This window comes from Plectropomus leopardus, chromosome 16, assembly GCF_008729295.1.
Source record: "Plectropomus leopardus isolate mb chromosome 16, YSFRI_Pleo_2.0, whole genome shotgun sequence".
Classification (NCBI taxonomy): domain Eukaryota; kingdom Metazoa; phylum Chordata; class Actinopteri; order Perciformes; family Serranidae; genus Plectropomus; species Plectropomus leopardus.
In genome coordinates this window covers 19,204,896-19,349,074 of record NC_056478.1, presented here as the reverse complement: position 1 = coordinate 19,349,074, position 144,179 = coordinate 19,204,896, and the positions used below count along the sequence as shown (strand labels likewise).

Here is a 144,179-nt window from a genome sequence, read left to right as displayed (position 1 = left end):
TAGCTCCAAAAAACAAGATGACGACGACAGAAATGCCAAACTCGAGGCTCCAAAATGGGAGTCAAACAAACCATGAGTGACATGGCAAGAGCTACGTCCGTGATTTTTATAATCTATGGTATTTACCCATCATGCACACTAAAATGGTGTGTGGTATCACAACAGTTGGCTGCATCTTTGGTGTGTTTATTGAGGTCCTTTATTAAGTTGTGGAAAATTGAGAAACTGGAGAAGTAACAAGTCAGCTAAGTGAAAGCGATCTCAACTCGTAGTTGACGAGGATAAAATGACATTTTTAACTCTTCGTGAGATATTGCTCTGGTCAGGTCCTTGAGTTCTCTGTGTGTGTTTGTCTGAGGTGGTCCGGATTTTTTCATGACTTCATTTGTGGCTGAAGCCGCCATGATAACTACACAAACTGAAGACCAGCGCTAACATGAGCCAGCTGTCTGTGTCTCTCCGTGTTTTTATTCCTCCTTTACATTTCTCTATCAGTTACTTTTTCCTCGTCAGAGAAGTTCCCATCTAGGCACAGCCAAGTTTTCCAAAATAGAAGCGTAAATGCAGCAGCGCACCACCCAAAACCAGCCGTCGTCTCGGAGTCTTTCCCTGTCGTTTACAGACTTTGCCCCCTGGCTTGATGTGGCCCCCTAACAAGAGGGTGGTGGCACTACTTTTTCTGACACTGAGCATGTGTTTAACCATCAGACGACAAGGCTTATTATTTGTTGATGTCGAGGGAGAGCAGAAGGTTTATGGGAAATGCGGTCTTCAACTGGAGAAACATGAGCATTGACAATACCTCTGCAGTTACGTTAGAAGTCAACAATCATGTCAGCTATGTTCTCACAGTATTTGTTTACAACGCTTTTTATAGTCTCAGTTTTCATTTTTAAAACAATAAAAAAAAATTCCAAAGGGAGCAGGAGCCAATGTCAATCTCCCAGGAGGAGCGCAAAGACCTTGACCCAAGCAACATGATTTGATTAGGAGTGAATGGCGGTTCTGCCATAACAGATGTGGTTTCACTGGTTTGCAGCATTGTAACTTACATGTCCCCTCTGCCACAGAAACTTCTGTCTCTCTGGCTGCATATGCCCATGAATCCCCCTTATTAACCTCTATTCCAAGGCCCTCAAAGTAAGGCGCTTATTGACAAAGACATCTAAGAAAATTGATAATGGCACAAGGCTGCTCCTCTGGACTTTTTCAAGGAATCCTAATATTATACTGATTGTCATAGTTCTTATTGTACTGGAACTCAAGGACTTCAGGAAAAAAAGTAAAATTATCCAGATCCTCTGCATCACTGGGCCCACGGAGCAAGCGCACTATGGTGGCTACTTCCACTTTAGCCCTCTGCTAACTTGAACTTGAATTGTGGCAAGATGGCAGCGGCTCTATCCCAGGTATTTTGACTTTATTTTTGTATTGTGGGGGTAGTGAAGGTGTATTTTTTATATTATGATGGAGGATAAGAGCCATGTTAAGAAAAAAGACGTTGGATTTCGCAAATAAAGCCATAATATTATGAGAAAAAAAGTCGTAATATTACCAAAATTAGGTACTAGTTTTATGAGAAAAATGTCATAATTTTGCAAGAAAAAGTCATATTTTTATGAGATTAAAGTCATATTTTTATGAGAAAGAAGGATATTATATTATGGAAATAATCACATTGCCAGCAAACTATAAAACAGGTGATAGCACAGGTCAGCAGGTTGCCTGTTGACTGTGTCTGGCACGGCATGACACCGGGGACAGTGGTTGCTAAGGAGGCTGCCTGTGCTTTTGCTTATTATGATCTTGAACTCTCAAAAAAAAAAAAAAATCCTCAAAGTGGCCCTTAAACTCCCTTGTAATATATAAGCATACAGAGCTTGTGTTACATGATTTCTGCCACCAGTTTGTTAACTCCCCCTTTACCTGTGTGCTTACTAAAATCCAAAAAATCCTAGATTTGAACCAACAATTGAGAATCTTAACAGTGAGTAAGGAATTTAATAAAATATAAAATAGAAGTATTGTCATTGGTGCTGCTTCCATCGTTGCTCACTCATACTCTCCAGATGTGACATCCCATTAAGTCTCCATCAGGTGTGATAAAAGGCTCGAACAACTCTGTCCTTCTTCAAGGTGTCAAAGGTCACTGATTAATCTGCAAGGAGACGACTGCTCATCTTTACATCTCAAAGTCCACAGGGTGCATGTTACTAATCAACAGCTGATGAATGCTAGCCCGGGGTCACTCTGCAGGATGCCTAATAACGCCTGTCTGCTGCCTGTAGTAACCCTAAAAGATGAAAGGGTTCTCATGGACGATGCTCCTTGACTGACTGCTGGGGTCAAACTTCTCTGAAAAAGGTCCTATGTCACCTGTGTGGATCTCAATGGGAGACTGTCTCAGTCAGCTGGTGATGTGCTGAAAATTACCAGTTTTGAAACATGGTTTAGTGTCTTCCATTGATTGGACCATCACAGCTTTAAATGAAAGCTGGTTGTAGTTCTGTGTATTTTCATTTAGTTACTGCCATTCAACTGATCTGTGATGCAATTTCTCATACTTAATTGCTACAATCCTGCATATTAAGGCTCAGTTAGGCTCAATGTTAGCTATTTATACAGACATGAATAGAGCCTTCTGTCTGTCCTCTACGTTCATTTCGTCCGTATTTGTGCATATTTTCTGGAAGCTTACGGTTATGGACGTAATGGAGCAGTACCACCAGAAATCTGGGCAGTGTAGCATAGTTTAAGTGAGATACAATCGTAGGAGACAAAAAAGACATTTAAAAACGGCAGAATGGAATAAATCAGTAATATAGTGAAAAGAATTCTCTGTCCACATGTCGAAATGTATTTAGTGGCCTCACAGACCACCGCTGTCTACAGCGCTGCCTCAGATAAAAGGTACATTATTACGACCTAATGCAGCCAATTGCATACTGGCTGTATCTATGGCATCATAAAGGATGCATGGAAGTATGAGAGCAGTGACATTTATTTTTGAAATGGCCTTTTCATTTTTGCACGCCAAGGGAGTATGAATGAGCCCTTAATGTGATAAGAATTGTAAGAGACTAAAATCACTTTAAATATCTTTTGTATGATATATAGGCTACAATATGCTGCCAATAAAAACCCAGAGCCGTTGGATTTTTATGCATTTACCCTGCAGACTGCCAAACATTCATACATTTCTAAAGACAGCTCCCACATACCTCCTACCAATGTGTTTTTGCAACTAAAATGACATTCATTCATATTAATCACTGCAGCGTGTACCTGTGTAGAAGGTCTCGGCAGGTTGGGGAACAGCTGTGTCCCTGCACAGGCTCCTGCAGAGCAAAGAGGCCCCGAGCTGCGGCGTGTTGTTACTGCAGCTGAAGCCAGACATTTCCTGGACGTCCTGCACGTGTTGTGGAAAAAACATCACTGTCCGCTTCCAACGTGAAATCCACTGCCCTTTACCAATCCACAGAAGAATGTGAGTGACGCATTAAAATCACAAAATTAACAGACAGACAGACATACCTGAAAATGAATGGAAAAGCAATAAAATAGGAACAATCTGTAAGATGTTTTCACTTTTGAAGGGCAGTCACGTGATGACCAGTGTGGAAACTATGGACTCAGTGTTGTGCCTTTATTATTTTATTACATTTAATTTGTTATTTTAGAAGGAACACCTGAGCAAAACAGTGGCATCGTGTCAACCATAAGTTACACAGTCAATCAGCATGTTCACATGCACAATGAGTATTCAGTGTTTATGAATTTAGAGCATTGCTATGACAACCTGAATATGTGTGTAGATGTCCCTAATTATCTCAGTCAGATCAAGATTTTGACTACAGTTAGAGCCATACATGGTTAACAATCCTCTTTTTTGAGACACAGAAACAACAGCTACCTGTATGTTCTGGTCAGTGGAGTGTAGCCAAAACCAGGGTAATATGCTCCTTGTTTTGGTTAAATGTCTAGCAGCAGAATTCTGGATAAGCTGAAGTTTCTCAGTTGACTGTTTCAAAAGGCCATTTAAAAGAGCATTGCAAAACTGTATTTGAAATAAAAGTTTTTTAGTATCTTTATAGGAAAGGATCGGTCGTACCTTTGCATTGTTTAACTGGAAAAAAAGCTGTTTTGGTCACCTTCTTTATCTGTGAAGCAGGAATGGAGCAAAGGCATGTTACTTCACATTTACTTGAAAACATTCAAATGTAATAACAGAAGATTAATCAGCCTTCTTCATTATAAAATCTGCTCAACACTGTTTGAATAACTTTTCCCAAAAGCACCTGTATGTGTCGTTGTGTGTTTGTGTGTGTATGTGCTCACATTTATGCATGTGCATGCATGTTAATTTAAGTCTGCTGAGATGCAATACAGCTACAAAGACACACAAAACCACAGAGAGATGCATAATGACTACTAAGATATGCAAAACAACAGTAAAAAGAGCCTAAGCAACTATTGTGCTCCTATGTAGGAGAGATGGTGGGGCCCTCAGAATGTCTGGGCCCAGGGACCCATTGTTTCATAATCCGCCCATGGGTGGATGGGCCCAACAAGTGCAGGACTTTGACCCAGGAGACCAATGTTTGTGTCCTGACTAGAAGTCATACTTGAGTTATTTTATTATCTTGGAGTTATTTCTGCTAAAATACTAAAACACAGTATGATAAGTAGGGATGAGAATAAGATTACATGGTGTTGTTAGTCACATTCATGTTAGGTGTGTTGTACAAGAGCAGAGACCGGATGCATAAAACTCTGCGTATATCCACGACTAAAACTGTGTGTATGCACAGAGGCAGAAATACATAAATGCATTCTTTTCATTGGATTTATAAAGCCGTGTGTGCACCTGATTCTGTTTTATAAATCTCGATCACTGTGGCACATGGGCACGAGCCCAAGCCTTGTTTCCACACCTACAGTTCACCATAAATAGACGCAGAAACGTTGTTAAAAATACATTTGCATACTGACATGTGTGCCCTCCACCATTCATTAGACCAGTCAGTGGTAAAACAGAGCAGTTTCTCCGTGTTGCTATGGTGAGGTTCTCTAACAGTGCCAGAGCAGCCGCCATCACCCACAGCTGGATATTTGTGGCAGTTGCACCTGTGATTGGTGAAATCTTAATCATCATTATAAATAAATGTCAGAGGGACAATCATTCAGAGCAATCATCTGGAAAGTAACTTCACACGGTAAAATTAAATGATCACTTACAGGCAAATGAATGTAAATAACAATAATGTTGAAATGTATCACTATAATTTAAGATTGAGTTTGTAAAATGTGCTTTTGGTTGACAATTTGCAGAATGCCGTGCAGCCTCTGAAACTAATGAAACCATCAGTGAAGTTGGTAAACATCCTGAAAACATTGTTTTCCATCTCTCAGCTTATATTGTATCACCTTCTTATCATCTCACCCACAGCTGTCTCTGCTAAAACTGTGTGTACGCCTGCTCTGAAGAATACGTGAGGTGCACATATTCTCACCGTGCAGCTTCTTTATAAACATCAGTTTATGTGCAGGAAAAGGCATATGAATGATTTTTGTGTGCAAACATCGTTTATGCATCTAGCCCCAGAAGTAAAAGTTACCTGAGCCACAGACAGGTACTCGCCACAGACATTTTACCGCTCAGTAACAACAAACTAAGTGTAGATTTGGAATTGATGAGTCATTAATGTCACACCCAGCGAGTTGTAAAATGTTTGATTCTGATCAATAGAACCTTGTTTTGAAGCTTGTGTGGTTTAGGAAAATAACCCACATAGTAGTTTTTCTGTGTCAGCTTAGATCATGTATAAAACGTCTACTGGATGAAGGATGAGCATGAGTGTTTCCATCGATTGTTTATGTTTATGAATTTGGCTCGGCAGAGCTCACGTGAGGGGAACTTTTTTATCTGCCAAGTGAAGGTGACCTCAGTGAAGAGCCGGGAGGATTATTCTCGTCTGCGAGGTGGAAACAAACGAAGGGCTTCCCATGTGAAAGTGGTTCCCTCGCCGGCCGGCAAGAGCCCTCGTCCTAATTAGCGGGAATGAATTACGTCTGGAAAAGCTGAGCTCAGGCAGGCAGGGTGAGATGGAGCAGCAGCAGAAGCAGAAGCAGCCGTACTGTCGAGCAGCAACACTGAGGCCACTGACCTGCCAGCTAGCACTCCCTGCGGCTCCTGATCCAAAGCAGCACGGCTCAGAGGCCGGCGCAGGACGGGGAGGTGAGATTATAGCCAGCAGGCCTGACAGAACCTGGAAAACCTTACATGGGAACAATACAAGGTTGTGATGTAGTTAACAGCAGCTTCTGTGAGAAAGGTAAAAATCAGACGGGTTCAGCGTTGGGTCAAGTGTACCGCGGGGATCTCCCGGCAGACCCTCGGACCTGGAGATGATGTAAGAACCACAAGGCAACACAAAGATTCATTTGTGCCACTGTGCCACACAGTAACACACAGTGGCCCACACATGCACGAGGCTCTCTGTGAGATTAGGTTTCAGGAGAAATACCTCACAGTGAAGAAACTGTTTCAATATGTATCTTCAAGGTCGGCGAGTTTTTTTGGGCAGCCTTCAAAAGCAGGGGATGGGGTTACATTAGGTCGCATAGAACAGAGGTCAGGGACGTCATGTTTGGACTCTGCACTTCTGACTAAACACAAACCTGCCTGGTGTGTCTGCGTAGTGCCAACGGCTTAAGCCAACACTTGGCTAACAACACCAGATACTTGGCCAATATAATATGTTAAGCCATGGTCTGTGTGAAAACTCAGACACTAAATGACCACAAAGAGATGCCAAGCAACCACGAAAACACTGAGCAACTACAAAGAAACACACACAAAAAAATGCAGAAACACAGAAAAACTTCAAAGAGACAAACAATGGCAACAAAGAGATGCAAAACAACCACAAAGAGATGCAGTGAACACAACTACAAAGAGAATCAATACACCAACAAAGAGACACAAAAGGACCACAAAGGGACACACAGCAACTACAAAAAAAGAGAAAAAATACAAAGAGACAAAAAATGACTACAAATAGATGCAAAGCAACTACAAAGATACACAAGATGACCACAAAAGCTTAAAGCTACAAAGAGATACAAAACCACCACAAAGAAACACAGAACAGCTACAAAGAGACACACATAAACTACAAAAAAAAGAGAACAAATATACAAAGAGAACCAAAATGATGCAAAGAAACTATGAAGAGATGCAAAATGACCACAAAGAGACACAAAACAACCGCAGAGACGCTGAACAACTTCAAAGAGACAAAACACGGCTACAAAGACATGCAAAACGACCACAAACAGGTGCAGTGACCACAACTACAAAGACAATCGATGCAACAACAAAGAGACAAAAAATGACTACAAATAGATGCAAAGCAACTTCAAAGATACACAAAATGACAACAAAAGATCAAAACTAAGAAGAGATACGAAACCACCACAAAGAAACACAGAACAGCTACAAAGAGACACACAAAAACTACAAAAAAAAGAGAATAAATACAAAGAGAATCAAAGTAATGCAAAGCAACTCTGAAGAGATGCAAAATGACCACAAAGAGGCATATAACAATACTGATACTTGGCCAATATATTATTTTATACCTTAGTCTGTGTAAATACTGGATTCTGATGGACGGTAGGATGTGCATTAAAGCCTGGTGTGTCTCATACAGACACAAAAGGGTGAGATGTGTGTCTAAATCTGATGACCAGGGCCACTGACAAATCAGTGTTCTTTGACGCTCTGAGAGCGGTATCACAAAGAAGAAGAACAAGCATGTAACCCTGCAGCCTTCACTCCCATCTTTACTTTCTTGACACACCACAAAATATGTGAGTCTCCCAGCTGATATAATTATACCTTGGTAGCAACACCATCAGCCCCAAGAATGAGCCTCCGAGAGCCATTGTGCGTGTTTTTATATGAGACTCAGTAAACCTGGAATGTGGCACCGAGTGAAGTGACTGGATTGGAAATAACGAGAGGAACACACAGCCTGAGCCACTGTGGGGAACGGAGAATGCTGGTAAACCATGAAAATCTCCCTTAAAATGACAAGAGGCCAAAGGAACATGGAGCGGGAGCCAGCATGGGAGAAAGAAAGAGAAAGTAAGAAAAAGAAAATACAAGAGGGAGGCGGCAGTAATGCAGAGAGACCATAAAACCTGGAATACACCCTCAGAACAGTAAATGCCTTTAACTGGGACGCTCTTCAGAGCTGTTAGAACGGTATACTGCTCTGCAGGCTCCATAAGGTTTGAATAAAGCTTGCAGGATTATATCATAGTTGTGTGAAAATAGCACAGGCTTCCTCTCGCTATAATAGCTGGTATTTTTATGGTTATGATGATTTTATTACATAATAATAAACACATGCTCATATACATACATTCATGCTAAAGTAAAAAGAAAAAAAAAGGAAATTTACATTTTCAGGGTCCTCTAAAAGCAGACTTCTGGGTTTATGTTTCTGACACTAAACCAAAGGCTTCTTAGAAGCTGGTTTTCGTGGGACTCCCTTCCTAAAAACAAATCAATTTGGCACCCAGGAGGTGTTTCTGGCACCAGGGTGAGAACCTGCTCCATGCTAGTTACAACTGTCCACTTTGCTCTGTGCCCCAGAATAACACATTTTTTTAAAACAGATTTCTCTGCAAAGCAAAACACTAATAAATCCTTCATCAAGCTCCTGCAACAAAGCCATAAATCAGCATCGTGTAGCTTCTGAGCCAGGACATGTACTGAGACAGCATCACATTGTTATGTTTTCATAATCCCCATGCATGTTTGCCCTTTTTCTCAACCCATAATTCAGTGATTTTCTTCTCATCACATTTCTTGTCACAGCATCATATTTTGCCTGTGTGTTAGATATTTTGATTGTTGGCACATGAAGATGGCAGCACAGTTTAACCCTTTAGAACCAGGATCGACATTAGTTTTGTTTTGCTGCGTTCAGACAGCTTTCACAAGCATTTAAACCCATAAAAATTGGTTTAATGTCTTTTGGAAAAAAGACATAGAAAACATAAGAAAAACGATATTAGGCAACTTGGCAAAAAAAGTTTAGAAAACTGAAAAAAAAGAAAAAGATGACAAGAAAATGGCTTGAAAATTAGCATTGGGGAGATTATTAGATATAATCCAAAAAAAATTTTGTTCAAGAAAAAAAGATTTTACTTTAATTTTTCACACTTTCTCAAAGTAATTTTCTGGTCGTTTTTTTGTTTTTTTGTTTTTTAGTGAATTTATTTTATTTGTGCTTATGTTTTAGGGAAATTTTGTGTAACTTTTTAAACTACTTTCTTGCAAATTTTTGGCTTATGTCTTCTTAACTTGCTCTTTCCTTCTTATGATCTTTTTGAAAGAAGCCAGTTCGCTCAGGTTTCAGAGCGTTAAAAGCTTTTGCTAGTCCACATAAAAACACATTCATTGCAGTCAGTAAGTGAAATGCTTCACCCTGTTTTATCCAGCAGATGGAGTCAAAACTCCAACCAAACTGATTGGAGTCTTTGATTAGAGATAATTATGATAATTATGGTTATTTCAGGGATATCCTATCTCATGCCGTCATATAAACATAAAACTCTGATTCTGAAAAGGTTTGAAACATTGTCAGGAATTTCATGCCAAGCCCAACAAAGCTAACAAATCCTAATTAAGATCTGATGATGAATTCCTTTCAGCAGCACTATTTCCAACAGCATTTTTGAACCAGAGCCCACAAACCTGATCAATTTACCAAAGCCTGTCCAGTCTCACTGCGTCTCCATAGACCTGGATGGAATAAAGCCAGACTGTTAAAGGGGAAAACGAAGACAAATTTCAGTCAGTCATCTACACATAAACATGTTCGATACATGCACAAATAAGCCTTTCTTTATTTTCTGTCATGTTGTCTATAATGTTACAAAGTCAGATGTTAATATTAAATGTGGCATAAGTTTTAAATAATGAGGTAAATGCATGTAAACTTACTTTAACCCTTTGAAACCTAGGAAAATGTGTTTTAAAAACATGGCAGAAAAGGCAGTTGGCAAGACATTAATAAAAGATGACAAGTGAATGACCGGAACACTAGTTATTTTATTAGAAAACTAGGGGAAATATCCACAAAACTATTATACTATTTATAATTAGTATAATTATATGTCTTTTTTTTAAATCAGAAAAAAGTAAGTTGTTTTTTTAATTTTCTGGAATTTTTGAGGGTCTTTTTTTTATTTTTTATTTTTTTATTTTACTTTTCTTCCATTGCCTATTTAAGGAATTTTTGTTGTACCTTTTAATTAATTTCTGGCTAATTTTTGGGCTATGTCTTGTTAGGTTACTCATTGTCTTCTGTCCATGTTTTTGTAAAGAATTCAGGCCAATTTGTTCAGGTTTCAAAGGGTTAAGCAAAAACCTGGGCATCAGACCGTGCCTAATTCTTTGCTTCCAACAAGCGGACGTCGGCTGATGACAGATTTCCTCATAATTATTTCGTGATATCTGCTGCAGGCACGCTACTGCAAGTCTTTATATAACGCACTCTACACTGCCACATGTAGCTACATGCTAACATCAGGAGAATGTGTCATTTTGATTGCTGATGTGATTTTCCCGCCTTTTTCAGATCATATTCCTGATGGATCGTGTCTGAGTGTTTAAATTTTGGTTTGTTGGTGCCTTGTCTTTTACAGTTATTTCCTCACTATACAATGACAGCACAGAGATGTTGAGAGCATGGATGCATAACGAGAACTGGATATAGCATTGAAGGTGGGGCCCTGTTCATCTGTATGAAAGTGGCTTGGTGGTGCATGAAGTCAAAAACACTTTGCAGGTGTAAAATTACCCTGATCTTCATCATCGTGGGGCTCATAAAGCAAGCACGCTACTGACTTCCCCAGCTAGTTTAGGCCCTCCGCTAACATGAGAAGGGATAAAACTATTAAATAATGCACATCTAATAGACTTTTAAAATATCTATCTATTGATTTATTAAATTAATGTTTATCTAAAAGGGACATAGCATATCAATAAACGTAAAATACAAAAGTAAATATGCTGGAGTTAGCAGGACTAATTTACATCCGTAGTCCCTTCGCAGGTGACGGACATTACAAATAAAGATGGAAAAAAGAAAAACAAAACAAAACAATTCATACAGAGTACAAAAGTGCCTAAATGGAGCATGGTTTGTGGCTCTAAAAAAACTTGAGGCGCAATGGCATCATGTGCAGACCTGGAAGCTGCAGTTCCACAGTCTGACTGCTCTATCAAACTGGCTTCAAAGTCGGGCGCTCTCTCGGGGCCTGGTCAGGAACATAGATATGAGAAGGATCTAGATGCAGACTAGCCAGCTTTTCACTTTACTACACTGTTATGTGCTTTTTTGTTTGTTTGTTCTTTTTTTGCTTTATACCACATCAAGGTTTTGCTGCTAACTGTTGCTTTGCATGCCTAAGGCATATAAGATCGGCTTGTGTTGCTGTTATCACTGCGGCTTCTTTCTGTCCTATATATTATTCAAGAATGCACCAAATCTTCATGTAACATTTGGTTTATCTGAGTAATATAATGGTTTAAGTAGCTCTTTTGCAAGTACTCTGACACTCTGATTCAAGCTTTCCACTGAACTTTGGGGCTCTGGGGCTGCATGTCCGGACATCACACTGTTCTTTTGAAACTCTTATAAATACTCTTTTAAATTCAGTATAAAGATTACACAACATTTAGCTTTGAACGGCTGATACCGTCCCATTATCATCATAATTTGATACTGTGAGTATTTTATGCTTGGCTTTGAATCCATGTCATGTTAACAACACAGAAAAGAGTCTGAACACAGCCATCCATCAAACGCCTGTTAGTTTGTCTGTGATCATCTGACTGTTAAAGAGATCGATGGGCGTCTGTCAACGCTTCGTGCTGCTGCTGCTCACATTCCTCATGTGAATCTGCTTTAAATCCTCCAAAACACTGAAGCTTTAATGGCCGCTGTCATAAAGAAAAGAAAAGGAATACACGAAAGTGTGCCAGTGTGTGAAAGCTGTTCAGCAATGTGTGTTTAAATTGTCAGGAATGAAGAAAGCGCCTGAAGGATGGGACGGCCTGTTATCAGGACTAGTCATCACAGACCAGACGTCTCACTCCGCCAACATTACCTGGAAATATCTCTGGTTTTTATCTTACCTGGTTTACATTCCTCAACACCTGAAACTTTTGAATCAGCACCACGGTTATTAAAAGAATAAATCTGGTGTCAGGGTGTTAATTTCCAGTGTTGGTGATATGATTTTTGAATGCAGTGCATGGTTTTCTCAGTCAGCCTCAGAGAATGTGTGGAACATGTTTATGCCTTTGAGACTCTGTCAACAAATGGGAAGACACTAAATGGTCAAAAAATCTTTCCTATGGGGCACTACTGCCCCCTTTTGGCAGACCCAGTGTTTTTTTTCCACCTACAACTGTGTGCAGCTGCATTTCTAGTAAGGTTTCATTGACGCTGCATTTAAAATCTATAATTTTAGACTTTCTATACAGCAGTTTGGTGCCATATCAGTTTGTGTTTTAGCTATGCATCATTAACACTTGACACCTGAGTGACTGGAATAACATATTCTCCTCATCAAAGACTCTCACCCATCAGAACATACTTGACCTCTGACCTCAGACATAAATTAAATATCATCAGCAGTGATTTATGTGATAAGTGTTGTGCATCTGTTGCAGGAAATATGTTTTTGGTTTTGTAAACCAGTGGAAAAACTGGAAATCTGTGGCTAAATATTTTTTCTAAATCTTTATGTTTTTGTCCAGTCTTTCTCTTTTTGTCAGAATAACAAAAAATCCTGTTTGAAGCCTCAACAGCAGCAAAGAAAACAATAATTAGGAGCTGATTTGGGTAAAAATCTTCCATTATTTGAGATCTGGTTTACAGCATTTATTGTTATACTATAGCTTGAGCTGTCCACCTCAAAAGTTAATAATTCCCACAGTAACACAATTGTCCCTGTTTGCTGTTTAATTAAACAAATATTGCTCAAAAAACTGAGCATAGAGCATTGTATTACTGCTCTATATAACATAGTATTTATTTTTTAGCATCTGTAATTTATGTCCTCGCTTAATCTCCCTGCAGAGATAATCAAGTCTGCTCCGTGCCTTTTAACAGAGTGACTTGTTTAAATATAGGTCAAGTAAATTAAATTCAAACCACCCAATCATGTCATCTAATGGTTCTGCTTAAGAAGACAAATTCAGAAAATGAAATGTCACACTAGATTAGTACCGTGTGTGCTGAATGTCTGATGAACTAACTCGCAGCAGAATTAGGAATTGCAGTCATGTTCGAAACAAAATGTCAATAATGAGAAAGTAAAAATGTTAAGCCTTTTAAATCACATTCAGATAAAGCTGTATGAAATATGTGAACTGTGAAATGCGGTGATGTAACTGAAAATCAGTTTACAGCCGTCTTTTTGAGCTATTTTCAACATTTCATAATGTTGGAATAACAGTGCCTCTTTGATGCTGTACAACTTCTTGCTTTTCTTTCTTAACTCTGATCCTTTCTGATCTATTTGTGAGTTTGTGCACATATGTTAGTACCTCTAAATGTCCCTTGAGTTAATTTTTTTCTTTGTTTTGCCTTTGCCTCTCCTTTTTTTGCTTTTTGATAGGTATCCTTGTAGTTTTACTTTTCCTTTTTAAAATAATTACTTTTCAAATGCACAAATGGAAATGTGATATATTTTTGGAACTCTAATTGCACTATAATTTGATCATCTGTTAATAAAAAGAAAAAATTGTGTAACTTTGGTGAATCTGAACCTTTCCTCTAGCACATGAAGTGCAAACTGAGAGACACTGGGAATGAAGCGTGTTTCTCCTGCATAATCTTACATTTCAGATTACGCAGATTACATAACTGGTCGGTCGGTCTATTCCTGTTTTTACCATCATCACCATCATTCTGAGAATTGGGGAAGAGGTTGCCATGGGGATGTTTGCTGGCTGCCATTCACCAGTATGGGTAATTGTTCCTCTTCACTGTGTCTCTCTTGTGTCCTCCTCCCCACACATTCACCACTTTACAAGCAGTTGAGTATTTTACTAGAATAAACAACACAAGGTAGAATACATTTAGTTTGAACAGTGTTTACCAATCAGGAAAATATGTGTTTATGTGTACTTTTACTGCATTTGTGATTTTTTTTAAGCTGATACTGAAGTTGAGGACGAAACACAAAAGCTAAACAACAAAAATATGCATGTCATAATGACGTTTCCTGTTTTAAAAACGTGAAGTTTTGGCACCAAACTGTGAAGTCTAAGATGTGAAATTTATACTCAAGCACATTAATGTAGCAACAAGTAAAATTTTTCAAAACAGCCCCTGCTTACATATCTATTAACAGAAAAAAAAACATACTAAAACCTTGACAAAAAGCAACAGCTGTCCCTGTTCCCTGTGATGAATAAAGCCATTCATTGCGGATGTAAAGCACCTGCACATGGACTACATTTAAAGTTAAATGGATTGCATTTACATCCTACGTTTATACTGAGCACAAAAGGTTTTTAGAATAACAGGCATTAACCCACAACCAGGAAACGCTGTTACTGCTGGTGGCAGAGCTGCCATGCAAAGTGCTGACCTACTTATTGAAGCAGGTTTAGGTTCAGTGTTTAGTTCGAGGAAACATCACAATGCTGATCTGCTGTTTAATTTGAAATCTAAATTGAGTGTTTCTTGTGTTGCATTCACATTCCTTTTACAGCTATTTAGACCTTTGAAAACTGAGCAAATAGGTTTGATTTCTTTTGAAAATATGGAAAAAGGCAATGGCCAAATGGACAAGATATGTACCACAAATTGCAAGAAATTCTTCCTAAAAACTAGTGGGAATATTAGAAAATATCCTAAAAAATGTTCATAAAGCTAATTCTAATTACTATTATTTTATATTTAAACAATACTTATTACAGAAGAAAAATACATTAAAAATCTATTTTATTTTTTAGCATTTTTTCAAGGTAATCCTTTTTTTTTTTTTTTTTAACTTTTTTGTGTGCTTATTTTTAGGGAATTTTCTCATAACTCATAATTATTTGCTACTTTTTGGGCCATTTATTGTTAAGTTTCTTGTTGCCTTCCCCCTATTTTTTTTTTTTAAAGAAATCAAACCAATATACTCAGGTTTTAAAGGGTTCATTTTTTCAAAAGCAAAAACAAGGACCTTTTACTTTGTATTGATTTTGTCAGCCCCTGTGGAAAAAAAAAGTGAGGGTTCCCATGAGAAACACAACCTTTGTGAGCATGTGCAAGTAAATAATTTTTCCTTTTGAAAACACAGCTCTTTGTGGGATGCAAACTGATGAGGTAATACATCTTTTTATGGCTATGTACGATTGATAACAATAAAATGACATTGTGACAGGTGAACTTTGTTTTAGCCACCAACATAATTTCATGAATAGATGCAAAGTCATGCTTGCAATCTTTTTCATTAATAAAATAGACCTATATTACCTGTCTAAAAGGAAGAGCGCCAGTTTAGTGTCAGTTTTGAATCCTTTCAAATCCCTCAGTCCTCTCCATCTGTTAAACAAGTGTCCAGTGATGTCTCGCGTTTTCACCGCTGCTCTGTCTGTTCAGGAGGAGGTTCAGCAGGAGAGAGGTACCATCATGAGCAGAATGCAGCAGCCAATGAACTTTTCACACCAAAGCTTTATTTTCCAAACTCAAGAATTGCAATCAAACATAAAACAAACACACATGGGTTGAAAATCTGAAAGAAACAAAAAACAAACTTAACTCAAAATTAAAGAAATGCCTCTTAATGAGGATAAAATGTGTTCTCAGTGAAACTGGTGATGCTCAGGATAAACTGAAGAGAGAGAAACTCTGCTTACTGGCTCTGCTGCTCCATGTGATGAAGGAGTGCGGGACAGGTTTGCTGTGATGAACAGGTGAACTCAATCAGGTTTTAATAAACAAAGAGTTAAAGGAACCAAACAGTGCTGAGGAAAGGAAGTGAGGTGAAGGGTGTGAGGTAAGGGAGGAAAAGAAGTGTCATAATAAAGGAGAAAAGGGAATCTTTATTACACTGTCACTGGCCCTTTTAGCTTTGGTTGTTGCTCTTCAGTCATTTCTTTTTGTCTTTGCTAAACCTGACTTAGTATCAGCCCTGAACACAAATATAATGTCAAAAATTTAAATTCCCTGAAGAAAAGTCACCTCTTACTTTATTTTGACTGGCTACCTTTTAACTGACTGTGAAACTTTGCCTGTGAAGTGTAAAGGTAGTCTCTATTGATCTGCGTGCCGTAAATAGTTTTTTTTTTCTGATTTTACAGGGAATCAGACCTGGGCACAGGCTTTCAGAAAAACTACAGGCATACAGAAACAGCCACAATTTCACTAATGGTCTCGTTTACTTATGTAGGTCATATAGAGGCATCAGTATTAAACTGAGACAGTTTAATAACCAGTTAAGAACTCACTTAAGTGGCTGTAACCCTTTGAAACCTGAGCAAAGTGGCTTGATTTCTTTCATGTTATAAAAAAAAGCACCTGAAATTTAACAAAAATAAAAATAAAATTTAAAAAAGTGAAAAAGTAAAAAATTAAAACAATGTTTAAAGTATAATAAATAGATAAAATGGTAAAAATGTAGAAAAAAGAAAGAAAAAATGTCAAAACTATATTTATAATGATATGCATATAGTTTTCTGGACATTTTCCCTTTTTTGTTTTTATTATTTCTAATATCTAAAATTTTTCCTCTCTCTTTTTGACATTAATTTTAAGGTCATTTTCTTGTTGCTTTTTCCGTATTTCTCACAATTTGTGGGACATCTCTTGTCAAGTTTTTCAAGGCCTTGTTTTAAAAGAAATCAAACCAATTTGCTCAGGTTTCCAGCATTTAAATGCATGTGAAAGTCGAACCGCAGCACAAGAAAACTGACGTCATTCCACGTTTCAAAAGGTTAATATACTATGAAGCATTGTTAGTAATTGTTTGTAAATGCTAATTTTAGTTTCTTTTTTTTAAATCAATATGTTATCAACTTTATGTAAGTGTGTGATATAAGTAAAAAGAGTATTTTTTTTTCATATTTTAGGGTTTTCATCCACATCCTGTTTCAAAGAACGCTGCTGAATGAACGTCAAGCTTTCACAGGTGTGGTCAAGTGCCTGAGTCAAGATGACCTGACACTGACAGTGATCACACTTGTCACACACATCTTCACACCTACGTTTTCGCAACACACACACACACACACACACACACACACACACACACACACACACACAGAGGACAAAGTCTAGAATCTGTAATGTGGAATTTTACTGTTCAAGACATCTTTATTCTTCTACGTGGTGATTTCAAAAGCATTCCATTATTTTTTAAATTCAATGGTTCATTTCATCATCTGACCATTTACTCATCTCTCAAAAATACTTTCCTCTCTGGCTTAATAATAGAGCCGAGTGATGTGCTGCTGATGAGTTTCAGGCCGAGGTAACTGTTTGACTCATTCAAACTCAGGCAGAAATGCAAAAAGTCTGCAGGAGCACACGACTGTGAATCACGACTTTTTCTTTTCTGAGCCGAGCTGAGAGGAAGAGTTGGATCTCTCTGCCCTCTGGCACTCACACGGCTTTCTTTCACCTGTCAGAGACGGCTGCTTTGTTTTCTTCATCAAGGCTACAAAATCAGACAGATCTCTTACACCTGTGGGTGTATGTACAGACCTAAGGTTGTGTTTTGTCTGTTTTGGAGCAATGTTGTTTGTGTCCAGGACAGGTTCAACATTTTATGGTGTATTCACAAAGCAGAAAAAATAAAGAAATGAAATTACTGTGTGCATTATTGTGGAGGAAGAGTCAAATTGTGCCGCTCAAAATGCTGCTTTTTAAAATCTTCTCAGTGGATTTTCTAAGTATTTCAGGATTTCTGAGTTGTTTGTCCTAACCCCTAACAAAAGGTCTGAATGCAAAATTTAGAGCATACGAGTTGTCTGGAAACGGTTCTCAACATGGAGAGAGCTGAGTAGGTGGCTTGCAGCTAATGGTGCTAACAATGGTGTTAAACAACAGCAACAGTGCTGAAGTAGCTGAGGGTGTTAACCAGGAAGAGACTGGAGGGCTGACACTGTTCCGATATCAGCGGCAAGAATTCACTTGTGATACGCTATTGTGTGTAGCTTTTTATTGCGCTTTGTATGTGATGTGTTTTTTGTATAGTTTTATGTTATTTTGTCTGTCTTGTGTCTTCTTCTTTTTATCGTTTTATATCATGTTCTATTGTATTATTTCTCTGGCGTGTGCCGCTCTTTTCTCTGCGTACAACTTTGTATTGTCATGTCATTATGCTGCATTTTTCTTCTAAACATCCGAGGAACTGCCGATGCAAATTAGCTCTAAACTGAAATAAAATAATCTGTTATGGTGTATCAAATGACAACATTTATCTTTAAGACTGTACATGGTCCCTTTTAAACAGATAAAATAAATTGAATTAAATGAGTCACCCTCTGAGTGCAGTGCAAAGCGGCAGTGATGAGCTCATCAGTGGGATACACAACAAACCACAGAGACGGTAGCATGAGTTCATTCTCTGCACCGGATGCCATTACCCCAATATATCTTTACGTATTAAATAGAGGTGCTGCTAAATTAATGTTCTGAATGTCGCCTATAAAACCTTTAAAGTAAACTATGGTTTAAGGGTGACTAAAAACAAAAGTAAATTTGAGGCTCATACGATATTCTGAACAAAATATATGTGGTCTAGAGAGATAACAAGACAGGTCGTGTGTGTGTGTGTGTGTGTGTGTGTGTGTGTGTAGTCTGGCACACATGAGCAAAACTGGGAGAGCTGTAAGATGTGTATGATGTGGATAAAAGCTTTAAAAAAAAAAAAGCCAGTAAGTGGACATCAGGGTTTTTTTGTTTCGTTTTTTCTAGAGATTTTAATGTCTGTTGTTCTGTCGGTTTAATCCAGACTGAATCATATAAAAAAAACTATTCAATGTATTGCTGTGAAATTTAGTTCAGACATTCATGATCCCCTGAGGATGAACCCTCATAACTTTGATGATCCTCTGAGTTTTAACACCATGAAGTCGACTGTTGTGGCTTTGAGTGCTCGGTGCACACATTTATGTTATCTTCAAAATGAACAATAATAACTTTGGTGATCCCTCTATTCAAGCATACATGTGAATTGCCCTCCTGTCATGTTGTGTTTTGTTTCTGTTTGTTTTGTGTTTTGTAAGTCAGTTAAGACTATAGTTTTTTTCAGAAAAAAAAAGAGGATGGTTACAGTAAGAAAAAAAATGACACCTTCCAGTAAGAGCAAGGGGGAAAGTATTAAATCACTCTAAATGTTGGTTTCTCAGAAGCTAAATTAAAGCAAAAGAAAACAATGTCACGCTCTTTTTAAAAGCAGCTTGAGGAGAAACTGTGTGAATAAGATGGTATCTTAGTAATTTTCCCTCCCTGTGGGACGCTCTTGAACTGAAAGCACTTTGCTTCCAATGAGTCATCCTGCTTTCATGCCATCTTTCTATATCATGTCCTTCGCCTCACACTCGTATGACCTCAGCTCCGTGTTTGAAGCCAGCAGCGAGGAGAAACACTGACGCTGCTATAGGACCTCGCTAAAGCATCTGGGTTACCTGTTGCCTAGCAACCATGCTAATTAAATGAGTCTTTGCTTCCACTTATTACGACTACAAAAACAAAACATAAAAAAAAAATCACGTTGTTAAAAACTCTTTCATGCTTCATTTGTAAGTCCAGTAAGTGGACTTGTTAATGAATGTATCCATCATGCTAATAATGGCTGTCAGTTGTTTGGTGATTGATTTTCTCTAATGAAAATAAGCTTTAACTACTGCATCATAAGAGGGAGCATAATAAATTATCATTATACTTGTTGAATGAAGCAGTCACGTGTAATGCTGCACTGTTTTCTCAAAGTCTCTGTAAGCTTACAGCCGTCAGCAGCTGCAGCTGGATTACCATCTTAATGTGTTTTTATGAATGTGAGCAAGAGTGCAGGATATATTCTCATGATGTGGGATGTGCAAATACAGTTCCTATGAAATATGTTCCTGAAATTTACTTTGTACATTGTTTGACAGTTTGAAATTTTACAAATTAATGTTTAAGGGTAAATTTGGTAATTTGCAACCTGGAGGATGGTACCAATGTTTTTAAAATATCAAAACTAATTTTTGCTCACCTTTGATTTAAATTGTGTATGAATTACTTACAGGTTGAGTTAAATTTGTTATTGTAAACTGAATAAAGATTAGAGGGAGATCCGTCACAAAACTGGACCCTGAATAGCAGAGAATTACTTCTCCAATTCAAAATGAGAAACATCAAGTGAGTGAAGTTATTCCAGTTCAAATGTGAACGGGGTGGATTTGCATAATGTTTTAGCATTTAAAAAAGACAATGACTGAAAAATCCACTGTGTCGCATTTCAAAAAATTTAGTCTGAAACGGCCTAGAAAAAATGAATATTTATGCATGAACTCTTTTTCAATGTAGCAGCTCAGTTGAAAGAATGTTTTCATGAAAAGGCATTAAAATACAATAGAAATCCTATTATGCAGGCCCTTTTCTGCATTAAGTCCTATTGTTCTTTCTGACTGCGGAACGTCTCTTTGAATCTCCATCTCCCAGCTCTTGTGTTTGTCTTCTGTTCCTTGATAACGCAGCTGTAATAATTGCACCTACAGCTTAAGAGTGTCCCAATCACACAACACCATTTTCTATAGTGGACTTTCGATAGAGATGAAGACTGGGAGGTGGAAAAAATACAACGATGACGACATGAATAATACCACTGACGACAATTCCGGTTTAGATTACAATAAACCAAAGCTACTAACAAACAGAGACTTTGTTCTCCTGCTTCTGTGACTCTAAAGCCTCTCATGTGCTCCTTATTACATGGACTGAAAAGAAGATTAAACTCTACTTTTACAGTCTGGATTGCAGCTGCTACAGTTTGCTATAATTTAAAATGTGATCACGATTTCAGCTAACAAGAGGCTGTTTCAAGCTTATAAAAGATTGTTGTAGCACAACTCTAAAAACCTGAGCTGAGCCTGCGTTGCAGAGTTTTATTGTTGACATGCTGTTGGATGTCTGAACCCAGTGGTTGTGCTGCTGACAGAATACATTAGAGCTTTTGCGTAGGCAGTAAGCCTCTGATCTCTTATTAATACGTCTAGACGTTCACCACTACATCAGTCAGAAAATCTGTGAAAGCACCATGAAAACTTTGCTTTCTCTGAAAAGTCACAGTAGAAAAAATACTGACCATGTACAGTGGTTGTAAAAGGACCCAGAGTCTTTAATGTCCTGAATGTTTTCACTGTAAAAGTGCCAAGAATTTGTTCACAATGAAGCATAAAATGGAGCGTGTACTGTACATTTTAAGTTATTTCTTTGGAAATCACTAAACATGTATGCATTAAAGTATATTTCAACAATTACTTTGATAAAACAATATTATCACAAGGTCAGTTTAGCAGCTGTTCCTGAATGTTTAATCATATCACATAATCATCCTTAACTCAGATGGAGTTTGCCCGTAATGACTTTTCGTACACATTAGCTTAAAGGCCCGGACACATCAAACCAGCATTAAAGATCTAGTAGAGAAGTAGGCACATTGTGTTGCCTCATGTCACCTCTGTCTTCGGTAAAAAGCTGCCCCTAAACACACCACAAAACCTACAGCTATCAGACAGAAACCAATAGAACACATAGAAACCCAAAATACAAGTACGAATCTGAAAATTAAAACTGCACTCCCAGACATCTATCGTGAAGTACGCGGATGACACCACCATCAACGGTCGTATTACAAACAACGATGAGAGTTCATAGGGGGGAGGAAGTCAACAATCTTGCAGAGTGGTGCTCAGAGAACAACCTACTGCTCAACGTCAGCAAAACCAAGGAGCTGATTATTGATTTTAGAAAGAAGAAGGCAAAGACGCACACCCCTGTCTACATCAGTGGAGCTGAGGAGGAGCTGAGGTGGAGCAGGTGAACAGCTATAGGTTCCTGATGGAAGTACCATCACTGAGAAATTATCTTAGTCACCACACATCAGCACCCAGGTTAAAAAAGCACAGAAAAGGCTCTACTTCCTACAGAAACTTAGGAAGACTAAATTCCAGAGCAAGATCCTGTTTAACTTGTACAGAGGAGCAATAGAAAGCATACTGACTGGAAACATCACAAACTGGCATGGTTCGTGCACGGCCCAGGACAGGAAGGCTCTACAGCGGCCGATTGAAACTGTCCAGAACATCACTGGTTCTCATACGGAGCATCAGTGACCTCGGTGAAGTGAGGTGTCTGCACAGAGCCCAAAATATACTGAAAGACAGCAGCCACAGTCTGTTCACCCTGCTGCCATACAGGATCTGTATCTGCTGCAGAACCACATGACTACGGAGCAGCTTCTTTCCCCAGGCTGTGAGACTCCTCAACTCCTCCTTCAACGCCAAAAAGATGTAACAGGATTTAGGGTCAACTTTAATTTAATTTCTTCTTAAACCATGTTTAAGAACAATGACAAATAAATCGACCATGTATTTATATCTGAAACAGAGTGGGAATTCTTATTTTCCAACAGTTTAACATAAAAAAAACTGATCCTAACAGTCTGTGTGGGAACAAAAGCAAACAGCCTACCCACTGTTGCATTAAATTATGATTCAAATCCTGATTGGTGCACAGAAATCACCTTTTTCCAAGTGAGCCACTCAAACCTGTGAGAAAAATAAAAGACAAACACAAACAATAACTTCTGTCATTTGAAATGACTTAAACTGTTCTAACTGTAACGGGGTGTGGTAGGATCCAATTATACCACAGCAGAGCAGGAGAGTAGTAGACCTTTTTTTAATCTTTTGGCAGGTTGAAAGGAGCAAAGGTGAGTATAATCCGGTTCAATCAGTTCTGGGGTGGAGCAGAGATCGTACAATGACTGGGGTGAGCTCACGTTTACAGGTGACAGTTTAGAGTACGAGTGGGGAAATTGTGAATGTGGAGCGGACTGGCAGGTGAATGTATCAGGTAAGTTGCAGAAACAATTACAGCACGGAGACTCCAGAGAGGTGCAGGCAGGGCTTGTGGTCGAGGACGAAGCACAGCTGGTGTCGGGCAGGCAGGCAGCAGAGCAGACAAATCCAGTAGGAGCAGGAAGCGGGATCAAAGAGGACAGGCGGGGAATCGATGTACCATCGGAACAATAAACATCAGCGGCACTCACACTGAGGAGATTATTCACTTGGCGGGAGGCTCTGAAGACGTGCAAGAATAATGGCGATCTCTCGCGACAGAGCCGAAGCAGAACACCGCACAGCCACAGGCAGACAAGAACCAGGAAGTGCACAGACAAAACTTGTTGTTGGAGACCAAAGGCTGTTAGGTTTACCGGGGCAGAGATGAGGAGAGGCGGTCAGAGGCGAGCCAAGTTGAAACCAGGAAAACAGTCTGAGAGTGAGAGCTAGAAGGTCAGGCATGGAAACGACAATCTGGAAAAGAGTGCATGGAGAGAGGCTGCTGCTTAAATACTGGCTTGATCGGAGACGAAGAGCAGCTGGGAGCACCAGGTGGAGGTGATGAGGCTGATGAGGGGCTGTGGCCAGGTGGAGAGAGAGGTGGGGGCGGAGTAAGTGGAAAAAATCTAACAGCAGAGCAAACTGTGACACTAACTTCCTCCTGTAGTTCATAGTAAAAAGCTGATTGATAAAATCCGTTTTAGGGCCTTAAACACATATATATGTAAAGTCTTTTGTGCAAACCAATGATTTTTAAACTCACTCCACTTTATGCGTGTTTATTATTTTACTGTACTGTTTCTCTGCTGTCAGGGTCATATTGGTTCTGGGAGTAAGTGATTGTCTGGATAAGCCTTGAATCAAATAAGGTGGAAAATGTGAGCCACGGCCGGAGTATTCTTTAACACCAGAGAAATCAATGATGTTCCTGTTTTCTTCAGTGTGACGCCTTGAATTACCATCAGTGCTGTATTTCTATCATAGCAGCTATTGTATCAATAACTGTCATTACCACGACAGACGTATGAGAATAAACATATTACTCATCTCTTTCCTGCTTTTGTGTAGCAGTAAAGGATACTGTTTCCAGCCAGGCGTGGCTGCACAATTTTCGCCTGATAACAGCATAGATTCAGGTTCTCTGTGGACATAGCAGGGGATTGTGGGTAGCCCCCGAAGGGAGTTACGGCTTGACAAATATTTGAAGTGCAGCTCGGCTCTGTTTACCTCAGCCAAAGCTTCAGGTTGAGGCTGGTACTACTGAATTATGCATCACAGAGAAGACAGTAACAGAGTCAGAGAAATTTAAAATTGAAAACCATTTTACAGAGTTTCTGATTATATATATTTATAAAAATGTGTACCTATGCTCTTTTGTGCTTTATTTCACAGTCTTGTGATTGAGAAATTGATTTTCAAGAAACCTCGGAGAAATCAATAAAATTGATCCAAGGGGGCTGCCCGACTTGGATTTTCATTTCTTTCTTTTTTTGTGTGTGTAAAAACACACTGGTAATATTCATTTTTCTCTGTCCATTTTAATGCACTTTGTGTTGCAGAAAAACAGTCTTAAACACGCAGCTAAACCGAAAATTTCACAATTTTTTATAACATGTATTTGCATACATTACATCTGCATTTTTCATCTTTATCAAATCCACTTGCATTTAAAGTACAAATGACAACAACATCTAACATTTTAGAAGAAATATTCCAAAAGTGGAATCAGCAAAGTTAATCCAGAAACGCAAAGTCAAACATGGTTACAAAAAACAGTCCCACAAAGGGTTACGTGAAAGGACCGACACTGACGTGTTCATTTACAGAGTGCAATCACAGCATAACCATTTTACAAAATGTTAGAGGTTCAATATCCTCTCTTGATTATTTGCTATGGAAGTATATAACTGGGTATCAGTGCATCTCTCAGGAGAATTGGATTTGTACAGTGTGTTCATTTATTAACTACCGATGCCAGCTCTAATCAAAACGGGGAGATTCAAAAAGCCTTCTCAATAATCATGTAGCCTTTGTTGGAGTCCTTAATCAAGGAATTGGCACTGTCCGAGTCGTGAAGTTGACAGAGCAGACACATTTCTCACAATATTATAAATATTTAATATCAAATTGATTCTCTTCCAATAAGAAAAAACTGCAGCGTCTCAGGCGTCTGGTACTTGCAGTAAAATGGAAAACCTGGACCTCTACAATGAGAAATCTGGGGTGAAAAAAAGGTTTTAATAAAGCAAGAGAAATCTCACCAAGGAGCTCCACACGTCAATATCCTGCCAACGCCTGGCTTACCTGCTCTGTAATGAGTCGTGTCCAGTGTTGCAGATCAGAGGCCAGCAGGAATAGTTCAGGGGTCCACAGTGGGGATGGTGCTGACCTTGTTGTTCCTGCTGATTCTCCGCTCAGGCCGCGGCCGAGGCAGTTTGGTCTGGATCAGCTCCTCGGGTGTGTTGCCCAGCGGTGGCAGCAGCCTCTTCTTGCTGTTCCTGGTCTCTGGTAACCACTGAGGCGGCAGCTCAAAGGGTCCGAAGCCGAACTGCGTGGAGTCCTCGGCTTCTGTGGGTGTAGCCGGCGCCACCTGAGACGAAGAGGCGTAAGCACACGTGTGGACCGGAGAGCCCCGGGGTGCTATGATTGACGGAGGGCAATCCTTGGTGATGATGAGCCCTCCTGTCCCCTGCACAGGGTCCTTTTTGGTGATCACCTCCCCTCTGAGGCTCCCCTGTCTCGACCCACCTTTGTGGTCCTCTTTCGAGCAGCCTCCTGATGCTTGAGAAGGGACCTCATTCTCTACGTCCTCCTCTTCCCCTTCCTCCTCAGATGGCCTGAAGATCTGCTGCTGGCCGATGTTAAACATCTCCAGGAGCTGGCTCCCTGAGCGGCCGGCTGTCTCCAGTCCCACCGGCTCCCCGATCACACCCTCTGCTCCTAAAGAGGCCAGACCCCCGGTGCTGACCACGTTACGGCGGCTGTAACGTCTGTGAATCCTGGCCAGCAGGTCCAGCCAGCTGTGACGAGCGGAGCGGTTAACAGTCAGAAACAAAAGCGGGTTGGTGAGCAGAGAGACTTTGGGTAGCCAGAGGGCCGTCAGATACAGTGAGATGGGTAGCTCTTTAGTATCTGCCAAAATGGTGCGATAAACCACCAATGCCACATAGGGGGCGCTGCAGGCTGAGAAAGCCAGCACCACAGCCAGCAGAGTGGCGTGCAGCTCGGCCTCTCTCTGGGACACATACGGGATGGAGATGCTGTTCTGGGGAGTCCGCAGCGCCGCGATGATCACCTTCTTCTTCTGGCTGGCACTGAGTGCTCTGCGGATCAGCAGCATGAAGAGGAAAACCAGCGCCAGAGGAAGGATCAAGGTGGTGACGTTGTAGATCAAAACGTACACCATGTGGCCCAGGGAGCGGGCGTGGTCATCGGAACAGGACGAGGTGACGTACACATCCGTCACGTTGGTCACAGCGAAGACGGGAAGGCTTGCTACAGTTGCATGGACCCAGATGTAGATGACCAGATCGCGGGATCTTGCATCTGAGATCTTCCTCTCTAACGGGTACAGCACAGAGTAATATCTATACACACAGAGACAAAATATTTTAGCATTATTTTAGCCTTTTTCACTCAAGACATTGAGCCTGTTTACATCTGGTATTAGCATACATCTACAGGGATCCGATTGGACATGGGCACTGCTAAATACGTGTGTAAACAAACACCACGACACACTGTGATCTGATCGCTCAAACCACTTGCCCAGGTGGTCTGGGACATATTTGACCACATATCTTTTGTACTCTAAATGCTAATGTGTCATCTGCAGGGCGTGGTGGTTGTTTTAGTGACACGGTGCTAGCTTACCCATTTCATGGTAAGTTGGACTAAGTATTGCAGGACATCCATCTTTTTGCCTGATGAAAGGTGACGTGTTGAATTCTGCTGACAGTGATATCTCTAGTTGTACCGACTAAACATCTAACATAGCTAGCGAGAAAGCTAGCATTGGCACTAGGTCAGAAGAGGCAAACCAAGCAAATGTTTAGTTCGCCCCAAAAAACTGCGAAAAAGCGGACCCCCAACGGCCAGTCATATCCCCTTTCTCTTCTCCTCTCTCTTTCTCTTTCCTTTTTGTCATAATTGAAATTTAACTGTTATTTACGACCTCTATTGCACGTCTGTCTGTCCTGGAAGAAGGATCCCTCATCATCCTCTGCCGCTCTTCCTGAGGTTTCTTCCATTTCTTTCCCCTGTTACAGGGGTTCTTTTTGGGGAGGCGATGTGAGGGTCTAAGGGCAAAGGGATGTCGTATGCTGTAAAGCCCTCTGAGGCAAACTATGTTTTGTGATAATGGGCTTTATAAATAAAATGGACCTGACTTGACTTGACACTTTGCAGTAACAACTATAAACCCCCTAAAACATTACCAAGGGCACTATTAGGTGCACCTCCGCTGCCCCCAAAAAAACCTCTAAGCGAAAAGAGAGAGAGAGTATGTGTGTGCCGATGATGTGACAGTTCTTGAGCAGAGAGTATGAGGTTCAGTTTAACAGTGTGTGTACACATTAGGCTATTTGTCAATGAATAAATGCTACAACTCCTAAAGACCCAGGATAAGCTCCAGTGTCTTGGGCAAAGGGGCCTAGATGGGCTTCTTTGCCTTGGACCCCCCAGAGTCTAACATCGCCACTGCATGCTAGGGAGCAGCTATTGAGTGTGAGGACGTAAAATGCAATTTGTTGCAATGCAAGTGATCAGCTGGAGATGCATGATGGACACAGGAGTGAACAGCAATGTGTTTCAGCTGTCCCCTTGTTCGGATCACCAAAAACATATGACAGAAGATTTGGGTCATATCAAAGAAAAAAAAAAAAAAAAAGGTGGCTTATGAGAAGAAAGTCATAATATTACTTAAATAAAGTTGTAATTTCAAGAAAAAAGTTGTAATATTATGAGAAAAAATGTGTAAATTTACGAGAATGAAGTCATTATATTATGAGGTTAAACAAAAAAAAAATGTGATACCATGAGATTAAAAGTTGGGTAATGTGGTAGAAAAGTCGTAGTGGAAGGTTGGAATTCTGGCCCGGCTAAATGTTATTAATTAATGTCATTTAAAACACCTGTGCCTTTCTCTTTAGGATAAGTCAAAATGTCTGCTGTTAAAAATGCCTATTTTGAATCCAGACATGCTGACACGGCTTATGAAACTCTTTTATTAGATGATTCACAGGAAAATTAAAAGGGAATGCACCTAAAATAGCCACATCCATAACAGAAGCTGAAATGTCCTGCTCTGAAAATACATGTCTACTATTTTTAGTGGCTGTGTAGTTAATCATGTAAGTAAGTGAAACTATAAACCTCTTAGCACAAGGAGAGCTCTGAGTAGATTATTTGGAAATAATGTTATATAAGATGAAATACTGACCAAAAGGAAAGAGGTTCAGTTGTTATTTAGTCTAATATGTAGACGCTGAATTTAACCTATTAATACATATATGATCTCACTTTAAAAAAAAAAAAAAATAAATAAATATATATATATATATATATATATATATATATATATATATATATATATATATATATATATATATATATATACTATATATATATATATATATATATATATATATATATATAAATATTAAATATAGAATTTTTAAACAGGAAACAGGAAAAAAATGGAGAGATATCACTTGAAAAAATAAAAAAAACAATAGAGGCAAATCAGCCATATTCATCAAAAAAATAATAGCTCATTTAAAGTTCTAACAATTTAACAATCCATCTAATTAATAAAAAAAAGGAACAAAAGTATTTTTGTAATCTAAGTTGGACTTCAGAAATAAGACCTCACCCTGTGAACCAGTTTAAAATAAAGGGAAAATAAAAAATTGGCATATTTAACATAATTTTATTTAAATGGGATGAAAGGATTTTCTCTCTATTTGTCTGCGAAATGTTAACAGAAGTTTAAGGTGTTTTTTTAATGCACATCCGCAAACACATCACCAGATCTCCTCATATCTGCCTTCCAGATAATAGTATGTAGATGTATGTCTCTCACGCTGCTGTTGTCCTTTAAAGAAAAACAAAACGAATTGCCTGAAGGACTCACTTATTTCCATGGATTGTCTCTTCATCAATACATGCCAGTGTATGAGTGTGTGAGTGTACATGAGCTGATAACTGCTGCAGTTCTCAGCCCGTCTGTATGTACGCAGCCTCAATTGCCCTCCTCGAGAATAAATAATTCATCTTTTGATAACATTCTGACTGTATTAGTGGCTATGGAGGCAAAATAATCTTTGTAGCAGTAAAACCACTGCTGAGGCGAGGCGGCAACAATATAAAATCTGACTGCAATCTCCATAAAAAATAAATGAAACCCACACTTAAATGTGTAATACTGGTGATGAAGTCCTGCATGCTTGTTTTTAAATTATGGAGTTATGAGGCTTCACAGTGTTGTAGCCTGTGCTGTAATCCAATATAAATTGTATGCACGTACATAATTTCCAGTCTGATACAGTTTGAGGAAACTGCAGGATTTTAATAGAAGCTGATGTTATGAATTAAATATGCAGAATGAGGGGGCTTCTGCGCTTTTAACTCGCAAACAGCAGGGAATTCATGAACGCTAATGTGAGTATTTTTAAGCTAATGGTTAGAGCTAACTGTAGCCCCTTTTATACTGCTTGTTCACATTTTTTTAGAACTTTCTTTAGGGCAGTTTCTTGCTTTTTTGTTTGTTTATATTTTTAAAATCTTTCTTTCTTGTATTTATATATTTATTTGCATATTTTCAAGTAATGTTCTTGTAACTTCCTGTACTAATTTCTTGATAATTTTCGGGCATTTTTTTGTGAAGCTGCTTGTCACCCTCTTTCCATGTTTTTTAAAGAATTCAAGCCACTACGCCCAGGTTTCAATGCATTAAATGGATACATTTTGTGGTTTTTCAAAAATACTTGAAACGAATGTTAAACAGAGTTTAGTACGCGGCTAAAATGTCTTTTAATCACTGTGTTTCTAAACTGCAAAGTACTGTCTATGAAAAGTTAAACTTGACTGAAAATGCTATGAATAAAATTAAAGATGTCAGGCTAAGGTAATAATAATCAGTATTAACCTACTTTGTAAAAAAACACTATTTGTGTGTGTGTGTGTGTTTGTGTGCATGTGTGTGTGACATCGTATGTAGGCAGCAGCAGCAATCTCAGGCTGCTTTTGGCTGCTGCTTTTAGCGCTGCGGGGGGGCCTGGGACACGGCCGCTCAGCGTGACGTACACATGCTCCATTGATTGCTGCCTCCCCCAACCCCTCCCGTCCACGCCACAGGGCTTACATGGAGAATGAAAAAGACTTTCTCCCTAAAACAAAAGTCTTCGAGAGTTTGGCCCCATTTTGATGTTAACGTGCAGTGGGAATGATTGTACTTCTGAATCAGGAGGAGACTAACACTGCCAAGCAATGTATTGATAAAATGATCAGAGAATCAATCTAAAACATCCACTTCTCTCAAGTGGTAATTTCAAGTGGGTCGTACCCACTAACCTTTTTTCAAACACATATTTCATAGTCAGTCAGCCACAATTATCTGTGACTAAAACGTCTATCATCTCCGTCTACTTTAACTAAATTGGTGGTATTTTATGTATTCTGCACTGACCTGTCGAGTGCGATGGCGCTGAAACTGAGCACGGTGACAGAGCAGAAGAGCTTATGGAGGAACTTGATGGCCTTGCAGAGCAGCAGAGTGTGAAGCCACCAGCAGCAGCGAGGGCTGGCTCCCAGCGCCACGTCGAAGGGAACGCACACCAGGCTGGCACAGATACCCGAGCACGCCAGGTTCTTGATGAATCGGTTGGTCACGGTTTTAAAGACGTTCGTGCAGCAGGTGCACCACAACACTGTGGCATTTCCTGTGGAGAGAAGGGAAGAGGTACAGAGATTGCATCTTTGTGTTTTTAGTTCAGTCTTACCTACTTTTCAACCACTGAAAGGCTTACAAAAAACATCCTAGATACCCTGTTATTAGACAGAGTTTTAGTAGTATTGTGTGAGGACACGTAACCAAGGATATTTCCTTGGCAGAAAATAAGGGGATAAGGGGACGCTGGCTTAGGTGTTAATAGATACCTTTAAATATAAGCATTTGTTGTTGATTTTTCTCACTGGAAAAAAAAACAAAAACAGGATCACATAACACTAGAATTGGCATCCCTGCACTGGCTTCCTGTAAATTTTAGGATTGATTTTAAGATTTAATTGCTGATTTTTAAAGTTTTAAATGGTCTGGTATCTAGAAGAATAACTATCTTTATACTTCAGTTAGAGCACCAAGGTTTACCAACCAGATGCTCCCTGATGTTCCCAGAAGTAGGCACAAAACCATCAAAGACCGAACCTTGCGAGGCTGCCCCTAAACCCTGGAACAGTTTACCCTATACAAATAAAAACCCCTCTGACAACAGAAACCTTTAAGTCGCTACTGAAGATTCACATCTTTTTCCTCTGATGATTGATTTAAATCGATTTCATTTTTTGTTGCTCTATTATGTTTATTCTCTTCTATGTTCCTTTTGTCATTTGTTACTGTATTTATCTGATTTGTAATAACTGTGATTGTTTTAAATGTGCTGTATGAATAAAGTTTGACTTGACTTTATTTTTTATTAACATTTCACTTGTAATCAACTGTGTAAAAGGACCAGTATATGTATTGGTGCTATTACTTTTGCCAGCTCTATCACTGCTATCACCCGTTTATCTGTATATAAGTAAAGAAAGAAACCCTTGAACGTTGAAGGAAACCTCTCTAAACATTGGTGTGAATGCAACTTTTATCTACTGAAATATTTATGAGGTTAAGTCACTGGATCTTTCTTAACACTCTTGTCATACTTGTTTCAGTTTAGGTTTCTCTGAACACTAAATTTTCCTCCCACAGTACAGAAAAAAAAAACGTTAGGTCGCCTGGAGACTCTAAATTGTCCATTGGTATGAAAGAAGGGTGACAAACTGTCTAATCTATGTGAGTTAGCACAGATGGATGGATAATTTATCCACCATATCTTCCTCACGTCCACCCAGCACAGAGACTGTGATTGAATAAATTCAGGAGTAAAAGGATTACACAGACTGGGAAGTAAAGCTTTAACCATATAATATACATGATATACCCATTAGAGTCAGACATAGGTGTTGATATGAAGGGGGACGTCCCTCTCAATATTTTGAACAAATGAATTTGGTCTTTTTAATTCTCAGGATATTCTGGTGGAGAATCCCAAAACCTCCCATTTTATATACCTTGAAAAGGCACCAGTTCATGAGTAAATCTAATGAGAGTTCAAGGTGTAAAATGAAGAATCACGAACCAAGGACAAGGGTTTCATTTCAAAATTGGAGAAATCAAACCAATTTGCTCAAGGTCCAAAAGGTTTAAATACTTGTGAAAGGCATCTGAACACAGCACAAAGAGAAGTTATGCTGATCCAGGTTTCAAAGGGTTAAACACACTGGTCAGACTGATCTGTGCTTAATTTATGTACTTTACTGCTTTGCTAGCGTCTTTGATTAAGCAAATCTACCGGCACGGTAGCTCAGCAATGTATTACCGTGGCAACAAGACAGATTCTAGACACCTAAAATCATCAATATTAATGGAATTGTACAATATATTCAAAGATTTTCTTTGTCTTACACACTAACCAGCAACTCCTGTGTTAAATTACTGTCTCTGTGTTGGAGCCTGCTGGTGTTGAAATTACGGCTTCAGGTTATTGAAAATAAACCCTGTAATTCAGTCTATGGCTCCACTAGTGCTCTTTTAATGGGAAAGCCTTTCACTCTGATCCACAACGTTTTCCCTAAATATGTTTTCAAAAGATAAATTAGGATTATTCGGAGGTTTTAACTGTAGTTTTGTGAAGACCGATTAGTAATAATCCAAAGACATGTTTGATTATATATTTCATTTTGGCATACAAGGAATTTTTTTCCTTAACAGCAGATAAAAATGTCAGAGGTCTTTGCAGAGCAGAGAAATCAATTATCCCTAAACCGACTGAGACGGCATACGATCAGGTGAAGAAACTGTGGCATTTCCATCTCAAGATCCCTTCAGAATTTGGAGCGATGAGACAGCAATGAATGTTAATTAGGTTTAAAAAGGTGAACTGAGACACTCCCTGCAGCGCGCTGACTGATGTCAGGTCACACAGGGATATGCGTGATACCAGCCTCTCCAAATGTAATTACCCGCCGAGTGTTAGCTGCGCTCTCGTTTTCAGAGACAGAGCAAGATGTTCTCTGGTGAAGAAAACTGTGCTATTTCATCCTGAGGTTATTTGTTTGTGATGTCTGTGAGAGTTCAGGACACAGCCAGAGTGAGAGAAACAAGCACGCATCAATTGTAAATTGAAAATCTGGTTACTGCGGCTCACAAAGATATATATATAAAAGCTCTAAAAGCAGGGTTAGATATAAAGATCAATTATGGTGGATTAGGTTGTTGAAATCTGGTCTGAGAGGTTTTAGATGGAGCTGGAAGAAGCTGTTCTTAGGAGAACATGGTGTGCTTTGCTGAGAGTATATAACTGTGCAGGATTTCTGAGCAGCACACTCGAGTATTTTGGGGAAACCCTAATGAAGCTGTAATTAATGCTCAGCCTCTGCATTCTGTGAGGCTGACTCAAATGGGATAATGAAATTAGCACAAACACTTGTTTAAAATGCATCATTACATAAAAGAGGAGCAAATATTGATTCAGATTCCTACATGTACAGATTCTACTCATTTGATATTTGTAACTTCTGTTTATTGCTCAGCCTGTTGCTCCCGTGACCTGGCGCCGGATAAGCAGAAGAAAATGGATGGATGTTTATTGTGGCTAGTGATTAAGCCAAAAATAAGCTATGATAAACTTTTCAAAAGGAGAGAAATAAGGACAATGCAATACCAACACGTTCTCATGGCAAGTCGTCTCGTGACATATCTCAGCTTCGTCAGTGGACTTTCACGTCTACGCATTACGCTCTAGGTGACCTGCGTCAGTTGCTGATGTTTGAGGTTGCTGTAACCATCACTGGGAGGTCAACAATTCACAGGGTAATATATTAAAAAATCATCACGGTTTGGCTCTACAGTTATACAAGAAGCAAACATCAGGCTCCAAGGTTAAAGTCCGGGGTTAGTTTGATCCATCCACCACCCGCCCTACACAGACTGTCCAGCTCCTTATTTCATGACGTTACCAGCAGCGTCTCAACTTGATGCCTTCCAGCAGCGTGTCATACAGGCGCAACAGGCTCCGTCAGGCGGCATTATCAACTGACGTTGCCGATCTGCAAATCATGCTACTGCATCGGGTGCTGTGCGGCTGACTGATGGTGTATCATAACACCGCCAAAAATTCTGTCTGGCCATGTTACAAACTGACCCTGCAATATATCATACTGCTGGGAAAGGTGGCTTTTGGCCTCGGTATCTTACGCCAAAATTACCGCCAAAGTAATTTTTGGCATGTTCACCTTTACTTGACTGCGTAGAGGCAGAATGTAAATGGCGCAAAGAGAGAGGGGTATAAGATGCAATATAGGTCCCAAGGTTGGAACAGTTGTTTAGCATATGGTGTAACCACTAAGCCACCAAGTTACATAAACCCCTGATCATTATCAAGTTTTATAGATCACAGGAAGTGATATTAGTGCGAGGCTCTTGAGAGGAGCTGAGTCTAACTTTAGTATGGCTGCAGTGGTGTGATGTCACACCCTCCCAGTGGTTGCAATATACAGTAAGTGATATACTATATGTGGAAACACAGTTCAAACGCAAAATTGAATTTGTAATTTATAGAAAGACATGTTTTGTCAAACACATTTTAAATTATTTCCCAAATAAATTAACAAACACGACTAAAGAGAGATTTCAGCCATTTCCTTCAGATACTAATCAATAAATCACTTTTTATTAGACATTTCACTATTTACGATTGAAGCAAGGTGTCCATTATGCCATTTTTGTTCCTAAAAATGCTACATTGTGGTAAAAGTGACAAGTCTACTCAAATATTACAAAAGTAGGACTTAAAGCACTTTTTAAATTTAGAGTTACAAAGCCCTTCACTTAACAGTAAATAAACTAAAAAATGCCCTTGTAATTGCCTTCATGCTGATAACAACAGGGCCTTTCCTCTTTTTCACTCAGACCTTGCATCGTCTATTAAAACCTCTTCGCCCTTTTTCTACCAGAAATACTCACCCGCCACTTGAAGAACACCCTGGCAACCGTACTCACGGCAGCCAATAGGGAGAAAGAGCAAACACTAAACATGATTGCTTTTTCCACTTAACAAATGGCAGTCTGACTACAGGTAGCAGCATGAAACACCCTCAAATACAAAATGCTTTTCATCTCTGCACTGGTGTTAATAATCTGCTTTTCCCTGTGAAACAAGCCTCTCAGGTGTCTAAACATAGTAGCATTAACTGTTAAAATTCAAAGTGTGAAACGACATTAACAGTTTAACACCAGCTTAGTTGCATCCCTGTGGTGTCGAATTACTTAAGGTTCAATGAGAGACTTATTTATGAATGATATATAATGGAAATAGTGGAAATACAGAACCTGATATCCACATACTGTAATTCCTCAACAGCAACGTAACATTAACTTCCGTTGATTCCTGAAATGAGGGGAAATTAATTGATTTTTGTAATATTTTTTAAATGGCCAATGTTTTAATCTTCGGACTTGGGGAGACGTATTAAGTATTTTCAGGTCAAAAGGCTCGAGTCCAAGTAAAATTGTGAGTCAGTGGTGTTGAAGTCCAAGTCTGGTCTTTTTTGATTTTGTTCAGTTGAGTTTATAGGCATCAAATTTGTGACTAGAGTCTGAAACAAGTCCAAGTCATGTGACTCGAATCCACACCTCTGCTGCATATTTCACCCTTAAGCACCCTGTCAGCACCTCTAAAGCTCACTAATTAACGCGTTGCAACTTGTTGCTTTAATCAGCACAAAAACAGAAAGGTAAACATGACGACTGGTGCTTTAAGGGGGGACTTACTAAGTGGTATAACTATAGTGGGGTAAAAAGGGAAAAATGTATAATATTGATAAGAAGAGGTTAACACCAATAAAACTGCACATACTATCAACAGTGCCAATCTTCCACATCAGTGCTCCAACTGAATGAGCCACAGTGAGTCTGTAGTGTACCGACATTCACAAAGCATTTCTTTTTTTACGCCTTTTTCATGCCTGTGTGTCATGGATCAAATACGAAACATGAAACGATTTGTGTCCATGTGTCACACATGACTTGTGAGAAAATTGCTGGTATTTTTTTAGTCACCTGTACTGATTTTCTTTTGGAGATGGAAAGAAATTAAATGACAACAAAAGTGCCTGCTTGTGGGTCCCTGATAATAAGTGCTGTCTGATGATGCATCCTGGCTTTCATCATAGTACAAAAACCTGACTGATGTTATAAAAAGTGGCTTGACAGTCAAGAACACACATTTAAAAAAAAACACATTGAAACTTCAAAGACACCCCCCTAGGCCATCATCAGTTTTATTATTCATTGTTGTACTCTTTGGGTAATTTGTGTATTCATATTCAAGTCGGGAGTTGCCTGCTGAGGACATTGCTTGAATATTTTTCATTTTTTGCTGTAAAGGGGAAATAAAACAACTCTTAAATCAGCTTTCAACAGGTGTTTGAATGGTGACTGTTCTTAAAATTGATTCAGATAAATGATGCATTTCATCTTTAATTATTATTGTCATTATCTGCATTTTTCATGTATTTGTAGATCTAATCAGTCTGTTGCACTGTCTGATAGTGTCCCTCTATTCTATCACTGGGGGGCGCCAAAGTTTGACATTTTTAAATTCTATTCACATAATGGCTTTCAAATTTGCTACGAAACACTGAATTATACACGCTTTATTTATATCCCATTTCACTTGTTATGCTCCAGTGGTGCATTGAAGCAGCCTCTTTTAATGATAATGTGCTAGACTTATAGTTAATTTTGGGGGGCATATAAATAAATTATATGTTATCAAGTTGGATAAACAGAGAAATAGTTTAAGCCATGCTGCCAAAAGGTAATTTTGTGCAGCTGTTCATGTTATGCTTCCCGTACCCTGCCACACTGCACTGCACTGCACTGCACTGCACTGCACTGCACTGCACGAGGTGGTAGTTAGTCAGAGCAAGATTTGGTCATTTTTTGCCAGATCTTGGTGTTATTTTCACCATATTTCATCATAGTGAACACTTCTTGCAGCCTGTCAATGACTCCGTACTTTTGCAAAGAGCACTATCAATCATGGCTGAGTGTGTTTTGTGCAGTGGGGAGATGGCACGCTAGAGCCACATTTGTGACAATAACACATTTATATGCAACACTCATTTTAAGGCAGGAGGATTCTGTTTTTTTGGCTGACGATAAGACGGAGGGCATTTTAAACTGTGTCAGACTGATGTGCTGGAGCGGTCCATCAAGTCACGCAACCCCTTTCTCACTTCCATCATCAGTGGCAGCAGCTTGTGCTTCTCCTGGCACAAGCACGGATATTTGTCACAGAGCCAGCACAGATTCAGCTTAAAGGAAGCTCAAAATGTGTATGGTAAGTTATTGCCACTAATATTTGCCAATTTCATAGTGAGATAGGTGGCTAACACCTGTCAAGTTTACCACCAGTGCCAGTAATTCCCCTGGCTGCCAACAAAACATTCAGTGTGATGAAAAAAAGCACCACCTTTTAAAATCTGCTCAAATCTGTGTTTGCTTTTTGTATGTTTTATATTAACGTAGTGCTGTTTAACATCCAATATTAAAGTAAGCAGCAAACTAACATATGAGCACAAAACAGACACATAATCAGACAAGATACAGTCCTGGGACAACATACAATATTCCACTCCATAGTGCATTCTCCCCATGTACAGCTACAGTGTTATAGAAACAAAGCAGCAGATAGTAAATTATTTAAAAAGAATAGTATATCTTAACTTCCCTTTCACTTCAAAGCAGCAGATGGAAGTGGAGTTCATTATAATGAGAATGTGGCAGAAGCGAACAGCAAGTCTGACCAGGCACAGCCTAAAAAGCATCATCAAACACAGTGTTGCCACCTGTCGAGGGTAAAGTCGGGTGAAAATGAGCACACCATGCCCTGCATCATCAGGAAAAATACTTGCATCTAGTTGTGCATTAAGTCTGAAAATTTGGGGGAAGACCGACACTGATGTGTGACGGATTTGGAGAGAGGGCATTCAAGTTAAAGCGGCTGTTGGGTGAGCACTGTTGGCATGTTTAACAGTGGCACAGTAACATTACAGGTTCAGCATGTAGGAATTAGTGGCACTTATAGTGGTGAGGTTGCGAAAGTGAAACTTGTCCCGTGTGCCAAGCATGTGGGACAACTACGCTGGCTGACATGGAATTGTGAATGAGTCAGTGTTTGATTTGTCCCTTCTGGGCTACCATACCACAACATGGTGGATTTCATGCAGAGGACCCACTGTGTACGTACATATAAATTGTTCATTCTAAGGCAACAAAAACAAAACCATTCTTATTTTCAGATGATTATAAGTGAATAAAACATAATTATGAATATTATACACCATTTCTGCCAATAGATGCTCCCAAATCTGACACACTGGACCTTTAACATTGTAACATTCTTCAGGTAAACTATAAGTAAGATCTGGCTGAAAGCGATTAATTGTTTGCAGAATGTATGGATCAAAGGTTTGAATGGGAAATACCGGCAAACCTAACCCTTTTAAACTGATTTATTTTAGGGATGCACAATATTGGATTTTTTGTGACATCCAATATGCAATATGATATATATTTCAAATAATTTGGCCGATAACCGACACCGATATTGATATATGTAATATTCATTCATTGTGAGAAATTGGAAAAATACTTCAACTTAGGGTTGATATTGTATGCATCATCACTTTATCAATTAAATAAACAGATCTGTTTTTGATATTGGCAGAAATAAGCATGTTGGCCAGTATATATGATATTTAATCTTAAAGTCAATATCTGCCGATACTAATGTCACGCCAATATTATTGTGCATCCCTAATTTATTTTTAGTGTTTTTTGGTCACTGTGTGTAAGACCTGCATGCACTGTGTTATAAAAATTACAAAGATTACTAAAAATGTATATAATTCAATTCTATCTCCATTATGACAGCTACCATCTTTTCGTAATTTGGCTCAGAGGACACTGAACACCTCCTTCAAAGTCATAATCTTTAGGCATTAGGCAACTCTTGGAAGACTTGTTTGATATTTTTAATTTCCTCTGATATTTTAATTATTCTTGAATAAAGGGTGTCCCCAAAAGGTTCCCATGACCGAAATTTAGCAATCAAACTGTTGAGGCTCATCAGAAACATGAATATATAGTGAATATTTTAGTTATTTTGCACAACATTTGGACGGTTTTCGGGTCTGCGGGTGTTTTTTGGTGGCCTTACTGTCAAACATGCACAATATGTATCTGAGGGGACTTACCGAGTAGCGAACCTATGAGGATGAAGACCTGGATGGTGGTGGTGAAGTCCCGGTAGGCTTGCTCTCGGATGAGGCGCTGCTGCTCCTCCAGCCCGGTCCCCTCGGTAGCTGGGCTGCTGTCCCAGCGTGTCGGCGGGCTCGAGGCGTTCAGGAGATCCAGCCAGAGGTGAGCTGCTGTGAAATTGGCTGCACCGTCTCCGACCGTCGCAGCCCGGCTCCCACTATCCATGTCGGTTCACCCCGCGATCCTCACGCTTTTTTAAGTAGGCTGGCGGGATGTCAGCTGCCAGCATTGGAGAGGCTTTTCTGTAGGGATGATGGTGATGGTTTGCAAAGAAAAGGAGGGGGAAAAATCTACAAAGCACAGCTTACATGCAGAGATGTCAGTAAAGATGTGGCACAGGTAGCGCGCAGCTGCCAGCAATGAGATGTTTTGTCAGGAAATATGTCTGATAAATCGGGAAAAAACATGGTGTAATGATCATACATCAAAACGCAGGGAAATAACATGACCCATAATTTTCCAATGCGGATGCATGGCAGAAATCAGTCCGTGCGCAGTGGCTGGATGCTCCTGCCTGACACCCTGTGCACCCAAAACCACACCGGGTTGCGAAGTGTCCGCTCCGGGAAAGATGCTTGCAGCACCGGGAACACACGAGCATCACCTCTCGCCGTCCGGAAAATAAATACTGTGTGTGTGTCAGGCTGATACTCTGGCTGCCAATCGCACTGTCAGAGGCTGTTAATTGGTAGACTGAGTGGTGTGGAGAGCCTGCAACTGAATATCTCACAGCGTGAGGTGCAAGACTGGAGAGGAAGAGCCCCTCCTCTTCTTCTAGCACCGACAAACTCCACTGAATCTTATGAATGATAAGCAGGGCAGGAAGGAGCGTGTGGCCGAGTTACACACTGGTCAGCGATGCTGTGGGTACATAAAGATAGATACACTTACTATCATCCAAACATTACATGCGATATGATACGACATTATCACGATACTTAAGTCAAGAGACAATCATATTGTAATTTAACACCTTGAAACCTGGATCAACATGGATTCTTGTGCTGGGTTGAGATGCCTTTCCCAACCCTTGAAACCTAAGTAAATTGGTTTGATTTCTTTCGAAAACACCTGGGAAATAAGTAAGGTGTCCAGCAAACGGCAAGAAATTAGTAAAAAGGTGACAAGGAAATAACCAGATAATTTGTTTTAAAGAAGAGGAAATTAAAAAAAAATATATAGGGAAAAAATGTCCAGAAAACTATATGTATAGTTTTTATCACCATCCATTTAAAATTATGTTGCAGAAAAAAATGTATACATATTCTATATTTTTGGGATTTTTTTAAAAAAAACTTATTTCAAGGTAACTCCCTTGTCACTTTTTTTTTTTTTTTTTTTTTTTTTTTTTACTAATTTCCTTCTAATTTTTGGGCCATGTCTTGTTAAGTTGCTCATTGCTTTCTAACCATGATTTTGAAAAAAATTCAAACCAATTTGCTCAGGTTTTTAAGGGTTAAACATACACACGATAACATATACATTGCAATTTATTACCTTTATTCAGCTGCAAATGATGTCCCTAAAGGAAAACTTTGTCAACATCTGCCTTATCTATTACGATAACGTTTTAAGAAAGTTCATCTTACGGCAAATCATTTTTATTGCAGCAAATTAAATCTAATAGCCTGAAAATAAGCAATTGATTTTATTATGTTAGCAGGCTACCAAAAAGTTACATTTATATTCGTAAGTTTAATTCATAATGGTGGCGTTGCTAGGCCTGGATGCATAGCTCCGGATTTAAGTATATATAGACTAAACAATAATAATAATAATAATAATACAGAAACGTCCCTGATTTGTATAGTTAAAAAATCTATACTTGTCGTCTGTGCATTGATACATTATTGCCACGTAAAAATATCACAACACTATGCTGTATTGATTTCTCCTCCATCCCTACCAGACTTATACCAGTTATACTAAAAAAATTATAATGTATCCAGACGTCCAGTTAAACAAATCACATAGGTATACTTTTTTTATATAATAATAAGGGATACTATTGATCTGTTTGTCAACCCTGAAAGGTCTTCAGATGTACAAAGGTAACATGACATGACAACGAGTTTAAACTCAACAACAACCGTGCTGTTGTGTCGCTCTGTTCTCTCACAGCCGCTTGTGACATTCCTCTTTGGTTTGATGAAAATACCAAAACAGGAGAGGGCATACCTCAGTACAACAAAACAGTATTCTATTTATGTCTTAATTACTAGAAGTGAATCCATTTGTAGGTTCCTTTGTGTAGGAGACTGTTGGTTATAAGAGAAGAGGGGCTGCTGCAAAACGGGGGAAGCACTTAAGATCATTTTTTAAGCACTGGGGAGAAGCTTATGTTTTTTGATTTGGCTTAGGGGGAGGGACGTTAAACCTTTAATGGTTGTATTTTGTATTTACTTCAAATATCTTCAGAACCCCAAAGCATGCAAGTAGGCTTCAAAAATGCACCGTTTATGGGCAGAAACGGGTAAATATGGTTATATATGTAAAGAGAGGGTCATGCATTTTCCCTCAGTTACTCAGGGAGGCTAAAGGAAAAACATCTGTAGCTCCTTGATATAAATAAAAAGAAAGAAAAACAAAGTCACTCCCCAACCACCTCTCTACTCTGATAATAAAGTACAGTCCCTAACAGAGCAACGGACCCCTGAGGAGCTGCTTATATAAAAACCACTGTGGAGAAACAGCTCAAAATCAATGTTTACGCATTACTTATTAATACATTTCAATATAAACCTTTCTGGAGCAGCACGTGAATTCCCTCTGAAAACAAAATGAAGCAGAAAATAAATAAAAAATAAAGCATGCATATTTCTGAAATAAGCAAAACACAGACGTCTGATATTGCATGATCCAAAAAGATGTCATGTATTTCCGCGTCAGCTCCTGTAAACACTGTTCATATAGGTGGAGAGATAAATCAGTGTCTTTGTCTCTGACTTCACAATCAGACGCACTTCTTTGATATGAGCTACGTTGTTAATAAAATACCTGAGAGAAAAGTTTACATCATCAAAGTAAATCCACTTCCCTTTGAAACAGACAACAGCCCTTCATGTAGAAATTCCAAGCTTGTGAACTCTAACATGGGTATAAAAACCACAACAGTGGGATTAATGTTGATTTAATGCCATTGTTTCACAATCTGTCATCACGATCTGTTTCACATTATATCGTGCGGAGCCAAACATAGCTCACATTATGTGTGAGAGGCATCAGAGATAAATGTAGGAAGGCCGAGCTGCCACTAGATGCCAACATTTACACAAATGATGATTTACATTCATGGAGTTAATTCTGGAATAATGAACTTCACTGCTGCACTTAATTGTATCATAATGGCACTGATTAGTGTGAGAGGGGGTATTATTACAGTTTGAAACGTGAGATGATGCAATTGCTGATCGGCTCAGTGTAAGACTGAAAACAACATAAAACAACATTTTAACTTTTTGCTTAAAATCATCTAAACTGTTTCTTTTTTTCTAGTTTTCCAACAGCAGCAATATGTTGTAAAATAACAAAATCATATTTTCTACAGTATTTTCTGCAGTTCAAATCAAGTTTCACTCTCATACCAAGAGCTGGGCAAATCTACTCATATTATTAAGATTTTTTCCAAAGTCTATATATATATACGATACTGCAAAATTATGTAGAATCACATGTAAAAACATGTGTTCAATGCAGAACAGTAACACAATAAATCACTACTCAAAGTCAATAAAATATTAAATTATCAATCCTTTTTGAACCACACAATAAGTAATCACAGTTTCTGAAAATACTGCATTAAATACACAGGCAACAAGTACTGAACGCTGTGCTCACAGCAGATATGTTGTCATGCCATTATTAGGAAAAGCACAGCTGTAATTAATAACAGTAATGATGGTTATATCATTGGCTCCCAGCCTGGGGATTGCTATAAGCCTCATTGTAAAGCCCTCTTAATTTTAAGGGGTGTAAGATTTTTTTAAACTATACAGTAAGCCAATATCTCAGTAAGCCAATATCAAGTTTTTTTCAAGATTTAAACTTAAAAAAGAACAAAAACTTGGAGGATAAAGGCACAGTGAAGGACTGAACAAAAGCTTTGTTCACTGAGCCTTTAGTCTCCACTGCAGTTCGGGGCGACCTCTTGCTCACCTGGTAGAGTGTGCACCCAATGTAGGCTAAGTCCTTTGCATCTGCTTGACCCTGTGCTGCATGTCACCCCCCTTCTCTCTCACCTTTCCTATCCATCTTCAGCTGTCCTATCAATAAAAGCAAAACAAACACAAAAAAAAACAGAGAAAAAGTTCACAGTTAAAACAATCACCAAGCAGAAAAAGTCCACTTAGATTGTCACAAAAAGGAGTGCCTGTTAAGTAGAAGTATTCTTGTTATGAATATATAATGAAACATCCACGGAATATGTTACTTAATCAAATGTAGTCAAATTTCTCAATGATAGATAACGAGTCTTATAATTAATTAGAATAAATATAGATAATTGAATATGTTACTTGCTTTGGCAACAATGTGACAAACATTCATGCCAGTTAGGCTGATTTGAATTTGAGTCCCTTAAGGAAACAGGTTGGGAACCATGTTTACCTTTAGATGCATCAGGTCCAGGTTGCTGGTATTGTGCATGCTGCCTTGCCTTAGTGGGAGATGAACAGAGGCGTCGTTAACATCAGTATTAGCTCCATCTGTGACTTTCCCAATCAAAATATCTGCTGTGAAAAATCATTCTGTTTTAATACATAACCCTTTGAAACCTGATAAGACTGGTTGTGTTTCTTTGAAAAACAGGGGAAAAGGCAACGACCAACTGGGCTAGAAATGTCCCATTGATTTAAAAAATTGAGAAAGAAACAGACTTTATATATGTATATATATATATATATACATACATATATATATATATATATATATATATATATATATATATATATATATATATATATATATATATATATATATATATATATATATATATATATATATATATATATATATATATATATATAACTATACTTTTGTGTTATGTTACAGAATTATTATGTTATTTAAAAAATGAATATACTTTTTTTAAGTCATTATTTTTATTTTTATTTTATTTTTCTTATTTTTTTAGGTAGTTTTCTTGTAACTTTAACCTTCGTGTTGTCTTTTGCCATCAAAATATGTTTTTTTATACTTATGTAAACAAGGTCTGGCCCTAAATTCCAAAATAAAGGGAAAAATGTGTGGTAATTGGTTGGACTGAAGTAAGATTAAAGGTGTAACACAGAATTGATTGACAATTTATACAATATGCTTTAAATAACAGTCAAAACAGGGCGGGGCCAGAATCACCCCCGAGGACAAAAGGTGTATGGCAATCAGGAGGACATTAAGAGGGAAAACCCCAACTAATTTCTTGATATTTTGGGCCATTAACTTATTCATTGCCTTCTCCATGTTTTTGAAAGAAATCAAACCAACTTCAAACCAGCATGCTTATGTTGTTTATGGTGTAGAGAAGTCATTCACCCAAAACCTGAACATAGGAATACCCATACAGCATAATTCAATACCCCTCTCATTCATTAGAAACTAGAGGCAGGGTTAACAAGTACTCTTCAGTGCAAGTGGCTCTTGAAGAACTCCTGGACTCTTTCCCACAGGTCCAGCTGAGCCTCAGCGTGGGCTTTTGGCTCCCCACCAAACACCACTTCCCTCCCGACTGCTGCATGAAACGCAGATGGACAATAAGGCATGTGAGGGACTTCCAAAAAGTGTCCAGCTTTGGGGTATGTCACCACCTCAAAAGACTTCTTGCCATGTTTTCTCAGCGTTGCAGTAGCCTGCTCAGCATATAATGGGCTGTTCCAGTTGTAGTCGTCTTCAGAAACGGCAAACAGGAACTGGCAGCTGGCACGTTCAATTGGAATCAATGACGCTCTGTTCTTTTCCAAGGAGGGGTCAGATAAGCAATTGCGTATATTTAAAAGCCCATAACGTGTGATTCTAAGTTTCCATATGACAGGGGGAAGTGGAGGTAGAACCATGTCTTTGTAGTGCAAAGGAATCACAGTATTTGCATTGCAGGTGTTAATACAGACGGCTGCTGAGATCCCAGAGAGGAAAGATGACATGGACAAAGCCAAACCGCCACTGTGAGATATCGATATGATGCCAACTCCAGGACCTTTGACCTGCACAGAGAGGAGCTGTGTTCATAATCATGTTTTGAATATTGTAACCCTGCTAATATGTCCTATTTCCTAAAATAAATAACAACCATGCATCAGTTATAATAATACATCAGATTTATACAGCCCTTCTCAGAGTCCTCACAGAGGCTTTTCATAGATATGGATATAAAAAATATGCATATGAATAGAAACACAACGATTCTCAGTTTCAGGTGACTATACACTAACATAGTTATTCAATTATTAAATACCATCTCTGCTAACAGATGCTCCTAAATCCTACACACTAGCACAAACTAGGGTTGCAACTACAAATTATTGGACTAAACTATACTTTCCCAATTATTAATTTGTTGTTTCGTCAAAAAATTAATTGCTTTGCCTGGTTAAAACTTGAAGATATTCAGTTTGTTACCACACATGATGAGCCAATTCTCATAAGACGAAGCTGAAACTAGACAATCTGTTCTGATCAATTTCCTGTTCACTGATAAATTAAATATTAATTTTGGCTGCAGACTTATCTTGAATATGCATTATTTGATAATAATCAGATTTGTGCTAATAGAAAGTAGCCAGTAGATGGCAACAATGACACAGTGATATGGGCCTATATACTGTACAAACTCCATCATTAATTCACTGGATACATTTTTACACACAGTAGGTATAATATAATTTACATCATACAGGGAATATAAAATGCTAAATGTTACTATTTTTACAATTTTAAGGGAGCAGTGTGTAGAATAAAGAAGCATCTAGCAGGGAAGATTGCATATTGCAAACTGAAACTTCTCTCGTGCCAAGTGTGGACTCCCCTTTAGGCTGTTTCTATGTTCATTGTTCAAGTGGTTTTTGCCGTGAGCCAAACCATCCATAAACGTCTCTTCCTCTTCAAAACACACCGGCCAAGTTATTAAAAAATGGCAAAAACAGTTAGTAAAGCAGTTTCATGTGAAAAAAAGTGTTTTTCTGACGTTGTTCTGCTTATTGGAGAAAAGCTGCTACCTACAGTGGCTGACATGAAATTACAAACGGCCCTATCTAGGGCCAGTGTCTGGTTTGTCCATTCTGAGCTACTGTAGAAACACAGCAGTGCAACATGGTGTACTCGTAAAACGAGGACCCGCTCCATGAAGATAAAATGCTAAAGTAACATTAGTCTCTTATTTTAAGGTGATTATTCAATAAAAAACTGGCCTACTTATATTCCATTTCTGCCAGTATATCCCCTAAATCCTACATGCTGGACCTTTAATCTTCAACACTAACCTCAGGCCGTCTCCTCAGATATGTAACTGCCTCTTCAAAGTACTCCAAATCCAACTTTTTAGGGTTTTTTGGTAAATCCTCATAGCCGAAATAAGCCAGTGCCAGACAAACAAAACCTTTGTTTGCCAAGAGGCTGGCTCTGGCCTCTGTGAGACGTCCACCAAATGTGTACAAATCCACAATTCCTGGGAATGGACCCTCTCCTGGAGGAAACAAAGAACAACGAGAGAGGGAAAGTTGAACAGATCACTGCTTTCTCTCCTTTTTCTTGGCTGTCATCAACAAAACGCAGCTAACCTGGTGGTATGAAGAGGACTCCTCGTATTCTTCCCTCTTGCACAGGTATTCTCTTCATCCCTTCTGTCATGTACCCTCTCTCGTTGGTTTCAGATGCTAACTCCTCACCAGTCTCTCTACACATGGCTTTTATCTCCACCGCCGTCGGGCTGAGCACATTCTTTTTCAAGAATTTACTGTGTGGCTTCTCCGGTGCCAGGGCCCAAAACAAGCCCATGGGCTCCACGCCGGTGTAACTTCCTCCCAGAGAGGGCGTGCGGCAGACGTCCACCTGGCCAGTTTCATCTGCTTTGTACAGAGCAGAAGCCTTGAAAATCACCCCTCTGTCATCAACTAGTTTGGAGCTGAGTTGAACTTGTTTGTGAGGAGCGAGTCCCTCGACTTTGACCTGCACCAGTTTATCATAGAGACAGCGTACACTGGGAAGGATCTTCAGGCGGATTTGTGAGGAAGCCATTTCGACTCTTCAAGATGGAAATAGTGACTCACTGTGATGGCTTCAGTGTCCTTTCCCTTCACTCAGGCCTTTATGTGAGTCTCCTGGGGACAGCTATGCTGTCACTGCATCTGTTAATGCAATCAAGAATTAAATGAATGTCTTTGGCACACAAAAAAAAAATCTCTGCTATGTGCTTCATCTTTATGTCATCTTATTAAATACAAACCTTCACAAAACAGTATCCAAACAGTGTTACTGAGAAACTTTGTTGCATGGATATTCACAAATCTTCCATAATCATCTTTTGATTAGAATATTTTAACATTTAGTTGATGTTGGGTTATACATTTATACCACTTTTTTTCTCACTTTATAATGGGACCCAAGCACCTAAGATCATGAATGTTCCTGAATTTGGGCCTGAGCAATTTATTGAGGTGATATTTATATCTTGATACGAGAATAGATATTGTCTTTGATTTTGGATATCATATTATGGTAATTAATTTATCATTTATCAAAAATGTTGTTATGTTATGTGAAAGTGCCAACAGTCAACACCCAGGGTTCCTACATCTCGTAGTAAGTTTGATTTTGGAATTTTGAAATTTTTTAATGCCACTCAAAATTAAATTTCTGACAAATAACTTTACAATAACTAAAACTGAAGAAAAAATAAAACAAAACCCCACATCAATTACTCAGTGTTGGGGACAATTTTGTCCATAACAAACCAAAACATTATGTTTTCAGTTAAGTTAAAAAGTTAAATGATCTACTTCAAATGCTGAAATTTCCTAAAAACTTTCTAGAGTGGAACAAACGGAAAACAGTGCATGACAATCAATATGTTCTTTCTTGTTCACTGGTCATTTTATTATATATGGTGTATGTATGTATGTATATATATATATATATATATGTATATGTGTGTGTTTGTGTGTGTGTGTCTGTCTGTGTCTCTTGTTCTTCAATTCTGATGTGCATGGTGTTATGCAAAAGGCAGTCAGTTATCAAGTTTTGTTTGTTTGTTTGTTTGTTGTTGTTTTTTTTTTACAAAGATTTAAGATATTGGAAACACTGACTCATTTTAACACCGACCATACAATATCTTTGCAGTATTTTTAAGGTATTTGGTGAAAAATAGTGTAGTTTACCACTGTAATATCTACAAAGAAATATGAATTAAAATATATTGTCATTAGATTCAATCACCAACCTTATCTTACATTTTTGCCTGTTTACATTTGCACTGTTAGGAGTGGACACAGGGCATTTAACTGCAAGATGGAGGGATTAATCCAAATGTGTGGTTTTGTAATGGACTTTTCTATGAATTGATATTCAATATGTTTACATTGCCATTTCCGAACTTAACCAGAAGCCACGACTTAATATATAACATAATATATTCTGCATAGAATAAATGAATACACTGACAAGACCGCGCATAGACATATTAGGGCAGGTAATCACTTACAAGACAAGAAGGTAACTGCATGAAGACGGGCATAACCTTTCACCAAAATACTTGCAACTCAAGGACGGTCACATGAGCAGCACGTAGGTGTCTTTAAAAAACACAACATTTATTCAGTTATGGCCTGTCATTGACGACGTAATGAAGCGGTTACTACTGCTAACTGAAAAACACAGTAAGTCTTCAACTGATGGAGTTCATTCAGGGTCACAGTAATGTCTAACTCGGTGAAAGGTTGACACTACGCAGCTCACTATTGTCCACTGTGTAAAAAAGACCCAGCGACGAGTTACAAAGTACAGAACCTAATTTTAAATTATAGATGAATTTCTCCTGTAAATACAGCCGAATTAGCCAAATAAGTTAGCTAGCGTGCAAAGCTTGAGCTTTGAAGTTTTTTTTTGCTCTATTTTACCGCTTTTGTTTTCAACATTAGTTGCCCCTAGACTCTTGGTTCAATGCCTATCAAAGTGTTATCTGAGAACAGCCAAGAAATGACTGAAAAACATACCTGTATATCAGTTGTATTGGTATATACTCGGAGATAAGTGAAACATTCATGTAAGCATGAAGCACCGGGTGGAAGTCAACTGGACGAAACTACTTTGCCAACAGAGGGGGAGTCCGTTTTTTTTTTAATTTAGTTGCATCTGGTATTTGTACAGCGAGTTCACGACTTTGTCTCTTCACCGTATGCCAAAATCTCAATTAAAATATGCGCGTTAAAATAAAAATCTGAGGAGAAATATGTGTTCATATGAAAAGGAGAGGATGGGTTCCTCCTTCCCCTCCCCCGTGTGGAATGTAACCTTCCATATATTTGGCAGGTGATAAAATGGTTGATGCTGACAGCCAGCGACGAAGTTGACGGCAGCTTCTTTGACGTATGAGATAAAACGAGATGGGACTTCTAATTTAATAATTATTAATAATTAGCCGATAAATATGACCGACTCATGAACCTTTACATGCATGTAGGGAAGTGAAGCAGACACTAGATGTCAGGATTGGCACAGAAAATCGAGACTTGGGGACGCTTGAAACGTTAAGAAGACCTACCTGAACATAAATAAGGGACTGTTCGTTATTTATGAGACGGGAGGGAGGTTAAAAAAGGTAAGACATTTTAAATATTTTTTAAGCTCTGGGGAGGGACTTATGTTTATTGTTGACTTATGTTTATTGGTGTAGGAGAGGGGCATACAATTTAAAATGGCTGTATTTTATTTTACCACCATTCTTTTCTAAAAACATGCTGTACAAACCATGTTTTCTTTAAAAAATTGCCAAAATTGGGAGACAGACAATGAGAGGTGGAAGGAAATTACTGGGTCCTGGTGTAAGACATTAAGAGAAGTACAGACTCTGTGAATTACTTATAGTATCATTCATAGGTCTTACTGGACACTCTGTGAGATGGCAAAACAAATACTGGAGATGTGAAATGAACAGAGGCACATTTGTGCTCATGCTGTATGAATGCCAAATAATGAGGACTTTATGGGAAAAAATAATAACATTCCTCGACAAAGTACTTCGTGCAGTGTTGACACTGAACCCAACACTTTGTATATTGAGCATATTGCGACTAGTGTGGTGAATTGACCAAAATAGCCAATTACAAACATTTAATTTTCAAACTGAACAACAGGCAGGACCTATTTTGGAAAATATGGGGCCTGTACATGAAAATTATATTGAATAATTAGGGGGAAATTGACCGGTGTGGAGTGACAGAATAGTGTTTGTTCAAACTACTGCTTACCCTGTGTATATGTGTTATTGTTGCTGTTTATGATGATATTTGTCAAACAGCAATAAAATTTTTTTTTTTTTTGTCATAGCAATAAACTATAAAAACATAAATTACAATGGAATTTTCATATTTGCAGTAGTCCTTGAACACATTGGATTCAATGCTTCCATCAGGGAAAAAATATATATATCGCAGCTTAAAATGGTAATATTTTAACAAAATCACTTTATTCTATGTCTCATTTAGAATTTTGCCACAAAAAATGCTGAGTGAAAATCAAAGGTTTTTTAACTCCAGGATTTAATTTACAACTTTTAACACTCTACCATTAAAGGATGAGTTGTGTTTTTTTTTAATCTAGTAAGTAATGGTGGATGGAGGGTCATGTATTTTCCCTAAGTCCCTAAGTCAAAAATCTTTGTAGCTTCAGGAAGAGCAAAAAAAAAAAAATTAAGTCACACCACCTCCTCAGATTTATATAGAACAGTCCCTGACAATTAATTTTGATCCCCTAATACAGTATATGGTATTTACATTAGCTATGTCCTTGCATTATCAGCATGAACACAATAAGACAAGAACAGTACATGATAGGAAACTCATTTACAACACATGCCCCCCCTATGGAATAGATCATCTGATTAGTTGGACCACCTTGCTGCATATATTTTCATATTAATGAGCAAAATGGTAGGACACCGAGCTCAGCTGCCTCATGTTTATCTCCAGGGTACACCTGTGTGTGTCTTGTCAGAGGTTATTTACAGGACTCAATGACATGTCAAGGAGTTTAGCTGGAGTTTTATCCAATTAATCATTGGTTGGCCAGTGCCAGGACTTCAAACCCTCTGGGATCATGAAGCGAGAGGAATCTTTCATACGCATAACAGGGACATTAAGACAGGAGAGGGTGTTCGCAGAGATAAGGCAGGGCGCCAGCATTAACTGGAAATGGAGAAAGTGAAAGTAAATGTGGATTTAGTAACAGCTAGATAAACGCACTTTTAAACATCTGACAGGAGCCCTGTGTTTGTGCCAGTTACATGATATGTTAGAGTTTTAACTAATGGCAATCAGTTTTGGACTTTGAGGTGCCTTTTTGAGACACAATTTTACATTGAGAGTAGTACGTCTGTAGTCATTGCTGGAGTTTGAATTTCCTTTCTGCCAACAGCTGATGCATGAAATTCATAAGAGTGGACCTTTGCACCATTTTCTTAATAAGTACAATAAAATCATAACAAGTATAGAGACAGAATATTTAAACATTTCAAGGACATTACTACAAATATAAAAAAGTAGAAGGAAACCATAGATAAAACTGTTACAAATTTAATAACCATATATAATGTATAGAATATTAAATCTCAATAGGCTTTCAAAAAGATGGCTCACCTTGCTAAATATTGAAATATTAAAAATTGAAACTGTATAATACGGATGACATTATACTAACGTCAAGCCATCTCTGGTTTATGTCTTCCAAGTCAACATTTCTCTAATAAACCTTATTTAGATGGCATGGCTGGCCCTTGTATTTAATGGGTTAAAAAAAAAATCAACAAGCTATTATATATATTTATATATATATGAAAAGCATGAATGGTTCAGTGTTTTATGCTCTCTATCTTTAGGACAGAGATGTTAAGATATGCACATACTTAAGGGTGTAATGTGGGGTGTTAAAAAATTGCATCTTTTGATGTTTCTTTGAAGTGACGCATTATGTTTCACAAGGTTACAGTGCAGAGTGAACAGCGGTTGCAGATACAATGAGAAATCTCACCTTTCCCCTCTAGAGTGAATGAAAGTAATATTCCACCCACTCTTTCTCTTCTATCGTCTATGTGCATGCACATTGTGTAGATACAGTGCAGTGCATAATGGAATATACTCATAGGCCCACTGTACAAACACATTCAGATCACATGTCTTTTTATCCATCACCTATGCGCCACTCATCCGAATGTACATCTAATGCTTATGCAGGCTGCGATGATGTACTCTCTCCAGCAGCAACAGCTACAAAGAAAAGACATATCAGATGATCTAATGAAACAGTCTTGTGAAAGCACCAGCTAGACTCTGTGTGAATTGTCAGGGATGACAGAGATATTGCAGTTGCAGTAAGATCTTTTCAGATGGTATAGCTATAGGTGCTCCCAGATATGTTTTTTAGATGAAGCAGAAGCAGAAAAATGCATGATAAAAAATAACAGACATAGCTCAGCATGCAACCATCAATGTATCAGAAAGTAAAAACATTATTAATAATAACAACAACAATAATGGTAATAATAATACATACATACAATACTTTTCTAAACCAGTGTTTCAGTGCATTTAAAATCATACATACACACATACATACATACATACATATACATACACACACACACACTTTATATAGCCATTAAGATATCCAAAATTCAATTTAGACTATTCTTTTGTATTGTAGCATTTTAATTGTTGTGTTTAAACAGGTAGATAAGATTCATTTTCATGAGACATATATTCTATTTCAATTCAATTCAGTTCAATTCAATTCAAACCTTATTAAGGATTCAGCTCACAAAGATGCCAATAGAAAATAAAACAAGATAATGTCAACAAAATAAAATGAAAAGGGGCATAGAAAAAATATATACATAAAATACATAAAAACATTCCACAGTGAATCAGGTATTTACATACAGACATGACTGCCATTGGCTCCAAATTCCAGACGTAAACCTCACCAAACTAATTTCAGCATTGACGAGAGCCAAAATAACACCACTTTCAGAGTTTCCCCACCCTGCACATATACCTATGAATCAGGTTTCTTGGATTTCTTATTTCAGATTTCTTAAATTTATTGTCATATATTTACAACTACATTTAAATTGTCCTTGTACAGTCCATTGGATAAATTACTTAAATAATTAAAACACTTTTTTTTGTTGTTGTTGCAATTAATGGCTCTCTGAAAGTTGTTTTGTTTATTTTAGTGATTGTGGATATTCCTCATATTTTCATGAGGATATGCCATCAGTGCAGCCAGGCATCTCAGCCTTTCTGATAATCACACATTATAACTGTACATTTTCATAAAGGTATTCTCTTTTTAAACACATACATCATAATGCATGTTATTTTTTATGTCTGGTTAAGATATTTTTTGGCTTTCATTGTCCTGAATTTTTATGTATTTTTCCCTTTTTTTGTCCATTTCCTTTGTCTCCTCCACCGAATTCGATGCTTTTATTTTGAAGTCGAACCTTGTGGTTGGCTTGACAGATTAGGATCCGCCCTTTTAACGAGGTAGCCATGGAGACCGCGCAAGAGCGAGGCAGCTGGTAGAGTTCTCACTGCGAGTGTTTCCGCTCACCTAAAATAAAGAGCTGGCGAGCCGAGGAGGACCAGGAACAACAGAGCAGCACTGACGGAACTAAAACGACGAAAACATCACATATATATTTTTGGTGTTATTTTGCCTCATTCTGGTTTTGGGTGTCTCTATTTTCACCACCGTTAATGCCTCGATTGTGAAGCAGTGAGAGGAGGGCTCGCGCTGGTAACCTTTGCGTTGGTGAGTCTTGTCTGTTTTTTTTTTTTCGCAAGCTAAGCACACATAGGCCAATACGAGATCTCTTGCGCTTGTCTTTCTCTTTCCGTCCGTTTATATTTGTTGATAACGCCATTAAAAATACGAAACATATTTCCCACGCTAGGAGAACATTAAATATTATGTCAAAGAGAACAATGAGTTGTCAATTTGCGTTTAACTAACTAGCTTAAGTATGTTGTTAATTGAGCTAGCCGTGATAACTGACAAACGTTAATAAGCTATTTGTTACGGTAAATTGTATCTTTGGACAAGTCTACCATAGCCAAGTGGTTTTAAGTTTTAGTCATATACAATTTATTAGCGTGACAAAGTGCTCAACGAAACAATAAAACAAGGAAACCGGCTCGAGCAGCTAGTTAGTCCTGTAACAGTCAACAGCTGTAGCGTTACTGTATTGTTACATTTTGTTCATGTACAGTTAAAAAAAACGTTGTCGCACAATATCCAAATTATTTCTGTGGTACTAACGTGAGATTAAATGAAACAAAGACCAACAATTGTACATGTAGCTATATTGTTAAAATGGGTTTGCTCTGGTTTTGTCTTTGTTTTTGTCTTGTGTGTGTGTGTGTGTGTGTGTGCAGTCCTGGCAGCCCACCACACTCTTTGTTTAAATAGCTCGCAGTACAGTTGCACGTGTCGAAGCGTGTGACTCTGCTTTAGAGCTACCATCAAGCCAGTTGACCACGTTTCATGCAGTTGCAGGGATGTGTTATTGAGTTTTCAGGGTCTGCCTTGCTCAAATATTCTTAACACTGCAATTTTCCACTCCCTTGCTTGTTCCAGTAAGAGTTTCGTGTTTGCTGGGAAGGGTTAGATATGACACCTAACCACAGCAAAGGGCAGGGAAGTCCAAAGGTGGGCTGTTGTTTATTATGATGATGGAGAACGAATATTAAACACATTTGAGAGATTTATGAAGTCAGGGAGAGGAGGGCATCTGGGACTAATGTTCCCTCTAAGCAAATAGGTTATGTGCTGTGTCTAATGTAGGGCTAACCAATGTTTTGATCAAATTGTTGTGCACCACATGTTGTTGTGAGAGTTGGGGATAATGTATTTCCCTCACTGTTTATACTCCTTTATGGTAAGAGTGATCTCAGTGTTATGATCTGCTTTGATATGGGTTTAGTCAAAAGGAGAAAATTTGGTGTCAGCCAAAAATAGCTGAGATGTTGCCGCATTTACTTTATTTTATCATGCTTTGTAGCAATAATGTAGGCTATAAAGTACATTGATAGTTGGTTTAGTCAACATTGCCTACCAAAACCAGTTGTGTTCTTATTTTTTAACAAAATGATTAAAAATTATGATTGCTGTAAATGAATCGAGACCCCACATGTATAAAACCCACTGTCCCTGAAAAGTGTCCTGACTATTGCAATGAGATTTTCACAGTACAATAACCATCTCAGAAAATATCACAGTATAATGGTATTACAGAGTTGTCAGAATGACCCTTAAAGTAATGAAAACACAAGGGTTAGTTGTGGTTGAGCAAATGTTTTATCACCACAATGAAGACCTGATACCATCTTTTAGTGGGAAAATGTGTAAAAAGTCCTTCTTTTTTAAAATAATTAAAACAAAGGTGAGATGCTTTGTCCAGTTGCATTTTTGTTTTTCAAACTCATAGATAAGCAAATGTACACAGTATGACCTTTCATTTCACAGTATACCTTAAAAGCGGTTTATTGCTTCTAGTCCCAACAGTAGGCTACTTTATCTAACAGGACAGTGTCAAGTGACCAAATATAAAAATGAACCAAACAGTATGATGTTTGCTTTCAACCATTGCTCCACATTCCTGTAGAAATTCAGTAAATAAGATTTCAGATATCAACAGTTCCCAGTGTTTGCCTGCATATTTATGGGCAGCTTATTTTGCTGGACTGTGTTTCATTTTTATGTCTTGATTCAAACCTAAAGATGTTTTTCACTGTCGAAATGATTAGAGTTAATTTTATTTTTTCATTTTTTTAAAGCGTCACAATCACTCATTTGACTCCCATTGTTCTAATTGACTTGTTTTGTCTTTACACATTGTACTCTCTCAGGCCTTCACAGAGGAGCTAGCAGATATACAATGGCCAGCTTTAATGGTTCTCAATTTAAAACCCATTGTGCAACTGCAGTGAGATGTTTATAACTCCCAGTCCAGCATTCGGAGGCTTTTTCTGTTTGACAACATAGCTTAGAGAAAACATCTTGTGAGCACAGATAAGAACACTGTGTTTGGCTTCAGTCCCATTCTCAGATTTCCCCACCTTTCACCACTGTCAACAAAACATATGACAGTGTTTCTCTTGTTTCATCTTACCTCTCTCTCCTTATGTTCTTTCTCTGCACTTTTTTCTCTCCATCTTTCTGTCTGTTCGTGTCCCCTTCCTTGCGGCAGTACAGAGGGATGCTCGTGCGCTTTGGGGCTTAACACCACAGAATACTTCATAACAAAGGGTCCTTTCTGTGCTGCCATGCAGAGCCACATCTCTGGGCTCCCTCCGCAGGCCCAGGCGGGCTCCACCAGCAGCAGTAGCATTGGGGCCTGTCGGGTGGAAATCTCCTCCCGGCTGTTTCTTTGGCACACTGAGTGCTCTCTGTTCCCGGACACATGCCTGCGCTGCTGCTCTCCTTGGCTCCCTTTGCATACCAGGAGCCTCGGGCAGCTGAAAAACTGCAGTAGCAGCCTGCTGGCTGGCTGGTTGTTTCACTGCTGTCTAAGGTGGAGAGTTGCATTGTTTTTTCCCCAAGTGGAGCACTAAACAGACAGTGTATGTATGCTGGAAAAACATCCAGTTTCTTAGTTAAATGAGCTAAAACACAACTGCTATTTTTAACTATGTCATTCAAGCCTGCAACTAATGATTATTTACATTATTGGCAATTTTTTTGGATAGGTAACATCTTCAATTGCTTGTTTGTTTAATCATCAGTTATAAACCTAAAGATATTAAGTAATACAAAGAAAAAACAAATCCACTGTCCCTTCCCAGTATTTCCCACAGAATTAAAATCTATAGCCGTTTTTACATAGAGATTGTGCTAAAGGGACACAACAAAGTCCCCTCTCTATAGCGCCACTTCATTTTTACACAGAACCAAATGTCGGCGGCATCGTGCCAGTCCAGTGTGTGATTATACACTGCATGACAGCATCTCTCAATTAAAAGAGACATAAGGGGCTTCAAAAGTAACACAACAGTGTCGATCTCTAGAGAAACATATACTACATGCGCAGGCAGTGCTTTACAAACAATAACTAAGGCATAACATGTAGGGATGCACGGTCATATCAGTACGTCATTGGTATCGGCAGATATTGGCTTTAAAATGAAATATCAGAATTGACAAACATCCTGATTTCTGCAGATATTACAAACATTACCGTGATATTCTTGCCTCGAACAGGCAGCATAAATGTGGCTTTTTCTGGTGGAAGTTGACATGGTGATGGATAATTTCATCTGTTTATCCGATCAGAGCTGATCAGCTCACATCAGTGGATGAGAGGAGCAGCTGTTGCAGAGGTGGAGAATGCAAACTTTAAGATCCAGTGCAATTAAAGATCAAGTTTCACTGCATCGGGTGTTCTACTGCTCTGTTTGTGCCCAGAGTACGCCCTGTGCTCTGAGAGTGATGCACCGCACAACTGAATGGTATATATATTACAATAACGCTCCTAATGAATGATCCAACTTCAAAAATCTAAAATGAATTGGTGGTGGCAAATGATTTGTTTGGGGCGGCCCTGCTTCCTGTTTCTTGTTTGAAGTCAGGTAGATTTTGCCTTTCTTGCAACATCTGTTTGTATGGGCTGTCCTGTTTCTTGTCATTATGGTTTAAAAAAAAAAATCAAATCTGATAAGTCAGTCTAGATGACTTTTTGCCTTCCCCTTGTATTTGTATTCCTTTCATTTGCCTTTCTGTTGGTGCTTCAAGCATGATAAGATTTATCTCATTCCAGAGACACTTATACTGTGAGTAGTCAGTGCAGTGTTGGTTTGAATGTCAGCCACTTAGAATGACTTTGCAAAGATACTGATAGATATTTGACCAGCATTGTTTGACTATACATACAGCAATGGCACTACAGACCCTGGACTGTGATTTGGGCAAGCTGATGTTACCTATCTGCATGCAGCTGCCGACAGGAAGTGTTTGTTTACATGGTTTGACACAAAATTTTGTTCCAGGAAACGCAAACTAAATCTCCTGAAGTTTAAAATAGCAGCACGTTCTTTAATGTGATATGTCAAGCTCGACATCTTTGGCAGTGTCTGACAGGAAGCCCACACAGTTGCAAGTTAGAAAGTTGACATCTAAACTTGAAGTATTTCTGTGCTTTCGCTGCTGTCAAACTGCCTGATGTGTTATTAATCAATTAACTGCATGAGCGTACAGTCAGCGCATTAAAAGATCTGCTAAAACTTCCTTTTAGGCCCCGAGCTTTGTTGTTGCAGCTAATTGGAATGCTGTATTTTGTTGGATACCTTAGCGCAGAGTTAATGACTTTGTCCTTTCTCAGACGCTCTTGTGTGAAAGCAATTAAGCTAATTCTGCTTAAGTTTTCACTTTGCAAACGTACCGGCCGGTCAATACTCTGCCCTCAGCTCTCTCAGGAGGTCAGCTCTGCATTATAAATGCCTTCCCAAGTGGTTATTTACATCCCAACAAGTGCCTTTTAACCAAACACATGTTATTTTTATGTCCTGTCTGTGACTTTCCTTTGTCCTTGATATTTGTACGACGTTCATATGGCGAGAACATCATTTATGTTAGGCCTCTCTGTAACCCAGGCTATTGCAGCAGGGCTCCAATCCCAACATGGACAAATGAGAAAGTGTCTATGGATCAAATAGCTGGCACAGGTCCCCCGCATGTGTTTTTGACCGTCTGCCCTTTGGCTCAATGCAGTGCCCAAACTGTCCTGCCAAATCCTGCTTACGTCACCCTCTCCCACTGGCATGCACCACATGCAGGTATGCGCCTCCATCCTACTCTCAGGGACATCAGAAAGGTAGCAGAAAATAAGGGGCCCTGCTGTTTGTGTGTATGTTGGAAAATTTCTGCCAATTTTAATGATCCTGATCTTGGGTCATTTAAAATGTAGCCAAATCTGACAAGTTGAGCTTACTTAAATAAATCTAGGAAACCGATTGCCTTGAAAAAGGAAAGTAAATTTAACTACAAATCTTAATTTAGGTTTATTTTGTATCTAAGTGTTATGTTTACTTTAAATTGAACTGTATTTACTTAATTTTGTGAAGTCGTTTAAAAATGACGAGTGAAATTACCTTGTTCTTTCTAAACATCAACAGCTTCAGTAAATCAAGTTAATCTGACATAACTAGATCTTAACAAAGAGGATTTTGTCAATGAAGTTAGGAGATCAATGAGTTCTGTTTCGTTAACATGTTTAGATATGACTGACATATATGCAACTGGCAGAGTGCAGATATATAGCACAGTAAACTTGATTTACTGATGTTGACAAAAACTTAAGAGAGACTGATTTTAATTTAACATTTTTAAGTTGCAGTAAGTTCACAAAATTAAGTAAATAAAACTACATTTTAAGTAAACCTAACAATTAGATATAAAGTAAACATAAATTAAGATTAATAGTTATATTTACTTATATTTTTCAAGGCAGTTGGCTTCCTAGCTTTTTTAAAGTAAAATCAACTTGTCAGATTTTACAGTGTACTACAGGACACTGAAATGTGAAAGCACATGCAGACAGTTACAAAATACAACCTCGTTTGTGCACGTGTGTTTAAAGTTACTTTCCTCATCACTGTAGTTCCGGCCCATCTGTGGCAGTGCCAGTGGCCACGCAGCAGATCTGCAATCAAATTCGGGGCTCTCTAAGTGCAGCCATGCCATTACTGTAGCCATTAGCTCAGCAGCCTGGTGTAACTGTAATGGGCCCTCTGCCCTCTCCTGAGGATATGCTGCCTGCCAGCAAGCTAGTTCCACACAATATGCAACTACTGCTACATCATCCCAATCTCTCTGTAGCAACATATCCAGGACTATGTGCACCTGCATCTCATTTATGTAATGATAGTGTATGTCTCATTTTATCCCCCCCAATCAAACAACAAATGCTTCTAGGAAGTTATTTAAGTTGGTATCATGGAGGGAGATTTGTGAAGAGAGGATGGGGACGTTCTTGTGTGTGTGTGTGCATATGTTTGTGTTTGTCCTCCCGCTGATTTAAAGGTGTCTTACATCACCTCCCCGCTTTTCTCTGTTGTTGTCCAGCTGTTCTGGGAATGCAGCGTTTGATTTATCGTTAACATTTGAGGTATTTTGCAGACATTTGCAACAGATACCACATGTAGTAGATAAAAACTCAGAAAAATAGAACAAAAACATTTTAGCAGCCAGTAATAAGTGGCGCATGGTACAGAACAGGAGTTTATTAGGCTGATATCCTCAGCTGATATTGGCTATAAAAGATACTTTACATCTATCATGGGCTTAAACAGAATTTTGGCCATATGACTGTCTAAAAAATACAGCAGACATTTCAGAAAGCACTTAATGAAGTTATCTTTATATAATGTATCCATCAATCTCTGTTGCTAATAACAATGTGCAGCATATGGCAGAGTGGAATCACAGCTGAGCAGACGGTGGTGCGGCATCTGTTTATCATTCAGCTGTTAAGTGCTGTACCCTCTTTATCACAGCACTTTAATGGCTGCATTTGAGGAATCCCTGTTACAAAGTTTTTGTTTATGTGAGTTTATAAATGCATAAGCAAGACAAAATTAACCAAACAGCAAATACGCTAACAAATGTATAAAGTATTGCAGCCCAAACACAAGGGAGCAGTCTTAAACTTTTACTTCAGGTTTCCCGCGCATCCTTAAAAAGCCTTAAAAGGCATTGAATTCATTCATCTAAAACTAAGGCCTTAATTGGTATGAAAATGTCTTAAATCAATCATTCAAAAGTCATAAAAATGCTAAGAAACAGGGAGTAGGATTTTAGAACAGTTTTTCCTCTGATGTTGCATTGTCAAATTTCCAAGTAACTGGTAAAAATACTTCAATCATAATTGAGTATTTAACCAAATTTTCACAGAAAAGTAAACCAGTAAAGGCGAATCATACAAGGCTCGGCAAAATGGGAACTGAGGCAGAGTGAAAAACACAAAATGACTGAGAAAACTTGCCAAAAAATGCCAGCCATTTCCCAATTCTGTTATATGCTTATCTCCAGCATGAGACAAAGCAGTCAAGTTTTATGTTACAGTAAAAAAAATTGAGCAAAACTGTCCTAAAATCCCCAAGTACTGCTGTAGTCGTAAATATAATCCTGAGAGGCATTTAAAAAGTCTTAAAAAGTCTTACATCCAATTTATCTATAGCTGTAGGGACCCTGTACTTATTTGATTATGAAGCTATGGTAAAATGCAAGCTCCTCTCCTGACTATTAGGAGTTTTTGCAAAAGTTGCAGTTGTAATCACTGTTTGGTTTTGCGCTGACTCTCTCTCACACACTTTTAGCCTCTCTCACTCTAATGCTCCTACCTCATCAGCAGCAGGGATCTGTTTCCCCGTTACATCATCTACAGCAGAGTGTAATGGCTGGTTTATTTAGTTAGATCTTGTGTCAGAGCCAAAAGTGGGGATAGAGGGGAGATCAGAGGAACTCTCCTGCTGCTGCTGCTGCCACTGGTGGTTATAAAAAAAAAAAGAGCGAGGGGAATTGCCGTCTGTCTGCCTGGGGGGTGATTTAAATAGCAGGATGCTGTTTGAGCATTTAAAGTACTGTATGAGAAGAGGAAATACACATTTGTGACGTTGTTATCGGTAAAGCTGCTGCTACTTGATGACGTGCAGAGAGGGCCTTTCCTCTGACACTCTCTCTTCCTCTCATGGTCTTTATAGCTCTCTCACTCTATTCCCTCCTGTCTCTCTGTGTTGCTTTTGGTTACATAATCCTTGCTGAATGTTGATAGTAATCCGCGTCCTCCCTTCCCCCTCCCTCGCTGTCCCTTCCTCTCTATGTGGCCTGGACAGGTTAAGCCGTAGAGGACTCTCGCTGGTCGCCGGAGGAAAAGATGTGCGATGGAATGGTAGCGTTTCAGACGAGAGCCCTGTCCTCCTCCTCTTCCTCCTCCACCTCCTCCTCTCTAGCCCACAGGCTGGCTGCCTCCGCGCTTCTCCTGCTCTTCACCCTGCTCCCTCATGGTCACGCATCAGGTAAGACGCAAACACACAAACACACACATTTTTTTTCTCTCTTCTCTCTGTCTCCGCTCCCACATGATACACATCGACTAGACCGCCATCTTCGCCCGTCTCGTGAATTGATTGAGGTTATTTTCCCCTGCTGTCTTGCAGGTCAGTTTGATTAAATTGGCTTCCTTTACCCTTGGGTCGGTCAGGTTGCTCTGCCTCAATCCCACCCACACTGCAAATCCATTCACTGCCCTAATGAGACACAACTGTTTCCTCTGCTGTATCGAGTGAAACAGAGAGATGATGTTGTCTGCGGTCACATTGCTGTCATAAGGTTTTAAGCAGCTGTTACATTTAGCGTCCTCAGATAGCTTTCAGCAGGGCTGGCGCGCTTTGCTTATTGCCCCACAACAACCTTCAGATCAAGTTATGATCTTAAATGATTAATTTTGAATTCGAGGTATCTGGTTTTCAAACGTATCGATTGTCGTCTAGTGGAGGGAAATTGGGTTCACAATTGGAAGTTAACCCTTTGAAACATGGAGTGACATCACTTTCCTTGTGCTTCTCTCAGATGCCTTTAACAAGTGTTTAAACATTTGAACGCGGAGCAAATTGGTGCACTTTCTTTGAAAACATGGGAAAAAAGGCAGTGAGCAACTTGGTGAGAAATGTTCCACAAATTGCAAGAATTTAGTAGATTTAGAAACTTATTTTTAAAAAGCTAGGGAAAATGTTTAGGGGAAAAAAAGGAAGGGAAAATTATATTTAATGACATATTAATGATTTTGTGAAAATTCTGTTACAAAGTTCTTCTATTTTTTTCAAGCACTTTTTCCAGGTCATTTCCTTGTTTGTTTGTTTTTTATAAACTTTCATTTTCTTCTTTCTCTTTTTTTTCTCCCTTTTCTTTACTTTAAAATTTTTTTTTTTTTTACTAATTTTCTGGTAATTTCTTGCAAATTTTGTGGTCATCTCTTCTTTTATGGCTCATTGCTTTCTTCCCATGTTTTTGAAAGAAATCAGGCCAATTTTCTCAGGTTTCAAAAGGTTAAAGTAAACACAGATATTTATCAGTCACCACAGGACCTATAGAGCTCGTGTCCTTTTTGTTTCCTGCAAAGAAATACAGTGTTAATGGAATGTACTCACTGAACTCTGTCACTTGTGCCAGCTTTCCTTTCACTTTAGCCATCCAATGTTCCACGCGAGCTGCGATGTACCTTTTTGTGTTTCAGTACACCGGTGCAAAGTTAAATAAGATCAGCCCATCTCTCTCTCTCCCTGTATCCCTTCTGCTGCAGTTTCTCATGCACATTTATTTATTTAAGGCATTCAAGAAAGTTAATCAATTAAAGCCTTAAAAACATCTCGGGAGCCTTAAACCTCTCCTTGCACACACCCCCAAACACACACACACACACATGCCTACCCACACACACTCCCCTCACATAGCCAGCTTGTGAAATGTGCCAGATGTCCTTGCCACAGAGAGGAGGCAGGCAGACCGTGTATGTGTGAATAAGGAAATGTGTGCAAGGAGAGGTTTAAGGCTCCCGAGATGTTTTTAAGGCTTTAATTGATTAACTTTCTTGAATGCCTTAAATAAATAAATGTGCATGAGAAACTGCAGCAGAAGGGATACAGGGAGAGAGAGAGATGGGCTGATGGGCAGCGGAGAGGGAGGGAACTGCTGATCCCAAGTGTATGGTCTCTCTCTGTGTGTCTTATGTAACACACATGATTCATGTGGAGCCCAGAGGGGCTGGTATCACGCTCACGTTCTACATCCAACACTCACACACAAACACTGCCTACCAATACCGAAGAGATGTGTCCTCAAATCCCTAGCCCACGTGCTCTGTGTATTTGTGTGTATATGTGTTTGGGTGTGCGCTACATGCGCGTGGTATTTGTGGATGATACACACATAACATACAGTATACCGTTGTACACAAACGCTCTGTGAGTCCGTGTACAGACAGACCCTTTAGTGACTATGTTTGTGACAGTTGGTTGGGACAAATGTGTGCTCAAGTATTTTTTTCCCAGTGCCCATGATGCACCTGCGCCTTTAAGACTGCCAGTCAACTGATGGAAAAGGACAGATAGTTCTCCAACACTAGGACTATTTTCAACTGGCTTGTTTAAAGACGATTCATGAACTGTTTGGTCTGAAGCTTTCTAGACCTGCTGTCTCAATAGATACTTTAAGAAACCAGCATGAATAACATGCCCAATCAGAATAATCTTGTTTTTTTTACATAGTTTTTTTGTTTTCATATTGACACTGGTATTATTTAACGTTGTTATTTTCAGGAATGTAATGGAAAATTCCAGGCAGTGCTTTGAGTGAGCTGATAACAATACACAGATTATTTTTAGGCACTGTCATAGGTGTGTATTTGTAGCATAATTACCTCCTCATAGTACATAGACAAGGCGGTGCTCATGCTGAATCACAGTTCAACAGTCTTGGCTCTTCAAAATGGTATATAGCACTTAAAGTTTGCTCTTACATTAGTATACAATAAGGATTCTAGCTAATCTGTATTAAAATAAACCTCTTCCCTAACCCTTTAATGATGATTGAGCACAGAATTTCGGATTCCTGATGCAGGCAATTCCAACTCAGGCACTGTCGTATGAATATTTTATCAAACATCAGAACCTACTTATGATGAGGAATGAAAGATTTAGAGTTGTAGCTCCTTGATAACAGAAGTAACAGACAAAAGCTTGAGTATTTTTCTGATCAAAGTCCTGATCATACCAGAAAAAAATGACACTTTAATGCTTATTAATAAGAAATAGGTTCTCTTTATTGCAGTAGAAAACAGAGGACACAGCCTAGAAAAGTTGAAATAAATCAGCAGTGGTGGAGTGTTTGTAGACGTAAGACATAACAGCAATCACAGTGCAAAAATAACCAAGACAGGAACTGCAGCATTTACAGCATGGAAGTATGAAATTAAATCTATAATTAGACGTATTAGCATATAGGTGAGGCATATTTAAAGTTCTCATGTTATTAGTTCCTCTGTTCACAGGCCTCCGTCTCTCTCCTGCTCAGCATACATTATTCACATAGGTAATCCCTTGACGTGTTACAGGGATGGAGATTGCTCTGGAAATTTACATGAATATGAAATTTCATTATTGCTGACAGGCTTATTCCAGACTCATACAAATAGCAGTGTGCGGTGTGAATAGAAATGGATACTAAAAACAAAACAAAAACAAAGATACTGTACGTTATTTTAATGTTAGCGCAAAAGCTCTAAACACCCAAGACAGCACGGAGCTGCATTGAACCTCTATTTTTGGTCTATGAAGGTTTGTGTGGATATTACTCTATTAGGAAATTTGGCCTTTAAGTGATGGGAAATAAGATGGAGCGACAAGGTGATAGACAGTAAAGGTCAAGGTAGTGTTTGCTCCCATTTTTAGTTCTTTTCATAAAGAAAGGAAAAGCTATAAGCTTCCTCATTGGTGGCTTCGTGTTCTCTGTGGAAAGGTCAAAACAATTTCTTGTACCTGTTAATACGCTCTGTTAGGGAGTAGTCACAAAGCCTGTTGGGGCCGAGGTATTTTTAGGACCAATCAAAGTCCAAGCCATGTCTTTTTATCTGTTGTTCAGCTGTTCATTGTAAACAGGATTACCAGCAGGGTGTCTGCTGAGCTAAATGGCTGCCTCAAATTTGAGTTTGTGATTTCTGCATATGATTACATTTGTGTTAATGATTCAGGGCATTTTTCCAGAAGTAGCAACATGCTTAAAAAAAAACATCCTCTGCAGTCAGGCAGGGTGCCAGTAAACAAACAGAACAACAAAGCAGCACTCTGGGTTTTGTGTATGCACAAGATAAATGGCATCAGTCTGAAGGCTTTTCAGGGCACGGTGCAAATATCGCTTGTTTCATGTCTTTTCTCAGTCTATCTGACATCCCACTGATGTTGGCTGCATAGAGCTAAGTTCCTAATATGGTGTCAATTCCTTACAGTGAGCCTTTGTGGTTTGTTTTAGAGGATGTGGACCTAGACAGTGAGTCAGAACTGACAGTGTAAAGATGGGAACTCCAAGCGCCAGAGGGTCTAATCACATGATCACATGCCGTGTTTTCTGCTGTACCGGTGTTGTCAGGAGGCAAAAAGACTTGGACCATCCTTGTGGGTCCACTTAAACAGATAAACGATACCCTCTAAATACCCATTGTCTTCTGAAGTTGAGTTAAAGCTGTGCAGGAAAGTGCCAGCGAGGACCAGAAGTCTCCCACAAACAAGCCTGCTGTGTGCTCTGTGTGGCAGTGACGTTTATGTATGTTCTTGTGTGAGAACGGGAAATGGCCTTCCCCCGGCCTGGAAGAAAAGTGGAGTCATAGGGTAAAGTCAAGAGCAGGGGGGAGGAGAGCAAGAGACAAGGAGCAGAGAGCTGCCTCTCTAATTTCCTCTGGGATTCGTGTTTGTTTTTGGCAATCGATTGTTGTCCATTCTTGGCCTGAGTTGAATGCATTTTTGCTCAACCTGATGAGGGCCTACTGCACGGACAGATCCCTTTGTTTTGGCAGGTCTTGCATCACTGTACAGGACCAACCCAAGGATAAGAGGATGTTTTTTTTTTCTCGAAAGTCGAGCCCAAGGAAAAGACTCGACAACTCCCTTTTTCTTTTTAATAAGAGAGTAGACTCCAGTAGCATAGCGTCATTGCTCTGACCACAGAGGAAAATATCTGAATGAGCCATGCCCTACTGCAGGCGTCTTCAAACAGCTGTAGTCTTTGAAACGTCTTACTGTCTTTAGCCAAGCAAAATGGTGTGTGTGTGTGTGTGTGTGTGTGTGAATAAAAAGCCACAGCGTGTGAGTCTGCATGCATATTGTTGGTTTCCACCCCTCGTAGAAAGTTTGCCTGATAGGCTGGGTATACAAACAGTGTAGCCAGAGGAGGGGGGAAACAATGGTTCCTGTGCAATTAACTGCTCAGAATAGTCCCCCGAAGTCCTGTTAGCAAGGCGGTTTGCAGGTAGGCAGGAGTAAAGCAATATGCTGGCTGCTGGCTCTGTTTCTGAAATGTGAGAACAAAGAGGGCTTTGAGGGGGGTGTTGGAAGCCACGGGCCAAACCACAGTGAGCTGGAGCTCCACTAGATCACCAGTCTGCAATTAGGACTGCTAACTCACTGTGTGTTTGTGTGTGTGTGTGTGTGTGTGTGTGTGTGTGTGTGTGTGTGTGTGTGTGTGTGTGTGTGTGTGTGTGTGTGTGTGTGTGAGAGAGAGAGAGAGAGCGTACAGCGCAGCCACTATAATGTCTCGGTTCTTCTTTCTCTCTCTCTCTTTAAGGCTCCAGCCATTAGCCAGGTGAGGCCATCGCCCATTAGCGACAGTCTGGTTGAATCCATCAGCCTTTCTCTTTCATTACCTGTGTGTTTATTACTTGAGCCGTCACTCTCTGCTCTCACCCCGTGCCACTTAACAGCTCTCCCACCCAATCAAACCCTGAAGGGAAACTTTAAGCGCCTCACCAGACAAAGAAATACCCCATGAAAACAGATACCGCAGTGCGAACAGGCAACTCAAGACCATTTCATTCACTCGAAACAGTTGACCAGACAGTTGCATTGCTTGGTAAGGATCCCATATGGCGAGGATTATCATTGGCTGCACATCGCTGCCACTTCACTTGCAGCCTGTTCTCACTCCCAGAGCATCAATGTATGCCCCTTGGGCAGCGTACCCGGCGTCAGTATAGTATAGTCAAACAAATTCCAGACTTTTGACCCGGTAGAGTGTTGTTTGAGACCAGTAAACAACAATATTGGTTGCTGTGTTTGTGCCACTCAGAACCAGGTGATTTTTAGTGACACACTGCTGCCTTTCACACTAAAAGATGGGTCCTTTTTTTAGCAACATCTGCGATCTTTCCCTGACAATACCCAAGAAGTTATGTTGCCTAAACCTAACAGCTGACCCCTTCTTACCAGTGACCCAAGCGGCAAAATTTGACAAGTAGGGAAGAGATCACGTTGTCACCTGCTAAAACCAGGTTTATCACAGGTTGTGTTTTCCAATTTTAATTGACAATTTTATTAGATTTTAAGAGTTTTGAGTGTCTGCGTTTCACATTTTTCTTAAGATAGAGATTTCTTTATCTAAATATGATAATACATTTTTGGTGTAGTTTTGTGTGTGTAGTGTGTTGGCCACCATCTCTTTATTCCTCCATGTATGACAGTTGCTGCGTGGTAAAGGTTAATTAATGTCTAAGCAGGAAGTGGTGGCACCGGCAGCACCAGGTGCACCAACAGTCAAATCTGATAAAATACAAAACATGTTAAATATACAGAGCATTTACAAGCAAGCTGTTAATGGTTATTTGTCATGCTAATGTGGTGGATGTAATGTTACAACCTATGCAGTTATGATTAAAAACACCATGTTACTTTGCATTGTACAAAGCTTTGTTTTTGGGCCTCTCTCCAGAACTTGAGGATTATTTGGAAGCTACATTAAGGCTGGGGAGCTGAGAGGCAGTTCATAAATTGTTTTCCAGTGAAATGTGTGTGGTTGTCTGAAGCAGCAGGCAGTCATAATGATTTCCAAAGGGCCTCATCTGAGGGACCAGCCTGCTGAGTAGAGGACATCTCTGACTAATGAGCTGCTAAATATATCCCCCAGCCTCCTGTCTTCTGTTGCTTTTGCTTCTGTTCTCTTATTCAGTCTTTTATTCATTCTTTTTCTCTATTTTTTTCTTTGCTTTCGTTCTGTGTTTTTGACCATCTTTGTAATTTATTTTTGTGTTTTGTATTTTTTTGAATTTGCATTGTCAAGCTGTCTCCTTAAAATCTTGCCAAGTACATGTTCATGGTAATCTCGCTCTCTTAGAAAAAAAAACTCTGTTCTTTCTCCCATTTTCTTCTCTCTCCTTCGTCTGTCTTGCCTTTTTTCCCTCCTCTTTGATGTGTGTTTTTCAGGCCCACTGAAACAGTGTGGGTTGATTTTTTTGCTACACCGTTAGTCAACAGCCGCATCCTGTTCAAACAAGTTCATCAGTGTACACATAAAGGCACAGAAGCATCCTACACACATGCTGAATTTGCCAATGGTTGAGACATCCACATTGTGTCAGACTGTGAGCAACCATGTCAGAGCTTGTGACGCATGAACAGCATGAATGGTTTTCTGTTCAGCAGTACGGAAGGTCAAAAGGCGATATCTTGTTGACAAGTTGAACGCTTGAGGTTTATTATCCGTCCAGTTTTCTATGGCTTTGTACCATTTTCCCTTAATATAACTGGGACAATTTTAAACTGTAAAGTGCAGAAAAACATCCATATCTTGATTACAGACCAAGGAGATGGCACTTGTCTGCTAACCTTGGTGACAAATAAAGCTGCACTTACTGCAGCTGCTTCACAATAAAGCTTTCCACAGAGCTCCAGACTAACATTGGTTTCACTGGTGCATTTGAAATTTTGTACTGTGCCTTTTGACATCGCAGTACGTTTTTTGTCAGTTCCCATACATATTGGTCATGTCTTAATACATATGCAAATGAATAAATGTGTAAGACCTTGAACCTTGAATTTGTGGAGAAAATTTATGTCACGTACCTTCACGGAAGACAGCATGATTTATTGATGGGTTGGGGGACCATGTTTAACAACTGTAAAACTATATTAAAACATTCATTCACAAACTTTCACACAACTCGTGCTTTATAATATAAAAAAAAGTGAGACTTGGATTATAATGCATGAATTGTGTGAGAGTAAACATCCAATCAATAAATCAATATGTTTGCAGCTTTCTGTCTTTCAAAGTAATTCAGCTTTACTAATTGATATGCAAGTGGTCATTTTGTGGGTGAAGTATTCCCTTAAGGCAAAGACTGTGATGTTGCTTCAGAGAAGGGGTGGGTTTTCACAGCAAGTGGGTGGAGAAAAAATAGTGCTACACACACGCATATAACACACACAAACACACACTTGCAGACTTGCTAAATGTTAGGCACAGCGATGTGAGCAATGAAAATGTGTAGCCACACTTGACAGATTTTTGGTCGTACTCTGGAGCTCTGTTCTAGCAGTTTTTGGCTTCTTAATGTGAAGCAGCAGCGGCAGCAGTAAATGTTTGGCTTGCATTAGCACCTATCTTGAAACAGTAATTAGAAATCCAAGCCACACAAATTCTTAGGTCAGACAGCAGATACTAAAGTACTGACTGCTGAATATAACAAGACTTACTTTTTTAAAAACAGTGTTTATAATGGTGACCATCAGTTTAGCATAACGACAGCTCAACATAGGTCGGCAACTGTCATGTTTGGACCAAAATATTGCCGGTCAGCTAGGTTATCTCTTGCTGGGAATGCACATTGAAGTAAAGAGTGGAAACATATGCAGTATGGTCATGTCTAAACATGCAACTGCTGTAGCAAGACAGTGAAAATGGGGCAATACTGAACTGCACCGCACACAAACCCTCAATCTGATGACTCAGCTTTTAGCTTTAGTCCAACTTTAGCTTTGTGTGAAGCTGTCAAGAACACCTCTACTAGTTTACTTGATAAATAACTTATCCGAAGTGCACATAGGCAACTCAAACACACTCAGGCTGCAGATAAAGCAGACCAGTTGATCTGACAGACTTGCTGATTTTGAGCTGAGGGGAAGGGCTGGGCTGTACATGTGCTATTCGTCTGCTGCATTCGTCTTGCTTGTTGTCTTGGGTGGAGGTGGTGTACAGCTGTTCCTCTTTAACGCAATGCATTTCAGCGGAAACAGCTTCATCGTTGCTGTCTTATTTTTAGGCTTTTTCTGCTTCAGTAGATGTTTAACAGAGATTGTAAATAAGGAGACAAGAGGGGATGACACTCTACAGCCTATGATTCTTTGCTGATTTCACTCCAGAGGGAAGTCAGTCTATAGAGTTTGGATCAGAACAGCACCCCTGGAGCTGTTAGAGATTAAATGCCATCCTTAAAGACACTTTTAGTACTGTGCATAGTTGCTGACTCGTAGGGCTGAGCCTGGGTCCTCCTTTAAAGCATGGCCTCTCTGGTTTCTGCACCACCCTCCTGACACAGCTAGAATTATTTTGCTACTGTGACTACATGATACATGTCTTGATCTCATTTTTACTAGCAGGATGTCCTAATTAAAATTCAATATTTCCTGCCCACCTCTCATTAGTTCCTGTTTTTTGTTTTCCTCTGTCAAGCCTCATCCCTCAAACTGTAACCAGTCCATTAGTATAGATGGAGTGTTGAGATGTTTAGTGGCCAGTTGGCTTAGCTCCACTCTAATGCCCTCTGTCCTTATTACATCATCTGTAAACAGCTCTCTGCAACCAGCAGCAGCCAAAAGGCAAAGGTCTTTGTACGGGCTACACGAGAGTCCATTTGGATAATTGTGTCTGGATTTATGGGAAGCGTGCATGGCTCTGTATGTCATATCCATATTTATTTGTATATCTATTTGTATATGATGTATAAATTAATCTTTGAATTTACATTCAATTTAAAATAACAAATGAACATCACAAGCTATCAGAGTCCAAAGAAATCATTATATGGACAGTTAGTTTGACTAAAAGCCAGAATGCTTTAATAATCCATTTATAATGAGAAATGTGACGGTCTTATCAAGCTCCAAGCTTCAAATATTTATGTATTAATTTTTTTAATTATGAACAAGTAACTGTAGATTTGATCATTTTTATGTTTATAATCTAACCCTTTAAGCACAGAATGTCACAGATTTTTTTTAACAGCTTGTGTTTATATGTGTGGGCTGAAGACATTGTCATTAACTGTAGACGTCAGTTGGATATTTGTCACAAATGTGATAATTTGTAACTTGCTCGGCGCATTTGAAATAACTTGTGATGTAGCTGTTGTTCAGGGGTTGGGCAACATCTAAGTTACAAATAGTGCTGTCAACAATATCAATTTATCATATCGATTTTGAATATTTGAAACAGTTTAAATCCTTATTTTCCATAGTATTGATACACCGAGACAAAGTCAAAAAAGAAAAGTAATTTTTGTTATGTTATCGCCTTGTTATGTTTATCTTTTAGTAAAAAAATGTATGCTGTCAATGTCAATTTTCCCTGTGTTATCAAAAAGGTATTTAATTTTAAATTTAATATTGATATTTTCAAGGTATTGTATTAATGTTAGAAGTTCCTTTATTGTAACAACATTCATTTCAGTATGTGTAAGAAAATAACCATATTATTCATAGCCCTGTACTTCCATTCAAACTTTGTGAAGTTACTGAGGAGTGCAGGTGATTGAACCCTGCTCTTTTACGCTGACAACAGGCCCATCCAGGCTTTGAATGATAATGGAGTATAATATTTGTTTTTCTGTCCACAAACTGTTTCTCTGTGATATAAACAGTACTTTGTATCCTCCTCATGATGATAAACAGTATTTTGTTGGTAGCTCCCTCAATGGACTTCCTACTGACAACGATATCCCCGTCATCCAGTCTTTTTGGCTCAAGTTATATTTGTCCTCCTGAATTTTTGCACTTCGTCAAATTTATTCATCATCCAAAAATACTATGTTTCAGTATGACAGTATGTTCACATATTTCAGTTTGAATTTAGTGTTACCCAGCAACAGCTTTGTCCAACTCGTCTTGATGTGGCTTGCTTGGCTTTTACTTGAGGCTAATGGATAGTTTCCCAGGAGCTTGATATTTTTTCTTTGGGAATGTTTTGTCATTTCTGCCAAATCCAGGTAGAGGCTGTTAATTCTAGCTTTTCTACTCTGTTCAGTAGAACTGACACAGTGAGACCAGTTAATGGTGATGGCCTAATCGACTTTCTTTACCTCTGATCCGCATCCAAGTCCTTTTAATATTTATAGCATCTGATATGCTTGCTAATGCACGTTTATGTGTGAATTTAAATTCCTGGCTGCTATTTTGTGTGCTCATCTGTTCATATGCTCACACTGGTGGTTTTGACGGCAGCAGTTGCTATACACAGAGCAAACAAAGACTCAGAAAAGGATCAGATTTTGAAATACACACAGATACAATCTATCAAAAAATACCTGGATTGTACCCCAGGACAACTTACTGGCAATAATGAGTATAGATGTTGCAAGTGTCCTTACACTTGCAACATCTATGCTTATTTGGCAAGTATGTCCTTAGATCAACATCTCCTTTTGAGTGGTAGCAGCTTCATGTTTTAGCACTTTAAAGTGTATTTTGAGGTGACAGAAATCTGCAATAGACTATATGATGGACTAAACACAAGTCCCTTTCACACATGCACCGCAAACTTCAAATGATCTAGACACCGTCTGAAGAATTAACAGCTAACGAGTGGGCATGTTGATGAAGTTTCTATTTCGAGGCTGGTGTGAAACTGAAAGAAAACAAACATTCGACTATAAAGAAAAAGGGTCAATAACATAAAAACGGCAACAAAATTTCAGATGATAAAATGTATTAATTTCTTTTTGTAAGGGCCAAAGCTATATTTGTCAAACAAAATTAAGGAACAGCAAAATAATCTGTTGATTACCAAACTAAGAACTAGCTGTGGGACCGGAGTGTAATCTGCGTCATGTCCTGTTCCCTGCAAACCAAGTAATTTCAGTAGGTGAGAAAACCACAGACAAACACAATCTCCTGTTGTGTGCTTCATATGTGAAACAGAAACTGTACAATGTTCAGACCTGATTCTCTGAGTTTATACAAGAAAATGGCTACTCAGTATGATGTTTAAGAACAAAGAAGCATTTCTGGCTGCAAAAATCCAATGTTAAGACAGCCAAAATGCAAACTCAAGGCTTCAAAATGAGAGTTCACAAATTAATGGATGACGTCACCGTGGCTACATTAATCATTTTAATACAGTCTATGGTAAGAACCCACTGTTAACCACAATTGGCATACCACTTCTCTCAGCGGAGCAGTCTGCATGTGTTCAGAGGTTATACACTTGCTGCCATTTGTTCTTCCTCGTGGTGACATGCAAGAGCAGTTGCTCTATAAAAGTTTAGTTGGACTGTGTTAGAGTGATGATGGCTGCAACAGCGAGTGCATTGTTGAATCAGCAGAGATGTAACTCAGCGTGTGGGACACCGTTTCAGTCTTTTATTTTTTTTTCCCCTTCTGCCTCTTTGTTTCTTACAGCGATAAATCACCATAACCATGTATCCTAAATCCTGTTCTAAGTCTCCCTGCTCTCTGCAATATGGCTGTTCCATTTACAGTTGTTGTTGTGTTGTCTGTAGGACAGTATGTGCTGCACTATTGCAGTGAACCTGTTAGCCAAACAGTCTAAGCGTGCAGGTACAGATACGTTTGCCATAGAAGAAACACCAGCTGCAGTCTGAGTATTGTCTTACTGCAGTTTTAAAAAGATTTCCATACTATTACAACTTTTTAAACTGCCCTCCCCTCGCTGCTGCTACTACCAACATATCAGCAAGCTAGCCCTGGTAAGCAGGACTGGGATTATCTCCCTGACTTTCACCTTCAACAAATGTCCCAGGCTCAGCACTCATACCTCTGCTAGCTGGCAGGCCCAGGCTGCTGAAATATGATCAGCCCACAGTTGCATTGACAGTTTTTTAGGGGGGGTGGTTGTCTGAACACATGCACGTGTGTGTAGGAGGGGTCCCACACACTCTTTTGTTTTCCTCTGAAAGCTGAGAAGAAGGAATGTCTGCCTCCCAGCTGTCCTCAGCAGTGCGGGTGATAGAAAAGAGAAGGGGGAGCTCACTGTTCGCTAACATCCTTCCATCTGTTACTTGAGGGCAGTGTATGTGTGTGTGTGCGTGCTTATATCTTTGGGGTTGGAAAGAGGGTCACACAATGGTGATATCCCCCTTCACCCCCTGCCCTCACCCATTTTGGCCTCTCATGCATATTTAACCCTTCAAATGCAAAGTTGTCTGTTGTCCTGTTCAGAGGCACGCTGCTTAAATCTGTCGCCGTGCCCCGTCCCTCTGCAAGCAGGGACAATGGGGTGTAATAGCAGCACACGTGGCTTGCTAAATGCATCGGAACAGCAGGGGAGGAGTGGGTGGGGAGACAGAGGATGTTTCTGTCTGTTTAGAGACTTCCTTCACCCAGGGTGTATGCAGTGTGTGTGTTTGTTTCTGTGTGTTGCAGCTGCGGGGAGAGATGTGATGAGCTAAGTTCTCTGGAAACACTCTTCTGGAAACCCACAGCTGCTCGACTCATGTTTTCTGGCAAACTTCCTGTTTACTGTAGAAATGACACTGTTGGCTTGGACACCAGTCTACAATATGGACGCTATTTTGCCTTTTTTAGGATTGTGTGGGGATTACATGAATGCCCAACGCTCAGTCTCACGCTCCTATCCCTAACCATTCAAAACACAGTTGCAGTACAGTAACACAGTTACATTATGTCAGAAAAAGTTGAGTTATTGTGTTAGTCTGATTAAAACTGGACTTTTAAAACACATTTAAACATGCTTGTCTGACTGAAATTGTACTTCATCAAATTTCTTGAAGTCATCTAGATAATGCGATTGGAAATCGAGCTACTCCGTCATGTATACACCTCAGTCAGAACTAAACTGGCCTACTGCTCCTTGTTGGGCAGCACCTCCCTCGGTGTGCAACTTTCAATGGTAGTATTTTGTATATTTCAAATTAAAAAGTCACACCCCAGCCACCCCTCTCCTCTGATAAGTAAAGTGCAGTCCCTTAGAGGGTTTGGGTCAGATTTAGTTAGAGGTAACACATATCAGTGGGGAAACAACCTTCACAAGTGATGTACTGCTTGAGACAGGGCTGCATAAAAACATTTTTTAGCCACCTAAAAAAATCAATGTCAGTTTAAGTGTACACTATATTTGAATGTTTGTTCTGGTTTTCCTTCCACAATAGCTGATGGAGGCAGCAGTAGACCAGGAACGCTGCTGTTCAGTGTTTTTCTCAGTGGAGTCTGGTGGTTTAGATACATCAGCTTTAAATCTCTGTCGGTAAGGGCCGTCTTACAACAAGGTCAAGCAGTGAAAGTACTCTAAATATAGCGTACACCTAAACTGATATAGATTTTTTTAATGTGGCTTAAAACTAATCAGTTAAGGCAGATTAGTTATTAGCTAAGTATTTTAAATAAACACTGTGATACGTTCTATAGCTGAAAGGGGGCATATCTCCACCCACTGCGGCGGAGTAGGACATACTTCCGTCAATAAATCGATTCTCCTCCAGTGCTTGAATAACTGGGATAAGGACAGTAGTCCAATTAAATGGCCTAATCTTGCTATAACTGTAGCGTGTTTGTGCATGTAAACATACTGACAGATAGGATGTCAGTGGGCAACACAAACCTTCTGTTTACAAAGGTGCCTTGGGACACTTACAGCCTACACTTGCATAGTGAGTAAACTGTTTGCCTGTATCTGTGTGTACTCAGGCTTTTGTATAAATGTGCCGGCACCTCCCTCACACTATCTTCCTGCTCTTCATCGTCCTCTGCCTCCTCCCCCCTTCCTCCTCGGTTAGGTCCCTCCACCTTCCCCCAGAGGCCCTGGAGGAGGAGGAACGGCGCTTTTTGAAAAAATGGGTTTCATGCTCTGAGGTTTCAGCTTTGTTCTGCATTCTTTCTGCCCTACAGTAATACAAGTGCACCTTTATAAGCCGTTTTTCTTTTTTCAACATTTTCTTTCCCACAACCTTTTCCCCGTTCAACGAAATCTGCTTTTCTCTTTGAGTCAGTTCCCAGCTGTTATGAGAGGACAGAATATGTAAGCAGAAATGAGTTGGATTGTGTGTGTGTGTGTGTGTGTGTGTGTGTGTGTGTGTGTGTGTGTGTGTGTGTGTGTGTGTGTGTGTGTGTTACAGCATGATGACTTCTCACTCGCTCACTGTCGAATATGACACTGCTACTATCACTCGAGCTGACATTAAGCATCCTATATTGCGGTCCCGTGTCACCCACCCAGGTCAGCATTCAGCGAGTTGTGTCACTTCATGCTCTGTGAAGTGTCTCTCACTGAAAGCTCATCTGTGATGTTTGTGCATGTGTGAAAGAGCGCAAGTGAGAGCAGGAAGCTCACTCGTATACACACCAAATCAAATTTTGCATTTGTTTTGACTCACCGAATCATTTCTTGTTTATCACTTCACTTTCACTGTAACTTAGGTCAGATCATTGTATGATGCTTAAGGTTTACCACACTTTAACCTTCCAATTTTGTATCTGACGTTAGTTCTAGATCAGCGTGGAGGTGGTTTACAGCTGTTTTCTCTTTAGCTGACTGCACTTCAACAGAAACTTCGTCATTGCTGTTTTATTTTTAGGCCGTTTATGCTTCAATAGATGTTCAGTCGAAATTGTATTAACAGGAACAGAGGGGATGACACTTCACAACCCACTTGTCAACCAGTATCCCAGATGTATCATTTTCACCACTTTACTTACGACCAGACTGTTTACTAAAATATTTAGAGTTGAAACAATGTGCTAAATTTATAATAATAAGTGAATCCTCTTCAGTCATTTCCTGGCTCCAGCGTCTCTCTTTATATTATTTTATTTGACTATATCAGAATCCAAATCCGAATCCGGTTTTATTGCCAAGTACATTTACATACACAAGGAATTTGACTTGGTATTTTGGTGCAAAATAATTAACATAAAGGAAGAATAAAAAATACTGAAATTTAATAGTATAAGAGATAAAAATCTAGAAGCAATTTAAAAATATAAAATGTAAAGACAGAATATAAAGAACACAAAATGTATGTACAAATAGTGCAATGAAGGAAGAACAGATGTCCAGGAGTAGTTCTATGTTTGGGTGTTGGACTGTTGTTGCTACCTGGGAGTTTGGGAAATTGTGAGCAGCACTTCTCAAGATTTTTTGACATTTGAATAAATACTTAATCAAGTAATTTAATCCATAAAGAAACAGTCCTGCCTGAGTTAATAATGGTTCAGTTTATGCTGAAACTGTTTGAAGTCCAGTTCAGACCAGAGATTCACAGTGAAACAAAATCATTGTAGAACATTAAAGTTAAAGCGGTGTGAACCAGCCCGTCTCTTGTCAATGGTATGGCCAGCAACTCGGCGTGTCAAGACTCCAGCAGCTGTCACACACTCATATACTAAAAAAAAGTACTTTTACAGTAGTAACTTGTTACAGAGCTGTTGCTATGGAGACAATAAATCGTCTTGTTTCGTCATATTAGTGTTAACTGGCAGGTTTCTTAACGTTGCTGACCGGCTCATTAGTTTGGAGAATGCAGTTTGTGCTGATGTTAAATAGTGTTACGTTATACTGGCAGGTGTTTCTATTGATTTGTCCACCACATTTAGAGCAATTATGTACTTGATACAATGTTAGTAAATAGTGAAAAATGCCAGTTTCTGCAGCCAATGATATTGTCTTCAAATGTCTTGTTTCGTCCGCCCAACAGTCCAAAACCCAAATATTTTTAGTTTAGTCTCATAAAACTGAAATTATGTTAAATGTCTGTCTTAAATGAGTGAATCTTTTATTTATTGCTTGATACATTTCTCAAACTCAGACTGTCAAAAGGGTTGTAGCTGCATTTTCTACTTCCTTTCTACCTCCCCATTCCCTGTCCTTAAGTATATACTATCTGCTGTCCAATAAAGGCAATAAAAGCCCCCCAAAAATTCAGGAAAAAAGACACTTGAGCAACTACTATCAGGCAATGGCAAAAATTGAGCCATCATGTTCTTTCCAACACTACCCCACTGTGGGCTCTGCCACACTGTACTGCACTGTAATAACAACAGCTTGGCTAAAAATCCCGTGGATTATCGGGAGAGATGGGGGAACGTGGCAAAAAACAAAAACACCCTCAGCTCAGAAATGACAGCAACATCATCAGAAACAACAGAGGACTTGGCGAGAGGCCAACAAAGGAACAAAAACATATTTACCAGGCCAAAGAGAGCATCATCATCATCCTCCTCTTTAGCCTAATCCAACATACAACCCTCCCCCGTCACACATAAATACACACACAAATTCCCCTGCTCCTCGACACACTTGAACACACACACTGGAAAACACACCCTCTTTTATGGCCTATTGTTCTACAGAGCAGCCAAACAGCTGGCTGCAGAAGTCATCAGTATCTGATCTGCTTTAGAGTGCTCCCAGCTTGTAATAGAGGATAATTAGAATTTTAATTTGCCTGAGCAAAGAGGGCTAAAACCCTTGTCTCCCCCCCCACCGTCACCCGTGTTTTCCTCAATCCACCCCCCTCGCCGCTCTTAGTGGGCGAGTGCCATCGGTAACAGATGGGGAAAGGGAGATATTCACAGCCAGGCAGGCTCTTCAGAGCAAGGCAGGGGATTTTAACGCCCCCCATGGCCTGAGTCTCCTTCAGCGAGGCCTTAAGGCGCTGGATGTTGGGATTAGCAATCAGCCTCATGGACCTGGCCCTGTCCTGCCCCAGTCCTCCCACTACATGTAGTGCTCCTCCGACCTTTTAGCAATTAAGCCCTTTGATCAGCTTACTGTTGTGTGCAGAGAAGATTTCTAATAGTTTAACCTTTTTATACACCCACTTTATTTAACTCAAATGCCAAAGCTTAAAGGAGAAGTTACCATATTGTAAGTGGATATCTCATCAGTATTAATAGTAAATGCAGTTAACTGAAACCATAGATTCTCAGTGAGTTCTGTATTGACCGAGAGTTTAAGTTTTCCTTCTTGCACAGCCCTTTTAACAGCACCAACATGTACATGGACTGCATCCGAGCTCCTGACGTTCAACCCCCAGATACTCCCAAAACCTGCCCAGCACATCATAAACATGGCTTTGTCAACAAAAAAAAGTAAAGGCTCCTGAAACAACTTACTTCACTGTTTGACTGGAAAACCAGAAAAAAAATTATATTAATCTAATAACAGTACAGTGTTATCAACAACTGACATGCCGCACAATTCAGTGCCTGAAAGCTTTGTGTCTCCACCACAGCCAAAAGCTATTAGATTGTTGGCCAAATCACAGCATTAGGTGACAGAAATTCTCACTCAGTGATCATTTGTCGGTTCCCCCCCGTGAGTTTCCAATCGGCCACAGCTAGCTTAAAAAAAACGGCAAAAATGTGAAAAGCTCCACACGCTGTATTTCCTCGCTTTCTCTCAGCTGACGGTAAGCAGCCACTCGTGGTCAATTCGCAGAGTTGGAAGCATGATAAAATGATAAAAAAACAGCAGGCTATGTACCTGGCCAGTCATCAAATATTTTTTTAATAGTCCAACTGTGTCCCACACATCTCTGTCCAAGTGAGGAGCAAAACTTTCATGCATAGCAACGCTCACATGTGCTCTCTCTGGCCTGTGGCTTAGTCTGCCGGTACACTGTAAAAATGTGCTCTGTCTGCACTGAAGAAGAAATGTTGCCATTTTCACTGGTGGACACGAGGTAGTTTTCAATGCAAGACAAGAGGGAAGATTTGTTTGTGGATGCATGTAGAGGTACAGCACGCCCCCTGGAAAATCAGTGGTGGAGACTAGATACACAAGCTGAAATAGCTTGTAGTTTTTACTGACATCAACGGTTTGCGTAAGTAAAGCAGATTTCAAAGCAACCACCAGAGACAGAGAAAAAATATGTTGTTTTATGTCACACTACACCCCAAACTTGAATCGATGAAGTTAATGTTGAAAAATGGGTCCCCAGTGGACATCGAAAGCAAACATGGGATGATCTCATACGTCTTAAAACACAGATGTGCTCAACATTTCTGTAATTTTTTAAAGATTATGCAGGTATGTTTTCCTTACTCGCTTTTTTGCGTGTGACTCAGTCACTATTGTTTTTCCAGCATTTCTCAAAAACCTTTTCTCTTGAGCAAACTCTTAACATCAGACCGGTGGGAGAACAGCTTGTGTTTAACTGTGACTCATTCCCCTCCTCATAAGCACAAAACATGGCGTGCTGAAATCCACTCTGGCATTGCTTAGTGCTTTAATCAGTTTTTTTTTCCTATGTGTGTTTTCAAAGCCAATATTCAATCTGGGCTGAGAGGACGATGGAAAAGGGAGAGACAGCAAGGTTATTAATCTTAACCACTCTACCATCTCTGGATACCGGGGCAGCGTTCATTCTTTCCTTTAACAGAGTCTCTCCGTTTGTGCTAGCCCAACCCACAGTGTGGTATGTACTGTAGCTGACGGCTGCCTCCTCTTCCCATTGTTGTTGTACGGAGCCTCTCCCTTGCGCACAGAACTATTGGTCGACCTGCCACGACATGTCTCTTTTTAGCTTGTAATTGCTCAGGGCCACTGTGCTCCATGATGCTGACGTTTTTCTGCGCTCTCTTCTTTCTCCCTCCCCGTCTTCTCTTTCTGCCTGTGTATCAGATGATGACTACCTCTCCCCGTCAGTAGTTTTCTCATTCTTTTTTGTGTCTCGATTACTTCCCTCGCCACTTTCCAACCTCACCTTTCTTTTTCGTGGTAATTTGCAAAAGTAGTGTCAGTTTTTTGATGTTGGATATATTTATATATTTGCTGCACATTTCCTGTTCTAAGGAAGACTCTGACTTCTTCTGACAAGCATAATCTCAGGGGAAAGTGATTTCAAGTCAAAATTCTTCACTGCACCAACTTTAAGAGCAACTTTTTTTTTTCTTTTTTCTTTCTTTTTTAACTTTTCTTCATGTCTCTATATTTTGTCTTCATGTCATTTTTTAAAAGTTGATATAGGTACGAGTTGTTCTATCCTCAGGGGATGTAGTGTGCATTTCTGCATATATAGTCTATATTTGGGTTTCTGTGTTGATAGTCTCTGAATATTGAACGTGCAATGAAGGGCTGACTAACAATTATTTTCTTAATTAACCCTTTCAAATTTGAGCATATTGCTTGACTGCCTTGAAAAACATCGAAATAAGGCAACAAGCAATTTAACTAGAAATTACCTAAAAATAAGCAAAAAGGTAGGCACAAAAGAAAAGAAAATCAGCAAAAAAAGTTGAAAAAAAGGAAATTACTTGAAAAAAACACAAAAATAAAGTAATCTAAATAATAAAAATAGTTTCCTTGTCATAATTTTGAATATAGAATTTTAATAATTATAAATATAGTTTGATATTATAGATTGATATTTTTCACTTGTGTTTTTTTTGTAATTTTCTTATGATTCTCTCTTTTTTTAGCTAATTTTCAGGTCATTTTCTTGTCACCTTTAACTAATTTCTTGGCAATTTGCAGGACATTTCTTGCCAAGTTTCTTATTGCTTTTTCCAATGGTTTAGTACAATTAGTGTTCACACTTGATGTGTACCGCACTGGAGTACAAATGTACCAATGAGACCACCTTTTAGAGGGTACTCGAGTATAGATGGGGGTACCGGTACATAGTGATCACACAATGATTCACAGTAATCAAACAGATTGGACTATGGGGCCAAGTGTACTTGTGTGTAGGCCTGATTTCTTGATGGGAAAACCCACTAAACGACTTTTTGTTTTTTTTCCAACCAACAGTTCAAAACCCAAAGATAGATGAAGAAAAGCAGCAATTTGCCACATTTGAGGAGCTAAAATCAGAAAATGTATGGCACTAATGCCTGGAAAATGACCTAAGTTAATAACTGATTATCACAACAGTTGTGGATTCTGTTTCTGTAGATCAAAGGATTAAGTAATTGACTGGTCGTTTCAGCTCTAATACAAGAAAACATGACATTAGGACAACCATAGTAACAGAACCTAAAGCTGCAGAGATGCTGTATATGTTTGAGTGCTATCTATCAGCTAATGTCAGCTAGTGTTATTATTACTGCTAATACAGAAGTAAAGATAACAGATGGTAGTAAAAATCATACTGGTACATTTTGCTCTTGAGCATGCTGTAAAAAGAATGCTTATTGTGTGTTTATGGCAGGCAAAGGCTTGTGTCAGATATTATCTCCATGCCATTTAACCAATATTACTTGCATAAGTGCAGTAAATGCAAATGACATTTGGATGGTTGAACTGGCTGGTTTGTGCAGGCAGCACAATGTTGTCCTGGCATGAGAGGGAGAGCTGGGTTTATTCTGCTTCTGAAAAGACTGCAAGTTTTGAAATGGATGTTTTACTGGCTTCATGGTTTTTTTAGACTGAGCTGACTTCAGTGACCTCTATGACCTGACCTCTGATAGAATTAAGCCTCGAGTGGGTTAAGCTTCACACTGTAAGCGTTTCATAACGCTAATGCAAGGAGTTCCTTGTAGATTTAACAATATAAACAGTGGATTTGCTTAAAGTTACAAGAAAAACTAGATTTTCCTATTCTGTATTTTAAAAAAATCTTTATACTGATGAGTACCTTCTCTCTCAGATTATGTTTTTCCTTGTTGAGCTCAGTCTTTCATATTTGGTCAGATCATGAAAACTGTGTTGAAGATGTTACTGTAGTTTTAAGGTATTGGCAAGGCCCAATGTTTTAAATGCATTTAAGGCATTTTGGTATTTAAAAATACCACTGTATACCTTTACAAACATGAAAATAAATAAAACTACTCCATATGCACACGCCTTTATTCCCAAGACAATCCTGCAGATGAGAAAGCTATTTAAAATCAGATAATGAATGCTGTTAACACTCATCTGTCTTCTGCAGTTGCATTGACTGCCTCCAGTGCACTACAAAAGATCGTAACAGTGGCTTTTGGCTAGAGGCTATTCACCTAAACTGCCCCCTTAGGCCTTTTTGTCCCCTGCTGCCTACCAACCGGGGGTCATCAATTCATCATCTTTACCACCTCCATTAACACCATCTCCTCCTCAGAGGGCCTTCACTCGCCCTGAAACAGCTCAGTGAACAACTGCTCAGGTCACGGTGTCAAATGGCGTCCTGAAATGTGGGTGTGCAGATAGTGTTTCTGCATGTGAGAGAATGAGCATTATGTGTTTGAGTGAGAGAGATTATTACTGCTTTAACACACAAACCAAGCATGTGTCATGTCATATTAAACCTTCAGCTTGTCTTTGAGACATTGAACCGGACTGTTTGTCATGGTTGTATTACATGTCAATATAGTACCTTGGTCTACATAGATATGCTGCTAACTAGGTATCACAACTTAACCACTGAATTACACAAAATATAATTATTTACAGAGCTACTGCATCATGATTTGAATCAAAATACAGTAGTTGCTGTACTTTTTTTAAAAAAAATGTGTAACTTAATGTGTGTTTAATGTTGAAGGAAGCCCTTAATTCATTCTCCACAATATCATGCAACAGCTAGCTAGACCTGACATGTGCTGTTACAGTGATGACAGACTATGTGCTCTTTAGCCTTCTCTAAAACAGCACACTAAAACAATACATAGTGTAAGGTGAGTGATAGAGACAGAGCATTCTTGCACACAATATATAAATTAAAGTACTTTCAATGTCTATTTCGATCTATTTTCCATCTCTTTCAAGGCCTTGATATTTTTTCCCCTTAAATTCACAAACTCATGATAGCTATATAATATCAACACTTTACCCACCTCTAATACATTGATTGACCAACAAAATAATCAGCAGATAATTTAATAATAAACATTATAATCAATTGTTGCCCTATAACAAAGTATTTTGTGATAGAGGTAAGTAGTTTGATTAGACTGCAGCAGACCTCCAACATCCACAGTCGCAGTTGTATCCTGATTTTAGGTTCATAGTGTAGCAGTGTTAGCTCTTCTTAAGCACACACACCAAATCTGGCCCCCGCTGAATTCAATAACACACCCTTTGGTATCACACGACTTAGTCCTGGGAGTGTCTTTGTTTGTGTGTGTTGAATGTGTGTATGTGTGTGTGTGGGTGAGTAGGCGCTCGCACATTTGAGTGTTTGCTTTTAATCTTGCGCTGCCAGCTTAGAGCGACGTTTCTTCCTAGAGATTAGAGGATGTTAGAGGCACTGCTGTGGAAATAGTCTCTCTTTCAATCTCTAAACACACACGGAGGCAAGACAAAGTGGCTGTTTGCAATGTTGGTGTGTTTGTTTATGTCAACCAAGCGATAAGTCCTTGCAATAGACCATGGCTAATATGATTTTATAAATACTCAGACCAAGGATTAAATAATGAGCCATATGGTCATTAGTGTTTATGGCGTTATTAATGTTCCTCCTTGTGGGGGTGTTTTAAATGTACTTATGTCTGGGCCTTGTTAGTGAGAAAAATCACTGTGCATTGTATAATTCCATTTAATAAATCCATCAGATAAGATGAACAGATAAAACACAAAATCAAAATCTTTCACTTACTCTCACAGATTAAATGGTCCAGTGTGTCGGATTTAGGGCGATATGATGACAGAGTTGAAAGTAAATATAATCAGTTTGTTTTCTTCCGTGATTAATCAGCTGAAAATAAAAATTGTCCTGTTTTTGTTGACTTTGAATGAGCCGTTTATATCAACATACGGAGCGGGTCCTCGTCCATGGAGTCCACCATGTTGCACCGCCAGGTTTCTACCATGGCAGAACAGACGAGACAAAAAAAAGACCTGGCTGTAGATAGGGCCATACGTGTTTTCAACTTTTCATGTCACCACCTTTGAAGTAAGTAGCCTCTCTGTGACAAGTTATCGGAAAAACACTGATTTTGACGTGAAACTGCTTTAGTGAGTGTTTCTACCATCCCCAGGTCGGTGTGTTTTTTTAGAGGAAGAGACCTCTGCAGATAATTCGGCTTTTGGTAAAAACATCTCAATCTTAAGTTATGAGAGGTGCTGGGCTAGCGGCCTGTCTGCTATGAGCCAAACAGCGCCAGGAAAAAAACATTTTAACAGCATAATTTTGTGTTTTTAGTGGTTAAAATCACCTGATCTGTTTTGGAGAGGAAGAGACCTCTGCAGATAATTCGAGTCCCGGTAAAAAAAAAGCTCCTGAACAATGAACACTGAAGGAATTCTAACCGAGAGTTCACGCTTGGCATGTGGGAGAAGATCAGCTGGTTGCAATCTGTAATCCTCACAGCTAGATGCCACTAAATCCTACACACTGCTCCTTTAATTTATATACAATGGCTCAGATGGGTTGTAGGAAAAAATGTCCACTGAAGCCCAAATTCTAACCCCCTTCACAGATGATTCAGAGGAGCATTAATAAGCCTGGCATGTCTGTCGGCCACTCTTGAAGATCAGTAATACTGAAAGTAAAGTCGGCCTCCTGCTGTCGTGTCTCGGTTTACACAGGTGTTGCAATGTTATGTCAGACCTGCTGGATTTAGACGCTCTGCTCTTGCCAGATTGCAGCTCCAAATGCGTGTGTATTAACGTGAGCCTGTGTGTGCGCGCGGACAGTGTGTGTGGAGCAGTGGGAGTACAGCACACATTCGGATAATTTACTCTGACATTGCAATGAAACATACACACACAGACGCAGGGAGCTGGCGTGACACTTGCAACATCATAGATGGAGCGTGGGAAGGTGGATCAAAGCAAAATTAACTCAGGGTTTTCTGCTTCTTCCGATCTTTATTGGCTGGCTTAGAGCTTCTAGTCTGTCATTAGAGCTGAGCAAATGAGAAGTTCCTGTCTCACCGCCTGGACAGATAGACCTAGCGCTGGCCTGGGATGAAGACAGTTTAATGAGCAAGAAATAATCGAGAGAAATCAGATCTATATGAACCTCCTTGTGACATTTTAATCCACCGTGGGCACTTAAAGTATTCTCTGTACTGCGCAGCGTGGCTGTCTCCAACTATCTTGTCATGTTGATACAGTGCTTTCCCCTCGCCTGTGTAAAATGCAGCCTAGTTTCAAGTAACAATACCTCTGAGTTTTAATTATCAGCTCCAACCTGTCAACTTGACAGAGTTTCCCTGTGAAAAGTTGTTTGACCCAGTGGCAGCTGCCTGCAGAGGAGACTAGCAGATACTTTATGTCAGCGTAATGATAGAACAGCACAATATTCCAGCAGTACCACATTTATGTAAAACTAAAATTATCAAGACTCTCTGTGAGACTGTGATGGAGTCAGCCATAACGAGCTCCATTAGTGATCTTAAATACTCTTTGTTTGACATAATATTGGTACATTATGCGTCAAAGAATCAGGCCCCATGTGAGACGACTTGTCCTCATTTCCCAGCGGGCCTCTAATACATTTAAATCCCTGCATAAATTGAAAATTAAGATGTTATATCCTGTCTACAGGCACTTTCCAGCTCCACTAAGTTTACTAACATGCCTGATAATTAACTTGCATTATTAAAATATGGTTCTGAATCTAACTTTGGCTGCTGGCCTGAAGCTAGTAGTTCCTCACATAAGTAGTAAGTGATCATAAGTCCAGCCTTGAGAAACAAGCGTCATATCTTACATTTGTCTGGTTCAGAAAGCAAAACCTTAGCAGCTAATATCACTTGCGCCTTCAAGCAGCCAACTAATTCTTATTCTCTTCACTTGTTTCTGTGTCTTTTAGGTTGTGCGCGGCCACCTGGCGTGCAGCACGGAGACTTGCTGAACCAGACTGAAGCTAACCGGGGCTCCTTCCCCCCGGGCACCCTGCTGACTTATGGCTGCGAGCCCGGCTACACTGCAGATGGAGCCACCACCATCATTTGCACCAGCTCTGGAGCCTGGTCCCATCAACCTCCAAGCTGTATCAGAAGCAGCGGTGAGCAAGAATACACATATGCAACAAAGCACACAAGAACAGAATTTAGCACAATATTTGTTGTTATACAAACAAAACATCTTCTCACATACCTCCCATGGGTATAGAACGAATCCAAAATAGGGAAAATTCTTGGTGAACTGGAGCAAAGGGGGGCTGTGTTTAGCAGCAGCAAAATTATCCAAACATCTGTGTATAAACTCTCACACAACAAAAAGTCTCATTTATCCAGTCATTTGCTCAGGACTTCCCAAAAACATGTATTTTCACTAAAACCTTCCTATCCAGTTTTTGCCGTTGTTAAATGTGAGCCCCTTACACTCCAGTTCATCAAGACTTTTCTCTGTTTTTGGAATCTTTGTTCCCTGTGGAGGCATGCGAGAAAAACGTTTCCTTTCCGAATTTAACGTAACACTGAGTGAGTAATTGATACACAAATGATCATTCTGTACTCCTTTACAAAGTTAGGCTTCTGCTTGAGTATACTCAGCCAAGAATTAAGTTCTCTGTCTATAGAAAGCCCTAATTATAACTAGAATAATCAATTTTCATGGCCTCCTTTTACTAAAAACTTTGCATGGTCAAGTTCATTAAAAGAAAGTCTCACTTTCTCGAAGGTCAGCTTTATACACTTCTGTCTTTGAGTCTGTGCACGCAACACACATGACTTCATCAAAACTGAAATATCACATCAGTTCAATATCACACAATATCATAACACCAATAGTGAGCCAGCAGGGAATGCTGGGAAATCTCACCCAGAATATGAGCATTTAAACCACAGGACTCAAACCTGACCACAGGTAGAAATACAGGTAGCATCTTCAGTACACAACAACAGCAAAAATTGTGAAAAACTTTATTGCCTCTGCTTCTTCCCAGTGTGTTCGCCCCCCACTGAGCCAGAGAACGGGGGCTACCGCTGTCACCCGTCTCCCTGCCACCGCCTCACCCAGAAAACCGTCATCGAGTACTTCTGTGACGAGGGCTACGCTCTGAAGGGAGACTACAAGTTCCTCACCTGTCAGAACGGCGAGTGGGACGGTCCCATGCAGATTAGCTGCCGACTCACACAAGGTCTGTCATCTCTGCTCACTTTTACCTTTCATGTATTATATCTTTGTGCGCACACACAACCTCATGCAGGAAATATAAATCAAAATCTGTGAACACATTTTCACTTCCTGTCTGTCTCTTGTTGTGCCCCTCAGACAAGGAGCCGAGCTCTCCGCTGGGTATTCCCGCTCTGTCTATCGTGGCGTCCACAGCCAGTTCTGTGGCACTCATCCTGCTGTTAGTGGTACTGTTTGTTCTTGTGCAGCCAAAACTCAAGTCCTTCCATCACAGCAGGTAAGAAACACACACATTACTCACCCTAAACATATTCCCAATCCTTAATGTCAACATACTGGGATTTTATTAGATTTGTCGAATAAATTAATGATTAATAGCATATAAAACAGGCTCCCGGTGGATCCTTAAAAGTCTTAAAAGGCATTGAAATTATTAGTCTATAAATAAGGCCTTAATTGTGATTACAATGTCTCAAATCAATATTTCAAAAGTCTTAAAAATGCAAATACACTAGGAGTAGGAAAATAAGAAACTTTTTTTCTGATGTTGCATCATAAAACCCCAAAATAATTGGAATTTAAAAAAAAAAAAAAAAAAAAAAACAACAACATATTTTTTAAAAATAATTTACAGAATTTGATGTCACACAGATCAGTTTAGAGGAGCCAACAATACACATATACATTTACAACATCCAGTCAAATGAAACCTGAACAACCTTTTTTTAAGGAATGGACACTTATATGATAACATAAAATAGATTCTAGTTTCTTACATCCCAGATTTTATTTTGGTCGCTTTAGCTAATCAGTTCTGTTATAATATGTCACTTTTTGTTTGAGATGCCATATAAATCATTGATTTATTGTCACACTGTAACTTCACTCAGCATATTTTGATATTAAATTCATTGTATGAGATTAGATAATATTTAAGAAGGGTTCTCTTTTCTGGGTTTTAAAGACCGCATTGCAATCAAGTGATGTAATTTTCTGAACTTTCTAGCCTGTCCTGGCTGTTCTTTTATTTGTCTTTACCTGCTTAGTCATCGTGTTAACATTACTAAGGCTGGGTTTCTGTAATAAATAGCTTTAAGATATCGACCGAAATAACCCCGTGCAGAGTAGTATGTAAACTTCTCCAGTCAAACAACACCTGCATTCAATCCATTTTGTGCCTTGATCTAGAAACTTTTTTTTTTTTTTTAGTTTTTGCTTGCAGCTAATCACCACAAGCATTCTTTGCATTAATTCAACGAGTGATTGGCAACAGCTACAAACCCATACATGCTGTGGTCTGGTGAAGTCATATTTACGGTGTATTTACAGAGTTGGCAGTTCAGCGTGCCGAGATACCACCAAAATGGTCAAAAGTATGGCTATACCACACGCTTGTGTTGTCTTTTGACATTTTACACAACTGATTGCTTCCATTTAAGTGATAAGCATCAAATTAAGTCAAATAAATAACTATCAAATGAAGGTTTCACTTGGTATCAGTATTACTTTGAAGAACTGGTATATGTTCTGTTATTACATTTTTTTAAACAAAATGAGCCCTACACATTACTGATAATGATTTATTAAAACTCTCATAGTGTAAATACTTCTTGGTATTTGGCTAAAAAATATCATGACATTTCATTTTCTTCATACTGCCCAGTTTTAATTTGAAATATAAAAAGCTTTGAGTTTCATGACACTCAAAAGCTGCTAAATGGCTATCTAGACGGTGAAATATGGAAGACGGTCTTTTCTGTGAGACGGTCGACAAATACTGTGCAGATATCCTGCCTGCCAAACATCTCTGACCCTCTGACTTCTTGTGTGGCTTGACTAAATGGACTCCATTGTAAAGTTGTTCCTAGGGAAGTTGACGCTTGCCAGTTCAGGTAAAAAAAATGCTTAATAAAATACCATCATGTTCTTTAAGTCTACATTTTCCCCTAGTTTTTGTCATAAAGAGAGTGTTACAGCCCCTCTCGACGCAGAGCTTTCAACCTTTATGTCACTTTGTGCATTTTGTTTTCTTGAGGGTGAACTTTGAAAGTATTTTCTTTTATCAACCATTTCCTTCTTGCACAAACTTTGTAACCAGAAACTCTTGAAAGCTGTATTCCTGTTTGCTCAGGAAGAACACTGCCCTTTTATGTCTGCTGCTTGTAAAACCACCTACCAGTGTGCCACAACGTGACGCATCAGTTTTTACCATTCATTGTTTCAGTGGACACACCTACTGTTCAGTTTTGGTTGAAACTTGTTCCAGAAACAAGTTGTCCGCATTAGAAACCAAAAAAAAAAATTCGGGCAACTAGTTTATCAAGTTTGCATTTCTTAAATACTTGAGAAATGAAAGTGAAAGTACAAAAAGAAGATGGTTGCAACCATTCAGTGTGATTTTAAAAAAGGCCAGAGCGATTTGATCTAATGCTCATTGGCACTCTTGCTGATTGTGTTGTGGGCCTGAAGGCTTAGTGCAGCCTGCTATAAAGAGATTGTACAATCAACACTAATCACCTCCTCTCAAAGGTTCTGCTGCTGCACGCAGCACAAGTGGCATCATCAACCTGAGCCTGCGTTCAGGATCCACTTTGTTCACTCTTGTTTTTCTGTCTTTCTCACTCTTTCTTCGCCTCTGTGTCCGTCAGGAGGGAGCAGGGCGTCTCAGGCCAGTCCAGCTCCATCATGGTCGAGGGCGTCCAGGTGACGCTGCCCTCCTATGAAGAGGCTGTATATGGAAGCGGTGGACCCTGTGGTGCCTCTGGTCCTCCTCCTTCTCCACCACCTCCTCCGGCTCCTCCGGAGTCTCGAGTCCCGATCGTGCTCTCCGAGGGGCTTCCTCAGGGAGCCACGGGAGGCCAAGGCCCCAGGAGAACCCGCCACCACAGAGACTTAGACTTCTGTCTCCCATCCACGTCCTCCTCTTCATCTTTCTCCTCACGCCGTCACGCAGAGACGGTACTGGTTCATCAGGCCCCTTCTTCCTCCTCCTCTTCTTCATCATCATGGGCTAGAGAGCACCCTGGGGGTGCATGCGCAGGCCCTCTACCTCTCCGCAGAGACTCTGAGAGTAGCGACCAGCACAGTCTGCTTTCTGTCACCTCTACAGATGAGTTTTCTGATGGTAAGAGGAAACTCTACAATTCTACAATTTCATTTAGCAGACGCTTTTATCCAAAGCGACGTACAACACAAGCAAGAATTTAGACTTAAGGAAAAAACTCTCATTCTCTTCATTTGCTTTATAACAAGAAGTAATACAGATCACGATATATCTCAAACACATAAGATACACCATTTTTGGGAAAAATCCATTAAGGAAAGGTTTCACCCCTAAATCAAAAATACATACTTCCTCTTAACCTTTAGTGCTATTTATCAAAATAGATTATTTTGCAGAGAGATATCAGCGGTAGAGACGTCTGCCTCCTTTCAAATATAATGGAACTAGATGGCACTCGGCTTGTGGAGCTCAAAGCGCCATTAAAATGCCTTTGAAATACTCAACAGCAATTTCTCTTTCCAGAAATCATGACCCGGTTACTCAAGATAATCCACAGAAACGTTCATGTAGGAACTATTTTCTTTTTACAGAACAACATCCACCAACCATTTCATCATGCAGCTGAGGGCAGTTTAGTTGTATTATATTGGAAAGAAGACAGATATCTCTGCAGCCGATATCTATAACTCTTGGCAATTCACACCAAAATACTCACAAGTGATAAATAGCACGACAGGTGAGAGGAAAATATGTATTTTTGATTTTGGGGTGAATTGTCCCTTTTAAAAAAAAAAATTACCATGCTAAGCAGAAGAGTGAACAGTTGAAAAATACATCCATACTATCTCAGATGCATCTTTGGCATTTCTGCACTGTAATTTCATATTATTTATTATCTAGCAGACATACACAGTGTGCCCTGCAGTGAGCAAATACTTTCAGATTTATCTTTCCAGCTCTGATAACAAGGACTAGTGAAGAAACCTGTCGAGAGTAATTTCACTGGCTAGCAGAATCAATACTTTTTGATAAAAAATGTTCCCCATTTGCGGTTTTCTTTATTGTTTAGACTCAGGTATTGCTCAAGACATTCACTTAAGACCTCAAAGAGCGTTTAATTAAAAGCTTGTACTTTCTGTAAGAGATTAAGCTCACAATGAACCACAAAATAACTCAAAACATTGGAATGATTTTAAGTAAATATTTCAGCTTACCACGCATGCAGTGGTACAATGGTGAGGAATGTTTAGACACTACAGTTTTTTGAAGACAATAGTGTGACAAATAACCAATAAGGAGCCTTTTAAAGACAGCCTGCTGTTTTATTTAAAGAAATACTTCTCAGGATTGTCAGTTACTGTATAAAAAGATCGCCAGCAAAAGTGAAATAAAAGCCAACCCCAGATTTATTCTCATTTGGTGTTTGGCCCCGCTATATTTGCATTTCTTTTTGTGCTGTGTCTCTTGGATACCTGCTGCTGACCAATCGGGCATCTAGTCACCAACTTTTTATAAAGCCCCAACTTCACTGTTTTTATGTAATTTTGTAATTGTAATTGTAATTATTATTTGTGATTATTATTTTATATCAGTTCTCTCATTTTCACTATTCTAACTGGTCTCAGTACTTTTATATTTTGTTTAGTAGTAAGAGTAGTAGGAATACTAGGATTTTAAGTGTACCTTTAAGATTTCAGTCAGAGAATAGAATGTTTTCAGCAGGGACGGGGACCAAATATGACAACAGGCCAAAAACAGTGACTTCTGATGACGCACATGAAATCCAGTTAGACTGAGCTCTTCTTGGTGATGTAATGGATCGCATGACTGTGCGGTGAATAAACAGCTGACTGTTGAGCCACTTCTCTTTCCTAATGTGTCTGTTGTGTTCCCCTGCAGATATTCCCCTGCTGAAGGAAGCATGAAGCCTCCCAGCCCGCTATCAGCATCAGCAGCAGAGCCCTTATTTCCCTATCTCTCACTGCTGACCAGGACTGACTGTGGCTGTCTACCTACTCCCCCCCTTGACTCCCCTCAGCAGCCAGCAGAGAAAAGACTAGAACTATGCCCCATTCCCCCACGCAACCTCTTCTGCCATCGCTACCAACCGCAGAGCAACAACCGATACTCGCAACGATGGAGCACCACTGGACCCCGCTGCTGGATCAAAGACAAGCCGAGACAAACAAAATGGTGCCAGCTCAACATAAATCCTGTAGATCCTATGTATATGTAAAACATACACCCTGAGTCAAGGTTGTGTACTATAGGCTATGTATCACCATACACCTGCCTCCTCCTCTAAGGTGTAGCTCTCTATATAAACTCACCGGAGAAGGCTATAGCAATCGAGACACGTCGACTCTGTCTGGGATTACTGCAGATAGAAAAAAATAAAACTTGTGATGTTCGCTGCTGACACTGTGGGCGCTCAGAATCAGAATCGTCTTCCCGCTGTACTTGAAAAGTTGTGAGTGATGGCTGTTTTTTTTTTTTTTTTGTGGCCCGCTTTGTGAATGCTGCATGTTGTTTTTAGTTATTGCTGTCACAGCACGGTGGCCCACTCTGAATGAAGCATGAAGCCTCCTCCGTCTCTCCCTCTCTAGCTTTCTGTGAATGCGGGTGGCGTCTAGCATATGGATTAGTGGGAATGAGAAGCACTTCACAGAAGCTAAAAGCAGGGCGCAGTGTTTTTTTGTTGTTTTTTTAATATGAAGCGCCATATCATGACTATAACGAAAAAAAAAAAACCCTGCTACTTTCTTTTCTGTTGCCAGCTGCACCTAGTATCTGGAAGGTGCTCCTTCTGTGGCATGAGTGGGATTGATTGGTGTGTTTGGTTCCAGGGTTGTGCCGTACGGAGAGGGAGACATGATGTCACATTTTGTCTGAACAGCTGAGGAGAAGGATGTCTTTCATAGTGATCGGGCTAAACTTCAACTTTTTGAAACCTTAGCAAACTGGCTTGATTTCTTTCAAAAACGCGGGAAGAAAATCAGCAACAAAAGAAACGACCCCAAAATTAGCAAGAGATTAGTAAAAAAGTACAAGAAAAGTATCTAAAAATTCATTTAAAAAAAAAAAAGATAAATTAAGACAGGTCACGTGTAGTATATCTAACGTAGAGTGGCGGCATTCGTTATGGGAAGTGTGTATCGAAAAGTACTGCAAATGCATTGAAGCTCATGCTTTTCCAAAATAGAAATTTTATAATGGGTCCTTGAAAAGTCATGGAAAAGTTTTGAAATTTTGGCCATAAAAATGTTTGGTAACCCTGAAATGTGTAATAATGATATTAAGCTATAAATATAGTTTTTCCCTAATCTTTTTCCCCTGGGCTTTTTAAAAACATAATTTTCTAAATCTACTAATTTCTTGCAATTTTTGGAATATATCTCACCAGGTTGCTCGTATGCTTTTTCTCCCATGAATTTGATAGAAATCACGCCAATTTTCTGCGGGCTCGAAGGTTAAGTACGTGTGAAAGGCATCTGAAAGCAGCACAAGAAAAGTGAAGTCTCTCCAGGCTTTAAAGGGTTAAAGGTTTGTTTAATTTTTTCTTCCCACTGTATTTATTGGCGTGTCTTTGCTTTGCGTTGCTGAATCTGAGTGTGTGTGTGTGCGCGTCTTTGTGTGTCAGTTCGGCAGGAGAGGACATGTCCTCATATGGTAGGCCTCGATACAGCCATTTCCTGATTTGCCTCTCTTCAGATCAGAGACTGGCTTCACATTGTCCCGTCTTTCACCACAGGAGGAAAAATCCCTCCCAGCATTGAATAAGTCACATGAACAAACCAGCGTCACTTCAGGCAATGAGTCCACTACACAATGTGTGTATTATTCATCCACTCGCGAGCTACATTATTTATCATTTTCTGCTGAATGGCTGGAAAACACAAGTCCCCTCAGAGGAAACCGGCCCTCGCCCACCTCCACACTGAACCCAAGACTCTCCACTCTGTGTGCATTATTGACACGACTGCAACTGGTTGCAGTGCATGTTTTGTGATATAGCACCCCACCATCACCCTCCTAATGCCAAGTGGACATTTTCAGAGAATCATGTTGTGTTGTTAGAAATCATCCTCTGTTTTCATCGCCAGCTGAAAAGCTTTGGTGGTTGAGCTGGTCACCCTGGAAACTCAAAAGGATCCTGAAAATTGCTTTTCAAGCTTAACTGCTCCAAAAAAAACAAAAAAAAACAAACCCAGAACAACATATAAGAGTTTCTATTCTCGTTTTATTTGGCATTTGTGGCTGTCTGTCATTGTCAATGGCTACATTATTAATGCAAACAGAATGTTGCCTTAGACTTGTACATTTTCTTTTTTTTTTTGTATAATCTTAAGTCTCCGCGTTGGTTGCTTTACAATATCGCAACGTATTCTGTTCTCCCAATGGCCTTACTCTGTTCTTTTCTATTCTATGCATAAAACTGTCTTTGCGTATTTATCAATGAGTTTACTTTTGTTGTGGACACGACTAAACGAATGTCCATCCTTCTCTGTCCTCCCCTAGCTTCTACAGCTACTGTGATGATGATGATGATGATGATGAACCTATAAGCACCTATGTTTCACTATTCCTTTGCTTCTCCTTTGCTACAAGGCATTAAAATATTACGGGATTGAAAAGAAGAAGAAAAAAAATTTAATTTGCATTCAGAAGCACTGTTGTACGGTGTTGCGTCCCTGAAAATAACTGGTTAAAAAAGTACACATCTTGATTCTTAGTTTCAATGCTTTCAGCTTTGGTTTTTTCCTCTGTACATGGCAGTGGGTGTGAAGATAGTAATTTAATATTTGTATAAAGTTTAATTTAATTTTACAGTGTGTATATAACTTTCTAATTAAAGCTTTCTTTTGAATGTGGAAGATGACGTGTCATTATTTGAGTTGTTGTGTGTTTTTGTTATTTTTGCTCTAACTGACATAAAGTACACATTTTCAGGTCTACTTTAAAGGGCAACACACTTCCAGTATCTGTCAACCATGGGAATGTGTGTCTTGTATTAGCTGGAAGAAAATAATTCAATTTTCCTTTGGATAAGATCCCAGGAGATCTGAACTTTCAATGGAAATCCTGCTCCTGTTTAATATCAGCTGGAACAAACGCGCTAGCTGACTTCCTGGCTCTATGTAGCTTATGATCAATGTCTCAAAACTGTTCCCAGTGTCCTGTGGGTATATAGTACTACATTAGCCACAGTATAGTTCCTCATAATACTTTTACCAGCCATGAGATTTCTGTAAAACCTTGTAGCTCTCCATCTGCTCTATCAATTTAAAGTCAATCATTTACCAGTCTAAAGTGAGAGCATGTGTAATTGCGGTCAAAGGTTGTCCAAGTTTATTTTTTAAGAACAGCTTCCTGAATCATGCTGCTGTGTTTGATTAGACTGCGAAACGACGGCCCGAGGAGCCTCAGAGCCCAGTATCTTCTCAATGGCTTCTTAAAACCAGTCATGTAAGCTGGCAATAATGGAAAAAGAGGTTATTTCTGGAGGAACTTGTGGTTTATCATTATGTCGTTTTCCTGCTGTTATGTTTCTGCTGCTGAGCTTTATAATGCAATAGCAACTGTTCAGTGTGATCAATTCATCCCATAACAATATTGTGTCTGAGTGACACCTAGTGGCCATAATCAGAAACCGCAGTTTTTAATGATTTTTTTTTTTAAATTAAAGACAATATGCGGTACAACCTACAAAGGCTATACATCTCAATCAATCAACCAGTTGCATCTGAATGAATTTGCATGTGTGGTACTTAGCAGGTAAAAGAAAAAGATCTGTTATAAAACATTTTCCACCTTAAAAAAAACATGCAAAAGAAAAAATCCTCAAAACAAACAAAAAAACAATCAGAAAATAAAAATCTGCAATGAAGTATGTCTGGTTGAACATAACGGCTCAAACTGAAGCAGTATTCGGCAGGAGAGTGACGTCACGTTCGGAAACACTACAGCTGCACTTCGGCTTTTTTCGTGTTCTGCAGTGTCACCCTCCGTCAGGTGCCACAAACACCAAACACTCTGCTTGTTAGTGCAGAAAATGTAATGTAATGTATATCAGAGATAAAGGACACTGTGGATGAAATGAAAAGATTGTAAGAGATTTTTTTTTTTTGCATTTGAAAAAAAAAAAAAAAAAACTTTATCTACCCTTTGCTTTATCGGCCAATTTATTTTGAAATCATACATGATGCAACTCTAATAACATGCAACCTTTTCTGCCCCTTTAAATTGTGATATCTAATTTAGTCCCGTTTTCTCTAAAAAAAAAAGACTTAAGATTCGTGTGACTCCCGAGGTATATATCATTTAATTAAAATCAGTGGTAAAGGAAGTATTCAGACAAGTACTTACAAGTAATAACCACTCTGTGAAAATACTCTGTTAGTATATTAAAAGTCCTACATTAATAATGGTACTGAAGTAAAAGTAAATAATCAGGAAAATGTAGCTACTTCAAGTAGGCCATTAAAAGTAAAAGATCCCTATACAGAAAAATCTACACCCCAAAAAAACCCCAAATCATTAAAGAATAGAAAGATCGCTGTCAAAATTTAAATTTCTATTTAAAAAAATAATAAAAAAAGATCTAAATGCTAAAAAAAAATACATTGTTAAAACACTACCTAGAAAGAAAGAAAAAAACATCCAAAACTCCAAAATGATAAACAAAACTAAAAAAAAAAAAAAAACATCCCCAAAACTCAAATTAAAAAAGTCTAAAATGTTTATGAAAATAGTTGGCAATTAATTCTCTGTGAATCGACTGATTAAGCAAGTAGCTGTTGCAGCTGCACTTGCAAAAACCGTTTGGTAATTTAATGTATAACAAACATCACATTTCATAAACCATTCTTATGTTTTTATGCAAAAATCTTAATTTGTGAAAGCTGCCATATAAATGTAGTGAAGTACAACAAGCACAACATTTCCCCCTGAAATATAGTGGAGTAGAAGTATAAAGTAGGCAAAAAAAAATGCTCAAGTAAAGTGCAAGTACCTCGAATTCATTCTTAAGTACTGTACTTGAGTAAATATACTTAGTTACATTCCACCACTGGTTAAAATAAATAAAAGACAAAAAAGGTCGAGGTCCCTTGCACTGCAGGAATTAATGACATCCAGAAGATGGCGATAATGTAGCACTAAGGATGCTGGGGGGAAAAATCAAAGAAGCATAGACTGTATTAAAATATATATCATTTTAATATATCTGAACAGATATATGTTACACTGTATATGAGCAGAAGAAGCGCTGAAAAAAGAAAAAAACACAAGGCCCCTCCATAACATGTCACGTGAGCCCTCCTCTCGTGCGCCCTCCCTGAACAGCAGAGGCTCCATTTTGTTTGAATTTTGCGGTCACCGTCGACAGCCTTCAAGGAAACAGCACCAGGACTACTTCAAGGTATGCTTACGGCCATTAAAATACGTGCTGACATCGACGTGCGGCTCGCGTTTTGCTAAAAAATAAACGTTATCTATCGTGTTTCGGTGTCGTTAGCTTACGTTAGTGCGAAACACGGCTTGGTAAAATTTGGTTGCTAGGCCCCACCGTTGTCAGGCTAGCTCGGGGGGGGTAAACTGACACCGGTCAGGTAATGTACTGGCTTCATTTGTGAGTACGTTTGCGATATTTGTCATTGTTTGTGTTGGATAAGCGCGTAATAATGACACCGTATGCACGTCCGTTTGCAGATACTCATTCCCAGCGACACCAACGATGAGCGGATGTCGTATTTTCATCGGCCGGTTGAGCCCCTCGGCCAGGGAGAAGGATGTGGAGCGGTTCTTCAAAGGATACGGCCGCATCCGAGACATCGACCTCAAGAGAGGCTTCGGGTTTGTGGTGAGTCGTCGACGTTAAAATGGGTTCAAACGGCCTAAATACGCAAATAATGTCCTCAACCTCTACATTCAAACATATGGCGATTTATGCTTCGTTTAAAGGCAGCATATGTTTTTATTTAACTTTATGCAGAATGAAAATGTAAACGCAACACTTTTATTGTTTATATCCAAGGCCTTTTCCTGCTCTCACGATGTGTTTCCCCTCAGATTTTGGTCAAAAATGTGTTTAAATTCATGTCAGTGAGCACTTTACCTTGTCTGAAATTATCCGTCCACCTGACAGGTGTGGTATATCAGGATGCTGATTAAACAGCATCATGACTACACAGGTGTGTCTGGTGATGGTCACATTACAAAGCCAGAGTCACAGCCCAGTGAGCAATTTAACGCTGAAAAGACGTTTAATAAGTGTTCGTTATACCTGTATTTGTCTTTAGAAATTTAGTGTATTTAGGATAGGATAAACTTTATTAAGTACAGCATAACATACAACAATAAATATAGCAACAGGCATAGTTACTGAAGAGGTGCAACAGTCCACCACAATAATAGTTAAATGCTAAAAAGTATTCATACAACTGCCTCTGAAAATGAAATACTATTAAGAATTATTATGCCATGTGCAAAAGGTGCCATATTGCTGCAGCAACAAATACAAACTGCAAGACTAAAGACTGTCCAGTCAGATACAGTATATTAGTGCTTTTCAGCTATCTTATTAAAAAATCTGATTGCTGCAGGAGCAAAAGACCTTCAAAATCTTTTTTGAGGAGCATCTGGGTAATAGGAGTCATTCACTCCTGTCACTATCTTTAGACATTTAAATTTCCAATATTCAAGGTTGAAAAGTGAAAATTTATTAGACCTCTACACTTAGCCTGGATAAAAGAGTAAACAGAAATTTGTATATGACAAAAAACAAATATTTCTAATGCAAACATGGGGGTATGCAGTACTTCTGTTAATTATGTATAGGCTTTTAGGTATTTTTAATAGAAGTAGTGATTGTTTTAAAGTATTGTCTGAAATCGGGCAGTATTTAGCCGATAAATCCTGGTCTATAACAGGGCTCAAGCTTGCAGATAATGTTTAAATGACATCTGTTGCTCAGCAGGAGATGTTAAATTTTGAGGGAGCGTGCCATTGACATGTTGACTGCAGTAATGTCCCCCAGAGCTGTTGTTTATGAACCTAATGAGTATTTCACTATGATAAAGCATTTCCAATGTCGTTTCCGTGAGCTTGGCGGTGCGTCTAACTGGCCTCACAGTCACAGACCCCGTTTAACCACACCAGCTCAGGATCTTAACATTTAGCGTCTTCACCTGGAAGATCATCTGAGACTAGGCACAGTTGAGACAACATTTGGTTTGAGCAGCTGAATTATTTCTGCACAAAAATTCAGAAACCGTCTCAGGGAAGCTCATCTGCATGCTTGTCATCCTCACCAGGGTCCTAAGCTGACAACAGTTTGTGATCATAACAGACTTTGTGCAGTTTTTACGCAGGATGGATGTACTGTCAGATTCAGACACACAACATAAGAGACGCATTATGGTCATGTAATAAGCATTCAGTTCACGGACAACAGCTCTGATGGACTTGTCTGCAGTCAGCATACCAATGACACGCTCCCTAAAGACTTGGGACACAATTGTGCTGTGCGATCAAACCGCACACTTTACCGTACACTGACCGTTTTATTGTGACCATCCCGAGGCACACCTGTGCAGTAATGATGCTGTTTAATTGTTATCTCGATACGCCACACCTGTCAGTTAAATGGATTGTCGTGGAAAAGGAGAGATGTTCACTAACACCAATTTCAACAAATCTGTTTAACAGTTGATCTAATAAAAAGACTTTACTCAAAGCGAGCACTTTGTTCAATTTTGCTCTTCTCATACATTTAGGAATTGAACATAACACATGCTGAAAAGTCACTAACAATATCAAGTGTTGTGAACGCTCTGTTGCAGGAGTTTGACGACCCCAGAGATGCCGAAGATGCTGTTTATGAGCTCGATGGCAAGGAGTTGTGCAATGAAAGGTAGGAATTGGTAATCAATACGATGTAAATGAAAAAATGTGAATAAACTGGCCTCATGTTAGTCTTTTTTTGTAATTTCAGGGTGACTATTGAGCACGCCCGTGTTCGTCTGCGTGGCGGCCGTGGCAGAGGAGGCGGCGGTGCAGGAGGACGTTTCTCTGATCGCTATGGCCGAGGCTCTCAGAACAGTCGGAGGTAATGTTTGCACACCACCCACGGTTTTTGGTAAAAGCCGGTGAGATAATGGCAGGTAATTTAAGTCATTAAAATGAGGAAGAAACACATTTTATTAAATGCACAGCAGCTCAGTTGGATCAGTAATCTGGTGAAAGGTTGATCACTTGGTTATTGCAGTCCTGGTCTAGAATAGCTACTGTGCAAGTGTTTTTTTTTTCCATTATGTGAACCAATATAATTAGACAGTAAAAAATTACCTTCAGACTGGGAAAGACTTACTTAACATGCAAACTGTGCTTACTGCATTTTAAAGATCCATGACGTGGATTAGTCTCACTATTGACAAGCAGCTAATGAGATCTGTTAGGCTCTGTGCTGCAGCCTGTGTCTCAGCCCCACAGTCAGTTATCTTTCAATTGATTGAGCCTTTGATTTTGTCCTTTTTTCAGCCGTAACCCTCCTCCGATGCGCACTGAGAACCGCCTGATCGTGGAGAACTTGTCCTCCCGCGTCAGCTGGCAGGTTAGTATTGCTACATGTTTTTTTATGCACTGCAAGTCTCTACAAGCTGCAACACCACAAATGTTATCACCTCCAACAGTCTGCCTCCAACAATACACACGTGTAGAATTTCAATGCTGCTAAAGAACATTCAGTCTCTGCAGTCAAACCAGTAATTATTAATTATTAATTAATTTATTATTTCATGTTTTAACAATCTATTTCATTGTGATAAGACCCAAATTGTTCTTTTATCAATGAGCACTCAATTAAATCTGCATCTCATGCAGTTAAGTAATGAATCAATAAGCAGTAACAACAAGAAAACACTTCATTTGTTCCTTTTTTTCAAATTTTAACCAATTCTTCACCCCTTTATTTGCCAGCCTGACTGTTGTGTCATATGGAAGAGCTCGCTTATGGTGGAGTTAACCCCTTCTGGGTCCTTCTGTCTGGGTTGAGCCTGTGGTGTCAGCCAGTCTGTCCTACTCCTAGTTGACGCCTGCTGGTCATGTGAGCGCTCGCTCCACACTAGAGGCGCTGGCGGCCCCTTCACTCGCTCGCAACGCCCCCTGTTGAAGGCAGGGGGGCGCCTGGTGTGTGGCTGAGAGCGAGAGAGAGGAAACAGAGAGTTGGCAGAAAGAAAGGAGAGGAAAGAGCGAGAGTCGATGGTGATGGTGGTGGCGTATTGATCGATGGTTCGTTAATTTGAGGGGCTTCGGTCGATCGATATCCCCCCTCCCTTCCCCCCTCTGGTGTTCCCGCACATCGCGAGAGAGAGAGAGAGTGTGAATTCCTCCCAGGTGCCCATGGATAAAATCTGCTGTTATCCCGAGGTTATGGTGGGCTCGGAGAGCCTGCGGCCCACCACAAAGGGTTTCGCTCTCAGGTAGTAGTTTCCTCTCTTCCACCCTGTTCACTCTCTTTACTGAGGCAGGGTGCCGAGACAGGGGCGGTCCCGGCGTGGAGCCCTGTGCCCTTCTTGGTAGGGAAAACGGGGCTCTTGGTGCCAAAGGCTGCCCAAGTGGCGCCACTGCAGTTCAGTCATGCAGATGGTGTTCATGTCTCTGTAGCAATGAGTCTAAGAATCTCAAAGATTTCTAAACACTTTTGACTGTCTACTGAAGAGCAATTGAAAATTGGTTGATCTAAATTGGCACACATTATATCTTTTCCAAAATATTGTAATTTTTTTTTGTTTTGTTTTTATATCAAACACACACTCTTTAAGAAAAATAAACTGATTAAACAGACTCGGAGATTCTTGGACTCATCGTCCTTTTCTGCAGTAGCCTGTGTAGTCTTCTCAGACAATCTAACCATCTCTTTTTTTTTTCGGTAAATCAGTTTTTATGTCTCAGGCTGTGCTTGTGTCCCGAGCCTCTCCGTAAGTTGACTGGTGTTTAACATGTGTAGGACCTGAAAGATTTCATGAGACAAGCTGGAGAGGTGACATTTGCAGACGCACATCGGCCCAAGCTCAACGAAGGGTAAGACCATCATCTCTGTGCGCGTCAGCAGCATAATGAATATCACAGCGCGTGAGGCATGAAACAAAAGGCCGTAACGATGATTATCTCATGATGTCTTTACAGAGTTGTTGAGTTTGCTTCTGGCAGTGATCTGAAAAACGCCATGGAAAAGCTGTCAGGAAAGGAAATCAATGGCAGAAAAATCAAGCTCATTGAGGCAGCCAGGAAGAGGTGAGCTGCTGGTCACCCATGATTGGTTGCACACAGATCGTGGCTTCCACTTTCCACTCATATTTCACGCTACTATCCAAAATAACTTCATCCAGCGCTGACAGGTCAGCGCTCATCTTAGATGGCTGTATGAAGAACATTTTATCAAACTAAATGGAAGGAGTGTGTGTCAGAGCTAAGTTTGAGGTCAATATTAGGGATGATTTTGGGTTCATTTGACTTTTGAAAGGTAGACACTCATTAACGGTAACTAAGAAAGAAAAAAAAAAAGACTTAATATACAAAATGACGTTTAATTTATCTCAATATTTTTCTTTCTCTCTTTTATCTTTTCCCAGGTCGAGAAGTCGTTCCCGGTCTGAAAGCTCCTCTCGTTCACGGTCCCGTTCTCGCGGTCGCTCTCCATCTCGCTCCCCCAGACGCTCCCGCAGCCCCGCCCACAAGGCCCACAACCGCTCACGCTCCCACAGTGGCTCCCCCGCCGGTGGCACCTCCTCCCCAACCGCCAAATCTAAGGAGCCCGCTAAACGATCGTCCAAGACGAGTAAGTCTGCCACCCCTCCCTCCCCTCCACCGGCACAGAGAGCCTCTGTCTCCCGCTCACGCTCTCGTTCACGCTCCCGCTCTCGCTCTCCTTCCACTGACAGCCAGCGCTAAACGCTGCGTTTCGGTTTAACGGGAATCAACAGGTGAGAAAATTTGATTCAGAATCAGCGTGGAGGAGTTGGCACACTGGAGCTCCCTCTGAAAGAGACGAGAGATTTTCTCGAGTAAAGTTTGTTTTTTCTGTCTGGATTGTCAGGACGATCAAGTTCTTCACATTTAAAACACGGATACAATATCAGACAGGAACAGTGATATTCAGATATTTTATTGTCATTGTTAAACTACAGAAGACACTTGTTACACACTGATGCTGTCCGTATCCCTCTCATTACCCTTCAACTTAATTCCATTGGTTTACACCCAGTGACTCATCCATCGCTCTGCACCGAACATGCTGCAGGTCCTCTACCGCCGCACCGTTTCCTCTCACAAAATCACTCCAATGCCCAAGTCAACCAGCATCAAGTTACACTGTTACCGGGTAAAATTAGTTTTTTCGACACTTTGAAAAACTTTGAAGAGGGAATTTGTATTTTTCAGCCGCACTAGGATGCTTTTGATGAGTCCTGTGACCACTTTCTTTACTTTTTTTTTGTAATACTTTTGCTCGTTTTTGCTCGTCAGTCAGAGGAAATTTAAGAGATTTCCACATTACCGTCTTTCTCGCTCATTTTTTCCCCCAAAATCTTCTCACATCATCTTTGCCCCGTATTTTCTTACCTACTGTACCTACCACAGCTGGTGTGTGTAAAATATATATACACGAGGATGCTTGCATGTATTTTTGGTTTGATCGAAACTTAGAATCTTTTTCAGTTGTGAAAATATTTTTGCTTAAAGCTCAAAATCCACCGTTAAAACTGGCATTGGCAGTTTTAAGATCCCTGTACACTTACGCACATTGTTCCAGCAGGAAATCAGCTGTACAGTGAATTAACTGCTAATGTCTTGGATCTTTTCTTGCAGTTGACCGACTTTTATTTTGTTAGGATATGTAATTCTTTGAGGATAAGGTCAACATTTTAATTCAGCACCTAGAAAGAATACGGTTAATTTAAGCATTGTAATTATTTTATATTTCTATTTTTTTCGGTTGAGGGTTTTGTGTACAGCATTGCTGAGTTCTGTTTTACACCAGTGTATTATGTATTTCCAAGAATGCTTGTTTGTACTGTGACTGATGTTACTGTGGTTTAAATGAACGTGTAGACGAATTCAAAGAGGAAAAAAAAAAGCAACATTTTTGTACGTAAGGATTTTATTTTCAGTGAAAAATATGATGGACGTTTGTATGGTGTAGGAAGACAGTGGACTTAATAAAACAATTTTAACTAAATCATTAACCTGTGTTCATCTGAGCTTTATGACAAAACATCGACAAAGTTGTTAATTTACAATTTAGGATAGACATAAATATTCTCAAAAATGATGTGGCTCAAAACTGCTGTTGTGCAGGTGGACATGTGTTTAGGTTGGAGCTTGTTTCGGGAACTGCACCAGGCTGGAGGCTCTTTGATCCACAGTAATCCACATTACAGTGTTAGGAAATAAAAAGTGAGATCCATCCTCACACAGTCCCCTCACAGGCCTCCTTCAGCAGCGGTAGTTGGCTGGTACGTCACTGTAGGTCAGACAGACGAGCAGATGGCAAATGCAAAACATTCAATGAAACGAAGCTTTAAGTTGCAACCAAATCAGAGATAATCAGTCTCACATTCCAGCGCAGAAATGCATGTATATCACATTTCTGTAACTGTGGCAGGACCCTGGCCTCTACTAACATGTGGCAGCTGGAATCAAACAGAATAACTGCAGTTATACAGTGGTGCTCCTAATGGCCCAGTTTTTAAAATAATTTGATCTGGATCAAAATGATGTTTTGTTCAAAGCAACGTTGGATTGCGTCATCCTGATAACCAGCGCTCTAAATGTGACTAAATATCACAGTCGAGGGTACAAGCCTCAGCATCATGCAGAAAGATTCATCTCCCTCGGCCTTAATTCAGTTATTTTTGTATTGCAACCCTTTGATTTAGATGGATTTTCTTTTTGGGACGGACCTACAAGAAATAGCTACAAATGATGAACTGAAGAGTGGTGTGTGCAATGAACCTCCTAAATAAGACCCCGTGTCAGCATCTACCTTCAAAAGTCACATAATTACTTAAATAAACTGCACCTGTGTGCACTCACAGAGTCACATGATCTCAGCTCACACACACCTGTTCTGAGTCTGCAGCACCACAGAGCAAGGAGCTCTCCTAACAGGCCAGTTTTGGAAAAGTACAGATCGGGTTTGGGATCTAAAAAAAAAATCTGATACACTTTGAACGTCCCCGTGAGCACCATTACATCTGTTATTAAAACATTTTTCAAAACTATAGCACCGCAACAAACCTGCAAAGAGAGGGCCTAACTAAAACTAATGGACCAGAGAAGAAGGACAAAGACAATCCTGAAGGAGCTGAAAGCACCAGTCATACCAGTCGCTCCACAGAGCGGGGCTTCATGGGAGAGCGGCAACAAATTTAACTTCCGTATGTTTAAGAAATGTACATGCCCTCTGATGAACTTTTTCTTTTTTCTTTTTCTGTCTTTTAAGCAATGGCTTTATTTCTGGCCTCTTGTCCCTGAAGCCCACAGCTGGAAACGCTCATTTTGGGACAAATATTTCTCAAACAGATGTAAAAGATGCATTTTTGGGACCATAGATAACCCTGGTAAGATTTTTTGGACATTTAGCCCAATGGTTACTATCGAAACTGTAAAACTTACCATTGTAAAATCACCATTAATGCCGTAAATGCCTTAATGTTTTTCTTAACTAAAGGAAACATTTAAAGTGATTCTACATTGTAAAATCTGACAAGTTGATTCTCACAACACCCTTAACCCTTTAAAACCTGGAGCAACACCCCTTTTTTGTGCTGCTTAAAGACTTTCAGCCTTTGATTTGGTTCCAATTTTTGTTTAAAAACATGGGGAAAATGACAACAAGCAACATGGTTAGAAATGTTACAAAAATTGCGAAATAAAAAATGAATAGATTTAGAAAAATATTTTTAAAAAGCTGGGGAAAATGTCAGAAAAATATAAGCAAGCTAGATAGAAACCATATGTCATAATTACATAGGCTATTTAAAATGAAAATTCTAAAAATGTTTTAGCGTGTATTTTCCAGGTCTTTTTTTTAATATTCAGGTAATGTTCTTGTACTTTTTTGTTATTAATTACTTACTAATTTCTTGGGTTAGTTCTTCTTTTGCTGCTCGGCGGCTTAATTTATTTATCGAAATAGTGAGCTTAGGTTCCACAGCGTTACGTCCCTCAGCTAAGGAGGAATTAAGCCTTAAGTGTCATACTTGAGGAGAAAACTTGAGGTGTTTTGTGGCTCCTGGTGTCAGTCTCACCTTTCTGCTTGAGTGTGAACCACTGGTGACACCTGAACAGCACGATCAGCACCCCCGCCTCCATCAGCTGCAGCAGCACGTACACCATGGGGAAGAGGAACAGGGGGCCGATCAGGGCCGGGGGAAAGGCCAGCTTCAGGATGGTGGTGCACAGCTGGGCGTTCTGACAGCCTGTTTCCATGGAAACAGTCCTCCGCTCCCTGAAGGGTGGGGTGGACCGATTCATTAATACATCCATTCCCTGACATACTTCCTGTCACTACATCCACCAGAGCTCCAGTTTTTTACCAGTTAACCCACCGCTGGCTGAGTCCGAAGAGCCAGGAGATGATGTATCCGAAGACGTAGCCTATGAAGGGCATGAGAGCGGCGACGGCCATGAGTGGAGGAGCCAGCACCGTGAGGAGGGTGTCTCTGATCCCGATGCTGGCAATGATCCCGATCGCCACAATGCCCATCATCATGAAAATGAGGCCGACCTGAGAACAGCAGGACGGGAGACAAATCAGATTTACTACGCCTTCTGTTAAGTTTCTATAGTATTATTTACAAGAAAGTGTGATATTTTATATTTGTATTTTCCTCGAGTATTGTCTGATGAAGCCTATATCAGGAATACTCAACTGGCTTTGCTTGGGGGCCACAGGAGCCAGACACAGTTTTAGGATTTTCTCAGCTCAGCTAGGACCTTCATCAGGGGGTGCGGGTGATCCTCCACTGGCACTATTTTTTCTTTTTTATTGTAAATCACAAAATGGTTTGGGTGTTTTTTGTTTTGTTTTTATTTTGAGTTTTGGGAGTGCTTATTTTGTTGTTTATAATTCTGAGTTTTTGGGGTGTTTGTGTGCTTGTTTTTTTTCTGCAGTGGGAACCTTTACTTTTAATACTTTAAGTACCCCTTTTTCCTGAATATACTTACTTACTTTTAAAAAATTTAGTAAAAATTTTCATTGCAGGACTTGAACTTGTAACACAGTATTATTACCGTGTGGTATTAGTACTTGTACTTAAATAAAGGGTCTAAATACTTCCACCACTGATTAAAATGACACAAAGTCCGTGTTGACCAACACTCCAAAAGATATTCAGTTTATGATTACCTGACAAAATTAGTAAATCCTCACATTTTAGAAGCTGGAACCTGCACAACTTTGGCATAAATCAGTCATCAAAACTGCTGCTAATATTGTATTGTATTTTTACAAACCATTAATCAACTATTACTGTGACCCTCTGACCCCTGTGTGTTTGCGCTCACCTTTGTGATCATTTTGGAGTACTGCGGCCTGTAGTGGTTGATGAGGATGCCGGTGCCGCAGGGTATAAGAATCATGACCAGTGATAGCGTGATTTCGACGTAGGGCACCGAGTTCTGCAGGTCGAAGCCCCGACAGTAGAGGTAGAGCAGCAGGGGCATCATGCCGAAAGCCAGCACCGTGGAGCAAGTCGTCATCACGATGCTGAGGGGAAGCACACGGGGGGCGGTAACCTCTTACTCCCTCAGCATCCTGCAAACACAACTGTTGGCTGCTAAACAAGTGCCACATACAGAAATGACAGATCCAAAGCCAGATACTGCAGTAACTGTCAGTCAGACTGCCAAGAAATGCAGTATTAGTTACATTTGCCCAATTTTCAAATACTTTATTTCCTTTCACACGTGAATCGACTAACGCTATTTATTCCCATCAACACGACACTTTATTCCCCAGATCCGTTTTTTGTTTGAACCAATCCAACAGCGTTCAGTGGACCCTTTTCCCAGCAGACGTTTGGATACGTCATGATGGGAAAAACGCAGGTGAAACTAATTTTATTAATTGTCTGCTGTGATAAAGGTCTGTGGATATTTGTGTATCCTGATTTTATTTTCTGCCGACCCTTTAATGATGAACTTTCTCTCTGTGCACCATGTCAAGGTCGTCATCTTTTGAGCACGTTAAGGGTGAATATTTCAAGGTCATAGTTGTATGTTTTTGTCACATTGCAGCACACTTGACAGTTGAATGTTTAATGTGTGAGTTGGAGTGCAGATTGTAGCCACCAGGGGGCGCAGCTGGGACTTCAGACTTATTAATTGCAGGTTGACTATTTTCTGAGTTGCATAAGAGGCAGTTTTTGAAAAGTTTATTGTTCTCACGTGGTTCTTTTACATGACAATAACTGTTTAACAACATGCCACAGTTAACCTGTGAAAGAATAATGGACACGGAGCTTTACACCCGGAAATATAAAATATTCTGATTTGTCAGCGGCAGATCTTCATCACCACAAAAATTACTGGCTTATACAGTAAGTGACATTTTTTGCTGGCTCCAGGAATTAGCCCCTCTAATCCAAGCATGTTAACAAATTACAAAATATGTGTCGTTATATTTAGGATGCTGTTTGGTCAGTGTTGTTTCGCTCACCAGTGCCTCCATTAATGTCTCAAACTGTCCTCACAGAAGAGTTCAAATAAGCCAGATAAGATAAAAGACATCAGACAGAGAAGGAACGTCATGAGCATAAACTGCACACCTAGTCCTGAATAAACAGGTACTGTACCTGATGGGCTGAATGGACCAGCAGTTGAAAGTAAAGGGGTTTGCCTTATTACGATAATATCATAGTTTTATGATCAGACTGGTGATGCCCTGCAGGTTCGTTCAACTCTGATAATAACAGGAAATATGCCAATTGTAATTACATCAGGGGACATTCTCTAGCTGGCACAACATCATCTATGTTGTGCTATTACAGATACATGAAAACAAGCGCCAGCACGTGGGCAGAGGTCGCTGAACCTTAACTCAAAGGGTCAATTCACCAAAATCGCAATATATTTTGCAGCCATTTAGATACTTTAGGTTTCCTAATACCGTACTGGGATTTCTCAATTAAAGGAGATACATTGGACAAAACAGAAATAAGTACAGTTTTATATTTTTGGAGCCTAATTCAGATAAGTGACATCAAACAGGTGTGTGAGTGTGTGTGTGTGTGTGTGTGTGTGTGTGTGTACGTACCTGAGGTTCATGTCTCCCTGCAGAGCCAGGGACAGTAGGTTGGAGAGGCTTCCTCCAGGACAGCAGCCGCAGATCAGGACCACCACAGCCGTTATTTCCGTCAGCTGAAACGCCTACAGCAGAAAACCATCAGGAATGGAAACAATATTTGTTTGTGTGTCTGACTCTGTTGCCAATGTATATTTCTGAGAACAATATCTAAAAGTTACGGAAGCCCAAAGCGGCCATACATTCATAGATCCTTTCCTTCCGATAATTTTCTTGAGATCTCAAGACAACAAAATAATACCATAATAGTAGGCTGTTCATTAAAAGAATTTATTTGAAAAAATCATATAGAGTATGTCTATTTCAATTGGACAATTAGTTATTGATTAATTAAGTGTTTTTTATTACTCTTTCCATGCCTCTTGTGGTCCGCCACAAAAAAAACCCAAAACAAACAAAAAAACACAACTAAATTTGGTAAACACACAAATAAAAAACTTTGCTTGTAAAATGTGTAGATCAGGACAAATATATTCAAAAGCATTAATATGGTTAAAAACGGTATAATGACATGCATTCATGTAGTCAGCAGGAGGCCTCATGTGCTTTTTTTTAATTGTAAAAAAATTGTTTATTATTGTAAAAAAACAGGAATGGCAACCTTGGCTAAGCAAAAGGCTGTAAGAGGCATGACACCATACTGAGCCAGCACTGCTATCAGCACCCCCTTAGGTTTCACCATGTGACTCTGGGGAAAAAGCAAAACAATGTTTCAGTGCAGAAATCGTTTCATTATTAACATGGATAATGTATTTAAACAGATGTACGGACACCTGGAGTCACCTTGATCTTGGAGATCTCCATAGTGCATCCTAGTGAAACCATGGTGACGAGCAGGACGATTATCATAAGCAAGTTGATGGTTTTGTTTATCTCCGGCGACATAATATGTGTGTAATCAGAGCTGTTAGCAGCCGTCACGTTGAACATGAAGCTTTGATTCTGAGCAGAGAACAGATCAGCTGTTTGGTCCGGGGTGCTTTCCATGTTTGAGCAGCACGAGAGGTTTTCTAAAAATACAAGAAAAACAAGGACAAGATCTTAGTGTCATAAACAATGTCATGCACAACGCCCCTGCTGCTGTTCTTGATGCTGATACAATCAGTGCATGAAAACACTTCCAGCAGCCAGAGAGAAAGGCTTTGACAATATCTTCTTGAGAGAGTGCAGATAAAGTTTCATCCTGTGTTGGGCAGAGGAGGGTGGACAGAGCAGGTCTGCAGCGGCGGCGTGTCGAGGGCCACCCCAGTCTAGCCTGACTAATTTTACATGCAAATAAATTGATACAACTTTGTTTACTTATTTTAATTTTTTTGTCACTTTGATTTTGTTGACTCTTCATAGGCTCTTTCTCCCCTAAAATTGAGACTTATAGCAGACTTTTTTCAGACTTCGGACATTTCTTTGTGTTAATTGATAAACCACTGAGGGAGTGCGTGGTATGGAAGCCCTCCACTGCCATACAATCATACTTTTTTTCCCTCCATTATCTCAGGTTAATTTTTTTTTTTGTTTATTTTTTGTTTATTGTTTTTACCGAGATAACTTCAAAAAAGAGATAACAGATTAAATGAGATTTCCATCAGATGTGACATGTCATGCCATGGTGACTGATAACGCCCTGGACACTAATGTAGGCTAGATAAGCTGATTATTTTGTGCTTTTATGCTTTCTATTCAAAAATATTTTTAAATGAATGAATGAGTGAATATTACAACACAAATGTTAATGTTACAACAGCTGTCTGTTGAGCTAACTTGATGGCTCGGGACCTCACCGTGCCTATTTTTTCAAAACACAGTTCTGTTATCTCGAAAACTTGAGAAAATTATGTTTTTATCTCCAAAAAACGAAGATAGAAAAAAAAAAGTAGGCTATGAATGTATGGCTGTTAAAGGCGTCCTTATAAAGGAGCTCCATCAGCATGTTAAAATTTAACTAACCATAGGCTACTTCTGTTCCATAAACAGACAATAATAAGCTAGGTCCAGATACCTGACTGCATGTATGTATATATGTATCCTATATATGTATCCTGATTGGGTTTATTAATAACTCCGTGTTGTTAACTGGAGACACGTTACTGCCGTGTTAAGGAGTGATCAGGTCTTTAATGTCCATTATTTGGTGATGTTGACATGCTGTATACTATTGCTAATGATAGTAACATTTGTTGTTAGTTTGAGTATTATTACCTTAAGTTCCCCTCCCCAAATCTTTCAAATGTGCAGAATGAAACCTGCATATTGTAGTTCATGTATCACCACTCTGTCAGCTAATGTTACAGTTTAGCTGAGGAGGATGCCATTAATGTTAACATCTCATGCTGACAAAAGCGTACGCCTCTCGGTCATGAGTAGATACACTCTTCCCTCTGTGTAGTGATACAGTTAATGGTTGACATTTGGTTGAAAGAAAATAGTTCCTATGAAAGTGCTCACAACAAGATCCGCGGATTATCTTGAGAAATTGTGCAGGATTTCGGGAAAGAGACATCGCTGTTGAGTTTTTCTTTATTTTAGTGCTTTGAGCACCGCAAGCCGAATGTCATCTTGTTCGATTATATTAGAGAAAAGGCAGACATCTCCGAAACTCTGCAACTGGTACCAAAACAATCCAGATCTATAAATAGCAGGATGAACTGTCCATATAAGAAATTATGTAAATAAGAAATAAAGTGCACTGTCCTCCAAAGAAATATTTAGATCCCGAATTAAAGAAAAATTATCACATTAATTAAATGAAATCTACTTTCTTCTTTGTGTGTTTGTTGTCTTTGAGGTGTCTCTGAACGGGCAGAAGGATTGCTGTTGTGTTGATCATTTAACAATGTCAGTTCATAGTTCACATTTTATGGTCCGTAAAACCTTTAACCCAACTTAAGTCTTAAATACAGTCTGCATTTAGTGCACAATGAACAACTAAGACATCTTTAAAAACACCACACAAATAAAGTAAAGAAAAAGCCAATAACTTGATTAATATGTGACTGTTCACATTCACTGTGTGTTTGTTAATACAGTTGTTTTTTGTGTTGTTTTATGCATCACAGTGTGTTATAAACCAGTTTTCCAATGTTTCTGTATATATTCTGAAAATACAGACACTTTTAAAAAAGTACTGTCGGTAACTTATTACAAATCTGAGACATGCTAAACACAGAAATTATAAACAAACTAATGCAAACAACATCAAAAAGTAATTAAGAAAGCTAAAACCCCTCACAGTTTTAGCAGCTATATTCAAATAAATAATCTATTTCCAAATACACTTGGGTCTTTCCCACAAAAATAAGTCACAAACATCTTTCATTCACTTACCTATTCTTGTATCTTATTATATTTTTTTTTATGATTGAACCAAAAATACCCTTTTCTCCAGGATATCACAGATTTCTGGCAGATCTGTTAAGAACAGTGGAAAAACACTGTTCAACATTGTTTGCTCTCTTTTTGTGCCTCAATCCCAAGTTCACCTCCATCTCCAGAGTTCACAGCCACGCCCTCCCTGCATGCTCACGTGCTGTTTGCAGACAAATTACATTTGCAGGATTTATCATTTCTATTTTGCACCATAAAAAAGTCACACACATACACACATAAAAAGAAGCTTCATAAATGTGTCATTCAATTGCACACAGACTTTCGACTGTTCTACAAGTGAGAATTGCACACCTTTTCTTGGAAGTGACTTTGTGCAAAATCCCACCTCAAGTGGATTCCCCAGAAACAAACACTTGTCTCTGCATGACGTGTCAAACTGACAGAATTGTTTGCAGCTATATTTCATATATTGTGTTGTTCTGACCTGCTGGGCCAGAGGTTCCTCTACTCTTCTCTCAGAAACAAAATCATCTCCTTTAGTGCCGGCTGTCTCTTTTCTGTCAGTCACAGTGACACGTGCAGGCTGCTGATGGTACAGAGGTGCCATCTAGTGCAACAAATGTCTTCTGCAGCTTGAGAGATACATGAGGAGTATTCTGCATGACTGAAGTGGCAAAAGCAGATTAAAACATACAACTAGCCAAATGCACCTGTTTTCCCAGAAATCAATAGTCTTCTTGTGTTTCAAGGCACAATGTTGCTCTGTAGCCGAGGGTTGGAACATGCTTGTTTGTTTAGAAATGTGATATTTACTGAACAAAACTTTAAACAGAGCACTTTTGTTTTTGGTCCCATCAAATATCACAATATTTTGACAAAATACCTCAAAATCGATACTGATATAGCATTGATATTGTAGGGTTGACTATTAGTGCTTTTACAAAGTATTTACAAGGTCAGATTTTATGATTAATAATCATCAGTAATGCTGATATAATGACTACATGAGTTAAAATAAATAAGAGCATAGCTTCAAAAAAAGGTTCTAAGTAGATAAGAAAATGACATAAGGCTACTGTAATCCAGCCTTTAAAACCAGAAAAAGATATCCAAAATCTAAGATGTTATCTAGCCCCATATTGCAATATAATATTGATATATTGCCAAGCCCCTCTGTACAAATATAGTTAATGTAGTTTGTTAAATCACAGTCATACACAGCAAAATGATGACTGTGACTGCACAAGTTAAACTGCATCATTTTAATCACATGTAAATTAAATTCTCGTAAATGTTTCTAGAAGACTGCATGGGTTTTAAGATGTTGACACGACACAATTAATTCACAAAACTGCATCTGAAACTATGATCATCCAAGGGCAGAGAAACAACTCATCCATTAATCTGATGGTATAGTCCCCCCCTCCCCCCTCCCTTTCATAAGTCATGCGCTGACAACAATAGCAAGAACAAAAAAAAAAAATCTCTAATGGTGACACGGCTCCTTCCAGTGTAGTCTGCAATATGCTGGACGGGGACAAAAGGAGGGCATTTTAATGGTTTAACAGGCCGGCCCAGTGAGGACATATAGGGGGAGGGGAGGGACGCTCTGCCTGGACTGATCAGCCTCTCTGGCTATAATTACAGCGCAGTGCTTCACATACCTGGATTTTTACTACTCTTTCCTCCTCCAGCCCCAGCCACAGCTAATCAATGTCTAAGCTCCCTGCAGCCTGAGTGTTATGGACTGAAATGGTGCTAAAACACTTCATAACTCAGCACGGGCCTTGGGGGAAAAGCATTAAGGGTGTGGCAAGACGGCAGGAGAGAAAAATCCCGGGTTCTGTGAGCTCTGCCTTATTATCATATTTTTTCTGTAACATTACCCATCCCCAGAGGTAATTTAAATGTGATTGTGGAGCACAAATATGGCTTCGATGCTTTCTCGCTGTCATCCATGAAGACGGAGAGGCTTCACTGCAGCGGATGCATTATTAAAGCCTGCCCTTATTGTGTTGTCGTCCTTTACGTAGGCTATACTGTTACCGACAGTGTTTCTGGGTGACCCCGTTTGGCTCTGCTGCTGCAGGACATACTGTATAATTCTATAAAATGGTAGATGGGGTGTAAAATTGGTGGGAGGACCAGATACGAGGTAAAACGGGGAAAAAAAGGGGGTTGATCCAGAATGGCTGGAACGTGGAGGAAGAGCTGGTAGGATCAAGGTCAGTGCAGGTCTAAAGCCCTGTGTTGCATGGAGGGCAGGGTGTCGCTAACAGCTGCTGTGGCCTCTTGACCCGCTGCAGGGATGGATGATGCTGCTCCCAGCTTGTTTTTTTACACATTTACTGATCCACTGTTGCAGCACAAAATAATCCACAGTGTAAGCTCCTTATCTACAGCACAATTTTGTGAAAAAGGAAGCAACAGAGCAGATTATTCGCAACTTGGTCCTGAAACCAGCCCATGCATTACATATTTTTACACTATGACATATATATAAATACAATTAAAGGTATGTATTGTGGAAAGTCATGCATCAGAGTGGCTATTTGTCAGACTGTTAGGGCTACAATAATGAGTGTATGATAATTCTCTGCTCAGTGTTAAAACACATTTGGGATGAGGTAAAGAAAACAATACTATTTGTTCTTGATTTAAAATAACTCTTACAGACGGAAATATATGGAAACATACTTGTACATACATACTTACTCTTTATATACAGTCTATGGACACACCATTGACGTCACCAATGATCGCAGTGAATTCACTGAGTCGGTGATGGATTTAATTTTTGAAAAAAACAAAACAAAAAAACAAAACAGAAGCAGATGTACCTATAAAAATACAGTCGAATAACTCCAGAACCAAAAACCATGGATTACCAGCTATAAACACACTGCAGCCAGTCTGGAAATATGGACCATTACAATGTAAGAAGAGGTAACATAGGACTTAATTGCAATGGACACATTAGAGGGGCTGGCAGGATCACATTTCAGAGTTGTACCTTGTATGACCTCATGTGCAGTGGTGTTATGGTAGTTCATGAGGTTGGTGTAGCTACAACTCGGTAGATGGGTATGTAATCCATACATACACTCATAGACATATATTCTCCTATATAATCCACAGTGTTTGGGAGTAGCTGGTTACAGTAATTAAATTCCAAAATTAATGTATTGATAATCAGTTACAGTTACTGATAAAAAAAATGTAATTAACTTACAGTTACTAATCAATATGTTGGTGCTTACCAAGGGGTTACATATGAAAAAAATGTTTGCAGTAAAAAGTTCATATGTAGAAGGAAACATGAAATGAAATGAAACAAACAACAAATTTGAGAGCAACAGTTATACACTTATGTTTATAAGAATTTTCAACTTTATTGTCCTGTTAAAAACATTTATCAGAAAAGTAATCAAATGTAATAAGTTAAATTACTTTGATTAAGTATTAAAATATTTACATAACTTATCACATTTTTTTTTTACAAAACTGATATTCACATGGCTTTTTTGGCTGATATCTGGGAATACTGTAGACAGCTGGAGAAAAAGGTGGGTATACCCTGTATACATACATAAAGCCTCCACTACACCTCTGCTCAGGTGACAAACAAATGATTGTTTGATTAGAGCAACTCTGCTCAACAAATGTTAGTAGCATACAGTTATGGATTTAGGCTGTTAGTGAAAAAGAAAGTAATGATTGGGTTAGAAACCAATCACATGAGTAGTACATATCTGTAGGCTGCTTAATCTGGACCTCTGTGTGTGTGTGTGTGTGTGTGTGTGTGTGTGTGTGTGTGTGTCTTGAGTGTATTCTTATAATCCACGTGTCTCAGCAATGGCCTTATTTAGCTCCTGTGACATACAAATATGACTCTAACTACAATTCCCATAATGCATATGAAGCGAGAAGACGCTGTGACGTCGCCAGCAAACTAAATGTGTCCTGGATATTGTAGTTTGCACGTAAAGATTGCGTCATGTTATGATAATATTTAAAAACACGTTGATGTTTCTGCTGCTCATTGCTTGATAAACATCCCTTTTGTATTTAACATAAATTAAGATCATTCGTTGATTTAAGGGTTTTTCCACGAATCACGGAAAATCTGCCGGGGCGACTACTTTTCCCAGACGCCCCCGGGGTTGTGCGCATGCGTGCTGCGCAGCGGTGGCTGTGTGTGTGGAGAGTAGTCACGTGGAGGAGTCCTCCTCGGATCTGTCCAAACAGTGAGCGTTTAGCAGCCTGTCTGTTGGAGCGCCGCTCGGTGCTAAACTGCTTCATGTTGTTTTTTTAGCCTCCCGTCCCTTTAAACTAGACTATTGTATCGAAGAATGAGTGATAACGATGATATCGAAGTCGATAGTGACGTGAGTATTTCCACTTTCACCTTTTTACATGTGTTATTTTGCTACCCGACGATTTAGCTGAACTAGCGGCTCAGCTAGCGTTAGCTACCATTAAGCTGGCTAGCTTTTCTGTCTTGATAAGTATGTTTTTTTTTCGTCGGGATTCTTGTTAAATGATACGCAACACCATAGCTTTTGTTGCTTCAGAGCATTATAAACACGCTAAATTTGACTTTCTAGTGACTTCAGCGAAACAGTGAGATTTGCTGAACAATTATGGCTACAATTGTACTTTTTGTTCTGTTTCTTTGCAGGAAGACTCGCCGAGATATCACTGTGTGGTGCGTAATGCTGGGGGGATTTTGTCCAATGTCGAAAAAAATGTTTTCACTGTTGTTGCAAAAGTTGATTTATCCATAACATTCTGCTTATTATTATTATTATCATTAATATTATTATTATTATTTTGGTATTTACTTAATCGATTGGTAATGTTGCCGGATGATGCATTATGGGAGAGAAAGCGAAAGCATTGCTTTATGGCAAAAATGCATGTAGGTTCTGAAATTAATATTTATGTAAGGCATAATTTTGTGTAGCATTTATATTAGTGCAGCGATTGCAGCGTTAGTAGTGCATTGCAGGGTATCCCCCATCCTATGTGTGCGCGGCCACAGGGAGACGGTGGCACGACATCTATATTTAGACCAAAGCTTTATCCCGCTACAAAGGCTTTATTGTTGCATGTTTATTATTTTTTCCGGTTAATACAAAGCTTTCTGTGCTCGGTCGCAGCCGGTTAGTCGCTCTGAGCAGTTTTCCCCCGGTGGTTTACCTCACACACCGCGGGGATTCCGCTCGTGATCGCCTTTTTTTTCTCGCAAATCACACATCTAGGTCATGCCAGTAAAGACACATTTGTGCTGCAATCATGATGATGCAGAGGAATAAAGGTGTCGAGTGCTTGTTGCATGTGTGAGAGGAGCCGCGCCTGCATCTCGGACAAGCCTTCGTGTCAGGAAGGGGTGCTGCGGGATGTTTTCCTGTGTTGCAGCCAGTGATTAGAGCCATCTTCTCTCTACAGGCCACTAAAGGGCTGGCAGCCTAAATGAATGACGTATAGCTGCATCGCATACCGGCGAGAAAAACACCCTGCACGACTCGGTTGATGCACACAGGCTGCACAACTCGACGTGTCGTCACCTCCAGTCAGATAGCCACGATTTGAATGCAAAAATGAAACATTAGTGCAGTGTTTTAGAATATGCATTTGTGGTAATAAAATAGATTTTTATTATGCCCTCCAACAGACCTCTTGATCACGGTCACATATGCCTCCATTGCAGAGCCACATAAAAAAAAAAGTCAAACCTGATTTCAGTTCACTTAGTGTTATTAAATGTGATTAGCAAAGCCATATGCATAAACTATGTATGTCCTGGTAGCTGTTTGTGTCCCCCAGAGTCAGTTGCTCCCATCTCTGCATATCTTTAACAAACTGAATGAAAACGAAGCGTTAAAATCTGCAAAATGAGGCTGAATAATTAGAGGATATATCTAATAGCCTCAACTGCAGCCAGCTTACACTTTTACTTGCAACACCTTGTTAAGATATTGTCAAAATATATTAGGCCTACACAATATTATTGTCATTGATATCAGCTGATGTTGGCTTTAAAATTAATTTTTGACATTGGCCAACTTGCTGGTTTCTGCTGATATATATATATATATTTTTTGTTAACAAAGTGAATGTGTACAAAACATCTTTAAATGCATTTATTTCATCCATGGGCCTTAAATATTTTTTCAAAAATGCTAAGATATGGAAAGTAGGATTTTATGATTTGTTTTTTGTCTGACTTTTTATTTTATAATCTTAAAATGACTGACATGTATTTTTTAAAATAAATTACTGAATGCTTCTCCCATTAATGTCCAGTAGAACAGCATAGTGGAACCAACAGCACGCGTTTGATCCACTGTCTGCGAGCTAGTGGTCACTGGGCCCTTGATGACATGGGAAGTGCAAAAATTGGCTAATTAACCAAGTTTTGCGCTATGGCAGAAAGTGGTAAAAGACAGTTCAAACAAGGCTCAGTGTGCTTAATGCAAAAAGACTTTATAAGTCAAGATGGGAATCCAGGCAGAGTGTGAGGCATAAAATTACCATCAAATACCAGATATTAACTCGTTCTGTTGTGTCAGTTCATATTCTTTTTAACCTTTAACTTTGGTTATTGTGAAATTGGTCTTAAATATAATTCCCAGAGGCATCAAAAAAGACCTAAAAGGTGCGACCCCTAGCTCACCTGGTAGAAGCGGCGCAGATTTGATATCAATTATTATTGGCTGCGTGTCGTCCCCTCTCCCACCTCTCCTGTCTAACCCAGCTGTTCTGTCAATAGAGGCAAAATGCCCATAAAAGTAGTCTTTTAGAAAGTCTTAAATCTAACTTGCTTTAGGCTGAAGGAACCCAGTGGATCCAAGAAATACCATCTTTTAGGCACTAATGGTGGGTGGAGTGTGACAGACACTGTATATGTTTTCAAATCTAGATAGAGGGTGTGTTGTCTGAGTTGGTGAGATAACAGACCGACCGTCTAGACATAAAGTGCAATGGGTTGTTAGCACTTCGGACTTGATGCATAGTATGCATTATATGGAAAGTTTAACTTGAATAAGTTAAATATGTGAATGAGGTTAATTAATTGTAACCATGCTGCCAACAATTTAGATCAATTAAAAAAGTCAATTTAACTAAAAAAAAAAATCAGTCCTCAAATGTGGAGACTGACATCATAATAAATTAATTATATTTAGGCATTGACAATTTAATAGAGCCGTGGACTGTGATCAACATTTTTCACCACAGAGTGGCCGAGGAATGACGTTTTTTTCTGCAGGCTGATGTGGAAGTTGGCATTGCACTGGTTCCCTCATCACAAAGCCCATGGGATTTCTCCATTGGATTTTTGCTGAAAATAAGCTCAGTGGCAAATTAACGTTTGTCATACTTAAATGTTTTGTTCAGCAAGATTATCTTCACAAATAATGTTTTTTAACGTGCAGTCGCCACAAGTGAAAAGCCAACATAATTAAAATGCGTTTGTGGATCCCTGGAGGGGAAATTTTAATATGTTTCAGTTGTTCTGATTTAATAGAGCATAGATAATTATAGAAAGTAGAAATAACAAGTATGGAATTAATGAAAAATAAAAATATGTGCATTATGCTTTAATGCTCACAACAGTATGTGAAATATTTTTTAAAAAATCTAGACTATGTATAAAATGCTGAGTATGTTAAGTGTGTTAGAAATATAAAAATGTGCCTTATGCTACATTACAGTGTGCAGAACTAATATGTAAAGGTTGAGAAAAAACATACTATAAATAGAAATAATAAAAAATATACACAATATGTGCTTCATATTTTAAATATATATTCAGTAACTGATTACTTCTGCAATTACTGCACCAGTTGTACAGTTAAAACCCGATATGTATAGTGCATTAAACAAATTATACGACTGTCGCATGACTTGATGTCGCCAACGCAATGAGGCTGTATTTGCTTAGGATTACATCCCCTACTGTTATTTAGCTACGTGTTAGCAAACATCTTTTTTTTAGACAAATAAAATCTGAAAAATTCACGATTGGGGTATTTACTGATGTATTTTATCTTTCAGAACAAAACGTGCTGACATTTTAACTCATTTCAGAGTTTTAGGAGTCATTCCTGCACCCATTTATTTGCTGACATTTCACAGTCTTGAACGATTGATCAGGAAAGTAATCGGTAGTCCAGTGAAAATGAAACCAGTCGTCGCTGCAGCTCTCCATGAACATGTAATTTCACAGCAGAGAAGGACATGTTTGTTTATACTTTCTGTTTTATTTTTGCAACAGTGATTCGTCGGTAGCTGGAGCTTCTGTTTTATTGGTGTTTCCACCGAGAAGGTTTTCCACGTACTCCACCGGCCCGGCAGAAGTGTAGGCTTTCATGCAGACAATGTGAGACGGCCATCGGTAGCCGGGAAGCGGCAGATACCAGCTCCTCCACTCGGCACCTGGAGCAGTTATGTAATGTGTCATGGTCAGGTATGAGGAGAATGGAGGCAGCAGCTCAGCTGGCGTGTCCTCTTCGGCAGCCAGCGAAAGGTATCAGTTTTATGATGGACTGATAATGGTTGCACTGAGGTAATCGGACACCTGTTTTTCGCGGTGCCTGGTGTGCTCGTCACCTCAGATGGCTGATAGCATGTAGCTTAGAAGAACCTGTCTGAGGACAGTTAGCTGTTTTTCTGAAGCTATGTTGACATCAGTGAAGGTTCCCGGTCACTGGCTCTCGGGATTCATCCCGACATGAGGTGCTCATAGTTCTCATGCAGTAAACTTTCGTCACACCGGGTCTTGGATACATGTTAGATAGCGTCATTTCTTAGCGAGTTGGAGTTTGTACAGAATTCCTGAAAGTATTTTTTGATAAATAAGTAATTGTGTTGTACTGTTAATGCAGCTGTGTCACTTTAACTTCACTTTATTGAAAATCAATAATAAGGATTTTTTTATTCCAATATTTAATTTTCATGATTTAAGTACCCTGATTTATAAAGTATTTAACATGCGAGGTTATCAAAAAAAGACATCTTGTCTATTTACTGTATCCACCCAACCGTGTTTAATTACATTTTTCCAGAAAATGAACTTTATCACAACATTTATGACATTTTGGCATAAAGTTAGACACAGTATGATCAAGAATTTTGTCCTTATTACTTAATGTTTTTTTGAGACACTCAGCACTTGATGCATCTTGTCCTTGGATCCATTTAGTCGTTGATGTCAGCTCAAAAACGTCCGCACCTGTTCAGTCCTGCATGTGTCATTTTCTGCGTCAAACTTCATCAAAGTAAACCGAGTTGGCTCACTTTTACTGTAAAACACTATAGAAAGAATAGGTGAATTCTGTAAAAGCAAACATTTAAAATCTAAATTTAGATTAGTGTGACTTAGTTAATCTACAAAGACAATTCAATTTTTGGCAAATAAAAACAAATAAAACACACATTTACAGGCAAAGAAGCTATTTTAGACACTAAAATAACATCAGAGAACGGTGATAACGAAGGCCGACTGTTTAATGTCTCAGCCAACATGTTACGCTTAAACACACCGCAAAGACTAAAGCCAAATAGAAAGTCTGTTTTTCGCCTGCATGAGAGAAAATAACTCTTATTCCAGCGGGCAGCGGTACTCTGTACTCGTCTCAAAAATACTGGGAGAGAGGACCGATTCACTAACGTTAGTTAGCGTGTTCGCACATCAACAACACAATCTGATGTCCAAAGAACAAATGATCATTTTGTGTGCCAAACGATGATTATTACAAACCATTTCTGCTAAAGAGCTCACCGACAAAAAAAAATACAATAAGCTTGTTTTGAGGTGCACTCCAGTGATTTTGTCAACTGCCTTTATCTTTTGTAGGACGGTTTTCTTAAAGGTTATTGGGCGACTTCACCTAGAAAAACTTCAAAGCAGGGACGTGCAGATGCAGCTGATAGCAAAGAGTTCATATTAAATCACTCAGGACACTTAATGTCCACAATTACCAAGTAATTGTACATGGAGCAGCTCCAGAGAGGCGAGCTTAAATATATGCTTGGATCTTAATTACCCTTTAAAGGAGTAATGATATGAAGTGCAGGGGCTGATAAAAAGGTGTGGTTTTTTTAAGCATTAAAACAAGTGAGCTGACACTTACATCCTCTCTTAAAGCCAAGACAAATCGAACCGACTTAAATGAACAAGTGGACACGCAAAGACAAGAAAACTCTGTCCCCCAGTTGTGAGATTGTACCTTTTATAAAGAAAGGTGAGGCAGCATAATGGCACAATAGTCTTGTCTGGAACAGCTGGTAAAAGTGTTAAGTGAAAACTCTGTCATCACGTGTGCTCAAGATAACTTGAAAATACTAACATTTAATGCTAAAGGGAACAAATCAAAGCAAAAGACACAAATTTAATCCAGCATTGGACCTGAAAAAACTGTTATTAAATAAATAGCATGAAGCACAAACGGTGTGTAGCGTATCAAATTGAAGCGTGACACAAAAAAACAAAAACACTAACATAATATCGTTAAGTTAGAAGCAGAGTCTGAAGTTTAGTCTGCATTTTCTCATAATTTAGTGTTTTCAGTCCTTGTTGTAAGCAGGAAATCAACCACATGTGCTTTCTAAACCTCCCGTCCATGCACTGAAACGGCGCACATCACAATGGCTGCCAGACTTGTAATTGCACATGCCATCAATACCAGTCATGTGTTTGTGCCCGGGTTAATGGAGGGAGTGGAGTATCGCCTCTCTGTGGCTTTGTGTGTGATACGAGGAGGAGGCACATGGTCCTCGTGGACTTGTCTCTCCTGGATGGTTTGTGGCTCTTGTGCAACAGGCCGCAGGAGAAGCTGTCACCATGCCAGCCAAACTAATCACAAGGCAGGCGTCGTGAGAGAGATGCAGCGAATTTTGAGTGTATTTTATTACGGCGTCAGTTTCTTACGAGCAAGATGATTTAGGATTGAGTCACTTCTTGTTTTCTAGCATGAAATTGCAAACTAATAGCTTGTATTTGTTGCGGATGTTTAGTCACCCTCCCACCCAACATACGACACCCTGAAGGCTTGTCTCAACCTGCGCGGCGGCTCACATGTGGCTACTTTGGCGTGGACAAAATGAGTCAGATGATACCAGCTGGCATGACTTCCACCCTGTTTCCCATCTGCTCGAGGCGATGTCGTGACCACACACCACGGCGCTGTTTCGTTTCTAATATTGAAATCGGGGCGTGCTTTGGTGGAGGTGTATGAAGTGAGATGATCAGTCGAGCTTTGATTGGGTGTCGGACTTAACTTCTCGGTCTGGTGACAGCGTGGATTAGGGAAGAATCAGATGTGATTGGAGGCTGTGATGGTTTGGCCTAAAAACAGGTCGAACTAGAGGCAGCAAACTGATCTCCTGCCTGCCTCCGTCATGTGATTGTGGCAGCCATCATATGCCTTTAACCGTGCAATTACAACTCAAATTTGTGGTTGAAATTTTGGAGCATGCTAGATGCTGTTGCATGATGTGTGTTAAATTGAGATTGTTTATAAAAGTAGTTATTATGAAGCCATTATTTTAAATCTTTGCTAAAAACATGTTAAATGTGGTTTGAGGTGGAAGGAAAAACAACTGTGTATTAGTTTTGCTTATAAACCTTTAATCTGAAAATGCAAAACTCTCCAAAATGTCCTTCTTAAATCTACATTTCACGAGGCTTTGGTTAGTCATTGTGTTGTTTTATTCAGTTAGTATAATCCTGATCCTGGATCAGCTGCTCTCGGCCGCCCACCTCACACCCCGTCTGAATGACCGGAGTCTCTTGACTTTGGCCCGGTCATGCATTTGAACGGCTGCTCCTGCAGAGAGGGAGGCACAGAAATGCAGTGAGGGCGGGGTCGGCTCGGGTCACATAGTAGGAGGGGGATGGAAGCTCAGGAGGGGGCCAAAAGACAAAAAGACCACAGAACGCAGCGACTTGTAGTGATGAAAATCTGACTTAAATGAGTTTTTACAGTTTTTTTTTTTAGCCTTTTTACCCCGAGGCTACTGGTGATTAAATGGATATCAGTCAGGCGACAGAAACTTAATCAATGACATTTCGTAGTATTGATTATCTGTCTTCATGTTTGCCAAGGCGGCTATTATTTTGTCCGTCAGCAGGATATCCCAAAAATCCTGACAGGTTTTAGTGTAATATTGTGCACACACAGTCAGACCGGGAACATGCAATTAGTTTGTGCATTTATTTGTTCATGATTTATTTTTTATTGCATGTAACTTTAATGAGAAAACGGTGGCACATTTGTTCCGCAATTTTCTGTCATTACATGTATTTTTAACTAGTTCTAGATGTGAAATTGCAGAGTTTTTTCTTATTATTTTACTTGTGTTAGATTGTACATTCTTGTTGGAGATAAACCCTCACAGTAAAGCTGTTTTTTAAGGTTACTTTTACGTTAGGATTTCACTTTGTCAGGTTTTTGATTTTTTTTTTGAAAAATCAGTCTTAAAAGAATACTTTTTTGACTATGAGGCAATGACAACCAGGCGTCAGCTTTTGGAGGCTGAAACTTAAAATGTGGTTGCTGTTTTTAGTCAAGATACTTTTCAGTTATGCAACAGCTTAATAACGAAAATGTGACATAGAATAACTTTTAAAAGCCTTTTATAATAACAAAAAAACCCAAAACAAATCTGTAGTTTTTGTTTGATCTGATGAAATTATTTATTTGAATTAGTCTATTTGCTCAGGTTCATCTGGTTCTTTGTCAGTTGAAGTAATTTGAATATTTGTGATATTGACGGGTTAGTGCAAATGTTTCATCCATTAGTCAGACAAAATAATTTGTGTCGTCACTGTGTCTAAAATAGATGCCTGTGTGCACGTGAGTAAATGCACCAACGCATGTGCTTTCTTGTTCCAGCTCTGACTGTAACTGTAATATTTAATATCACTGATGCAACATTAATTTCAAAATTATTTATTTTAGGGTGCATATTTTGTTTTTGCTGCCCCTATTTTTTTATATGTATAAAAGTGGTTGTCACATAGCCGAAGGCCAAGAACTGGTTGCCAATTAAGCTGCACAATATGCAAAGAAAACCCCATAGATTATTTACACAGATATTGCAATTGCAATGTGAGTTGCAATTTTAGTGGAAATGGTATTTGTTTTATTTCACTTTGAAAAATATAGAAAGTATGATGTGATTTTTGCTCAGGTCAGTACCAAACAAATACGTTCCCTCACGTCTGGAATATGAATATAATAGTATATTGTGACGTATTTTGCTTTAACCGAGTTGGACCTCATGCAATATGGATATTGCGCTTGGACATTTTGGGATTTTGATAAAATTTTTCAAATTATTGTGCAGCCCTTTTGTCAGTTTCTCAAACTGGTTACTAGTGGCAACCTGATAACTGTTAATGTCAATCCCCCTGGCCCCCTGGACAAATTGACACCCTCCAAAAATAAATACGTTCATCGATAATCTGTATGCGGATGGTGAATTTTGAGAATTCTGCTGTTGCCACTGTGCAGGTTTTCTAATAGTTTTTTTAAATCCTATTACTGGTCACAACCAGAAATTACAAATATTTACTGCAAGATTTTTACCTCTGTCGTCTAGTAGTATGCAAATGACTAAAAAAGTTTAATTTCCTAATCAGCCACAAACACATGAAGTCATGTTAGTATGTTAAGGTTTAATGTTAGCTTTAGTTATAATTTTTTTGTGTAAAAAAAAAAAAACCAACCTTTTTACTGAGAGTGCATGTTGACGTGTTTTTCGGCTGAGGTTTGGTAGATAGATTATTTGATTTTTCCAAGTAAAAAATATTGTGCAACCAAGAATATTTACAGTAGTGATTTTGTTGATAACTAGCAGGGGTTAGGATTAGATCAGTTTGTCACGTATGGCTGGAACGATTCAAGTAATTTTCACCCGCACAAATGCCCATCATCAGCATTTGCATTTCTCTCTCTCATGAGACGCTAAATTGGATAGTTTTAGGTTTTCGTCTGTGGTCAGACAGAAAAACAGTTTCGTTATAAAACAACGCGTTGATATAAATAATCAGCAGATTAAATGGATTGTCAGTTGGGGTTTTATGTCGTCGTCGATGTTGACTTTTTAAAGTCTTCTTTCTAAAAATCAAATACTAGCTAGTCGTTGTGCAGATCTGATATGACTGATGGAAAGATATATTTCTTGGTGTAAATGATGACCACGCTGACTTAAACCGCAGCAACAGTGGGGGAGTTGTTGCAAAGGCAGCAGAGCCGTTTGTGTAAGTCGACCAGGGACACCCGCTGTCCCCTGCCCACGCTGCTCTGCTGCCAGGCTGAAGGCCTTGTGACTCTTCTCATTGCAGGCAGACAAACGGGCACACCACAATGCGCTGGAGCGCAAACGTAGGGACCACATCAAAGACAGCTTTCACAGCCTCCGGGACTCGGTACCCGCCCTGCAGGGAGAAAAGGTTGGTAAAGCTCAGCCTGCAGCTCCACCAGGCACACCAGGTTCAGGTTCTCATGTAAGACATTTTTTAACTTTTGCCATGTGTTTTCTAAAAGGTAAAGTATAATATTGTGGGATGTTCAGTGAGAATTTAAGGATATGTAGGCATGCGTGTATTTCTACCATGACGTCATTTTAATGAGTGTACAGAGATGTCTTTACGTACTTTGTAATGCGCGCGCGTCAGTGATGAGGAGCAGTTGAAGGGACGGGGCGGAGGGCGGAGGGCGGAGGGCAGATGGCGGAGGACGAGTGCAGATTGGCAGCAGCAAGACAGCGATGCAGTCTAAATACTTGGACCAGCGTCAGGAAGTTATTATGAGGAAATTTTGTTGCTCTCTTCCTGTTTTGACATCCATGACATTGAGAACATTTGGAGAGCTGGTTCAGGAACACGGCGTTTTATTTTCCCCTGAAAGACCAGGCCACTCTTGACACAGTGTGAGGGGCGGAGGGGCTGACGGGATGATGTGAGCGGCGTTTGCTGATTATTTGTATGAAGTGTTGGGTTACAGCTGCCTCGGTGCTCTACCCCCGCCTCTCTCCCAGGACCATGCTGCTATTAAAGCCCTGATTTAGGGCCAACATGCAGTATTTCTCGTCTTGCAAGAAAAAAACAGGAGAATTTTAGGGCTGGGTACCAAACCTCAATCCTTTATGGGACAGAGGTCTTTTCTGAAATTTAATTATAGGCTCCAGATTTGTTTTTATATGCATTTCCCCAAAATTCAGCACAGTAAGTAAAAATCAGTATACAAGACATTTATTGATGTTGACACTTTTGCGTAGATTTCAGCCAAAACTTGAGCCTGGATTTAACCTCAACGATAGCGGTGGCGCTTATCTCACTGACAAACATGTTGTATTTGCTGTGGCAACTTCATAATAAAAGTCAAGTGGTGTTTTGCAGGTTAAGTGTTTTAATGTGAAGCTGCAGCAGGGGGAAATGTTTTTGCATTAGCAATAACTTAATGCCGAGCTCTGTAGATGTTAAGTAGCACTGAGAATTTTTTTTCCTTGTAAAATATCCGGTGTCGGGGCGCCCTGTGCCCCGTGTGCAGAGGTTTTCTCTTCATCTCGTCTTGTGATCAGTTTATTTGGTATATGGTGACCTCAACAGAAAACACACTCGCTAAATATAATAGCTAGAGCTGGAACTACAATGAATTTCAACCATTTTATAATTTATAATTTCTATCATTTAAAAAAATAATGTCCCTAATTCACCTCTCTGGTGCCCTGGTTCTGGTTTCTTCTGTCTTCAGTGATATCAAACTGAACATTTTAGGGTTTTGGACAGTTTGTCATTCAAAACTAGTGACTTGGAAAAAATTAAAGCCTTTGGAAATTGTGATCAACAGTTTTCCCTTTTTTCTTATATTTTACAGACCAAGCAAAAATAATTTAGACAATAATCACTAAATGAATTATGTGCAGTCCTATTATTAACGTGTCTGCTCTTTTTTCACGGAGGGCGACTTTGTTTTAGGCGATTAAACACTGAAGAAACGGGGTTTTGGAGTCAATACAGAAACTTGGATATCACACACACACTGCTATCGAAAAATGTCAAATGATACCCAGCCCTAATGAGTAGAAATGGCACTGATGCTGGTATGAAGTCAGTGAGTGGAAGCTTTATAGCAGCTAACAGGCTGCAGCAGAGCATTTATTTGCTGAGGCGAACACCCTGACAGTAATGTGCAGGGGTTGTGACCGAGCCCGTGGATGTCAGACTGAAGTGCTGGAGGATTTTGGGAGGTTAAGAGGCGGCAAGCTGTGCAGAAACACACAGCGTTGTCCTAGATTTCTTCTGCAGTTTGTTTCAGTCTGCAGTTTTGTGAGCATGATTGTATAAAAAATGTGATGAGAACTCTGTATACTTGCGTCATTGCTTCAATTTTTGCATGTGTCACTAACAGCAGTCTACCAAACAGGCGTCTCGAGCTCAAATCCTAGACAAAGCCACAGAGTACATCCAATACATGAGGCGAAAAAATCACACGCACCAGCAGGACATCGACGACCTGAAGAGGCAGAACGCACTGCTGGAACAACAAGGTAACAACACATCCCCTCCTCTCGCTGTGTTGTGCAGTCGGGGGGACGGTCTACAGTTGTCAGAACGTAATTTAAGAATTGAGAAAGAAATATATGTGCTAGTTTGGGGCGGTTGTTGTGATTCAGCAGTTTTTACCTGCTGATAGAAGCTGTGAGTTTTAGCAAATCAGATCTGACCCTCTGCAGCCGGTGAGAGTGAGAGTGAAGGCAGGGAGGGAGGAAATGCAAACGCTTCACTGCCATGTTTGTTTTGGTTTGATGTTACAGTGATAAAAGAGCATGTGGGTTAATGGTTTGAGAACATAAAGTCCAGATCTTAACATCAAAGTGTTTGTGCCAACACGACATCAGACGAGTGAAAAGCTAAAGTTAAACCCCCTCTTCACGCTTAATTTAGCTTTCATAATTCTGTTGGTTTTCTCTTAAATGTTGACGGTGTGCCAAGACGACTGAGACGCATGCAAGAGTTCAGCCAGGATATTCAAAATACCTGCTTTCAGCCTGCTCTTTCATGTAGATTCTCACTTTTTAAAACTGTTGTCATATTTTAATTATTAATTTCAGCCCCTGTTTTTGTGAAATATTTTAATTTTTTTGAGGTCTTATATTAAAACTTCAGTTATTAAAATATTAACTTCAAACTTGTATCTGTGTTTAAAATCCCATCTTGATTAATTTTCCATTACAGAGTATAAACTACTGTTCAGGGCAAAACTAACAAATTTCTAGCAAAAAAAACAAAAAAAAAACGACAATGGTAGCCAAAACCTCAATAGGTATGCTGTTGTGAGTGTTGATAAAACAGATATCACTGTAACTTGTTTAAAGGTATACACCCTTCAGTGCTGTATATACGAGCCGTAACTGGTGTATGAGCGCAGTGTTGAGTGGTGGCAGTTAGCTAGCCAGTGTTTTTTGGTAAATGACCATCGCTGATAACAACCGACTCGTTGCCGGCTATGTTGTGTGTCATTTCCACTAAGTTTCTCAATCTAAAATGCGCATTTTCTGTTAAAAAAAAAGTGCAAATGTACAGAAATAGCAAGTACTTGCCCATCTTTTGGTGGTAACATCTCCAGTCAAGTGCACAGCTGATAGGTAGCCTTCATAGTTTGTTTACGTGACGCGACATGTGCTTTTTTAACAGATTCAGTGCGGACAGAGAGCAATGCTCGCTTGCTGCTAGGACACGGTGTAAAATTATTGTGAGGCACACATTTCCCATTAACAGAAACCAAAAAAAAATTGCGTGCAGGGCGCCTGATACACAACAGGGGCAGAGGAGATGCAGCGAGGAAACTTGTTTTTGGCATGGAAATATTAGACCCTGACAAATCAGCTTTGCAAGACGATTCTGAAGTACTCTAAAAGTAATATTTAGAATACATTACTTATTTTGAGTAATACAATACATTACATTACAAATGCCATTTTAGGGCGTGTACTCTAATCTGTTGTGGATTAGGTTTTTAAAGTAATCCTCTCAACACTGTACAAAGCAAAGAGTTGTTTGATACAATATTAATGTTCAGAATAAACCGGCACAGCAGCAGATGTACATCAAGCTTCGGATATTGATGGAAAACTAAATGAGCTTGTGTCTGGTTTTTAGAGGAAAAAAGGGTTAATAGAAACCTTCTGTGAGAAAACACAATGAGTAAAAGATGCCAGTGGCATGGAGGCTCGCTAGAAAATGGGGCATGACAGGATATGAAGAGAAAATCTCTGCTGAAGTTGCTTCCCACTCAGCGGAGCAGAGTTACATAAAAACTGGTGCCTCACAAGTGATCTCCGTTTGGGATTCTCAGATTATTTGTGTTTCCTAAAGGCCAGTCATGTCAAAACTGTTTGTCACTGGTCAACACTGGTCACAAATGTGCTGGTTTGACTGGGCCCTTTAAAGTGGGTCACGTAAAGTAGTATTTTGAAATCAAGCTGTGTACGGTTCTCATCGTCTTCCTCCTTGTGTGTGTGTGTGTGTGTGTGTGTGTGTGTGTGTGTGTGTGTGTGTGTGTGTGTGTGTGTGTGTGTGTGTGTGTGTGTGTGTGTGTGTGTGTGTGTGTGTGTGTGTGTGTGTGTGTGTGTGTTGACGCAGTCCGTGCTCTGGAGAAGGTGAAGGGCTCCGCGCAGCTCCAGGCCAGCTACTCATCTTCCGACAGCAGCCTGTACACCAACCCCAAAGGCAGCGCCGTGTCGGCGTTCGACGGAGGCTCCGACTCCAGCTCCGAGTCTGAGGCCGAGGAGCCTCCCAACAGGAAGAAGCTGCGCGTGGAGGCCAGCTAGAGAGTGGAGCGGTAAAAAGCTGGCTAAGGTCGAGGCGGCGGGGCACAAAGGAGGGCAAGAGGAAACGCAGCCTTTCGAGGCTCAACGACCCCTCCCCCCTCTCATGCCCACAACCACCAACCTCGGCCTCCGTCACCGTCCTCCTCTCTCCTCCATCTGTGGGTGGGCTCGCACTGGAGACTCATGACCCCTCTGACCTCCTCACACCGCCGCCACAATTGTCTCTCTCTCCACCCGATCTCCAGAATCAGGAGGGAGGAAGTCTGCAGGGTGGAAGATGACTGCTTCAATCCATGTAGAGAGCTTCAGGTTTTTTCCCGTCCCCGTCCCTCCCTCCCTCTCTCTCTTTTCTCTCCGGCATTGGTATTTCCCCCCCGGCAACATCTACAATCCAAAACCCAAAAAGAGGCAGCTTGGCTACTTAAGGACTTGATGCTTTTTTTGTACCCTCAATAAAGCCCCTCCTCCTCCCCGGGTTGTTTTTTGGGGGGGAAGGGCGCGCCTGGCGTACTCCAAGCACTGCTATATTATATATTTTTGTTTTTGTTTATTTTGTTATTCTTGATAAAAACCTGTTTAGAATTTACACACACACACACACACACACACACACACCTAGATAAATTGTCCCGGAGACCTTTTTAAAGTAAAAAAAAACCAATAAAACATTTGTAGCTTACTTTTTTCCACTAAAGAATGTGAAGATGCTTTGAAGCAAATATTAAAAGTGATACCCACCTCAGGCCCACTGGATTGCAGATGTTTTCTGCCCGACACGTTTGTTAACACAAGATTTAAAGAAAAAACCCTCCTTTGTTGAAATTGATGTTTTGAAGGAGAATAATCCTAAACTTGTATCGTAATTTGTCCTTTAGCTTGAAGTAGTGAATGACTTTAGGTGGCTGAATACGTTAGGCATCTCGTTTTATATATTATAAAAAAAAGCATTGATTGGATGTTTTCAAGTTTCAAAGTATGTTATGCATTTTGTAGTAATCTCACGAGTCATGGGAAAATGCCAATTTGTCACATGTAGTTTTCCTTAAGGGTATGAAATAGGTATTGAATGTCAAAAAGGTAGCTCCCGTCTTTTGCAGTACAAGGAAGCAAAAATAATCCCTGTCGATGTGTTGTGCTTTACACAGTAAAAATCAATGTTGCTGAATCCCCCAAGGAAAAAAAGGAAGCATTTTGCGTGTCTAGGAAACGTGTGTGTATGTATATTGTTTCCATTTTATTTCCATTTAGGAGGATATAATTAGTGTAATAGGTCTTTGTTTGTCCGATTCCATTCCATGGAAATTACGAGTATGTTGTACATACTGCCAACAATTGTCTTGCAAGTTGAGGCCTACCTTTACTATGAGACTATAAAATAAACTATTTTATCCTTTAACATGCTCTTTGTGGTTATTCAGCCCATAATCATGTTACGATTATCCCGGCCAAAATAATTGTGACTCACAAAATTATCTCTTATTATAAAAAAAAAAAATACTACAAAATGACCATTTGTGTATCAATTACACACCGCAGGCTACCTTGAATCTTTAAAGAAAACTTGTCTCGCATGCCTCTGGTGAATAAATAACCCCAAACGGCAAAAATTCTTGATGAACTGAAGTCAAAGGCGATCACTTTTTACTACTGCAAAACTAAACAAAACATCCGTCTACAAACTCTCATGGTATACTTATGCAGCATAATCCACGTCTCATTTATTCAAGATAACTTTATTTTTCCCAGGACAGGTAGTCTTGGACATAAAGGCTTCATAAAAATACATAATCGTGCATCAAATTTATGTTGGAAATTCAGCATGATCAACTTACTGTGAGTGTTTTTATCGCGATTTAATTGTAGATCGTCCCATCTTTAGACCAATCTATGCTCTAATCTAATCTCTATGTATGACGTGCAGTGTCAAATTTGATGCAATTTTGACTTTTTTTTTGAATGAGTGGTTCTGGAGAAAGCTACAGTAACAAAACCATAAACCAAGCAGTCACATTGTTCCAGACGTTTTAAAGGAGCATTGCGCTAATTCTAGTAATCAGTCGCCCTTCCTCCCTGTGACTCGTAAAGCTGCTGTCAGCAGAGTTTCCGGGGCTGGATGTGCTGTGGTCCTGCAGGCAAACATAACTTCAGGTTTTTCTGGTTTCCAGTGATGCTGGCAGGTGTCTAGAATAAAGACTGAGGGCATACTGTCCTTACATGTCTTGTTATGTAACCAGTCTCTCTTTTTTCTGGTGTTGATTTTAACTACGTGGAGGAAAAAAGAGACCGGTCCAGCTGATGTGCTTTTTCATCTGTGAGCAGCAGCCAGTAGTCAGCCTCCCGTCAGTGTGAACACAGTGAATCTGCCTTGTTTCGGAGTTAGATCCTGGTTTGAATTTGCTGCTTTTAGGCAGGAATGTTGCCTGGATGAGTCAAAGTCCCCATGTAACAGCTCATGCTGACCCTGAAAAGGAAGTCTAAAATGTTTAATTATTTTGATGTTTCATTTTTTATTTACTGAGTAAGCTGATTACATTCTGCAACTTGATTTTAACTGGACCTGTTTGAAAAATGAACTTTTAAACCAGACTGCAGGTGAAACGGTCATTCAGTTGATTATTTAATGTTAATTCTGATGATTGATGAATTTATATTTCAAGCAAAAAACACAAAACATTCACAAGTTTGAGGTTCCAAAACGTGTGGCTTTTCTGTGATTCTTAAACTTATAATCGTTCAGTGTACATTTATTTATCTTCCAAAACAAGCTGTTCTAATATTATTTATACTATACTATGCCTTTTAATGCTATTTTTTGAGGACATATTATACTATGAAATTTTTAATGTTATTTGGGACGACATACTTTAGTATGACTTTTTTTACGCTATTTTGGTTGACATAATATGCCACAACTTTGCTATTTTAAAGGAAATAAAAAACTTTGTCTTTTTTGCGCTTTTTGGGAAACATTGTATGTTCTGAAATTTATATGCTGCTTTGGGTGACACACTATAGTATGACGTTTTTAAGATATATTAAATGACATACGATGGTAAGAATTTATATGCAAGTTTAGATGCCATAGAATATAACTTTTTTATGCCATTTTGAACAACAGGCTATAGTACAACTGTTTTTTGTTGTTTTTTTTGCTATTTTGGACGATATACTATAGTATAATGTTTTTATGCTATTTTAAACAACATACTATAGTATGACCCTGTCACGCCATTTTGGACGACATACAAGAGTATGACATTTTTGTGGTATTTTACATCATGTCCATTTGGTGGACGTAATAAAGAATAAGTTTTCTGTGCTCTATTGGACGATATACTGTGGTATGATTTTTTTCTGTTTTTGGGCAGACAAACTATAGTATGTATTTTTTTTATATTTGGGACAACATACTCTACTATGATGTTAATAGCAGAGTTTGGACGACGTGCTATAGTATGATGTTTTTATGCTATTTTCATCAACATACTTAAGTATGACTTGTTTAAGCCATTTTGGATGACACGCGAACATAATGCTTTTTATGCAATTTTGGATGACATTTTATAATATTATATTTTTTATGCTTTTTTGGCAGACATATTTTGGACATTATACTACATTATGACTTTTTTATACCATTTCTGTTTACGTACTGTTGCATGACTTTTTTATGCCACTTTGAATGACAAACTTTAGGAATATTTTATTATTCCATTTTCAGCGACAGACAACAGCATGGCTTTATCATATTTTTGACGAAATACAATACTATGACATTTTGATCAAATTTTGGACGACATACGATACTATGACTTTTTTTTCATGATTTTGGACGACATACTTCACCATGACGTTTTTATCATGATTTATTACATTTATGACTTTACTTTGAAATATTCTCATGATTTTGGACGACATACGATACTATGGCGTTTTTTTATGATTTTGTACAATATACTATACAATGACATTTTCATAAAATTTTTGACGACATACAGTACTATCATGTTTTCATCATATTTTGGGTGACGAACTAAATTATGCAGTTACCAAATTTTCAATGACATACAATACTATGACATTTTGAACATATTTTGGACAACATACTGTACTATGACGTTTTGTCTGTGACTGTCATGCCCCATGGACACTTGTCAGTTCCTGTTTGGCCTGCCTGTGCTCTTTGTTTTAGGATCTCTCTCCCTGCTCGGCTCCTCCCACCTCGTTGTTGGGATTCGCCTCACCTGCCACAGGTCTATTTAAGCTCGACCATTTCCACAATAGCTCTCCTTCACTCAACATGGTTTTGTTTGGTTTGTTTGGTTAGTCTTTTGTTTCCTTATGGTCTGAGTTAAAACCCACACACCTCACCACTGACTACTGACCTACATCTTGGTTTGCTTTGGTCGTGTTATCTTTTATATGTTAATTTAAATGGTTACTGTGTGGTACTGGGCTTAACAGTGGCATCATTGCTTCAGGTTGTCAGAGGGTTTGACAGAAACTGTGTCTGCCTTGTTGCTGTAGATGTTCAAGATTGCAGTCCCAGGCTGCCAAGCACTCACTTCCTGAACAACTTTATTTAAAGTATTAGATAGTAAAACAGAAAGTAGCAGATTAATGTGTTACTAATTTCAGACTTGTATTCCAAACAGTGAACTTGTTGGCATTATTTTAAGTTTAAAATCTCCCTTTCTTTGCTTCCTCATTTTGAGGCCGGTTTCTGGCCTTGAGTGAAGTTAAAGAGGTCGTCAGTAAACTACCTGCACCTGTGTAGATTTCATGCTTCGGCCCATCCGTTGTGAACTTTTGTGATTTAAAGTTAACTTGCCATACCCTGTGCTACTCTCTTAATTTCCAAACTAAAATTCCCATACATTGGTGACAAATGTCAAATATCCAATGTATTCAATTTATGCTAAAAGAAGGGAAAAAAGCGTACAATGACCAAGAATCAGCTGATTTGTTCAGTGGTTGAGTAAAAAGGTGGTTGTCTTTCAATGCAAAACTTATCACTTGTGCTGTCCTGCAGGTGGTTTGAATATTTTCATATTCCACGATAACTTTACACGTATTAGCACGATTTGTGCATAAATTAATAGTCAGGATGCATTACAGATCATGAATGAAATAAAATTTCAGTACAAATGTAGTCACGTGAAGCACATCGTGTTTTTGAATGTAGAATTATATATATCAAAAGAGCGTCTGAAGGTTGTAAAGCATTTTAAAACGCCATTATGAAAAGTTCTATATAAAGTTTTATTAACTTAGGTCATACAGAAACCTTACCAACTTTCCCTTTTATTTCAGAGAATCAAAACATTAGGCATTGCAAACAAAAAAATCAGCTGAATGCTAAGCTGCCCGCACACAACTGTTGACCTTTATTCAGGCAAACTCCTCCTAAACTCCAGCCTTCATTTCTACCAACGGCCGACCCTCTGACCGTTATTTTAGGGCTCGACTACATCAGACTGCTGACTGCTGTTCGCTGGTTTGAGCCCGTTCCCCGGAGGCGGCTGGTTCACACACAGTGACGTCTCCACTGATGACTAACTAGGACTGATGGTCCTCTGGACCAGAGGTAGTGGCGGGGTCCGACAGTCTGTCGTCAGCAGAGGCTCCTGGCTGTCTGTTGTCGTCCGGGACGGGCAGGCGGAGAAAGTGCTGCAGGGCCTGAGCCACTTTCTCTGGACAAATGTTGTAAACTGGATGAGTTGGAGCCTATGAGAGAGAACAAGAGGAAAATAAGACTGCTGCTGTAACATAATATTTTATTTTAAGCCTCCTCTTAGGCCAAAAAAGTAGCTCTATTTCCAACACCTTTACTTAACCTGGTTTGGGTGTATTTCCAGTTATGTTTTTACCTATACAGTCTGTTTTAATCATAGTACAGCGCAAACTGTGCTCCACTATCCATGGAGACTTGTGATTGATTACGTCAGAATAAAACTGATCTGTTAAATATCCACTTCTATACGGCATGAAGGCGTACGTAAATGACATTTTCCCAATATTTATTAAACAATAACATTCGTAAACATGAACAATGCCGTGTAAACGTAAATAAAAACATCTGTTTTTATTGTCCCGTTTCTGTATTTTGTAAGTATGTGGTGGGGGACACAACAGTGCAACGCTGTCTAATGTAACACTGCCACAAATGCAGCCTCAAACTTTCCAGTGTTGAGTCAACACGTCGCTGACGACGTCTGAAAAAAGAGAACAAGAGACCAATGCTCACGGCTGATGTTTTAGACTGAACATGTTCCTGTTTTTTTTTGTTTTTTTTTTAAGTGACAGTATAATTACTATGCCACTTTTACTATAGATGTGATAACACATGTTGTGTTACTGATAAGATGCAGAATGATCTGCTGTAATCTCAGAGGTGATATGTGCATGTGTAGGAGCAGACTTGCCGTAACCAACTCAAAGTGCCAGTAATTCAACAGGAAACAGGAAAATAAAGCTAAAACCACCGCCATCTTCGAGTAAAACCACATGCAATCTCATTCTCAGCACCACCCAGCGTCAGTCAGACTCTTGTTTTATATTTGCATCCAAATGCAACCTGATCAGGAAGTAAACCCTCAAACCATCTGAAGGAAATCTCAGGCATGTAGTTCATTCAAAGGTGCAAAAAAAGAGGAACAGCATCATGCTCTCTTGACTGAATGTGTCTGAAAATGCATCTGTAAACTGAAAAAAATGGCAGAAAAAAAAGCCAATAGTTTAATTAACCGCATGGCGGAAAAATGAAAGCGAGCTTTATGGGTAAAATGATACTTATTAAAAAATATATATTTTCATTTTCAAGGACTTGCAGATTACACTCTGTTATTCTAACCATTAAATCATTGAAACTAATTACTTATAATGTTGTTTGGTAATAAATAAAAGAACTATTTAAGAAGCCTGACTAATGCTGGTATTTTTTGGGGCAACTATTGGGAATAAAAAATGTTTTGATAGTTCTTCATCAACATAACCATTAATGTTTTTGAAAGAAACCCTCCTCTTTGACTATCAGACACATTAAACTATTAACTTTATATGCTATTTTCAAGGACATACTACAACATTAGGGTTTTTTTTTTTTTTGCTTTTGTGGATGACATACTATGCTATGACTTTTTTTTTTCTTTTTTTATAATGCTGTACGCTATGAAAGCTCTGTGCTGGATACAGGATATTCTACATGTGAAAAATAAATATTATTTTTAGCAGACTGCACCGCTGCCTGCTCAGCTGCTCAGCTTTTCTTACAGCTCCTGCAGCAGAGTGTGATAAACCAGAGATTCCCAACCAGGGGATTGGTATGTACCCTCTCAGCAAAACTGAATACGCATATTTTCCAAATTGTCCAACTATTTCTCAAACCACCACCTGCCAGCTGACAGCGCATGAAAACCAGTTTGTGAGCTAGTGGAGGAGTAAAATCAGAGTGACGGATAAATGGGTATTTGTACTGCAAAATATCCAAACCTACTTCAAAAATACAAAATAAGAAATTTGGCCAAACAGTGCCAAATGATCACATAATTATTTGTGTCCATTTTTTCTATCCACAGTTTCATTATTACACCTGAGATCTTTCTTATTGTCAGTGTTTTCTTTTATTTTGTAGCAAGTAAAAAAAAAAAAAGAGAAAAAATAAGTTTGACGAAATCTTAAGTAAAGAGGTAAAAATTAAACATCTAAGTATGGTTTTACTTCTTCTACTATCGCCTTCAACATTTTAAGTGTTATTTATAAAGAGGGATGTTAAAAACTAATGTGTTTAAAATAATAAAAAACATAAAGACGCACTGAAGCTCATGTTAACCTAACATTACTTCAGCTGCACCAAGGCTTTTATTTTCTTGAACTGATGAGAAGTCGTAATAATAATAATAATAATAATAATACTAGAGATATCTTGAGATATCTTATCAGCTCCTTTTTTGTTTCTACTAAAATCGAATCCTTTCCTGATAATAAATAATCCATGTCTGTATTAATCCACCCTCATTCAGCCGGTCCTCCCTCCCAGCCCTGCTGCAGTCCTCACCAATCTGTTCTCCTCCCTGCCGAGGATCATCTCATGATGAAGGTCCATGTTTCCAAAGTGCTGCGCTATGGAGAGTCCGCTCAGGCAGTAACACGTGTGGTAAAAATCTCTGGATCTGGACACATGAAGACAGAATACAGGACAGAGTAAATAATGTGCAGGAGTGAAAAACTATGGGAATTACATTTGAATGTGTGGAGAGTGTGGGTGCTGCCACCAGCCTTTATTGTGTGTGTGTGTGTGTGTGTGTGTGTGTGTGTGTGTGTGTGTGTGTGTGTGTGTGTGTGTGTGTGTGTGTGTGTGTGTGTGTGTGTGTGTCCAGATGGTGTGGTACTGACTTGCCAGGCTTATCCAAAAGGCCCCCTGTTGGGTTCTGACAGCACAGGAGGATGTACTCCTGCAAGGCCTGCTGCTCGAACATCCACCGCTGCCGACTCAGCTCCGACTCTCCTGCACAAACACAAATCAGCCAAACACAAAACTTCACACATTTGTTTAAAAACAAAAAATAAATAAAAAATAAAAAAACAAAAAGGGTCAAATTGAAGTCAGGATTCAAAGGAAAGCTTTAATTACTGGTCCGTTTTCCCCACGTTCTTGTGTCTAAGTGACTTTTTTGACAATTTTTGAAACAAGTCCAGTAAGGAGGGAGAGCGATGCAGCCAGCGGCAGCGAAACAAGCTGCGTTTTTACCACTTAAGGCATTTGCCCTCTGAGACAAAGTGTGTTTTGTGATAATGGGCTTTATAAATAAAATTGAATACATTTTTTTGAGCCAAGCGCCATTGAGTTCCTTTGTATTGGAGAGAAGGCAGACTTTTTTTCTCTATGACAGACATTTCCGACACTTAGCAACTCACACCAAAATATCTAGAGTGATAAACAGCACTACAGGTAAGGGGAAAGATATGTATTTTTGATTCTGGGGGTGAACTGTCCCTTCAGAGAAAGCCACGGGGCTCACTGTACCTTCTTTGAATAAGGCTCTGTGGAGTAGAGGCAGAAGTCCTGCCTGCCAGAAAGAGTAGCAGCCGTCCACCAGTTTATTACAGCGGCCCTGGAAGCCTCCCTCGAATCGCATCTGTCTGCTGACCACCCACCGCTGAGGAGGACACATGACAAACACACATTCAACACAATCACGTGCAAATCCCCTGAAAACTTTGTTTAACTCTGATCTAATAACTGAGTGTAACGGCGTCTGCCCTGAACGCTGCCAGACACAGAGCTGAAGCCCCGCAGGGTCACAAAGGAGAGAGAGACACAGAAGAAGGGATGAAGATGATGTCTTATTATTTTCAAAACGGGACAGAATTTGCCATATTGTTGCCATGGAAACCACTAATTGGTGAACATCCAGTCTGCTCAGCTTGGATTAAGTGAAAATTGAATGTTGGGTTTAATATCAGCTGGGGGTCGAGTCTGTCTGTGAGGAAGAGGGACATTGTGTTAAGCTCATTATCACAAGTTTTGGGATTCATTTCAGCACCTGAAGAAGGAAAAAGGTGTTTCAGTGAAGAAAGAAAAAAAAGTTTGACGCAGAGGAGGTCGAGCATGTTCGAGGAACAGAGCTGGAGCGGCGTGTAATCCTTCCCAGTGTTTTTATGACACTGGAAGTTCTAACTTTGACGCAATAACTTGAAAAAAAATTTTTTAGATACCACTATCAATACCACAGGGAAAACTGACATTAAGGGCGTAACATTTTATATTTTTCTTAAAAGATTAATATAACAAGGCTGTGACATGACAACTTTTCTTTTCTTGGTTGGTAGCAGCGGAATGACTGAAGTAACATTAACAATAGTTAAAACTTTTGTATACATTTGTTAAAATAATATTCCTCTTGCAGTAGTGCACATGTGCAAA

The 144,179-nt window shown here is 39.4% G+C and overlaps 7 protein-coding genes across 15 annotated transcripts in view; 3 read left to right on the top strand and 4 right to left on the bottom strand.

The window, feature by feature from the left end:
* Positions 1 to 22,933: 22,933 nt before the first annotated feature.
* Positions 22,934 to 44,029, bottom strand: gpr176 (G protein-coupled receptor 176). 3 transcript variants are annotated; one of them, XR_006106628.1, is made up of 5 exons: positions 43,941 to 44,029; positions 39,722 to 40,646; positions 30,828 to 31,080; positions 25,445 to 26,727; positions 22,934 to 23,614 (listed from the first exon to the last, which is right to left on the bottom strand). XR_006106628.1 is itself a non-coding variant. In XM_042503270.1 (4 exons), exons 2-4 carry the CDS (start codon positions 39,948 to 39,950, stop codon positions 25,500 to 25,502), a joined length of 1,710 nt encoding a protein of 569 aa, XP_042359204.1. In that variant the 5' UTR covers positions 39,951 to 40,646; positions 43,941 to 44,029; the 3' UTR covers positions 24,819 to 25,499. The 3 variants fall into 3 exon arrangements, 1 of the variants encoding a protein (XP_042359204.1); XR_006106627.1 differs by lacking the exon at positions 22,934 to 23,614 and adding an exon at positions 24,819 to 25,358; XM_042503270.1 differs by lacking the exon at positions 22,934 to 23,614 and having other exon boundaries at positions 24,819 to 26,727.
* Positions 41,901 to 50,061, bottom strand: acot20 (acyl-CoA thioesterase 20). Its single transcript, XM_042503271.1, has 5 exons — positions 49,982 to 50,061; positions 47,552 to 48,118; positions 47,255 to 47,457; positions 45,401 to 45,979; positions 41,901 to 44,439 (listed from the first exon to the last, which is right to left on the bottom strand). Exons 2-4 carry the CDS (start codon positions 48,006 to 48,008, stop codon positions 45,404 to 45,406), a joined length of 1,236 nt encoding a protein of 411 aa, XP_042359205.1. The 5' UTR covers positions 48,009 to 48,118; positions 49,982 to 50,061; the 3' UTR covers positions 41,901 to 44,439; positions 45,401 to 45,403.
* Positions 50,062 to 54,565: 4,504 nt separating this feature from the next.
* On the top strand, positions 54,566 to 95,738 carry susd6 (sushi domain containing 6). The gene is made up of 7 exons (XM_042503103.1): positions 54,566 to 54,797; positions 62,873 to 63,055; positions 88,447 to 88,641; positions 89,524 to 89,718; positions 89,853 to 89,991; positions 92,363 to 92,838; positions 94,618 to 95,738. The coding sequence occupies exons 2-7, from the start codon at positions 62,914 to 62,916 to the stop codon at positions 94,641 to 94,643; spliced, it is 1,173 nt and encodes a 390-aa protein (XP_042359037.1). The 5' UTR covers positions 54,566 to 54,797; positions 62,873 to 62,913; the 3' UTR covers positions 94,644 to 95,738.
* Positions 95,739 to 100,058: 4,320 nt separating this feature from the next.
* Positions 100,059 to 106,961, top strand: srsf5b (serine and arginine rich splicing factor 5b). Its single transcript, XM_042503518.1, has 8 exons — positions 100,059 to 100,138; positions 100,429 to 100,579; positions 102,561 to 102,631; positions 102,713 to 102,826; positions 103,258 to 103,330; positions 104,726 to 104,799; positions 104,905 to 105,012; positions 105,351 to 106,961. Exons 2-8 carry the CDS (start codon positions 100,454 to 100,456, stop codon positions 105,667 to 105,669), a joined length of 885 nt encoding a protein of 294 aa, XP_042359452.1. The 5' UTR covers positions 100,059 to 100,138; positions 100,429 to 100,453; the 3' UTR covers positions 105,670 to 106,961.
* Positions 106,842 to 113,080, bottom strand: slc10a1 (solute carrier family 10 member 1). Its single transcript, XM_042503519.1, has 7 exons — positions 112,868 to 113,080; positions 112,686 to 112,772; positions 112,037 to 112,149; positions 110,287 to 110,488; positions 109,329 to 109,507; positions 109,029 to 109,228; positions 106,842 to 107,239 (listed from the first exon to the last, which is right to left on the bottom strand). The coding sequence occupies exons 1-7, from the start codon at positions 113,069 to 113,071 to the stop codon at positions 107,199 to 107,201; spliced, it is 1,026 nt and encodes a 341-aa protein (XP_042359453.1). The 5' UTR covers positions 113,072 to 113,080; the 3' UTR covers positions 106,842 to 107,198.
* A 6,544-nt stretch (positions 113,081 to 119,624) lies between these two features.
* On the top strand, positions 119,625 to 134,854 carry max (myc associated factor X). Of its 7 annotated transcripts, none has more exons than XM_042502988.1 (5): positions 119,625 to 119,796; positions 120,090 to 120,116; positions 129,765 to 129,872; positions 131,848 to 131,971; positions 134,067 to 134,854. In XM_042502988.1, the coding sequence occupies exons 1-5, from the start codon at positions 119,761 to 119,763 to the stop codon at positions 134,252 to 134,254; spliced, it is 483 nt and encodes a 160-aa protein (XP_042358922.1). In that variant the 5' UTR covers positions 119,625 to 119,760; the 3' UTR covers positions 134,255 to 134,854. The 7 variants fall into 7 exon arrangements, with proteins under 7 accessions (XP_042358922.1, XP_042358919.1, XP_042358918.1 ...); XM_042502985.1 differs by having other exon boundaries at positions 129,765 to 129,926; XM_042502984.1 differs by having other exon boundaries at positions 129,765 to 129,926; positions 131,833 to 131,971.
* Positions 134,855 to 139,542: 4,688 nt separating this feature from the next.
* The window catches only part of fntb (farnesyltransferase, CAAX box, beta), a 21,230-nt gene continuing 16,593 nt past the window's right edge, over positions 139,543 to 144,179 (bottom strand). Inside the window, exons 9-12 of the mRNA XM_042504107.1 lie at positions 143,280 to 143,412; positions 142,649 to 142,760; positions 142,311 to 142,425; positions 139,543 to 139,981 (exon numbers count right to left, since the gene is read on the bottom strand). Coding sequence (XP_042360041.1) covers positions 139,814 to 139,981; positions 142,311 to 142,425; positions 142,649 to 142,760; positions 143,280 to 143,412 — 528 coding nt within the window. The 3' untranslated portion in view covers positions 139,543 to 139,813. The remainder of the gene's footprint in view (positions 139,982 to 142,310; positions 142,426 to 142,648; positions 142,761 to 143,279; positions 143,413 to 144,179) is intronic.

What these genes read in the sequence shown, in the direction of transcription:
- max (XM_042502984.1), top strand. Translation starts at nt 119,761, where the DNA reads ATGAGTGATAACGATGATATCGAAGTCGATAGTGAC. An exon ending in ATATCGAAGTCGATAGTGAC is followed by an intron (nt 119,797 to 120,089) that starts GTGAGTATTTCC and finishes GTTTCTTTGCAG; the next exon opens with GAAGACTCGCCGAGATATCA. An exon ending in CGCACTGCTGGAACAACAAG is followed by an intron (nt 131,972 to 134,066) that starts GTAACAACACAT and finishes GTGTTGACGCAG; the next exon opens with TCCGTGCTCTGGAGAAGGTG.
- susd6 (XM_042503103.1), top strand. Translation starts at nt 62,914, where the DNA reads ATGTGCGATGGAATGGTAGCGTTTCAGACGAGAGCCCTGTCCTCCTCC. An exon ending in CCCTCATGGTCACGCATCAG is followed by an intron (nt 63,056 to 88,446) that starts GTAAGACGCAAA and finishes TGTGTCTTTTAG; the next exon opens with GTTGTGCGCGGCCACCTGGC. An exon ending in TACAGATGAGTTTTCTGATG is followed by an intron (nt 92,839 to 94,617) that starts GTAAGAGGAAAC and finishes GTTCCCCTGCAG; the next exon opens with ATATTCCCCTGCTGAAGGAA.
- slc10a1 (XM_042503519.1), bottom strand. Translation starts at nt 113,071, where the DNA reads ATGGAAAGCACCCCGGACCAAACAGCTGATCTGTTCTCTGCTCAGAAT. An exon ending in CAGGGAGACATGAACCTCAG is followed by an intron (nt 110,489 to 112,036) that starts GTACGTACACAC and finishes GCTTCCCCTCAG; the next exon opens with CATCGTGATGACGACTTGCT. An exon ending in GTTCACACTCAAGCAGAAAG is followed by an intron (nt 107,240 to 109,028) that starts GTGAGACTGACA and finishes TCTGACCTACAG; the next exon opens with TGACGTACCAGCCAACTACC.
- acot20 (XM_042503271.1), bottom strand. Translation starts at nt 48,008, where the DNA reads ATGGCTTCCTCACAAATCCGCCTGAAGATCCTTCCCAGTGTACGCTGT. An exon ending in AGTCCTCTTCATACCACCAG is followed by an intron (nt 47,458 to 47,551) that starts GTTAGCTGCGTT and finishes TGTTTCCTCCAG; the next exon opens with GAGAGGGTCCATTCCCAGGA. An exon ending in ATCTGAGGAGACGGCCTGAG is followed by an intron (nt 45,980 to 47,254) that starts GTTAGTGTTGAA and finishes CTCTCTGTGCAG; the next exon opens with GTCAAAGGTCCTGGAGTTGG.
- srsf5b (XM_042503518.1), top strand. Translation starts at nt 100,454, where the DNA reads ATGAGCGGATGTCGTATTTTCATCGGCCGGTTGAGCCCCTCGGCCAGG. An exon ending in AGAGAGGCTTCGGGTTTGTG is followed by an intron (nt 100,580 to 102,560) that starts GTGAGTCGTCGA and finishes GCTCTGTTGCAG; the next exon opens with GAGTTTGACGACCCCAGAGA. An exon ending in AAGGAGTTGTGCAATGAAAG is followed by an intron (nt 102,632 to 102,712) that starts GTAGGAATTGGT and finishes TTGTAATTTCAG; the next exon opens with GGTGACTATTGAGCACGCCC.
- gpr176 (XM_042503270.1), bottom strand. Translation starts at nt 39,950, where the DNA reads ATGGATAGTGGGAGCCGGGCTGCGACGGTCGGAGACGGTGCAGCCAAT. An exon ending in CCTCATAGGTTCGCTACTCG is followed by an intron (nt 31,081 to 39,721) that starts GTAAGTCCCCTC and finishes TTCTCTCCACAG; the next exon opens with GAAATGCCACAGTGTTGTGG. An exon ending in AGCGCCATCGCACTCGACAG is followed by an intron (nt 26,728 to 30,827) that starts GTCAGTGCAGAA and finishes CTGTGTGTATAG; the next exon opens with ATATTACTCTGTGCTGTACC.